At 43.1% G+C, this 144,179-nt stretch overlaps 1 protein-coding gene across 1 annotated transcript; it reads right to left on the reverse strand.

Moving 5' to 3' along the window:
• Positions 1-7,078: 7,078 nt before the first annotated feature.
• LOC126424838 (poly [ADP-ribose] polymerase tankyrase-1-like) lies at positions 7,079-81,475 on the reverse strand. Its single transcript, XM_050087644.1, has 5 exons — positions 81,421-81,475; positions 65,496-65,647; positions 41,682-42,258; positions 31,444-31,581; positions 7,079-7,729 (listed from the first exon to the last, which is right to left on the reverse strand). The coding sequence occupies exons 2-5, from the start codon at positions 65,581-65,583 to the stop codon at positions 7,150-7,152; spliced, it is 1,383 nt and encodes a 460-aa protein (XP_049943601.1). The 5' UTR covers positions 65,584-65,647; positions 81,421-81,475; the 3' UTR covers positions 7,079-7,149.
• Positions 81,476-144,179: the final 62,704 nt, after the last annotated feature.

The raw sequence follows: 144,179 nt of genomic DNA on the forward strand, positions 1-144,179 counted from the left end.
CACCCTCGCATCACTGCCCATTTGACAAACATTTAACATCTCTCATGTACTTAAAAAAATAATTTTAATTTTGTTTACCAATGAATTATATTACGTGTAACTTATTGTGCTGGTTGCGTTATTGCTCAGAGAAAATTTTTATCTGATCCACCTTTTTAAATTACTTCAGATTTATTGTTCATTAAGTAATTCTAATTTTCTGCTTTCTTGAGAAGGAAACTATTGGTCATTTTGGATATAGTTTTTAAGACAGCCACGTGTTGATTGTATGTTAGCTGTTTTATAAATGTGGTCTTGAATAAATTGTTAATTTATTTATTTATTAGTTGTGTTTAAGGATGAAATTATTGGGGCTTGACATTTCAGTCAGAGTGGCGCAGTGGGAGCGTGCTGGGCCCATAACCCAGAGGTGGCTGAGCACCTGAAGGATAATTTGGAAAATATTTCGAGTAGACTTCCCCACCATGTTATAGTTCTGGGTGGACATCTTAATTTGGCAGATATAGACTGGGAGACTCAAACGTTTATAACGGGTGGCAGGGACAAAGAATCCAGTGAATTTTTTTTAAGTGCTTCATCTGAAAACTACCTTGAGCAGTTAAACAGAGAACCGACTCGTGGCGATAACATATTAGACCTTCTGGTGACAAGCAACCCCGACCTATTTGAAACAGTTAACACAGAACAGGGAATCAGCCATTATAAAGCGGTTAATGCATCGATGATTTCAGCCGTAAATAGAAATATTAAAAAAGGTAGGAAGATTCTTCTGTTTAGCAAAAGTGACAAAGAGCAGATTTCAGAGTACCTGACGGCTGAACACAAAAGTTTTATCTCAAGTACAGATAGTGTTGAGGATCAGTGGACAAAGTTCAAAACCATTGTACAATATGCGTTAGATGAGTACGTACCAAGCAAGATCGTAAGAGATGGAAAAGAGCCACTGTGACACAACAACCGAGTTAGAAAACTGCTGCGGAAGCAAAGGGAACTTCACAGCAAACATAAACATAGCCAAAGCCTTGCAGGCAAACAAAAATTACGCGATGCGAAATGTAGTGTGAGGAGGGCTATGCTAGAGGTGTTCAATGAATTCGAAAGTAAAGTTCTATGTACTGACTTGGCAGAAAATCCTAAGAAATTTTGGTCTTATGTCAAAGCGGTAGGTGGATCGAAAGAAAATGTCCAGACACTCTGTGACCAAAATGGTACTGAGAGAGAGGATGATAGACTAAAGGACGAAATACTAAATGTCTTTTTCCAAAGCTGTTTCACAGAGGAAGACTGCACTGTAGTTCCTTCTTTGGATTGTCACACTGATGATAAAATGGTAGATATCGAAATAGATGACAGAGGAATAGAGAAACAATTAAAATCGCTCAAAAGAGGAAAGGCTGCTGGACCTGATGGGATACCAGTTCGATTTTACACAGAGTACGCGAAGGAACTTGCCCCCCTTCTTGCAGCGGTTTACCGTAGGTCTCTAGAAGAGCGTAGCGTTCCAAAGGATTGGAAAAGAACACAGGTCATAGGTCATCCCCGTTTTCAAGAAGGGACGTCGAACAGATGTGCAGAACTATAGACCTATATCTCTAACGTCGATCAGTTGTAGAATTTTGGAACACGTATTATGTTGGAGTATAATGACTTTGATGGAGACTAGAAATCTACTCTGTAGGAATCAGCATGGGTTTCGAAAAAGACGATCGTGTGAAACCCAGCTCGCGCTATTCCTCCACGAGACTCAGAGGGCCGTAGACACGGGTTCCCAGGTAGATGCGGTGTTTCTTGACTTCCGCAAGCCGTTCGATACAGTTCCCCACAGTCGTTTAATGAACAAAGTAAGAGCATATGGACTATCAGACCAATTGTGTGATTGGATTGAAGAGTTCCTAGATAACAGAACGCAGAATGTCATTCTCAATGGAGAAAAGTCTTCGAAAGTAAGAGTGATTTCAGGTGTGCTGCAGGGGAGTGTTGTAGGACCGTTGCTATTCACAATATACATAAATGACCTTGTGGATGACATCGGAAGTTCACTGAGGCTTTTTTCGGATGATGCTGTGGTGTATCGAGAGGTTGTAACAATCTGCAGCGAATTGACGCATAGTGCAGGGAATGGCAATTGAATCTCAATGTAGACAAGTGCAATGTGCTGCGAATACATAGAAAGAAAGATCGCTTATCATTCAGCTACAATATAGCAGGTCAGCAACTAGAAGCAGTTAATTCCATAAATTATCTGGGAGTACGCATTAGGAGGGACTTAAAATGGAATGATCATATAAAGTTGATCGTCGGTAAAGCAGATGCCAGACTGAGATTCATTGGAAGAATCCTAAGGAAATGCAATCCGAAAACCAAGGAAGTAGGTTACAGGACGCTTGTTCGCCCACTGCTTGAATACTGCTCAGCATTGTGGGATCCGTACCAGATAGGGTTGATAGAAGAGATAGAGAAGATCCAACGGCGAGCAGTGCGCTTCGTTACAGGATCATTTGGTAATCGCAAAAGCGTTACGGAGATGATAGTGGAAGACTCTGCAGGAGAGACGCTCAGTAGCTCGGTATGGGCTTTTGTTGAAGTTTTGAGAACATACGTTCACCGAGGAGTCAAGCAGTATATTGCTCCCTCCTACGTATATCTCGCGAAGAGACCATGAGGATAAGATCAGAGAGATTAGAGCCCACACAGAGGCATACCGACAATCCTTCTTTCCACGAACAATACGAGACTGGAATAGAAGTGAGAACCGATAGAGGTACTCAAGGTACCCTCCGCCACACACCGTCAGGTGGCTTGCGGAGTATGGATGTAGATGTCCGTGGATCGATACCATGCTCTGCTACTAATTGTGACTTAGAAAGTCGTAACGAGTCCGACTACCAACTCCCCAACCGCAAATACCCGCCACCAGATCACAAAACAGAGGCAAAGGTCGTAGTACACCCGGGTACTTGATAGTCGTGCCAAAGATCTGGTGTACCAGAAAAGGCGCACCATGGCTGAGGAGGGGGCAGAGGTTGTGGTCTCCCACTGATATGGACGATAATAGATCTTATAACGCCATCCATCTGAGGTCATTAGTAGTAACATGTATGAACTTGAAAAAAGCTCCATGACTGAGTTCAAGATTGTGTCTGTACGGATTCTAGCTGTGCTAGAATGCCCACACCTATACTTCTACAGTAGTCTGGCATGGCACCAAACAAGCTATTGGCAACTAGTTTTCAGTAATCAAGTTTTGTACGTAGAAAAACAGTGTTTGTTAGTAATTGAGTACTCACACATTTTTGATGTTTTCAAAACATGAAGCCTGGCTGTTTTTACATTAATTCTTATAAATCCGTGCTTGGTTCTGAAAGGGCCAATGTCAATATTCGTCAAAACTGGTTTTATTGGTGTACGCTATATAGTTTCACACGCCCTTCATATTGTTAAAACGGCCAATGTCTAAACCCCATAGGATGAGAGATACTAGGGGTTTTAAGTTGTAATCCCCAAAGTGTTTTATTAAGTTTCCAATCGGCATAAAAGGGCCAATCTTGCCCTTGGCCTTTTTTGCTGACGGATGGTTTCAACAACTGAAACAGTGCTGTGGCATTGGACTTAAATCTGGCGGGAATACACAATAATAAGAGTTGTTCCTTCAGCAATTCCCCTTACCATTCGGCACATTGTTAGTGAGGAGTCTAGACAGTCATGGTGGACACAGACATGTTTCACAGAGGCGATAAGGAAGAACTTGAGGAACAAACTACATCTGAAACATCACCGCTGATGTCATCACTTTTCCTTGAAGGTAAGTTTACTAAAATAAACTAGTATCAGGAGCATTTATCCCTAATTTTTCCAAAACAAGACCATGAATTGACTGGTATCTCTATTTAATGCCAATCTAAAATATTATCAACCGCCTTTTAAATTTATTTCATTTTTATTTTCTTTAAGGTCATCCCAGTACCAGTACAGAAGGAAATTCATGGTCATCATTATTGGCAGACGTGATTTCAAGTTCTGATGAAGATGTTTTTGAAGATTCTGATGAATATGTTCCAAGTGGTGGCGAAAGTAGTGATGAAAGTAATGATTGAGGGAATATAGCCGTACAAAAGACAGTTAAAAAATCTTATCTAATTCAACCGCAGCCTGGCAATGAAATAACAAAATTCAGTGGAAGGGGGAGGAAGAAATGTGATCCAGAGGATCAGGCAGAAAAAGAAAAATTATGGGAGAAAAATTGGAGTAAAGAATTTTAAACAGCAGGAAATGAATATGTGACGTCGAAATGAAAAGTTATACCTGCTAAAGTTCTGAAACCATCGTGCAAGTCCAGGAAAAATTGTGGAGGAAAAGTAAATGACGATGAGAGAGAGAAAATGTTCATAGAATATTACGAATTGTCCTCAGAAGGTCAAAATCATTTCATAGCTAATATGTGTCTGAGGAAAAGAAACATGTGGAGCGTTTAAGGAACAAACCTGAAGGAACTGCAATCAGGCGAAAATATTCCAGGAAGTACTTTCTTTACAGTCCTTCTTTGCAGACTAAGATAGAAGTATGTCAGGATATGTTCCTTAGTACATTTTCTTTAACACAACAGAAGGTAAGAATAATCGAGGAGAAAAGACGTGGCTATGGAGGAGGAGTGTGTTCTGAAGATGGACGTGGTAAACATTCTAATCATCCGGAAGTTCCATCTGACGACATTGATTTCATAAAGGAACACATTAACATGTTTCCTTCCTACGAAAGCCATTATTCTCGATCTCATTCTTCTAAAAAGTATTTATCTCCAGACTTGAATATTTCAGCAATGTACCGGCTCTGTCAAGAATTTTTCAAAACAAAAGGTATGAAGCCAAGAAGTGAAGCGTGTTACCGAAGAGTTTTATTGACCTGGTTCAATCTTAGCTTCCACAAACCGAAGACTGACACTTGTGCAAAATGTGACAAACACGTTATGATGCTCAAGAATTGTACTGATGATGCTGAAAGTTGTAAGGTTGAAATGGAACAGCAACATTTGGATTTATCCTAGGCTGCTTACTATCAGAAAGACAGTAATAAAGAGAAAGCTGAGCAGAATTCTAATATAGTAACCCTGGCCTTTGATTTGCAGAAATGTCTACCCACTCCTATTCTACGTTGTGGAGTGGCATTTTACAAAAGACAACTTTGGACCTTCAGCTTGACCATCTAAGTAAAGAGACATAAAGAATGTTCTCCAGTATGTTACATTTGGAATGAAACAGTGGCAGGAAGAAGTTACCAAGAAATAGCTTCTTGTCTATATGATTATTTGATGAAACTGGCCAACGAAAGGTACACCTGTACAGCGATTCGTGGACCACACAAAACAGTAATATTTTTATTGCCATCATGTTTCTGAGAGTAGTGGAAGAGTTAATGATTCAGGGAAGACGTTTGGAAATCAACCACAAGTTTCTTGAATTTGGACATACTGACTTGGAAGTCGACTCAGTTCAAGCAGCCATTGAGAAGATAAAGAAAACAACAACTGTTGAAGTAGAACTGCCAAGAGACTGGGCCAAATTAATATGCATGGTTCCCCGAAAGCCACCCATAACTGCAATAGACCTGGAACAAAAGGATCTCTACAAATTTAAAGACCTGATGAGAAGTCATTATCTGCAAAAAAATTAACACAGAAGGAATCCTATTGTTTGAAACAAGATAAAATAGATGAACTATCACTCAGGTATGCCAGGAATTGTCTCCTACAAACACAGTTACTCCTCAGAAGAACCATTCAGGATTATAAATCTGAACAGAAAGAAAACTCGATGCTTGTTTATGCCAAAACTTGCACCTATTTCTGAAGACATCATACCCATTTCAAAAAAGAAATTATAGGACTTAAGGAATCTCATTCCGTACATCAATGTAAGCAGTCGTCCATTCTACATGCAGTTCATCAATCAAATGAGAGCCAATACACAGTCAGATGAAAGAGATAAACAGATATCTTACGAGTGATATGATTTTTCTGTCTCCACTTCTATAGTGTCAACCATAGTGTATCCAAATTATTTGAATGATATTAAGAATTTTGAATAAAGTTTCCCCGCTGCTTACGAGACCGAACAGTGTTTTCATGATGTACGGAGATAAAATGTGACTTTTGGAACATGTAACAGTTGCTATCAGTTATTAAATTGCAGAGGAATGAATAAAATGATTTAATTAATCTTAAAATTACCTGTTTCTGGTTATTCAGTGTACCTGACCCTGATGTCCAAATGGGCAATGTCAAATAATTTAAGAGAGTTCATGATTTTAAAGCAGGCCAATATCCTCGTAAGTCCTTTAATTCTGAAGTTGAATATTCTAGAAATTTATTATTTAAAAATAAGCTTTACTTAAGATGATTTACTATAATGATGGTAAGAAATAGATGGCCGTAGTGGCCGTGCGGTTCTAGGCGCTGCAGTCTGGAGCCGAGCGACCGCTACGGTCGCAGGTTCGAATCCTGCCTCGGGCATGGATGTGTGTGATGTCCTTACGTTAGTTAGGTTTAATTAGTTCTAAGTTCTAGCCGACTGATGACCTCAGAAGTTAAGTCGCAGAGTGCTCAGAGCCACTTGAACCATTTTTGAACCAGCCCCAAATATACTGTTAATAGAATGAGATTTTCACTCTGCAGCGGAGTGTGCGCTGATATGAAACTTCCTGGCAGATTAAACTGTGTGCCCGACCGAGACACGAACTCGGGACCTTTGCCTTTCGCGGGCAACTGCTCTACCATCTGAGCTACCGAAGCACGACTCACGCCCGGTCGGTAGCTCAGATGGTGGAGCACTTGCCCGTGAAAGGCAAAGGTCCCGAGTTCGAGTCTCGGTTGGGCACACAGTTCTAATCTGCCAGGAAGATTCATACTGTTAATAGTTGTCAGAAAATGACAGAAAATATTCAGAAACTTATAAAACTAAGATTCTTGACATTGGCCCTTTTAGAACCGAGAAATAGAAATCTCCTACGTCCCTTTTGTTGCCATTTTGTTACACTACTTACATGTACTACGTAAATGTGGGTGCAAATATTGAGTACAGGTTAATATTTTTGTATAATTTATTTAAAAAAACGCAGCTGTTTATACACAACAGACATTTTTCTGGAGTGCTGGATTCAGCTAAGCATGTTTATCAGCTGCCGGTCGTTCCATTTCCTGGCCTCATCCTGAGGGGTGCGTCCAAATCTATTCCTGGCCCCCTTGTCGGCGCCTGCCTCCAACAGTGCAGCTGCTGCATCTGCGTGCCCATTGTACGCTGCCCAGTGCAGCGGAGTCGTCGCATTCTCCTCCGTGGCGTTGGGGTCGGCACAGGACGCCACCAGAAAGCGCACGGCAGCCGTGTGTCCAGTCATTGCAGCCAGGAACAGGGGCGTGTTCTGCCAGATGTCCCTCGCCTCCAGGTCAGCCCCTGCGGAAAGCAAAGCCTTCGCCGCCTCCACCTGCCCCTGTCGTGCTGCCCAGAACAGGGCGGTCCATTCCCACTGCCCCCTGGCCTCGACGTCTGCCCCTGCAGCCAGCAGACACTTGGCCATCTCCGCCTGTCCATTTCTTGCGGCCCAGTGCAGGGCGGTCCAACCGTCGCCGTCCGTCGCCCCCACGTCCGCACCTGCAGCCAGCAGGGCTCGCATTTCCGACATTCGTGACTGCTGAGCTGCTTCCAGCAGCCTCCTGCCCTTCTCTCTTCCCGAAAGTCTCCTGCACAAAACAAAGACATTCTCACACGTTGCCATACACACATCTGATCACGGAATCACATCTACACTATTGGCCATTAAAAGTGCTACACCACGAAGATGACGTGCTACAGACGCGAAATTTAACCGACAGGAAGAAGCAGCTGTGATATACAAATGATTAGCTTTTCAGAGCATTTACACAAGGTTGGCACCGGTGGCGACACCTACAACGTGAGGGAAGTTTCCAACCGATTTCTCATACACAAACAACACTTGACCACCATTTCCTGGTGACACGTTGTTGTGATGCCTCGTGTAAGTAGGAGAAATGCGTACCATCACGTTTCCGACTTTGATAAAGGTCGGATTGTAGCATATCGCGATTGCGGTTTATCGTATCGCGACATTGCTGCTCGCGTTGGTCCAGATCCAATGTCTGTTAGCAGAATATGGAATCGGTGGGTTCAAGAGGGTAAACGGAATGCCGTGCTGGATCCCAACGGCCTCGTATCACTAGCAGTCGAGATGACAGGCATCTTATCCGCATGGCGGTAACGGATCGTGCATCCACCTCTCGATCCCTGAGTCAACAGATAGGGACGTTTGCAAGACAATAACCATCTGCACGAACAGTTCGACGACGTTTGCAGCAGCACGGACTATTAGCTCGGAGACCGTGGCTGCGGTTACCCTTGACGCTGCATCACAGACAGGAGCGCCTGCGATGGTGTACTCGACGACGAACCTGGATGCACGAATGGCAAAACGTAATTTTTTCGGATGAATCCAAATTTTGTTTACAGCATCACGATGGTCGCATCCGTGTTTGGCGACATCGCGTTGAACGCTCATTGGAAGCGTGTATTCGTCATCGCCATACTGGCGTATCACCCGGCGTGATGATATGGGGTGCCATTGTTTACACGTCTCGATCACGTCTTGTTCGCATTAACGGCATTTTGAACAGTAGACGTTACATTTCAGATGTGTTACGACCCGTGGGTCTACCCTTAATTCGATCCCTGCGAAACCCTACATTTCAGCAGGATAATGCACGACCGCATGTTGCAGGTCCTGTGTGGGCCTTTCTGGATACAGAAAATGTTCGACTGCTGCCCTGGCCAGCACATTCTCCACATCTCTCACCATCTGAAAACGTCTGGTCAATGTTCGCTTGTCACAATACACCAGTCACTACTCTTGATGAACTGTGGTATCGTGTTGAAGCTGCATGGGCAGCTGTACCTGTACACACCATCCAAGCTCTGTTTGACTCAATGCCCAGGCGTATCAAGGCCGTTATTACGGCCAGAGGTGGTTGTTCTGGGTACTGATTTCTCAGGGTCTATGCACGCAAATTTCGTGAAAATGTAATCACATGTCAGTTCTAGCATAATATATTTGTCCAATCAATACCCGTTTATCATCTGCATTTCTTCTTGGTGTAGCAATTTTAATGGCCAGTAGTGTAAAAGCTAGGTGTCGCAGAGGTTAGCACGCTTCACTCGCATTTGGGAGGACGGCGGTTCAAACACTGACCCGGCCATTCTGATTTAGGTCTTCCGTGATTTCCCTAAGTAGCTTAAGGAAAATGCACGGACAGTTCCTTCGAAAGGGCATGGCCGACTTCCTACCCCATCCTTCCCTAATCCGTAGAGATTGATGACCTCGCTGTTTAGTCCCCTCCCCCGAATCAACCAATCAACCAACACATCTGCAGTGACAAACGTTGAATCTACAATTCTCTCCCTTCAGTGATGCAGAGCACTGGGACTGCCTCTGTATATTAAGGTACAAATGTATCTCGCTCACAAAATCTTCATCCACTCTACGCTGAAAAGTCCTACATTCCATCTAATTCAGTTGTCCCACTTTTGTCATGCTGATTGCTGCCACTATGTTCCTTTGCCCTCTGGATGTCACTGTTAAGCAGTCGTTGGCCCCAGTGAAAGAGCACGCAGTCAATACTGCCTGTAGCAATCCTTTCTGACACTTGGAAATGTGACGAAGCTTATCACATTTCCAGGTTTTTACAAAAACTATTCTGTCGTGGTAGAAAAAAATTCAGCTCCTTTATTCGCAAATATCTTAACACACCATCATCAGGGATACAAGAAACCATTTAGCCAAAAGGATTCACATTTAGCAACAATACTAACTCGCCTCTACTATCCCTCCGCAAACACACATGTTGCCGCATGCACACATGCACTTTGCACAGATAAAAGCGTCTGCACACTAATAGGACACACACACAGACTTGCAGTCTTAATTCTTGTGATGGCAATGCCTCTCAAGGTAACAGCAAAACATGTAGGTCATAAGAGTAAATGCACATTTCATGCATTTGTCTAATTTACGATATGAAAATTTGCTCGAAGTGAATCTGAGCTTCCTGAACACCTCGGAGATCTCTCACGCCGCTGTAGATACTGAGAAAAGATGGACGTCATGTCATCAGTATGTGAAGCCCCCTGTACAACGACCGTAACAGCTGAGTGTTGCTTTTCCTCAGATGTAAAATGTAACAAATCCTTTATAAGTGAATGAAGTTAACAGCAAATTTATTTTGTTACTCTGCCGAGTGAAGTGTTGCACATGAGAAACCCACCCTCTGTCAACCAATCAAATGGTCACTTTTTACTGGTATAAAATATAATGCCCAAATGTAAGTGCTGATGCCGCTGTTTCAAGTGAAAATAGTACACTGCATATACTTAAAATGGATCGTAGTGTTCTCACAGCTGTTCGTTTCTCGATTCTTCATCTTTCCTATTCACAGACGAAGAAAAAAATGTAAATTCAGGATGCCTCTACAGAGGCCAACGACGAAAGGTTGCACAGTGCTTTAAAAGGTAGAGACCATGCACCTCTGCCTGCCGCTAATGTGAATTGCTGTCAACACTGACCCACAGTCTGACACGGAATACTAGTAATGGTGCCCCATAGCTTTAAAACACACGGAGCACTGACAGAGATCAAAGCCAGAACGCCGACATTCCTCCAGACCTGCAAACATTTCCAAAGGAACTTTGCTCGTAATCAGAGTAACACGCGCACTGCAGTATCATATTTATCCGCCGATACCGGGTTAGCGACTTTATTGTACAGCGTGTGGCCCGTGCGGGAATGTAAATAACGGATGTACGAGTACAGGTCGTAGACGCGAGGTTGACGACATATGTGGGTTTGGGGCTGGCCCTGAGTCGTACCAAATGGTGCAGCGATCGCTCCCGATACAACGGGAAATCCGGGTTTGAGTTCCTGTCCGATGATTCCATTCAGTAACCAGAACAACCCCCTCTGGCCGTAAAAAAAGCCTTGATACGCCTGGGCATTGAGTCAAACACAGCTTGGATGGTGTGTACAGGTACAGCTGCCCATGCAGCTTCAACACGATACCACAGTTCATCAAGAGTAGTGACTGGCTTATTGTGACGAGCCAGTTGCTCGGCCACCATTGACCAGACATTTTCAATTGGTGAGAGATGTGGAGAATGTGCTGGCCAGGGCAGCAGTCGAACATTTTCTGTATCCAGAAAGGCCCGTACAGGACCTGCAACATGCGGTCGTGCATCATCCTGCTGAAATGTAGCATTTCGCAGGGTAGAGCCACGGGTCGTAACACATCTGAAATGCAACGTCCACTGTTCAAAGTGCCGTCAACAGGGCAGCAGTCGAACATTTTCTGTATCCAGAAAGGCCCGTACAGGACCTGCAACATGCGGTCGTGCATCATCCTGCTGAAATGTAGCATTTCGCAGGGTAGAGCCACGGGTCGTAACACATCTGAAATGCAACGTCCACTGTTCAAACTGCCGTCAATCCGAAGAAGAGGCGACCGAGACGTGTAACCAATGGCACCCCATACCATGACGCCGGGTGATACGCCAGTATGGCGATGACGAATACACGCTTCCAATGTGCGTTCACGGCGATGTCGCCAAAGACGGATGCGACCATCGTGATGCTGTAAACAGAACTTGGATTCGTCCGAAAAAATTACGTTTTGCCATTCGTGCACCCAGGTTCGTCGTTGAGTACACCATCGCAGGCGCTCCTGTCTGTGATGCAGCGTCAAGGGTAACCGCAGCCATGGTCTCCGAGCTGATAGTCCATGCTGCTGCAAACGTCGTCGAACTGTTCGTGTAGGGTTGTTGTCTTGCAAACGTCCCTATCTGTTGACTCAGGGATCGAGACGTGGCTGCACGATCCGTTATAGCCATGCGGATAAGATGCCTGTCGACTGCTAGTCATACGAGGCCGTTGGGACCCAGTACGGCGTTCCGTATCAGCCTCCTGAACCCACCGATTCCATATTCTACTAACAGTCATTGGATCTCGACCAAAGCGAGCAGCAATGTTGCGATACGATAAACAGCAATGGCGATAGGCTACAATCCGACCTTTATCAAAGTGGGAAACGTGATGGTTCGCATTTCTCCTCCTTACACGAGGCATCACAACAACGTGTCACCAGGCAATGGCGGTCAACTGCTGTTTGTGTATGAGAAATCGGTTGGAAACTTTCCTGATGTCAGCACGTTGTAGGTGTCGCTACTGGCGCCAGCCTTGTGTGAATGCTCTGAAAAGCTAATCATTTGCATATCACAGCATCTTCTTCCTATCGGTGAAATTTCGCATCTGTAGCACGTCATCTTCGTGGTGTAGCAATTTTAATGGCCAGTAGTATATGTATCGTATAAAAATGAAAATTCTTAGATTGTAAGGTTACTTAGTACTTTCTGTAAAAATTTTCGCAGATACCACATGGATATCAACTTCATTAGTAACAATGATTCAATCCAAAATATTACATTGTAATGACCAGTATACTTGTACCCTCGTGCGCAGAAAAGAGAGCAACGGTGACCCAGCCGTTACCGTGTTCATTCGTATCCTTGTTAGCGAGAGTGAAGTTCAAAACTCCACCGCAAAACAGCGATGGACCATGCAGGATGACTTGGGCGCCTACGAAATCCTTGGTAGTAATAGAAATGTTGTCTATTGCTTTAAAAACTGTAAGACGCGAACGCCTGTCACCTCTGGTAATGTACGATTTGTTACACTTTTCCACTGTCGATGCGGAGCCGAGAAGGATGCAGGTCAGTCCTGCAATGCTACACGAACAGAAATTTCCCGCATTGATTAGAGATGTGATATTCATAGGACATGTACACTAGTATGTACTGCAGAAATGATTAGCATTTCAGTCGCCTCAGTTCAGCACATGTCCTGCTGCCTGGTAGCCACAGGGTCCGCCATGGGCCCTGATAACTTGTCCCATGCGTGATGGCATCGAGGCATATAAGGCGCGAATGGCGTCCTGTGGTATAGCCACCCACGCTTCATTCACCTGGTTCCAAAGTTCATCTATGGTGGTCGACACTGGGTGATGGCGGTGCGCCCGTCGCTTCACCACATCCCACACGTTTTCGATTGGCGACAAGACTGCTGATCTGGCGGGTCAGAGCAAAAGGCTGACATCCTGTGGCACCCAGAAGGCACACGTTCATGCAGCAAAATGTGGTCGTGCGTTATCTCGATGGAAAATGGTGCCTGGGGCAGTGTGCACAAAGAGTACAGCTACGGGTCGCAGAATGTCATTCACGAAGGTCATATAACGGCTCTTCTTCTTGATGATTTGGCTTGATTTGTACTTGGACTCGGCTAAAACTCGGCGACAGTCGGTACAGTGTTGAGATCGTTATCAAGTTACGATGACGACGGTACACAAACGAAATGTCGACGTGCGTGAGATATTTACTTCACCAATAATAGTAATTAATCGTTCGTAATCGATGTTTAACTGATTAATGACGAAATATTAATGATAAAACCAATACAGTCACATCCACAACAAATTCCCTACAAGCTGGTCGTAATTTCAAGTATCTAAGAAATCGTAACAGTGGGCTTGTTATTTGAGTCAAAGATTCTACACAAGTGCCGAGTGCTACGGTCAAATATTATCGCCGCGCGTAATTATTACTCGGGAGTTTCTTGTCAAGAATTTGATAGAATTTTAAATCACAAATGCACGACTTGGCACGAGAGGATGTTTTATTGCACAATATCAGTCACTTTCTAACCGAGCCTTGAGAAGAAAACTTTCCCAGGTGTTGGGGGGATTTAAATTGTATGCTTCGGACCTATCACTGAAGTTCCATAAACCACTGGCTATTATGAATGAAAATTGTCTATCAGTGTTCGTTGCCTAAATCACTGTCTAAGTAATGTTTAGTTCAATTATCTAGTTAAAAGTTCACTTTATTGTAGTGGAGAAAAGTCCTCCGTTCGAATTCTAATGTCGTGATATTTGAAGTCAGAAGATCGTATTACTGCGTCATAATAGATCGCAATTATTCAATTTCAAAAACATTCTAAGCGCGCCTACATGTACGAGCATTCAGATACATGACCTGCTTCGGCTAACAATCGTAACGTACTGACAATGCATTGAATTATACTTAGCCATTACTCACGATTCCCAAAGAGCACTCACACGGAGCATTCTTTGGGATCGTTGGTTCTACTTTGCGAATGTTAATTTATGCTAATTCTGCGATTTATTATGATTTTGATTTTAATTTTACTGAAATTTAATCTTTCTTTCGTAGATTGCTAAATTGTCAAGTCTTTGATTCCTGATTTAATTACTTGTTATTGTCCTAATCATAGTGATAAATGGAACTTCGTTCGCTTATTCACTTTTCTGGGAATTTGGGGGAAATCTTTGGGGTATTGGGAGCTAATTTTTGATTTTTTATTTCTCGTCCGAGGAAGTGGCATTACAGTCACACACAAACTGTGATTTATGGCTGTACCCAACAGCACCCCCACACCATAAGGCCTCGAGTCGGCCGTGAAAGTCTCGTGCCAATGCAGTCACTGTGATGCCGCTCCCCCTCTCTGGAGCGAACCGAAATGCGGCCATTACTTTCAGACAAACAGAAACTAGATTCGTCAGAAAACACTATCGGATGCCATTCCTGTCACTAGCGACGTCGGTCCATGCATCAAACACGTCTAGAACCTTTCTGCACATTCGTCAAAGACAGGCAGAAAAGTGGACGACGCGCACGTAACTCATGCTGTAATAAACGGTGACGGTCACCTCTGGTAGTGCACGATTTGTTACACTTTTCCACTGTTGATGCGGAGCCGAGAAGGATGCAGGTCTGTCCTGCATTGCCACACGAACAGAAATTTCCCGCATTGATGCATCACATTCTCTCACACCAATAATGCGCCCTCTTTCGAACTCACTGATTTGACGGTACGGATCGCTCATACGTCTGCGAGTCGTCCTGCACGTCTGATCATGTTACACTGATCCCTTACGTTTATTTTACAGCGACAACGAGAGCGGCAGGCATACTTTACCGGTAGGTGGTGTTGCGACGCGATATCGATGTTGGCCTTGGACCTGCTGGCCGACATGGTTCAAATGCTAATCGTGTCTGCAGAACATAGTAACGTACATTTCCTGTGAATATGAACGTCCTACTTGTAGTCGCTCAAGATGTTCTTTTTTCTCTGAAAGTGAGTGTACATATTCCAGGTGGCTCTGATATATTTGGTTTAATGTATGTAGGAACACTAATACGAGATGTGTGTATCTTAGGATTTCATCAGAAAAAGTACCAAGAACACTACATAAAAAATTGATGATACTCTGGGAACAATTTTTTTTTCATTTATAAAGTATGGCTCAAGTTTTCCTCTCTACACTAGTGTAGAATGTTACACAGTTGTTGCTGTCATAATTACAGGCATCAAACGCTAAGATATCATTCAGTTGTGTTGAGTTGTACCGAGAAGCGGTACCTTACACAAGCAGTAATATAAGTGAACTCATTTTAATGCGTTGAAAACTGACGAATAAGTCTTTGGCGATGGAACCAGTGAATGTGCACTGAAATGAAATGATACCAGTGCAAAAGTTGCACCTGCAGCTTAATACGTAGGCTGGAACACACTGCCAACACTGCTGTGGAGACACTATGCAATGGAATCTACTATTGTCGCTGATAGCACACGTTGTTGACATACCTACCTTACCTCCGAGTAAATGGACTCGCCCGTCCCACGTCACCGGCGTGCGCACGGAGTTGGATCAAGATTGAATGTGCCAGAGTTCGTACAGCACGACAGTGTCATCGAGGTCTTCAAGAGGCGTGCGGGGAATCGGCATTGCGGTACAGAACAGTGGCACGTTGGGTAAAAGCCTTCAACGAAGGCAGACATGCATCTCCCTCCTTTGGTTCCCCCCCTTTCGTTTTTCCGCTCCTCCCTCCTTCCCCCCCCCCTCCCATCTGTCCAGGTAGCCTCCCCCCCCCCAATCTGCCCTTGGCTACAGTGTGTCATCTTTGTGTCGACATTTTAGTGCAGTGTTTACAGTGAGTGTTCAGTGTTGTGTGTCTTGTCCGAAGTGTTGCGAACGGACATCATACTGTCGCTGGGTGTGATTTTTATATCTCTTGCGAACAGAAACCAGACTGTCGCCATGTTTTTTTTAATTGTCTGTCTACTGTGTTACCTGTCTGCTTACTGTGTATTTTATTAGCTTTGTCAACCCTTTCCTTTATGTTTTAACTTTCCCCAATTTTCCGCCGTTTTACAATTTAAGTCACCGTTTTATCACCTGCTTTTATTGTTTCTTATCTACTTCTGACGTCTCAAAAAGTCTTTAGGCTGCAGAGCAGCGTAATAAGCTGCTGCCAGCCAACCCTCTTCTTCGGGGGGAATCGAAATTCAATAAAGGAAAAGAAAAACAAAAAGACGATTATCTGATTCGTCATCGTCAGGAGCTGAATGTCTTCACTGCTGCTCCTTATAGCCCGCGGACGGCTTCTGATTGGTCGGCTTATGATTGCTCGGCGATTACGTACTGCTGTCACAGACGGTGTCACTGTGTGAGCCGGTGGCGCCACCGCTTCCGTTGGAACGTAAACCTGGGAAGGAACGTCTCTGCTGCTTCTCTACATCAAGCGCTCGTCTCCATGCACAGCTCAGATGACATCCGCTGACGCGGTTAAAGTTATTTTGGCTCATTCTTATTTCAACAGCCTCCTTTATAACAGAAACCCAGTACGTGGAGTATGGGATAGACTTTTTGTTTCATCGAACAAAATTTTATGTTTGTTCGTGAGGCTGTGCTCCGCAATTGCCGATTTCTCCAGTTGTCTATTTTTAATGTGGCGTTGGTGTTCTGCACAGCGGTCAGAAACGGAACGAATCGTCTGACCTATATAATTACTTCCACACTTACAGCGTATATTATAAACTGCAGGGACCCTGAGGCCGAGATTGTCCTTAACAGGGCGCATCATCTCCTTAATTTTCTTAGGAGGACGAAAAATCGGTCTTGTACCTCGTCTACGCAAGACTCTTCCTATTTTGCTGGAAATCGCGCAACAAAAAGGAAGAACCGCAATCGGTGTTTCATCCTGTGAGTGTGCAGCATTTTCACGTTTCCCTTTTTTGGAGAACGCTACCTTTATATGGCGTGCACCATAGCTATTCTCTCGGAACACGTACTCCAGATGGTTACTCTCGGACCTTAAGTGGTCCTCGTCAGAAACAGTTTTTGCTCTATATACCAACGTGTTCAAAACGGCTCTCTTCTGAGCAGGATGATGGAAACTCTGTGCATTCAGGTATAAATCGGTATGCGTCGGCTTACGGTATACAGAGTGGCCAAGACGTCCGTCCGCCTGTCGTACTAAAACGTCTAAGAAAGGCAGTCCCCTTCCTTCTCCATCTCGACAGTGAACTGGATGTTCGAATATATGCTGTTCGTGAGTTCCATGAATCGTTCGAGAGCTTCTGCGCCGTGTGGCCAGATCATAAATGTGTCATCAACGTAACGATAAAATAAGGATGGACGGAGGGAAGCCCAATTTAATGCACGTTCTTCAAAATTCTCCATAAAAATGTTAGCCAGTGATGGAGACAACAGAGAGGCCATCGCCATACCGCCCATCATTTCATAAAATTTGTTACCATACAAGAAGTAGGTGGCCGTCATCACGTGCCGGAACAACTTTGTAGTTTCAGAACATTTTAGTCAGCCAGGATGTGGTATCACTGTTCACAAAAGTTCCTGCGGAGGACACTTTGAAAATGCTGGCGGATCTTTTTCCTCCTGATGAAACAAAAACTCTGTCCCATACCTCCACGTACTGCGATACTGTTATGAAGGAGGCTGTTGAAATCAGAATGAGCCAAAATAACTTTAACCGCGATAGCGGATGTCATCTGAGCTGTGCATGGAAACGAGCGCTTGATGCAGAGAAGCAGCAGAGACGTTCCTTCCAAGGTTTACGTTCCAAAGGAAGCGGTGGCGCCACCGGCGCACACAGTGACCCCGTCTGCGACAGCAGTACGTAATCGCCGACCAATCAGAAGCCGTCCACGGGCTATAAAGAAGCTACCACAGCAGCAGTGAAGACAGTCAGCTCCTGACGATGACGATGGAGGTAATCGTCGATAGCTCGACATTTTATCCAGAACTAACATGGCAAGAATACCGAGAATGTTTTACATATAAGTTCCGTCGCGAAAAACTTCGTTCCCATATACAACGGTAAATTAAACTTACGTTACGTGAGCTGAATCGCTGTTTGATTCAACAATAAAAGAATTAACTTTCATTGTGTCTCTGTGTTGTCGCAGTCAATCTTCCCCAACGCTTTTCTTCAGCAGACACTACACAACGCCACTCTGTCATTGCAATACAAAACCACATAGAGTCTCTATATTGAAGCAGTATGAGTAGTCACATTTTATTTTGATTGCACTGTTACCACTAATTTTCTTGCGCATTTTCGAGAACTCCTTGATGCTTCCCACACGTATGCATTGTTTTCACGTTCCTTTTGCAATCAAAGCTGCGGCATGAGTGCCACCTGATGGTGACACACTCCGCCCTCTTTTCTCGGTGGCACTCTCCTCTTTCAATCCACGGTTCTTTCCATTTCTTGAGGAACATTGGTGCGTCAGTACGAAGTGAAAGAATCTTAGCTCTTTGCACTAGCTGAAGGTTCATGAGGGAAAATCCTTCTCTTCTTTCTTGGATTTACCTCTTTCGCATGAAAAATCATTTGATTATTGATTCCTGCTGTGTCCATTACAGCTGTAACAATGTAACTGAAAACTATCCCTGGTTAATCTGTAGCTTCGTCAAAAGTTTCAGAATCTTGCAAAGCTAATGTTGTGTACATAGTTCCGCGTAGTCAGCACGTACACAACTTCCCCACTAGAGCGCAGCCCGCTAGGCACAACAGCGCAGGCGCAGCGCTCATCCGTCTCCGCACTACGAGATGGCGCTGTCTTAGACACGGACCAAATTCTGCTTCCACCGATCCGCGTATTAATATGTCTCGCAGCCAATGAGATTGCTGCTAATGTAGAACATTTTCTCCTCACGGATCACACTCGTGCAGTGATACCTGAAAGCGCGAGTTATTATAACGAGTGTACAGACCTCCGATTAGTCAGTCTGCATTAGTCTGCATTTGTCTGTAGTCAAGTTTCAGTCTGCGCCTAATAAGATTATCATATTCCTGTACATAGCCATCAAGATAAATGATTAGACACTTTGTCAAGTATCAGAGACATGTGAGAATAAGATTAATGTACCAAGACCAAAGGAACTTCAGATTGTCAATTGTAAATAGCATCCAGAATCAAGTTAAATAAGGTTTATGATAGTTATTATTTTAATAAATGTGTGTGAAAATTAATCAAGTTCTGTTTAAAGTTGGTCACCGTCAATCTGCTACTCTAAGCGTGCAAGTGGCATTTCTATCGTCTGACCTAACGGCAGAAGATAAACATGCCACAATAAGACCACGAGACATATTGCTGACACTCGCCTACTTCGTTAGAGCGACAAGTCAAATAATCTGATGGTGTGTGTACCGAAGGTCTTACAGTACGCACATCACAGCTAAAAACAATAAAACAGCCTTCTTTTTTTCGGTAATCGGGAACTGATATTATATCATTCCGGAAACCAAACAGATGGGAATGAAAATCCCTAGCATTCTTAGGCAAAAATTGTTGTGGCATCTTGCGTTTATTTTTTGTCAGTATACCGATGCATGTTAGCCGCTTTTTCAACCAGGAGATGGCTAAAGGAGCAGCTGATGTGCCAGTTTACCATCGTATGGTTTCTTCTGAAGCCCCCAGAGTGAGTAATAAGCCTTCCTACATCAGAGGAAGAAATGGAAGCATCTTTTGGTCATGTAGGTCGTTTCCCACAAGACACTTCAGTATCACTTGTGAGGAATGCTTCAGCATCTGCAGAAACAAAAACTGAGGAGTGGTAAGATTTGCTGTTTTGAAGAGCGCGCCGCAGCGCGTAATGTGACGCAGTCGCCCTCCGTTTCTGACGGTGGAGGCGCTGTGGCAGTCGCAGCTTTGGTGTCTCCTTATGGTGAGAAAGGGGAAAGGTTGCCTATTCACGTGCATTTAAGGGGCGCTATGAGCTCGGCAGTGAGTCAGTCTGTCAGTCTCGGTGAGTCTGGTCAGTTGGTCAGCCGGGTCAGTGTGGGGCAGTCAGTGTCTGTCTGTCGTCCGGAGTGCTAGTATGTGTTAGCCTGCCAGTCTGCTCGAGTTTGTTCAGGCAATGGTCATTGGCGGTTGGATCGATCGGTTGGTCGGTCGCGTACTGAGACACAAGATGACTTGTCCGTCTTGAGCGTCGGCGCATGTGAGGTCGCCACGTCAGTCCGGTGGACCGCGCCGTATAGCGAGGGATAGTGGCTTCGCGGCCGACACGAGAGCAACAGGAGTCAACCCACGACATCGGACTGGCTGGGGCGAGCTGCGACGCCGTGAGACAGGAGATCGACGCGCCTTCCTGCGTCCGTTGAAGCGGCTGGTAGCGGACGGTTCGGGAGAACGTTTTGGGGTGCTGCGCCTGGTCTTCGCAGACATCGCAGTTTATTAGAAGTTAAGTGATCCGTGATATGTTGTTTCATTTACTTGTTAAATTCTACTTGTTTTCTTGGTCAGCCTCCCGTTCTTAGCTTGTTCGTCTGTCTCTCGTCCGAATTTGTTAGGCAGTTAGTGTCTGTCTGTCTGTCGGTCGGTCTGCCGTTCGTTAATAGCTGCCTCTCTCATGACTGGCTGTTAACGAATTTGTAGAAGTAAGGTTTAAAGGCCGAATTCCTGAAATATGATTTTATCTTGCCTATCATCTTGCGAGGCGGCATATGTGTAATGTAGAGCATGTTACACATTTTATGTAAGTCTGAATTTCATGGCTTTTATTTAAATAGTCATTTTTATAAAGTTGCCACCCTTCCACCGTCAGAGTCCTTTTAAAAACAAATTGCACTTGCGGTGGCAAATAATTTATTTGTACCATTTCCATCCCTCTTACGGGGTGCATAGTTAATGTGTTTATGTGAGTTGTTAAAATTTTTAGTTTAAAGTAATCTGGTGTGTTGCAGATTTGCACCAGTGTAGTCTTTCAGAGGTTGTTGTGAGCGGTCGTGACTACGGCCGTGTTGAAAGGGAGCGGTAAGATTCTCAGCCCGAAGGCTCATACTGTCAATATTACTCTTTCTGCCTCTTAATAAAATTGTAACTTGATATTTCGAGGGTCCTTTTCTGCTTATAAATTTTAAATCTGTTTTTGAAAAGGCTTCTATGAATAAAATTCCCATTTGTTAAAGATAATTTCATTTTCATCAGTTACTACTTCCACACTCACCTAGTGTGATTAAATGTGTTAATGTTCTTGATGAATCGCTAGTAAATAAAGTAAATTCTTTAAGAAAAGATTTTGAAAGTAAATTCACGGTTCAAAAACCTGTACCCCGTTCCACACTAGATTGCTGGGATTTTGTTGTTGTTGTGGTCTTCAGTCCTGAGACTGGTTTGATGCACCTCTCCACGCTACTCTATCCTGTGCAAGCTTCTTCATCTCCGAGTACCTACTGCAACCTACATCCTTCTGAATCTGCTTAGTGTATTCATCTCTTGGTCTCCCTCTACGATTTTTACCCTCCACGCTGCTCTCCAGTACTAAATTAGTGAACCCTTGATGCCTCAGAACATGTCCTACCAACCGATCCCTTCTTCTAGTCAAGTTGTGCCACAAACTCCTCTTCTCCCCAATTCTATTCACTACCTCCTCATTAGTTATGTGATCTACCCATCTAATCTTCAGCATTCTTCTGTAGCACCACATTTAGAAAGCTTATATTCTCTTCTTGTCTAAACTATTTATCGTCCACGTTTCACTTCCATACATGGCCACACTCCATACAAATACTTTCAGAAACGACTTCCTGACACTTAAATCAATACTCGATGTTAACACATTTATCTACTTCAGAAACGCTTTCCTTGCCATTGCCAGTCTACATTTTATATCCTCTCTACTTCGACCATCATCAGTTATGTTGCTTCCCAAATAGCAAAGCTCCTTTACTACTTTAAGTGTCTCATTTCCTAATCTAATTCCCTCAGCATCACCCGACTTAATTCGACTACATTCCCTGATCCTCGTTTTGCTTTTGTTGACGTTCATCTTATAGCCTCCTTTCAAGACACTGTCCATTCCGTTCAACTGATCTTCCAAGTCCTTTGCTGTCTCTGACAGAATTACAATGTCATTGGCGAACGTCAAAGTTTTTATTTCTTCTCCATGGATTTTAATTCCTACTCCGAATTTTTCTTTTGTTTGCTTTACTGCTTGCTCAATATACAGATTGAATAGCATCGTGGAGATGCCACAACCCTGTCTCACTCCCTTCCCAACCACTGCTTCCCTTTCATGTCCATCGACTCTTATAACTGCCATCAGCTTTCTCTACAAATTGTAAATAGCCTTTCGCTCCCCGTATTTTACCCCTGCCACCTTCAGAGTTTGAAAGAGAGTATTCAAGTCAACATTGTTAATAGCTTTCTCTATGTCTACAAATGCTAGAAACGTAGGTTTGCCCTTCCTTAATCTTTCTTCTAAGATAAGTCGTAGGGTAGTTTTTCCATTGTCTGTAAAGAATTCGCGTTAGCACTTTGCAGCTGTGAGTTATTAAACTGATAGTTCGGTAATTTTCACATGTGTCAACACCTGCTTTCTTTGGGATTCGAATTATTACATTCTTCTTGAAGTCTGAGGGAATTTCGCGAGTCTCATACATCTTGCTCACCAGATGGTAGAGTTTTGTCAGGACTGGCTCTCCTAAGGCTGTCGGTAGTTCTAATGGAATGTTGTCTACTCCCGGGGCCTTGTTTCGACTTAGGTCTTTCAGTGCTCTGTCAAACTCTTCACGCAGTATCATATCTCCCATTTCATCTTCATCTACATCCTCTTCCATTTCCATAATATTGTCCTCAGGAACATCGACCCTGTATAGACCCTCTATATACTCCTTCCACCTTTCTGCTTTCCGTTCTTTGCTTAGAAGTGGGTTTCCATCTGAGCTCTTGATATTCATGCAAGTGGTTCTCTTTTCTCCGAAGGTCTCTTTAATTTCCTGTAGGCAGTATCTATGTTACCGCTCGTGAGGAGCATCTACATCCTTACATTTGTCCTCTAGTCATGCCTGCTTAGCCATTTTGCACTTCCTGTCGATCTCATTTTTGAGACGTTTGTATTCCTTTTTGACTGCTTCATTTACTGCATTTTTGTATTTTCTCCTTTCATCAATTAAACTCAGTATCTCTTCTGTTACCGAAGGATTTCTACTAGCCCTCGTCTGTTTACCTACTTGATCGTCTGCTGCCTTCACTACTTCATTCCTCAAAGCTACCCATTCTTCTTCCACTGTATTTCTTTCCCATATTGCTGTCCGGGATATGCTGAACAAAAGAACAATGACCCCTGAAACCTCGCTTCTTTAGGTATATTAGCCGTGACTTCTCGCGATGCTCTCGGCAGGATAGTTACGTGCTTTGCGGGGTCCTGGTTGGCTATTCGCATCTTGTAGTTCCTTTAGCATCTGTTCCACTCGAATATCGTACACTTTCTTTCTGAAACTGAATATACACTGATGACCCAAAACAAGTTATTTTTCCGTCTTTGGACCGAAGTACTACACTGATTCTGCGTATCAGGGATCCGCCACTTTGTTCGTAGGTTTTTGGACGTATGTGGCATTAGCTGTCTGCGCGCAGGTCATGAAATTCGCATAGATAACCAGCCGCTGATTTTCGTACGCGGTGATGTCGCCTGATACGATCCAGATTGTTTCCGTGGCATTTACATCAGGCGAATTTGCCCACCGAGTCATCAACGTGGCTTCACTATACTGCTCCTCAAACCACTGCAGCGCTATTCTGGCTCCGAGACACTGAAAGATGACATCGCCGTCGCGGGAGACAGCAAGCACGAAGGAATGCAGGTGGTTCCCAGCTGTCGGCGCACCTTCGATTACTACCACAGGTCCCATGCAAGTTCAGGAGAACGTCTCCCGTAGCATAATACTGCTCCCAACAGCCTGCGCCTGTAGCGCGCTGCACATTTCGAGCCGCCGTTCACCTCGAAGACGGCGTTAATGGAGACGACCAGGGAGCTCGTGTAGGAAAACTGTGATTCACCCGAAGAGCCGACTCGTTGCTATTGATCGACGGTCGAATTCCTAAGATTCTGTACCCACTGCTATCGTAATTGACGATGTAGCTGGGTCAAAATTTGAACACGTAGGGGTGGTCTCCTGCAGAGCTCCATGTCCAACAATGTACGATGAAGGGTGTGCTCCGAAGCACTTGAGCGTACACCTGCATTGTGATCTTTCGGCACACATGCACCAGATCGCTAACTACGTTACTTTACAGAGCAGACAAGCCTCCGAACCCCACGTTCTGGGGACGGTCGTGGACATCCAACCATTTAGCGCCTAGTGGTACTTTAACCATCCATCTACCTCTTCCCGTAGATGCTCACAATAGTAGAATGTGAACATTCGACCAGCTTCACTGTTTCCGAGATACTCGTTCACAGGCTCTGTGTAATAATACACTACTCGCCATTAAAATATATTATACTAGAACTGACAAGTACATTTTCACGCAATTTGGGAGCGTAGATCCTGAGAAATCAGTACCCAGAACAACCACCTCTGGCAATAATAACGGCCTTCATACGCCTGGGCATTGAGTCAAACAGAGCTTGGATGGCGTCTACAGGCACAGCTGCCCATGCAGCTTCAACCCGATACCACAGTAGTGACTGGCGTATCGTGACGAGCCAGTTGCTCGGCCACCATTGCCCAGACGTTTTCAATTGGTGAGACATCTGGAGAATATGCTGGCCAGGGCAACAGTCGAACATTTTCTATATCCAGAAAGGCCCGTACAGGACCTACAACATGCGGTCGTGCATTATCCTGCTGAAATGTAGGGTTTCGCAGGGATCAAATGAGGAGTAGAGCCACGGGTCGTAACACATCTGAAATGTTACGTCCACTGTTCAAAGTGCCGTCAATACGAACAAGAGGCGACCGAGACGTGTAACCAATGGCACCCCATACCATCACGCCGGATGATACGGCAGTATGGCGACGACGAATACACGCTTCCAATGTGCGTTCACCACAATGTCGCCAAACACGGATGCGACCATCATGATGCTGTAAACAGAACCTGGATTCATCCGAAAAAATAACGTTTTTCCATTCGTGCAGCCAGATTAGTCGTTGAGTACACCATCGCAGGCGCTCCTGTCTGTGATGCAGCGTCAAGGGTAACCGCAGCCATGGTCTCCGAGCTGATAATGCTGCTGCAAACGTCGTCGAACTGTTAGTGCAGATGGTTGTTGTCTTGCAAACGTCCCTATCTGTTGACTCAGGGATCGAGACGTGGCTGCACGATCCGTTACAGCCATGCGGATAAGATGACTGTCATCGCGACTGCTAGTGATACGAGGCCGTTGGTATCGAGCACGGCGTTCCGGTTACCATCCTGAACCCACCGATTTCATATTCTGGTAACAGTCATTGTATCTCGATCAACGCGAGCAGCAATGTCCCGATACGATAAACCGTAATCGCGATAGGCTACAATCCGACGTTTATCAAAGTCGGAAACGTGATGGTATGCATTTCTCTTCCTTACATGTGGCATCACAACAACGTTTCACTAGGCAACGCCGGTCAACTGCTGTTTGTGTATGAGAAATCGTTTGGAAACTTCCCTCATGTCAGCAGGTTGTAGGTGTCGCCACCGGCGCCGGCTTGTGTGAATACTCTGAAAAGGTAATCATTTGCATATCACAGCACCTTCTTCCTGTCGTTAAATTTCGCATCTGTAGCACGTCATCTTCGTGGTGTAGCGATTTTAATGGCCAGTAGTGTAGTCTGCTCTTTGTCAAAGTCGCTTGTCTCAATGGATTTTCCCATTTGCAACTCCTACTGTCGCTAGCATATTTCCACTTCCGCGTGTGATCTGCTTACATACTTTTGCTACCGCGTCACGAGCCCGCAACCCCACCAGGCGGTATCGCCCTGCAGACGTACACATTTTTCACAACGCTGACGCCATGATTCCATGGCAGCGGCGAAGGCTTCTTTAGGAGTCTGTTTTGACCACTAGAAAATCGCTGAGGCAATAGCAGCACGGCTGGTGAATGTGCAGCCACGGAGAGTGTCTTTCATCGTTGGAAAAAGCCAAAAGTCACTAGAAGCCACGTCAGATGAGTAGGGAGCATGAGGAATCACTTCAAAGTTGTTATCACGAAGAAACTGTTGCGTAACGTTAGCTCGATGTGCGGGTGCGTTGTACTGGTGAAACAGCACACGCGCAGCCCTTCCCGGACGTTTTTGTTGCAGTGCAGGAAGGAATTTGTTCTTCAAAACATTTTCGTAGGATGCACCTGTTACCGTAGTGCCCTTTGGAACGCAATGGGTAAGGATTACGCCCTCGGTGTCCCAGAACATGGACACCATCATTTTTTCAGCACTGGCGGTTGCCCGAAATTTTTTGGTGGCAGTGAATCTGTGTGCTTCCATTGAGCTGACTGACGCTTTGTTTCTGGATTGAAAAATGGCATCCACGTCTCATCCATTGTCACAACCGACGAAAAGAAAGTCCCATTCATGCTGTCGTTGTGTGTCAACATTGTTTGGCAACATGCCACATAGGCAGCCATGTGGTCGTCCGTCAGAATTCGTGGCACCCACCTGGATGACACTTTTCGCATTTTCAGGTCGTCATGCAGGATTGTGTGCACAGAACCCACAGAAATGCCAACTCTGGAGGCGATCTGTTCAACAGTCATTCGGCGATCCCCCAAAACAATTCTCTCCACTTTCTCGATCGTGTCGTCAGACCGGCTTGTGCGAGCCCGAGGTTGTTTCGGTTTGTTGTCACACCATGTTCTGCCTTCATTAAACCGTTGCACCCACGAACGCACTTTCAACACATACATAATTCCATCACCACATGTCTCCTTCAACTGTCGATGAATTTAAATTGGTTTCACACCACGCAAATTCAGAAAACAAATGATTGCATGCTGTTCAAGTAAGGAAAGCGTCGCCATTTTAAGTATTTAAAACAGTTCTCATTCTCGCCGCTGGCGGTAAAATTCCATCTTCCGTACGGTGCTGCCATCTCTGGGACATATTGACAATGAACACGACCTCATTTTAAAACAATGCGCATGTTTCTATCTCTTTCCAGTCCGGAGAAAAAATATCGCAGGCCTTAGAACTTGAATGCACCTCGTGTAACACCAAACAATTATGTTTCAGTGACCTTCCATCCATGGCCAGTTTTTCAACCTCCACGAGTTTCAGCCACTGTGATGCAACGGCTGCCTGTAGCAAGTCTTTTTCCTTTATGTTGGTACTTTAATGACCCATGAGGACAAGGGCCAGGCAACGGATAAACACGGTCTGTCAAGACCTGGTGTTGTTTACAAACGTTGCATACTATAAAACAAAAGAGGGGAGGCAATTTGCCGTGCGGGATTAGCCGAGTGGTCTAGTGCGCTGCAGTCGTGGACTGTGCGGCTGGTCTCGGCAGAGGTTCGAGTCCTCCCTCGGGCATGGGTGTGTGTGCTTGTCCTTAGGATAATTTAGCTTAAGTAGTGTGTAAGCTTAGGGACTGATGACCTTAGCAGTTAAGTCCCATAAGATTTCACACACATTTGAACGTTTTTGGAGGCAATTTACACACACACATTAGGAGGATAATAAACTCTCTCAAGAATGAAAGCTCACATGGCATTGATGGCATTTCCAGCAGGATAATAAAAGCTTGTTCTAAAGAAATAAGTGGGATTCTTAGCGACATATGTAATAGCTCTCTGAAGCAGGGTATTTTCCCAGATAGACTGAAGTATGCCATTGTTAAACCACTGCATAAAAAGGGATATGTCTGATGTCAACAACTACCGCCCAATCTTTCTCCTGACTGCCTTATCCAAAATTCTTGAAAAAGTAATGTATTGTAGAGTAGCTTCACACCTTTGTAAAAATAGAATTTTAACAACATGTCAGTTTGGTTTCCAGAAGGGTTTTTCAACGGAAAATGCTATAGATACTTTCACTAATGAAATGTTAAATGCTCTGAGTAACCGGAAGTCACCCATTGGGATTTTCTGTGATCTATCAAAGACTTTTGATTGTGTAAATCATGGAATACTTCTAGATAAGCTCAACTACTGTGATATGAATGAGGCAGTGCTCAAATGGTTTAAATCCTACCTAACTGGAAGAGTGCAGAAAGTTGAAATAAACAGTTCACATAATATGCAAAAAACTGGGAATTCTGAAACTGGGGAAGAATCAAGAATGGGGTGCCGCAAGGTTCGGTCTTGGGTCCTCTGCTGTTCTTAATATGTATTAATGACTTGCCATTCTATATTCACGAAGATGCAAAACTGGTACTTTTGCCAATGATACAAGTATAGCTATCACACCTGACAGACAAGAATTAACTGGTGAAATTGTAAATGATGTTTTTGAGAAAATCATTAAGTGGTTCTCTGCAAATGGGCTCTCACTAAACTTTGACAAACTATACAGTTCCACGCAGTAAATGGAATGACCCCATTAATAAATATAGACTTCGATCAGAAATCGGCAGCTAAGATAGAATATTCAAAATTTCTAGGTGTTTGCATTGATGAGGGGTTGAATTGGACAAAAACACACAGACGATCTGCTGAAACGTTTGAATTCAGCTAATTAACCTATTAGGGTCATTGCAAATTTTGGCGATATACATCTGAGTAAATTAGCTTACCACGCCTATTTTCATTCTGTGCTTTCGTATGGCATCATATTCTCGGGTAACTTATCATTGAGTAAAAAGTTTTCATTGCACAAAAGCGTGTAATCAGAATAATTGCTGGAGCTCATCCAAGATCATCTTGCAGACACTTATTTAAAGAGCTAGCAATCTTCCCTGTAGCCTCACAACACATATATTCACGTATGAAATTTGTTATTAACAATCCGAACGAATTCAAAAGTAATAGCAGTGTACATGGCTACAACACTAGGAGAAAGGATGATCTTCACTTTTTTTTTTTTTTTTTTGGTCATCAGTCTACTGACTGGTTTGATGCGGCCCGCCACGAATTCCTTTCCTGTGCTAACCTCTTCATCTCAGAGTAGCACTTGCAACCTACATCCTCAATTATTTGCTTGACGTATTCCAATCTCTGTCTTCCTCTACAGTTTTTGCCCTCTACAGCTCCCTCTCGTACCGTGGAAGTCTTTCCCTCACGTCTTAGCAGATGTCCTATCATCCTGTCCCTTCTCCTTATCAGTGTTTTCCACATATTCCTTTCCTCTCCAATTCTGCGTAGAACCTCCTCATTCCTTACCTTATCAGTCCACCTAATTTTCAACATTCGTCTTTAGCACCACATCTCAAATGCTTCGATTCTGTTCCGGTTTTCCCACAGTCCATGTTTCACTACCATACAATGCTGTACTCCAAACGTAAATCTTCAGAAATTTCTTCCTCAAATTAAGGCCGGTATTTGATATTAGTAGACTTCTCTTGGCCAGAAATGCCTTTTTTGCCATAGCGAGTCTGCTTTTGATGTCCTCCTTGCTCCGTCCGTCATTGGTTATTTTACTGCCTAGGTAGCAGAATTCCTTAACTTCATTGACTTCGTGACCATCAATCCTGATGTTAAGTTTCTCGCTGTTCTCATTTCTACTACTTCTCATTACCTTCGTCTTTCTCCGATTTACTCTCAAACCATACTGTGTACTCATTAGGCTGTACATTCCGTTCAGCAGATCATTTAATTCTTCTCCACTTTCACTCAGGATAGCAAAGTCATCAGCGAATCGTATCATTGATATCCTTTCACCTTGTATTTTAATTCCACTCCTGAACCTTTCTTTTATTTCCATCATTGCTTCCTCGATGTACAGATTGAAGAGTAGGGGTGAAAGGCTACAGCCTTGTCTTACACCCTTCTTAATACGAGCACTTCGTTCTTGATCGTCCACTCTTATTATTACCTCTTGGTTGTTTTACATATTGTATATGACCCGTCTGTCCCTATAGCTTACCCCTACTTTTTTCAGAATCTCGAACAGCTTGCACCATTTTATATTGTCGAACGCTTTTTCCAGGTCGACAAATCCTATGAAAGTGTCTTGATTTTTCTGTAGCCTTGCTTCCATTATTAGCCGTAACGTCAGAATTGCCTCTCTCGTCCCTTTACTTTTCCTAAAGCCAAACTAATCGTCACCTAGCGCATTCTCAATTTTCTTTTCCATTCTTCTATATATTATTCTTGTAAGCAGCTTCGATGCATGAGCTGTTAAGCTGATTGTGCGATAATTCTCGCACTTGTCAGCTCTTGCCGTCTTCGGAATTGTGTGGATGATGCTTTTCCGAAAGTCAGATGGTATATCGCCAGACTCATATATTCTACACACCAACGTCAATAGTCGTTTTGTTGCCACTTCCCCCAATGATTTTAGAAATTCTGATGGAATGTTATCTATCCCTTCTGCCTTATTTGACCGTAAGTCCTCCAACGCTCTTTTAAATTCCGATTCTAATACTGGATCCCCTATCTCTTCTATCACATCAGACAAATCTTCACCCTCATAGAGGCTTTCAATGTATTCTTTCCACCTATCTGCTCTCTCCTCTGCATTTAACAGTGGATCTTCACTACACAAGGTTAAATCTAACTTTCGCTCAGAAGGGTGTAAATTATGCTGCCACAAAAGTCTTTGGTCACTTACCTAATAGCATAAAAAGTCTGACAGATAGACATATAGCATTTAAAAGAAAATTGAAAGAATTTCTTAATGGCAACTCCTTCAACTCATTAGATGAATTTTTGGATATAGTAAGTGGATAATTTCCCAAAACCCACAAAAAAATTAGAAATATTGAGTGTCATGTAATATTTTGTCTTATGTAATATCTTGTATAGACACCTTTTATTAACCTGACACGTTCCACATCATTACGAAGTGTCGTATTCATGATCTATTGAACAAGTACTAATGTAATCTAATCTAATCTAAAGGTGAATTGAGAAATATACATGGTTATTCAAAGGTTGACATTTAATCTTCAAGCTGAATGCTACTGACTCTGTGAAGGCAAAGAAGTATGTGGAGATCGACTGAAACAAGTACTTTACTGTTAGGAGTCTCCCCTCTGCCTTCTTGAAAAATGCAATAAAATGGTGTGTGATTTATTGTCTGTAACTACTGGCTGACGCCCCCGTAATTCATACTGTGAACGTGAAAAACGTGGGCACGTTGCGATGGAACTCACCTCATGCGAGAGACTTCAGCATCACCAGGTGGTGGAGTGGGGCAGGCTTCCACTGGTGGCGCGGCTGCCACGGGAGTACAGCTTTGCTCGCTGGAGGTGCCGTCCGCCGTCGCCCTGCTGTCTCCAGTGGCTGGAGTGCTAGACCGAGGGAGAAACCGTGTTAGCGAGGAGGCCAGGGGGGAACCTCACTACAGGGACTACTACTAAGGGTTGTCATTCTTAACAATGGAACACACACTGCCGGCGACTGTACTGTGACCACAAAGGTGAATCCCTTACCATCGAGGTAATCAGTTCGCACACCTCTTCTCCTCAGATTCTCACAACAATCCGTTGCATACCAAAAAAACATGTTGTATAAAATAATATGCAAATGAGAGGTACATACAAGTGCCAACAGTTATCGTGGAGCGATATTACAGCACAATTTGAATGCATAAAAACAACAATAAAACAGAAACTAGAACTCGAACAAACTTTAAATAAACTGATTGGGCACTGTAGTCACTGAATGATGTTCCCAGCTCGTGTGTCACGGACGGGCTGTAAAGCCACAGGTGCAAAACGAGGAGAGCAGCTTTTGAACTAGTGGGGAGGACGATCAGAGAAGCAAGGGGTAAAAAATTTGCGATATTATGAAGCCATTCCAGTAAACCATTTAATTGCTGTAAGAATTAATATCACAGAAATTGAAACATTTCCCAGTGCCTGTATTTGATTCATATTAGCCAACGAGTACCCTCAATGAACAGACCAATGTTGAATATCATTTGACTGCAAAGTTTAAGTGTCTGAGTAAGATCAGTAAAGAAAACAGAGACAACGCATATATACAATTACGCTTTGCAATGGGTATAAAGAGCATATATTGTGATCACTGGTACCTTAACATCTACCCACTCCTGTGTGATAGTTATTTTTCCTCTGTGTCTAACAGTATTCCCAAAAATAAGTCACATAATGTACTACCTGATATTTTCGCATGGCCACAACTGCTGCACCATTAAGTGGACTACACTTGCCAGTACAGACTAAACATTTTGCATCCACATGCCCGCACTTCAGCACCTGACTTGCTGCTCTTGACACATCTACTTGGACATGCTAATCAACCTCAAACCATATTTCTCCTAATATTTGCTATTATTAGACTGCAAATGAATTAAATATGGCATAATATTGTGCATTCACTGACTTCAGTCATCAATATAAATATATGCAGTCGTACCCCTACAGTCTGTGTTGTATACATACAACACTGTCCAGTTAGCTTAATATGATCACCTGTCAAAACACTGAATAGGCTGAATAACCGCATGGGCAACTGCGAGACATGCCGGAAGAGAACCAACGACGTTCTGATAGGCACCAAGAGGCATGTGCTGTCATGCCACGGTCATCTGTGCTGGGTTTCTCAGTTGACAATCCGTGGCACAGACTGTCTGATCAAAGTGGTCCCGTACATTCTCGTTTGGTTTGAAATCCGCTAGTTTCGTGGCGAGGGGATTACAGGCCACTCACCCTGATGCTCTTCACACCATGTACATGTATTGCGAGCTGTGTGACAGGTTGCGTTGTCCTACTGGTAGATGCAATCATGACGAGGAAAAAAAAACTGTTTGTAAGGGTGGACCTGGTCCCCAAGGATAGATGCATACTTGTGCCGATCCTTTGTGCCTTCCAGAATGACGAGTTCATCCAATGAGTGCAACGGAAACATTCTCCGAAATGGCCACCTGTCGCCATTCAGTGTACACCTAGTTCTGGTGCTCCCATGTAACTTCCATCCTTCGTCACTGATGAAAAGCAGGACCATATGTACCAACATTCGCTGAATGGTCGTTAAATAAACACTGTTGATATCCCCTTAGTTTATCTGGGCAGTCAACTGCTCAATGGCTGCATATCTGTCAGCTCATACACGTCTCTGCAGCCATCATTCACCACTGTCATCCATGGCACGCAATGCACAACAGTTGTCTTGGCACCGGTTTTGGGTGGTGCCATTATGCCACGCAGGTTGTGCTTTAACCAGGACGGTGAAATGTTTCTTTTCATTTGTAAATAAATTTCAGTCCCAAAACTGAAATAATTTATGTAAACCTACGTCAGAAACGTCGTATTTTTGTGTGAATTTCGCGTATTGTCTCTGAGTTGTCTTATAACGTAAAATTGCAATTAATTCCTAAATGTGAGAGAGCATACAGATGTCAAAACTAGCGAAAGAGAGCAATTGTATTTTTTAATTGATAATAATGCATCAAATGCAGCGCAAGCGGCGTCAACAACCAAATTTGATGCGATCGGTCGCACCGGAAAGGAGCGCGGTGAAGTCTCTCGAACATTTTCCCCCGCAAGAGACTTCCAGAGCAGTAAGAGACTCAGTAAGAATGACAGTAGATTTGCCTTCAGTTGTCTATTTGTATATAAACACGAGCGGAGTCTGGATCGGTCTCTCTCGATATCTCTCTCTCCTGAGGCCCGCTCTCTTCCGGTGTCTCCGCTCTTGTCGATCGGTCTCTCGAATGATTTTGTGGTAGGCAGTTGAACTTGAAAGATATTTTCAAGGTGTGTAAGGTACTTATCTATGTAAAGGTATCGTCAGTATATGAACCAATGTTTCATTTCAACGACATTAACCTTGCCTGCCAACTTTTCTATATCTCAGTAGTTTCTGTACTGTGGTAGCTGCGACACTGCCGGACTTATCGTTTGCTATCATATCATTCTGTTTACTTGACTGCTTCTTTTAATTAATGGCACTCCAGTTAATTTCCTCTTTTCAAAATGTATTTTTCCATTACCACTAAAGAGCACCAGTCAAAATAGATAAAACTTTCCTTTTTGGAAATAACAACTCGACAGCACACATACAATTTACAAACTTGGCAGTTTCGAAAATGCTTCTTGGCTGGAAAGCCAATGCTCGTGCATGTTTGGACGTCAGATAAATCGCTCCCTTTCTGTACTGTGGTAGCGACTGTACTGTTTCCTCGTTCATTCAACACGTTTCATTTGCCCTCCACAGCCTACGCCGCCGGCTGGCGTGTACTAGGGGTGTTGCACGTTGACGTCGAAAATAGGCGATTTCCCTTTAGTTGTGTTGTCGCCTCTATAAGTTGTCTACAGACGTACATTTCTGTAGCTTCGAGTTCCACGTTGAAGGTCAGCATTTCACCCCTGTTGTTTGAATGTGGCTATTGCTAGGGAATATATAAATTAGTTTATGCACATTGTGTTCTCAGTCACGTGACTTCTGCAGGTTTGTCAGTAGACCACATATATAAATTAAAGCTACTAATGCGTTGAGGTAAGACGTTACGAAGTATGGGACTGGCAGTTATTCTCTCAGTGCAGTGCAAAAGCTATGCTAAGTAAGCCACTCGACGGAAGTTTGTATGTAATGTTTTGACAAGCAGAAACAACTGTGAGAGGAATGTGGATGATAGTATAATTAAACATATACTTCATGAATGAGTTAATAATGAAGCAGTCATAGTCATGGCAAAAGAAAATAAACAGTTAAAAGTTGTGTGATTCATTCCATATACTATAGAAGCAATATTTAATGACACTAACCAATAGAGACGTTCGCATATCATATTGAAGGTGTGGTACGTTGCTGTGCTACGAATTTACGATTAACTCAACATGAAGACTATCACATAGATCCTGAAGATGGGAACAGAAGTTGGATGAGAAATTGTTTTTACAATAAGCTGGCCATTCAAAAATTTGTGAAGCCTGAGGCAATGAAGAAGATGACGATCAGGAATTACTGAAGGGACTCTATTTAAGTTAGCTAGTGTATTTTCTCCCCCCATGAACCATGGATGTTGGCGTTGGTGGGGATCCTTGCGTGCCTCAGCAATACAGATAGCCACACCATAGGTGCAACCACAACTGAGCGGTATCTGTTGAGAGGTCAGATAAACGTGTGGCTCCTGAAGAGGGGCAGCAGCCTCTTCAGTAGTTGCAGGGGCAATAATCCGGATTACTGACTGATCTAGCCTTGTTAAAACCACCAATATGGCCTCGCTGTGCTGGTACTGCGAATAGCTGAAAGAAAAGGGAAACTACAGCTGTAAATTTTCCTGAGGGCATGTAGCTCTGCTGAGTGGTTAAATGATGATGGCATCCTCTTAGGTAAAATGTTCCGGAGGTAAAATGAACCCCCATTCGGATCTCTGGTGGGGGGGGGGGGGGGGCGGGAGGGGCTACCTAGGAGGACGTCGCTATCAGGAGAAACAAAACTGGCGTTCTATTCATCACAGCATGGAATGCCAGATCCCTTAATTGGCCAGGTAGGTTAGAAAATTTAAAATGGGAAATCGATGGGTTAAAGTTAGATATAGTGGGAATTAGTGAAGTTCTGAGGCAGGAATAACAAGACATCTGGTCAGGCGAATACAGTGTTACAAATACAAAATCAAATTGGGGGTAATTCAGGAGTACATTTGATAATGAATAAGGAATGCAGGTAAGCTACTATGAACAGAACGGTGAATGCATTATTGTAGCCAAGATAGACACACAGCCCACACTCACCACAGTAGTACAACTTTATATGACAACTAGCTCCGCAGATGAGGAGGAGATTGAGGAAACGTACGATTAGATAAAAGTAATTATTCAGATAGTTAAGGGAGACGAAAATTTAAGGGTGCTAGGGGACTGGAATTAGTAGTAGGTGAATATGCACTAAGGGAAAGGAATAAATAAGTATATATGTCGTGTGACTAGGGCCTCCTGTCAGGTAGACCGTTTGCCGGGTGCAAGTCTTTTGATTTGACGCCATTTCGGCGACTTGCGCGTTGATGGAGATGAAATGATGATGATTAGTACAACACAACACCCAGTGCCTGAGCGAAGAAAATCTCCGACCCAGCTGGGAATCGGACCCGTGCTCTTAGGATTGACATTCTGTCGCGCTGACCACTCAGCTACAGGGGGCGGACGGAGAGAACAATGAAAGAGAGAACCAACCGGTAGAATTTGCACAGAGTATATTTTAATCCTAACTTGGTTTAAGAATCATGAAAGAATGTTGTATACGTGGAAGAGACCTGAAGACACCGGAAGGTTTCAGATTTAAAAAAATGGTTCAAATGGCTCTGAGCACTATGGGACTCAACTTCTGAGGTCATTAGTCCCCTAGAACTTAGAACTAGTTAAACCTAACTAACCTAAGGACATCACAAACATCCATGCCCGAGGCAGAATTCGAACCTGCGACCGTAGCGGTCTTGCGGTACCAGACTGCAGCGCCTTTAACCGCACGGCCACTTCGGCCGGATTTCAGATTCATTTTATAATGGTAAGACAGAGATTTTGGAATAGGGTTTCTAATTGTAAGACATTTCCTGGGGAGATATCGACAAGGAAAGCGTTTCTGAAGCAGAGAAATTTGTTAACATCGAGTATAGATTTAAGTGTCAGGAAGTCGTTTCTGAAAGTATTTGCATGGAGTGTAGCCATGTATGGAAGTGAAACATGGACGATAAATAGTTTAGACAAGAAGAGAATAGACGCTTTCGAAATGTGGTGCTACAGAAGAATGCTGTACATTAGATGGGTAGATCACATAACTAATGAGGAGGTATTGAATAGAATTGGGGAAGAGTTTGTGACACAACTTGACCAGAAGAAGGGATCGGTTGGTAGAACATGTTCTGAGGCATCAAGGTATCACCAATTTACTACTGGATGGCAGCGTGGAGGGTAAAAATCGTAGAGGGAGACCAAGAGATGAATACACTAATCAGATTTAGAAGGATGTAGGCGGCAGTAGGTACTGGGAGATGAAGAAGCTTGCACAGGATAGAGTAGCATGGAGAGCTGCATCAAAGCAGTCTCAGGACTGAAGACAAGAACAACAACAAACAACAACAGCAACTCTGACCACAATTTACTGATTATGACCTGCAGATTAATGATTAAAAAGGCAGGGTTTTATGGAGATGGGTCCTGAATAAACTGAAAGAACCAGAGGTGGCAAAGAGTTTCAGATGCAGTAGTAGGGAACGATTGACAAAAATAGTGGAAAGGAATACTATAGAAGAAGAATGGGTATCTTTGAGAGATGAAATAGTGAAGGCAGCAGGCCCCCTGGGTAGACAACATTCAATTAGAGCTACTGGTCGCCTTGGGAGAGCCACCATGACAAAACTTTTCCATCCGGTGAGCAAGATGTATGAAACACGTGAGAATATAATAGGCCCAAAGAAAGCAGTTGCTGACAGATGTGAAAATTACCTCACTATCATTGTAATAATTCAAAGTTGCAAAATACTAACACGAATTCTTTACAGAAAAGACTGGTACAAGCTGACCTCAGGGGAAGATCAATTTGGATTCAGGGGAAATGTAGGAACACTCGAGGCAATAGTGACCCCACGCCTTCTCATGGAAGATTGGTTAAGGAAAGGCAAACCTACGTTTATAGCATTTGTAGAATTAGAGAAAGCTTTTGACAATGTTGACTGGAATGCTCTCTTTGAAACTGTAAAGGTGACACGAATAAAATAAAGGGAGCGAAAGGCTAGTTACAATTTGTACAGTAATCAGATAACAGTTATAAGAGTCGAGTGGTACAAAAAGAAAGCAGTGGTGGGGAAGAGAGTGAAACAGAGTTGTCGCCTATCCCTGATGTTCCGCAATCTGTATATTGAGGAAGCAGTAAAGGAAACAAAAGAAAAATTTGGAGTAGGAATTAAATTCAAGGGAGAAGAAATAAAAACTTTGAGGTTGGCTGATGACACTGTAATTCTGTCAGAGACACAAAGGAATTGGAGGAGCAGTCGAATGGAATGGACAGTGTCTTGAAAAGAGGATATCAGATGAACATCAGCAAAAGCAAGACGAAGATAATGGGATGTAGTCGAATTAAATCAAGAGATTATGAGCGAATTAGATTAGGAAACGAGACATTTCAAGTAGTAGATGAGTTTTGCTATTTGGAAGTAAAAATGGTTCAAATGGCTCTGAGCACTATGGGACTCAACTGCTGTGGTCATTAGTCCCCTAGAACTTAGAACTATTTAAACCTAACTAACCTAAGGACATCACACACACCCATGCCCGAGGCAGGATTCGAACCTGCGACCGTAGCAGCAGCGCGGCTCCGGACTGGAGCGCCTAGAACCGCACGGCCACCGCAGCCGGCTATTTGGAAGTAAAATAACTGATGATGGTTGAGGTAGGGAGGATATAAAATGTAGACTGGCAATGGCAAGAAAAGCGATTTTGAAGAAGACACATTTGTTAACATCGAGTACAGATTTAAGTTTTAGGAAGTCCTTTCTAAAAGTATTCTGTGTGTAGTGTAGTCATGTATGGAGGTGAAACATGGACAATAAACAGTTTAGACAAGAAGAGAATAGAAGCCTTTGAATGCAGTGCTGCAGAAGAATGCTCAAGATATGATGGTTAGATCTTGTAACTGTTGTGTCAGTACTGAACAGAATTGTGGAGAAGAGAAATTTGTGGTACGACCTGACTACAAGAGAGGATCAATTGGTAGGACACATTCTGAGGCATCAAGAGACCATCAGTGTAGTACTGGACGGAAGGGTGGGGGTAAAAAAGTAAGAGCAGGCCAGGAGATGGAAACAGTAAGCAGATTCAGAAGGATGGAGGTTGTAGTAGTTACTCCGAGATGAAGAGGCTTGCACAGGATAGAGTAGCGTGGAGAGCTGCATCCAACCAGTGTTTGGAGTGAAGACCACGACAACAACAGAGTATTTTCTAGCTATACTCAGGAATGAGGCAGATGGAATTTCATTTAAAGTTATGGTGTTAGTAATAGGATATCTTGAATAGACATCTACTGTGAAATATTATTTCTTTAAAATTATAATTTTCATATATATTTATGGAAATACAGTTCTACCTTGGAGTAACTAAAAAAGAAATACGTCAGTAAGCAATTTTGACAGGCAAACAGATCATTAAATTGCAGTATATATAATGAATCATTCATGAAAAATAAAGGAAGTTTCTGCCAATTAGAAGGCACTAGGCTTGTACAGGGTGTTTTTACTGTGGATACAGAGAGTAACAAATGATAGTTCGATCCGTTGGCTTCATCAACATCGACACTGTTCGAGATGGACCAGTGACTGCAATAGATGTGAGAGGGTGGGTGCTAGTAGAAGGAGACACCGTGGAACACACAGGACCCTCTTAAGTAACGCAACAGAAAATATCAAATACGACAGCTGGACAGAGTGTAATGTCTGCTGTTCCAAGAAGCAGGAACAGCGTTTCGACCTATAAAACCCTCTCTTTGTGTGTGTTGTAGAAGGTAGTGTACCGATGTATGGCCCATATCCAGAGGACCAAATGAACACAAAAGGAGAGAGAAAGAAGGAAAGTAGCTGAGTTTTGTTGTTGTGAGGACTGGTTTGTGTCTTGTGAGGTAGTCACAGAATGTGAGGGGAGTAAACAACTACACCCTCATGCACATGTTCTTGCATCACAATTTTTAGTTGGATGTATTCCTTACATGCTCAGATTAAGAACTACATCCTTCATTCTGTAGTGTGGTGTACTTGTTAGAAGTTATATCTACCTGGAGAGAATAGGCATATTTTTATAAGTAAGTTGTAGGTGTACAGCACACATGTATCTCCAAAGTGAAAGAGAACTACACAAGAAGTTAACTGTAGTACTAAAGTGGGAATAGTCTCCCAAGGGTCAATATTTATAGGATGACAAAATCAGAAATGGAAAATTTTAAATACATTGCGCCCTCCGTAAACCACTGCAGCGTGCCAAAGCATTTGTCGAGCTGGAATTGGGTGACAGACTTGCTTCTCGTCACCGTCTTTCCTTCAGTCAGCATATCACGTCACCATTTAAAGGTATCTCGTTGTCAGCGGAAAGAGAGACAGCTTACAAGAATAAACGTTACTTTATGTAATCAGACGTAGAGTGACCTATGTAGCACACAGAATAAAGACTGCATGATCGCGTGCCCCGACTGTGGACTATACGCATCACTGTGTCTGGTTTTTTTCTATTCTGAGTGGGACATCGTAGTGTCCACAGCTAGAATGGCTGCTGCCATATGTCGATGTACTTTCTCTTCAGATGCTTTATGCCACAAACATAAATAACACCTTGTGGCACATGTACAATTTAAGGCAACTGGTGACTGCAAATAAGATCAAAACAGAATGAGATTTTCACTCTGCAGCGGAATGTGCGCTGATATGAAACTTCCTGGCAGATTGAAACTGCGTGCCGGACCAAGACTCGAACTCGGGAGCTTTGCCTTCCGTGGGCAAGTGCTCTACCAACTGAGCTACCCAGGCACGACTCACGCCGCGTCCTCACAGCTTTGCTTCTGCCAGTACCTCGTTTCCTACCTTCCAAACTATATAGAAGCTATCCTGCGAACCTTTCAGAACTAAGGCAAACGTCCCGAGTTCGATTCTCGGTCCGGCACACAGTTTTAAGCTGCCAGGAAGTTTCATATCAGCGCACACTCCGCTGCAGAGTGAAAATCTCATTCTAGAAACATCCCCTAGGCTGTGGCTAAGCCATGTCTCTCCAATATCCTTTCTTTCAGGGGTGCTAGTTCTGCAAGTTTCGCAAGAGAGTTTTTGTAAAGTTTGGAAGGTAGGAGACGAGGTACTGGCAGAAGTAAAGCTGTGGGGACGGGGCATGAGTCGTGCTTCAGTAGCTCAGTTGGTAGAGCACATGTCCGCGAAAGGTAAAGGTCCGAGTTCGAGTCTCGGTCCAGCACACAGTTTTAATCTGCCAGGAAGTTTCAAGATCAAAACAGTTGATAAATTATTTGTTGGCAAACACAGCTCAGTTCAGACATTTGATGAACTTATTACGACATATCAGTGGTGATGTTTGGTTTGTAGGGTCCTCAACTACACAGTCCCAATTTTTGCACAGTCCAATTTTTACCCAATCCAATGTAGTTGCTGTCACGAATGATGACAGTGATGATGAAATGATGAGGATAACACAAACACCCAGTCCCCGGGCAGAGAAAATTGGCAATCTGGCCAGGAATCTAACCCGGGACCCTCCGATCCGGAGGCAGCGATGCTAGCCACTAGATCACAAACTGCGGACTGAAATGTCGATAAAACTGTAGTGATCTATGGTGGTGTATTTTAGAGCACTGGCTCATCTGGGGAAACTTAGTAGCAAAAACTGTAGGTTTGAAAATGCACACATCTGTAAAACTGCAGAAGAGTGGCTCGTCGGATGCTTACTCGGTCTCGTTTGACGGACGAGACAGCAGCCGAATCACTTCGAGCAAGTCCTCGGGGTGGCTTCGCAGCGCCTCTGCCCAACCCCGGGTGGCCACCACGTGGAGCAGGTGGGCCTTTACGAAGGCCACGACGGCCTGCCTGTGGCTGTCAGTGCCGTGCCTGACTGCGACCACAGCTGCAGCCGCCGCAGTCTCCGCAGACAGCTGCGCGGCCACCTGCTGCTCGCAGGCAGACTTGAGAGCTGGCAAGCCGAACTTGTCAGCGGCGGCCAGCAGCTGGTGGGCCGTGCCGCGCAGCTGGGGGGCCCGTAGGGTGTAGCAGTAGGCCACGAGGTGGCGCAGCGCCGGGCCCTCCACGTCCGCGACGCTGACCTGGCCGCCGCTGGCCTTCGGCGCGTCGTGGGCAAAAATGGCGGCTAACACGGGGCTCCTGGCGGCGAGAACAGCCCTGTGCGCCACCAGGCGCGTCTCGCCCGCCACCAGAGTCACCACAGCGCCGCTACTCACGTCCAGCAGGTCAGCCAGGTCCGCGGCCGCCGTCTCCCCGTCCTCACCGACTGCTGACACGGTGGACGAGTCTGAAACACGGCGTCACTGATCAGCTCTCTTCCCATAACGTCGGGACACACATGTCCGGACCGTGTCCGTACCGAGACACGTCCGAGTATCGGCCGTCACCCGGACAACGAAATACATCATTAAAACAAATGTAGCGGGCCCCACATGACCGGGCCGTGCATGGGGAACGTCATCGGGCCGGAGCCGGGCCGGGCGGGATTCGCCGTGTTTAACTTTTCAGTGACGGACACGGCCTGATGGTAGAACTGTCTTGTGAGCTGTTCAACTGCGCAAGACTGTTCTGTGTACAAAACACGGATGTGGAACGACTAATAGAAGAAGTTCGTAAGTTTCCTGTTCTTTGTGATCAGGGAAGTGAAGACTACAGGAATATCGAGTACAAAGACAGAGTTTGGAAGACAATTGCAACAGATCTACAAGCCAAAGGTAAGAAAAAAACTATACAAGTTTTAATACCCGAAAGATATTTATTTACTTTTTATTTTACAAACAGATGTTTGGTTTATGTCATCGTTATATCGCCAAGGTGACATGTTCTTCCCATTCCACAGTCCCTTGTGGATAATTCAGGAATTTTTTGAGTTGTTCTCGTACAGCAAATGCAGCGTCTGTTGATCTCCCACGAATTCGAGGTTTCGAAGATTTGATGATCTTCCGGATCCCTAAGCAGTTTCCTTTTGATCCATCATCTGTTCGGGCACCCTATAACCTTCCACTTTTCGAATAAAGTTGTACAGTACACACGCAGCCGTCACAATAATTGTAAGGTTATTAGGATCTCCCTGAAGGATTCTCCTAAATATTCGAAATTTCTGTTTCAATATACCAAATGCATTTTCGGATATTCTTCTTGCCCAACTCAAACGATAAATGAAAAATAGCCTTGTCATTTGTTAAGTTTCTGCCGAGATATGGTCCCATCAAGTATGTTTTGAGAGGAAAAGCTTCATCGCCTACAATTACCATTGGAAGTTCAACATCAGTTACCGGGTAAAGTTTTACTCTTTGGGACACTAAGCGTATTGTTTTCCAATGACTTTCCAAGGTTTGAATTTACTAGAATGCCTCCATCAGAGTTTTTTCCGTACGCTCCCGCGTCTATTGCAATAAAATTATAACATGGGTTAACCAGAGCAAGAAGCACAATGGAATATGTGTTTTTGTAATTCCAATAGAGACTTCCTGAGTTCTTTGGAGCCTGTATTGTTATGTGCTTTCCATCTAGTCCTAATTCACTATTACGAAAATTAGTGAACATGTTTTACAGATTTCACAAACAGAAACCCAGATCACCGCGTCCGAGTCACTACAAGGAACAACAGAGACACGGACGTGCCCCGGTCATGTGTGGCCGCTGCAGGAACGGACCGGTGCACGGCCGTCACTCGTCCGGCGCTCGGCCCTGACACGGCCCGGACGTGTGTGTCCCGACCTTTACACAGTGCCCTCTGCACCTGCTCGAGCCACAGGCAGATCAACATCTAGCAAAAGTTGCTCTGTGCTGTAAGTGTGTGATATCTTTTCTATGTCTTAAACAGGTGGCACAGGCGAACAGCTGCAAAATCTTAAACTAAACCGTTTATTGTATTTACTGCTTGTTTGCTCGAAAAGCTCTAGGTTTCCAGAATGAGATTTTCAGTCTGCAGCGGAGTGTGCGCTGATATGAAACTTCCTGGCAGATTAAAACTGTGTGCCGGACCGAGACTCGAACTCGGGACCATTGGCTCTTGTGGGCAAGTGCTCAACCAACTGAGCTACCCGAGCACGACTCACGCCCCGTCCTCACAGCCGTACTTCTGCCAGTACCTCGTCTCCTACCTTCCAAACTTTACAGAAGCTCTCACGGTTGAGCGCTTGCCCGTGAAGGGCAAGATTCCGTCGCAACGAAAAACGCCTTTGTTTTAATGATGTCCAGCCCAAATCCTGTATCATTTCAGTGATACTCTCTCCCATATTTCGCAATAATACAAAACATGCTGCCCTTCTTTTGAACTTTTTCGATGTACTCCATCAACCCTATCTGGTAAGGATCCCACACCACACAGCTGCTTTCTAAAAGAGGAAGTACAAGCGTAGTGTAGGCAGTCTCCTTAGTAAATCTGTTACATTTTCCAAGTGTCCTGCCAATAAAACGCAGTCTTTAGTTAGACTTCCCCACAACATTTTCTGTGTGTTCCTTCCAATTTAAGTTGTTCGTAATTGTAATACCTAGGTATTTAGTTGAATCTGCGGCCTTTAGATTTGACTGATTATCATGTAACCAAAGTTTAATGGATTCCTTTTAGCACTCATGTGGTTGTCTTCACCCTTATGTTATTTGGGGTGAAGTGCCAATTTTCGCACCATTCACAGGCATCCCAAGATGCCTTGCCACGGTTCACAAGGCTCTCCCCATCAGAGGTTCGAGTCCTCCCTCGGGGATGGGTGTGTGTGTTGTCCTTAGTGTAAGTTAAGTTAAGATGTGTGTAATGCTAGGGACCAATGATATCAGCCGGCCGCGGTGACCGTGCGGTTCTAGGGGCTTCACTTTAGAACCGCGTGACTGCTACGGTCGCAGGTTCGAATCCTGCCTCCGGCATGAATGTGTGTGATGTCCTTAGGTTAGTTAGGTTTAAGTAGTTCTAAGTTCTAGGGGACTGATGACCTCAGAAGTTAAGTCCCATAGTGCTCAGAGCCATTTGAACCATTTTTTGAACCAATGATCTCAGCACTTTGGCCCCATAGGAACATAGCACACATTTCCAAAAAAATTTTCAGTTCCCAGTTATATGGTGTAATTCTTCCTCCAGTTCACACTCAACATCTAAAATGTCGCGGTTATTCTTTAAATAAGAGTTTAAATCACTGTTCTCTTATTGTACTTACTTTATATCAGACAACATCAGTAGTTGGAATATTCATCTCAATAGATTAATCTCAAGTAATTCCGCAAAACCTGAGGAACCATAAGCGTCCATCCACAAAAATTCGAACATCTTAAAACGCGAAAATTACAGAACGCTCGGTCTAGTTGTGAATGCATCCTAAAACAATAATTTCGATTGTCCTCAAAAAGTGAAAGCCATCATGCATTCCGAAAATCAGTTTGGCTTCTGGTAAAACAAAGGAACCAGGGGAGGAATACGTTCTTTAACATTAGGAATAGAGAAATGTGAAATCTAGTTTCGCAGGATAGAGCAGATCAGGTTATGGTTGTGCAGCGGGCCGTTATCAGTTTCAAAATATGTCACAGCAGTTGAGGTTTCATAACAGGTTAACTGATTGCTCAACTTCAGTGTCCATGTTCAGTGGGCAATGATCTTTGCAGCTCTCGCAGCTAGCGCCTCACAATCCGACCGCGCGTGCACGCCGCCAGTGGCCCCGGCCTGACCCCGCACCGTGGAGACTTACTTGCTGCTCTGTCCTAAATGACCGACTCAATCCAGCACACAGACAGCATTAAAATAACTGCTCAGACAAAGTGTTGCGCGAAAACACTTCCACAAACAACTCGAAGAATACTAAAACAGTCACTGTGGAACAACAAGGGCGAATCACAAGTCGATACACATAGAGAACCCAGAAGCGGTCGGCGACCAAATACATGTCGTCCGATGAGACGACCGACCGAACGACCAACCGAGGTCGTCCCCACTCAGGTCACGTGTCAGCAACGGTGGGCAGGACATGGCTGTCCGGACCGCACTGCTGCTCCGTCCCGACGGAAAGCGCCAAACACGACAACCCGGAAATACTAGCGGTCGCTCCAAAGACAGTACGACAGTGTCCTTAGCGATAAGCGCTAATACTAATGTATAGAAGCCGTAGACATTTCGAACCAGCTGTGGCGATATTTTGTTGGAAGGGTAGCACTTTTTATCAGTCAGAGTTCAACTGGAAACACGCGATCGACGTGTAATCGTTGCTATGGACGAAACGTATTTTTTGACCGTAACCTAAATATCTCTGTTAATTAGTAATTATTAGTAATAATATCTGGAGATCTTTCAAATACTTTGCCTCAGCGAAGTGAGATTCTTGATTTGTGCTACCATGATCAAAAATACGCGTATAACGTCACACGTACTGTTTCCATTTGACTTTATTTTGTTTGTAAGCTCACCCGGCGAAATATTAGTCACCTCTTTATAGAAAGGGAACACTGTCTACGCTGAAGCGGTCCGCATGCTGCAGAACTGGTAGTACGTGGTTGTAACAGAGGACTGTGTCGTCCTACAGATTCAGACAGATGAGGTACGATCGCCAACATCCCAGCGCGTTTTGCGCTCTGGCAGAGCAGGGCCCGGGACTGCAGGGGAATAGTGGCGGCAGTAGCTCAGCGGTGCCAGGTTCGTCAAACCCGTACCCAGCCGCCAAAGAGTAACGGCATGCGGATGCAGGAGGCAGTGGTAACCACTGCATTAAAGTCACGTAACGTGTAAGTCACACATATGTCATGGTGATGAACTTTCCATTGGGAAAAGATATTGGATTAGTTCTCCATACCTTTCTCTGGTAGTGGACTGCCAATCACACGGTGACAATGAGAAAAACATCGAGTACCATACTCAACGAAATGGTTATTCGCCGGAGCGTAGAATGTAAGAAATGTTAATGCGGTAGTGAAGCTAGAAAATCTGAAAAGGGAAATGCAAGGGCGCGATCTACAAGGGTCGTTCAATAAATAATGAACCACATTTTTCTGAGAACACATTTATTGGTAAGAGTCAGAATTTGGTGACAATATACACCAATATGTTTCGTCCATTTCCTATTTTTCTACGTAGACTACATCACGTTTTATGGCTGTACGTCAATTTTGTGGAAGAACATGTATTCCCTGGTGGTAAAAGCTCTTGTCCTGTAGGCGTAGCCATGTTTTACTGCGTGACTGACACACTCGAATCTTCAAAGTGTATTCCCCGTACAGAATCTTTAAGCGGCGCGAACATGGAAGTCCAAGGATGGCAGGACTGGACTGCAGCGTGGATGAGGCAGTGATGTCCAACCCAATTTGGCGATGTGTTCCCAGGTTCTCAGACTTGTGTGTGGGAGTGCATTATCGTGTTTGAGCAAGATTTCTGATGGGTTCTTGTCCGATCGAATACGTCCGAAACTGTTCTTGAGTTGATTCAGAGTCCTCACGTATGCCTCTGAATTGATGGTTGACCCTCTTGGCATCACATGCACGAGAATGTCATCACAATGTCACCATGACTTTTTTGGCAGAGGGGGTTGTCTTGAATTTTCTTCTTTTGTGGTGAATGAAGATGATGCCACTCATCAACTACCTTCTTGTTTCTGGTGCAAAGTGGTGCACCCAGCTTTCGTCCCCCGAAACGATCCGTGACAGAAAAGCTTCTCTGTCGGTCTCAAAACGCTCCACCAATGCAGATGAAATGGCCTTTCTGTGAATCTTGTAGTCCGCTGTGAGCATTCGTGGAACCCATCGTGAGCACCTCTTTGAATATCCGAGAGTCTCGATCATTTCAGACGCACTTCCAATGATGGCCGACAACTGTAGAGGAAATTGTCGAGTTGAGATGCGCCGGTTGGCACGAATAATGGCATCCGCACGATTCAGCATGTCTGGAGCAGTAGCTGTGACAGGACGTCCCGAGCGTGGCTGATCTGTTTCTTCATTTCCTGAGACTGTAACTTTCTTTACCTGTCGCCCAACTGTACTCAAGATGTTCAAATGTATGTGAATTCCTGCTGAGCTCATCTATTCCTAGACTTACACACTACTGAAACTAACTTAAACTAATTTATGCTAAGAACACCACATACACCCACGCCCGAGGGAGGACTTGACCTTCGGCGGGAGGGGTCGCGCAATGCGTGAAACCGCGCTTCATACTGCGCTGCAACTGTACTCCTATCAACTGCAGCATCGTCATATACTGCACACAAATGTTTTTGGATGTTCACTATGGTTTTATTTTCCTATACACAAGAATTCAATAACAATGTAAAATGTGTGTGAAATCTTATGGGACTCAACTACTAAGGTCATCAGTCCCTAAGCTTACACACTACTTAACCTAAATTATCCAAAGGACAAACACACACACCCATACCCGAGGGAGGACTCGAACCTCCGCCGGGACCAGCCGCACAGTCCATGACTGCAGCGCCTCAGACCACGCTGCATGTAACGTGAGTCGTATGTAGACGCCACTTTGACGCTGTAGTACGGCTCTGCCACCTGCCACAACGGTGCGAAATTTCACCGGTGCACAGAACAAACATCAAATGTGAAGAACCAACAAGGGCGTTGGTCTATGTTTATTAATAGCTTTTTTAAAAAAAATGTGGGGCATTACTTATTGAACAACCTTCGTAGCTATAGCGGGGCTCAGTAAAGGACAATAGAAAAGGAAAGATTTCTGCTCAGATGAATGTAGGATACGTCAACTGCAATAGAAAGTGGTATAGCTGTAGCAGGACTCACTACAAACAAGAAGTTTGGGCAGAGAGTGAGCTCCTGTGAGCAGTTGAGAGACAGGACTTTCATCAGAGTCGACAGTGATCTGGGGACGCTAACAACGATAGTTCAGCTATACGTGTCGACATCACTGGCAGAAGATGAAGACGTGGAGAGAGTCTAAGAGGATACTGAACGGGTAACTGCGTGTCTGAAGGACCATGCAACATTTGTAACAGAGCGGGATTAGAGCGAAATACTACGAGTATATGAAGGAACGAGAGACAGACTTACACAAGGATACGGGTTTGTTGGCAGAAATGAGAGCAGAGGTATGACCAACTGAGTTCTGCAATAAAATTCAATCAGTAACTGTAAGTACAGATGACAGACATGTATACTGGGGGAGGCCCTGGAGGCACGGGCAGACACCAGCCGGATTACGTCACTGTGGGGCAGTAATTTCGAATCAGTTATTGGCTTGTAAGGCATAGTCAGGAGCAGATGGACTCAGACCACAACTTAGTAATCGTGAAGAGTAGGCTGAAGTTTAACAGAAACATCAGCAACAATCAATGCGCGAAGAAGTGATATCCCGACACATCATAATCAGCGTTTGAACCTCGCTGAGACAATAAACGCAGTGTTACTCCTGAGTACCTCTCGGGTTTCGCAAGACGACCACACGAAAAGCACAACACCTATGTGGCCCTCCGATTACCGACTCGTCTCGATTCTTAATATCTTTTCAAAATTAATCGAATGACTAATTCATACGAGAAGAATGTTTAGTAATAATTAATGAAAAAGACAGTTTGGCTTTCCTAAGGATGTTCGTCTTTACAGCTGTGAATGATACCTCAGAGAGCCTGACCAGAGATTGGTTGGCAGTAGGTACATGGTGTGATTTGACTGGCGCCCTGTGTTGGTCACGAACTGCTACTAGCAAACGCTCAACACTATAGCGTCAGTGGCTCATCAGCTACACTTCTGACATCTCGTCTCGCTGAAACCGACGCTATGTGGCATCAGACAAGGGAGTTATGTATTTTTGTGTTCCGTCGTGTCTTCCCTTTTGTTTCCAATTTCTGATAGCAACCCGCTCACAGCAACGTTATGAAACTGTGAATTCAATTATTTCCTTATAGATGAGACCAATATAGTGATTGAAAATGTGTCAGATGCGTACACCAGTAACTTCCTTTCCCTGTTTTCCATCATGTTAACTGTAAGTTCCCTTTCAACCAACATAAGTCACATCAACGACATTCAGTTTCTCCCTGGCAAGAAAAATCTAGAAGAACTTATGTTGTGGACTGGCAAGACAGCCAATCCACTATGACAGGAAGCCGAAAGGGACGCGTTTAAGCGCATGCAGGCTGGCGTGAGGTCTGGAAGAGTTAAAGGAGTTTAGACTTCAGAAAAAAGGAGGAATCTGGTAGAATACTTAACTTTAATCCATAATAGGTGAACATCGCTCTTGACGGTACATGTTTTACAGCATCAATAGTAACTGGTAAATAGCGCCTTGCTAGGTCGTAGCAAATGACGTAGCTGAAGGCTATGCTAACTATCGTCTCGGCAAATGAGAGCGTAATTTGTCAGTGAACCATCGCTAGCAAAGTCGGCTGTACAACTGGGGGCGAGTGCTAGGAAGTCTCTCTACACCTGCCGTGTGGCGGCTCTCGGTCTGCAATCACTGATAGTGGCGACACGCGGGTCCGACGTATACTAACGGACCGCGGCCGATTTAAAGGCTACCACCTAGCAAGTGTGGTGTCTGGCGGTGACACCACAACTTACGTACGGTAAGGTCATCGCAAAAACTTCATCAGGTTAAAAACAAAACAGGAAACAAATCATACTTCACATTCTGAACAAGATAGCTGATGGATTTTGGTTTTTCATTGATTTTATATCGTTAGTGATCAGGGAGTCATAAAGTGTGCATTCCACTGTGCGGTGTTTAAATAATTTTTAAGGAAAAACTTTTCTTTTTCAAATAATCTTCATTATGTAGAAAATAGTGAGTAGAATAATTTGTAAAATAAGTCCAAGGACCTCTTGTTGCGAATCGTGTAGACAGTTGAGAATTAATAAATGAAAAGCAGCAGTTTGCTTTTGTTCTATAAAAGAACAGATAAACAACAGCAAAATGGTGCTTTTCATTTATTATAATGTAGTTCTACCAAGAATCGACGGAAGATTCTGTTAACAGTTGAGAATTCTTCACATTGTTTCACAATTTATCAGGATTGTTGTCACGAACTCTGATGTATATGAAATAAAAGTCCACGTGAGCCACAGTAACGGCACATACTACACACACGAAAATCTGCCGCTGGTGAATGAAGACTTTAGATGTAATGGTACCACAATTCTGTACCGACTGGACTCAAATGTGTCAGAAACAGAGAAGGCATTACCTAAATGCAACTCTTCCTGTATGATAGCTTCTTGTACTCCATTCGTGAATTTGTAAGCACGAGTGCAAAATACCCCACCCCCTCCCCCCCATGAACCATGGACCTTGCCGTTGGTGGGGAGGCTTGCGTGCCTCAGCCATACAGATAGCCGTACTGCAGTTGCAACCACAGCGGAGGGGTATCTGTTGAGAGGCCAGACAAACGTCTGGTTCCTGAAGCGGGGTAGCGGCCTTTACAGTAGTTGCAATGGCAACAGTCTGGATGATTGACTGATATGGTCTTGTAACACTAACCAAAACGGCCTTGTTGTGCTGGTACTGCGAACCCCTGAAAGCAAGGGGAAACTACAGCCGTAATTTTTCCCGAGGGCATCCAGCTTTACTGTATGGTTAAATGATGGTGGCGTCCTCTTGGGTAAAATATTCCGGAGGTAAAATAGTCCCCCATTCGGATATCCGGGCGGGGACTACTCAAGAGGACGTCGTTATCAGGAGAAAGAAAACAGGCATTCTATGGATCTGAGCATGGAATGTCAGATCGCTTAATCGGACAGGTAGGTTAGAAAATTTAAAAAGGGAAACGGATAGGTTAAAGTTAGATATAGTGGAAATTAGCAGAGTTTGGTGGCAGGAGGAACGAGACTTTTGGTCAGGTGAATACAAGGTCATATATGCAAAATCAAATAGGGGTAATGCAGGAGTAGGTTTAATAATGAATAAAAAAATAGGAGTGCGTGTAAGCTACTACAAACAGCATAATGAACGCATTATTGTGGGCAAGATAGACACGAAGCCCACGCCTACTACAGTAGTACAAGTTTGTATGCCAACTAGCTCTGCCGATGACAAAGAAATTGATGAAATGTATGAGATAAAAGAAATTATTCAGATAGTGAAGGGAGACGAAAATTTAATAGTCGTGGGTGACTGGAATTCGATAGTAGGAAAAGGGAGAGAAGAAAACGTAGTAAGTGAATATGGATTGGAGGTAAGAAATGAAAGAGGAAGCCGCCTGGTAGAATTTTGCACAGAGCATAACTTAATCATAGCTAACACTTGGTTCAAGAATCATGAAAGAAGGTTGTATATATGGAAGAAGCCTGGAGATACTAGAAGGTATCAGATAGATTATATAATAGTAAGACAGAGATTTAGGAACCAGGTTTTAAATTGTAAGACATTTCCAGGGGCAGATGTGGACTCTGACCACAATGTATTGGTTATGAATTGTAGATTAAAACTGAAGAAACTGCAAATAGGTGTGAATTTGAGGAGATGGGACCTGGATAAACTGAAAGAACCAGGGGTTGTAGAGAGTTTCAGGGATAGCATAAGGGAACTATTGACAGGAATGGGTGAAAGAAATACAGTAGAAGGAGTATGGGTAGCTTTGAGGGATGAAGTAATGAAGGCAACAGAGGATAAAGTAGGTAAAAAGACGAGGGCTAGTAGAAATCCTTGGGTAACAGAAGAAACATTGAATTTAATTGATGAAAGGAGAAGATATAAAAATGCAGTAAATGAAGCAGGAAGTGCAAAATGGCTAAGCAGGGATGGCTAGAGGACAAATGTAAGGATGTAGAGGCTTATCTCACTAGGGGTAAGATAGATATTACCTACAGAAAAATTAAAGAGACCTTTGGAGAAAAAGAGAACCAATTGCATGAATATCAAGAGCTCAGATGGAAACCCAGTTCTAAGCAAAGAAGGGAAAGCAGAAAGGTGGAAGGAGTATATAGAGTGTCTATACAAGGGCGATGTACTTCAGGGCAATATTATGGAAATGGAAGAGGATGTACATGAAGATGAAATGGGAGATATGATACTGCATGAAGAGTTTGACAGAGCACTGAAAAACCTAAGTCGGAACAAGACCCCGGGAGTAGACAACATTCCATTAGAACTGCTGACATTCTTGGGAGAGCCAGTCCTGACAAAACTCTACCATCTGGTGAGCAAAATATATGAGACTGGCGAAATACCCTCAGACATGAAGAATATAATAATTCCAATCCCAAAGAAAGCAGGTGTTGACAGATGTGAAAATTACCGAACTATCAGTTTAATAAGTCACAGCTGCAAAATACTAATGCGAATTCCTTACAGACGAGTGGAAAAACTGGTAGAAGCCGACCTCGGGGAAGATCAGTTTGGATTCCGTAGAAATATTGGAACGCGTGAGGCAATACTGACCCTACGACATATCTTAGAAGAGATTTAAGGAAAGGCAAAACTACGTATCTAGCATTTGTAGACTTAGAGAAAGCTTTTGACAATGTTGACTGGAATACTCTCTTTCAAATTCTGAAGGTGGCAGGGGTAAAATACCGTGAGCGGAAAGCTATTTACAATTTGTACAGAAACCAGATGGCAGTTATAAGAGTCGAGGGGCATGAGAGGGAAGCAGTGGTTGGGAAGGGAGTGGGACAGGGTTGTAGCCTCTCCCCAATGTTGTTCAATTTGAATATTGAGCAAGCAGTAAAAGAAACAAAAGGAAAATTCGGAGTAGGTATTAAAACCCATGGAGAAGAAATAAAAACTTTGAGGTACGCCGATGACATTGCAATTATGTCAGAGACAGCACTGGACTTGGAAGAGCAGTTGAACGGAATGAACGGTGTCTTGAAAGAAGGATATAAGATGAACGTCAACAAAAGCAAAACTAGGATAATGGAATGTAGTCGAATAAGTCGGGTGATGCTGAGGGAATTAGATTAGGAAATGAGACGCTTCAAATAGTAAAGGAGTTTTGCTATTTGGGGAGCAAAATAAATGATGACGGTCGAAGTAGAGAGGATTGACTGGCAATGGCAAGGAAAGCATTTCTGAAGAAGAGAAATTTGTTAACATCGAGTGTAGATTTAAGTGCCAGGAAGTCGCGACTGAAAGTATTTGTATGGAGTGTAGCCATGTATGGAAGTGAAACATGGACGATAAATAGTTTGGACAAGAAGAGAATAGAAGCTTTCGAAATGTGGTGCTACAGCAGAATGTTGAAGATTAGATGGGTAGATCACATAACTAATGAGGAGGTATTGAATAGAATTGGGAAGAAGAGGAGTTGTGGCACAACTTGACTAAAAGAAGGGCTCGGTTGGTAGGACATGTTCTGAGGCATCAAGGTATCACCAATTTAGTATTGGAGTGCAGCGTGGAGGGTAAAAATCGTAGAGGGAGACCAAGATATGACTACACTAAGCAGATTCAGAAGGATGTAGGTTGCGGTAGGTACTGGGAGATGAAAAAGCTTGCACAGGATAGAGTAGCATGGAGAGCTGCATCAAACCAGTCTCAGGACTGAAGACCACAACAACAACAACAGTGCAAAATAAATTATTGCCGTTATCAGCTATGTATTTTCAATTTGGCTATGTAATTATTGTGTACTTAAGGTGCTTATTATGGGGTCACTGCATAGGTTATACATGTGCAACCGTAATGTTGGAAGAGTCCGCAATGCATGAATGTTAGCACTGCGTTCGTAAGACAGTAGCTTCTTCAGTGTTATTGTTTGCTGACGTTCTATACTGACATCGGTTGCACACGTAATTCTCAGTGACGAGTTCGCTGTAATGATCTATGGAAATTGTATACAACGAGTAAGTAAATGTCATCCCAGCTAGTGTAGTGTACAGCATCAAAAGCAGTGATATACTGAAAGTGAATGATGTTCTACAGTTCGTTCACATTTAGAATGTGATTAGACTGTAGGCAAAGAAGTCGTTAAATCATGAGGTAAGACTAACCTAATGAGATAAGTCAGCATCAAATGAATATCTTGAACCATAAAATGTCTCTAAGAAAAATGGAGAGTAAATACTTCTCAGGATTGTCGATTCTTAAACTATTGACTGTGACCGCATGATCTGATCCTAAAAAAGAAATTCACATAAATCTCAATGAGAAAATATTGGACCTGTATTATATCACTTACTGCTGTCGTTGTTGTGGTCTTCAGTCCAAAGACTGGTTTGATGCAGCTCTCCATGATACTCTATCCTGTGCAAGTCTCTTCAGCTTCGAGCAACTTCTGCAACCTACATCCTTCAGAATCTGCTTACTGTAGTAGTCACCTATTGGTCTCCCTCTATGATTTTTACCCGCCTCCCCCCCGTCCCCTTGCTTTCCACTGGTACCAAACTGGTGATGCCTTGATGCCTCAGAATGTATCCTTTCAACCGATCCCTTCTTGTAGTCAAGTTGTGCCACAAATTTCTCTTATCCCCAGCTCTATTCAATGCCTCCTCATCAGTTACGTGATCTACCCGTCTAATCTACAGCATTCTTCTATAGCACCACATTTCAAAAGCTTCGTTCTCTTGTTGTCTAAACCATTTTTTGGCCATGTTTGACTTCCATAGATTGCTACACTCCTTTCAAAATACTTTCAGAAAGGACTTCCTGACATTTACATTTATACTCGATGTTAACAAATGCCTGTTCTTCGGAAAGGCTTTTCTTGCCATTGCCAGTCTGCATTTTTTATCCTTCGTAGCTTAATTATCATGAGTTATTTTTCTTCCTACATAGCAAAATCCATCTTCTGCTTGAAGTGTCTCATTTCCTAATCTAATTCCCTCAGCATCACTTGACTTCATACGACTACATTCCATTATCCTCGTTATGCTTTTGTTGATGATCATCTTATATCCTCCTCTGAAGGCACTGTACATTCCGTTCATCTGATTACAATGCCATCGGAAAACCTCAAAGTTTTTACTTCTTCTCCATGGATTTTAAGTCCTACTCCAGATTTTTCTTTTGTTTCCTTTACTGCTTGGTCAACATACAGGTTGCATAACATCAGTGATAGGTTACAACCCTGTCTCAGTCGCTTCCCCACCACTGCTTCCTTTTCGTGCCACTCGAATCTTATAACTGCTATCTGGTTTCTGTACAAATTGTAAATAGCATTTCGCAGCCTGTATTTTACCCCTGCGCCCTTTAGAATTTCAAAGAGAGCATTCATTCAACATTGTCAAAAGTTTCCTCTGACTATACAAATGCTTTAAACATATGTTCGAGTTTCCTTAACGTATCTACTATGAGAAGCTGTAGGGTCAGTATTGCCTCGCGGGTTCCTGCATTTGTCCTGAATCCAAGCTGAGCTTCATTTACTATAAATCTGATAATCATTATCATACCGGGATATTTTCTGAAGAGCCAAAGAAACTGCTACTAATATTGTAGATAGCCCCTGTGAGAACGCAGAGTTCTGAAGCAAGAATCTTAGGTACGTGTTACTTGTCAGAATCGCATCTAGACTCCACTAACGTCGGAAGTAGTGCTGGAGGGAACTGACACTATCAATCCCGCAGGGGTGTCCATAAATCCGTAAGAGTACGAGGGATTGGAGATCTCTTTCGAACAGCGCGTCACAAGGCATCCCACATATGTCCAAAATGTTCATGTCTGGGGAGTTTGGAAGCAGCGTAAGTGTTTAAACTCAGAAGTGCGTTTCTGGAGCCACTCTGTAGCAATTCAGGACGTCTAGGGTGCCCCATTGTGCTGCTGGAATTGCCCAAATCCGTAGGAATGCACAATGGAAATGAATGGATGCAAATGATGAGACAGGATGCTTACGTACGTGTCACTTGTCAGAGTCGCATCTAGACGTATCAGGGGTCCCAATCACTCCAACTGCACACGCTCTACAGCGTTGCAGAGCCTCCAACAGCTTGAACAGACCCCTGCAGACATGCAGGATCCATGGACTCATAAGGTTGTCTGCATTCCCGTGCACGTCCATCCACTCGATATAATTTGAAACGAGACTTGTCCGACTAGTCAACATGTTTCCAGTCATCAACAGTCCAATGTCGGTGTTGAAGGGCCCAGGCAAGGCGTAAGGCTTTGCGTCGTGCAGTCATCAAGGGTACACGAGTGGGCCTTCGGCTCCGAAAGCCCATATCGACGATGTGTAGTTGAATGGTTCGCACGCTGGCACTTGTTGGTGGTGCAGCATTGAAAACAGCAGCAATTTGTGAAAGAGTTGCACTTTTGTCACTATAACGGTTTTATTCAGTCGTCGTTGGTCCCGTTCTTATAGGATCTTTCGCCTGGCGCATCGATGTCGGAGATTTGAAGCTTTACTGCATTCTTGATATTCACTGTGTAACGACAACTGTACATATAATAATTTTTTTTCTTTATGAATTTAGATAAATTAATTTAAGCAATGTTTTGAACTTGTTTCGGTTTGTATCGTTATGTTAAAGAGACTGTGAGCAACTTTTGAAATGAATATTACTATTTATGTTAGATTTCAAATAATGTGGTAATCTAAGGAAAGTGTATTTAATGTTAAATACTATTGTAAGATGTGAAAATTGTAATTTATACACTTGGTCCATACGTAGGTAATGCATTAGGATATGTGTAGTAGAAAACCTGTGGTGAATACCCTACCTGTAGGGGAGCGGGAAAAGGTGGAGGCAGGCGAGGCGGGAAAACACACACTGGCGCGGTTCGGCACAACGGGCACAGTATAACAGTCGGAGGCGAGCAACAGTCGGCAGTACACGTACTGTACCGAGGAGGCTACCCAGGAAAAGTGGATTCCATTGAGCCTCGGATGGACCGATTCCGACGACTACTTGGCATGGCTATATTCTGAGGCACAAAATTGGAAAGATTACGACGCTAAGAAGATGGAAAGTGCCGATGTTGTGTGAGCCTTAGCCGTGCTTGTATGTGTGCCGTGCTGCCCGCTATCTCGCTGCCCGCCAACCGCCGCTCCGACTTGCACAGGTCAAACATTTATTTCATCTTTAGAAGTGTATCTGTGTGGACCAGTGTCGAAACTGTTACTAACTGTTCAATAATAACGTGACTTTTACCAGAATTGCCTTAGCCATTACTGATCCGGATCACTGACCTAGACAGGATCCTTACCTCGTATTGTGCAATCCGAGTATCCTGAACTGAGAGTTTAATATTAGTGTTAATGAAAATTATCAGCAGATTAATCTATGCCATAAAGGTATCTAAAGTTCAGTGTGTTATTGCAAATGTTGGTAAAGAACAAAAGCATGACTAAATTGAAAGAGAGTTTTTTTTTAATTGAGTTAGCGATGTTATTTAATTAATTTGAGACAGAAATAATGACAGTTAAATTATTCAGAAGTAAGACAAAAGAGTAGTCATCAATAGATTGATAATTTTGAGTGTTAATTTGCCTTCAGTACTTAATAGTTTCAGTTTAACGACCATAACAGTTTCAGGGCCCCCCCCCCCCCCCTTTCTCTTGCACATTCTTTCAAACCTTGAAATGTACTGATCATATTTGACCAGTAAAGCTAAGTCTATATTAATCCTAAGTGTATTAGTGTTTTTCCATCATTAATAGTGATATTGTGTGTGTACTTTCAAGATTGTCGATGCTAGGGCAATCTTTGCCCGATTTCAGTCTGCTCAACATACAAAATGCAGTTCGTAGTAATCATTGCTGAGTGGTGTTGTGTAAATTTAGCTCGTTCAAATTAGTACAAAAAGAGAAAACTTTAGTTCAGTGGATTTTTCTGGTTTCAAACTTTGCCATATAACGCAACGTTACTACGTGTTACTATGCTTGTACATGCACCCACTTGTACAAGGAAAAACTCACTCATTGCCTAAGTAGGCTGGCGACCGAATTGTTAATTACAGGTAGCATCTACTGTGTGTACTTCTTGTCCATGCGAAGGAGTAATTATGCTGTACATTTGCTTGATGCATCACTGTAGTTATTGACTGAATATAAGTCCGATCTTGCTTCTATTAGGTACACGCGGTCAACTTATGTACTAAAATCCTTGTTTATAAGGTGAAGCCCGTGAACTTATTACAGTGCAGGCTTTATAGAGCTAACGTACGTCCGAACAGGGCGGTAGCGTTACAAGTGGCTTCCCGGTGACAGGACATCCAGCTGTTGTCGGTTACAAATTAATGTAAATACCGAACAGTGGATGTTCAGTGGCACGAATTGCAATAAAAGTCAGTAAAATAAACTGCAGTGTGAGTCAAGTATAATAGTGTGGTATAGTTGGCATTCAATATGGACAGGAACGTGGGTAGGGTAGATGCGCCAAGTGAAATGGAGAATGCGACTGGCAGTAGCCGGAGTTTACGCGGCCAGATAACAGATGGCGTTAGCGGAAGACAATTGGCGTACTTACAATACCACGAACACGTCAACGAGCAGATTGAAAGGTTGAGATCGCCTCGAACACAGCAAGGGACAAAACAGGAAACAGAGGGTGACTTTGTAGATGATAGTGGGTAAGTGAACGAATCCACTGACATATTTGATTCACCACAGATAAAGAAAGAACCGAAAGAAACTTTTGAAGTAGGATCGGAACACACCGATTCCGTAGAACAAAACAGTGTGAAAATTTTAAACATGAACGATTTATTTGAACAATTAACCAAACAAATTGCAGGACAGAATGAGCAACTTCAAAAACAAGTCGGCAATCAGGTTAATCAGCTCAAAACACACGTTGATGAGCAACTCAAAACAGAGATGGATCAAATTAAAGCACAGGTTGAAGGACAGGGAATTAAAATTAGTAAACAAATAGAACAGGTAGAACAAAAAGTGGGTAATTTAAGTTCTGTGGTAAATACATTGAGATTTGAAATTGATACCATTAACAAAAATATGGTGACTATGCAGGAGGAAATTGGAAACATTAATAGTAGATTCGATGTTGAAATTCTCAACATCCAAGAGAAAGTCGAACCTCTGGTTGAAACTAAGGTAGACGAAAAAGTTTTCGGTCTTAAAACTGGGATCGTAAACGAATGTCAACACGGGATATCGCAATTGAAAAAGGTAGTTTCAGACACTGAAAGGGATTTAAGTAAAAAAGTATCCGGATGTGTTCAAAACTGTGAACAAAATACCACGAAAATTCAAGGCAGAATTTTCGATCTGGAGAGCAAAATTAAAGATAGGCCTGGTGTTGTCTGTAATGGCACACCAATTACGAAGCTGTTAGAAGGCGAGGAACGCTTCGATCCAGCCAAGAAACATAACGGGTGGCATCCGTTAGATTTTATCAAAAATTGCGAGAGAGTGTTTCCTGAGCACTTGTCTGATCAGGAAAAGATAAATGTAGTAATTAGCGCCTTAGCAGGTGACGCTAAGCGCTGGGGGATAAATTTAAATACCGAACGAATGACGTTCGAAGAATTTAGGCAGAGATTTACGGAAGAATATTGGTCTGAACAAAAGCAGGACCATTTATGGCGGGAGTTCATCATGGCCAAACAGCATGATAACAGGGGCAGGAACTCTTTGAAAGATTTCTGCGAGTATTGGTACCGGAAATTAACGCATTTAAGAGGTCAAAGATCAGATTCAGAAATTATCTGGGAGTTATATAAAAAGCTTCCAGAAGATTCAAAGAGGTATGTAGGAAGCAATCATCGCAGCTTCCAAGCATTTCTCGAAAGAGTCGAAGACGAAGATCATTGGCGCGAAAGTCGTGCCAATTATCAAAATTTTGGTAACCATAATAACCGACGCAATGACGAACGAAACGACGGCGATGGATTTCGCGTCAATGTAATACAAAGAGGAAGAGGCAGAGGAAGAGGCAGAGGAAATAATCCAGGTCGCGGTAGAGGGTATACCGCGCAACATAATAACGACGCGGGAAACTAATTTCCGCGAACGTTGCGGGCCAAACGGAAGCGGACAATACATACCGGCCCCGATTTAAGAAAAGATACCGGACCGACCGTAATGTAATGAGACAGGCTAGGGACGGACATGGAACGCCGCAAAGTGTTGTGGCGAAACAAGCGTCAGGTGCGAGCCAGAATGAGTCATCTCTGCCGCACAGAGCGCTACATGTTAACAGGCGAGTGGAGCATCAGAGGGCAACGGCCCAGCCTAGCAGAACATCTGTTCGGAAAGAAGCCGCTAGCAATACGACAGCAGTAGATACGAACATAGCCGTCAGAGCTAATGAAAATTTTACGAGTGATAATTCCGTGGCAAAGGAAACAATAAATGAAACTGTGAATACACAGAGAGGTGCAGTTAGCGGTGTTTGCAATGAGATAAAAGGTGAGGATGAATTAGCAGAAGTGACTGATTGGCGTGTGCAGATCGATGATCTGTACAAGGGCCTAAAGCAATGTGAGTGGGAGGATTTTAAAAGGGAGTATGAGGCGAAGAAATTAGTTGGTGGAAAGAGAGATAGTAGGGACGTCCATAAAGTGACGTGGCCCAAATTTGAAGAGGGGAGAATAAATAGCGCCGCGCAAAGTACGCGTGCTGCCGATAGGAGGAAGGTTAATGATAGGAAGGATTTGGAGGATGAAATCCTCAGCATTGACGAAGAAATAACTTCTGCTAACAGTCTGCCAATAGTACAAGCTGCTACCGAGAGGCACCGTGGAGAAGGGGTAGATGATTACCTGAAAGTAATTAAAGTCCACGAGGATTACGCTAAATATGAAGTCAAAGTAGATGTAAATAAAGCTGATGATGAGGCCGTTTTGCCAAAAGAGGAGATTGAATTAAAATCCAAGCCTGACGACAATACAGAGGAAGAACTTAGTGCCTGTCTCAGAAAAGCTTTTATGTTAGAACCTGAAAGCGATCCGGAATGGTCGGATTCCGACGATAGTCCAGATGATGAAAGGTACGCAAATGCAAACAAAATTGAATATTCTAACTCTCCCTATTGTGCAAAAGTAGCGTACTTAAGTGAATCTGATGTAGAGGAAGAGAGTAGTGATGACTCTAGTGAAGATGAATTTTCAGGTGTAAAGGAAAATGAATATACTTTTACTGAAAGAGGGTATGAGAAAATCAGTGAAAATAAAGGGGATGCAGTTAATTGCGATATTGTACCTAACGATGACGACGTATCAAAACAAAACCCAGATGTTGAGACTGAACAAAGAAAGAAAGAGCCACCGGACGACTCAGTGTTTATTTTGCAAAGAGTTCAAGTAAGTAAAGACTTTGAACTCCAGAAACCGAAAAAGCCGCCAGATATAAATGGTTCACAGGTCAGGAACGTATCTTGGGACGATGTCACAGTCGACCAAGGTGCGTTGCGGAAAAAGACAGGAAGGGGCATGATTTAGAGTCTGGGGCAGATTTATATCGGATTTTGAGAATGTCATGAACACATTACATCATGAAACTACAGGATTTCCACCGGAAGAAATTTTGTTAGGCAGAAGTAGTAAAAGTTTAATTGAAGAAAAACTAGAGTTTCCACCTTGTACACGTTTGGGATTGGATCAAAAGAAAGAATTGGTGATAAAAAGGGCAAAGCAAAAAGCTGAATCTAGATCTAAAAGACACAATAAAAATTTAAAAGTTTCAAAATTTAAAATTGGAGATTATGTTCTTTTAAAAACACACGAAAAGTCTAGTGAACTAAACCATGAAATTTCAAAATTTAAATATATTTATAATGGACCATATATAATACAGAATATTCCACACGACAATGCTTACTACCTGATCTACCCAAAATCCAATAGACCTTTAGGTGTAAGAAATATTGTGGACCTGAAACTGTATGTTCCTAGGAATGAGTAAATGTGCTGTATCTTATGCTGACCCAAGTTATTCTAAATATATCTAATCTTTGTAAATGTCTGTATACCCTTGAAAGTGTGCTAATGTAGTTATGTGAGTTTCAGATTACCAATTGTACTGTAACTGTAAAAATGTATGGAGAAAAGAACTGAAAAGAAAGGATAAATGCTATCCGCCAGATAAAAGATGGGACTGTCAAAAATGAAAATGGGCAGTGTATGAACCATAATATGAAGGACTGCCAAATACCAATGAGGGCAGATAAATAATCGATGGAAAATTGCAAATGTGATCCAGGAGATGTGACAATATGAAGTGAAAAGGACTGCCCAAATCCGCATAATAGGCAGCAAATATGTGTAGTTAATTTTCTGAATATATGTGAGTGTGTTTTGTTTAGTAAGTAAGAAAATGGACTGCTATTCAAAGCAAGCAGCGACAAATTATCTTATAGTGTATACAAAATATGCAATTGTTTTTGTAGTTAAATGTTTGTATTCCAGAATTTTAAATTATTTCTTAAAGAAATTTAGAAAAAAAGATTAAATTGCTATCTTGGTGATGTTATGATGGGAATTTGGACTGTGCAAAAGGCACTTGAGTAAATGACAAGTAATTGTTCTTGATGTGTTAAAAAAGTGTAAACCTATATACAGTGAGTAAAAGGAAATATGTAGTGTAAATCTTTTTGGACAATTAAGCAAAGATTCAGAGCCACTGTATAATTGTAAGATTTAGTGTTCCCATAAAATTTGGACTTAAGAAAATTTTCTGGAAACAGGGGCATGTGTAACGACAACTGTACATATAATAATTTTTTTTCTTTATGAATTTAGATAAATTAATTTAAGCAATGTTTTGAACTTATGTTTCGGTTTGTATCGTTATGTTAAAGAGACTGTGAGCAACTTTTGAAATGAATATTATTATTTATGTTAGATTTCAAATAATGTGGTAATCTAAGGAAAGTGTATTTAATGTTAAATACTATTGTAAGATGTGAAAATTGTAATTTATACACTTGGTCCATACGTAGGTAATGCATTAGGATATGTGTAGTAGAAAACCTGTGGTGAATACCCTACCTGTAGGGGAGCGGGAAAAGGTGGAGGCAGGCGAGGCGGGAAAACACACACTGGCGCGGTTCGGCACAACGGGCACAGTATAACAGTCGGAGGCGAGCAACAGTCGGCAGTACACGTACTGTACCGAGGAGGCTACCCAGGAAAAGTGGATTCCATTGAGCCTCGGATGGACCGATTCCGACGACTACTTGGCATGGCTATATTCTGAGGCACAAAATTGGAAAGATTACGACGCTAAGAAGATGGAAAGTGCCGATGTTGTGTGAGCCTTAGCCGTGCTTGTATGTGTGCCGTGCTGCCCGCTATCTCGCTGCCCGCCAACCGCCGCTCCGACTTGCACAGGTCAAACATTTATTTCATCTTTAGAAGTGTATCTGTGTGGACCAGTGTCGAAACTGTTACTAACTGTTCAATAATAACGTGACTTTTACCAGAATTGCCTTAGCCATTACTGATCCTGATCACTGACCTAGACAGGATCCTTACCTCGTATTGTGCAATCCGAGTATCCTGAACTGAAAGTTTAATATTAGTGTTAATGAAAATTATCAGCAGATTAATCTATGCCATAAAGGTATCTAAAGTTCAGTGTGTTATTGCAGATGTTGGTAAAGAACAAAAGCATGACTAAATTGAAAGAGAGTTTTTTTTTAATTGAGTTAGCGATGTTATTTAATTAATTTGAGACAGAAATAATGACAGTTAAATTATTCAGAAGTAAGACAAAAGAGTAGTCATCAATAGATTGATAATTTTGAGTGTTAATTTGCCTTCAGTACTTAATAGTTTCAGTTTAACGACCATAACAGTTTCAGGCCCCCCCCCCCCCTTTTCTCTTGCACATTCTTTCAAACCTTGAAATGTACTGATCATATTTGACCAGTAAAGCTAAGTCTATATTAATCCTAAGTGTATTAGTGTTTTTCCATCATTAATAGTGATATTGTGTGTGTACTTTCAAGATTGTCGATGCTAGGGCAATCTATGCCCGATTTCAGTCTGCTCAACATACAAAATGCAGTTCGTAGTAATCATTGCTGAGTGGTGTTGTGTAAATTTAGCTCGTTCAAATTAGTACAAAAAGAGAAAACTTTAGTTCAGTGGATTTTTCTGGTTTCAAACTTTGCCATATAACGCAACGTTACTACGTGTTACTATGCTTGTACATGCACCCACTTGTACAAGGAAAAACTCACTCATTGCCTAAGTAGGCTGGCGACCGAATTGTTAATTACAGGTAGCATCTACTGTGTGTACTTCTTGTCCATGCGAAGGAGTAATTATGCTGTACATTTGCTTGATGCATCACTGTAGTTATTGACTGAATATAAGTCCGATCTTGCTTCTATTAGGTACACGCGGTCAACTTATGTACTAAAATCCTTGTTTATAAGGTGAAGCCCGTGAACTTATTACAGTACAGGCTTTATAGAGCTAACGTACGTCCGAACAGGGCGATAGCGTTACAACTGTACGCTCTCTAAATGGTCGTACGGGAAAATTCCCAAGTCATCGCTACCTCGGAGATGCTGTGTCCCATCGCTTATGCGTCGTCTGTAACGTGACGTTCAAACTCACCTAAATCTTGCCATCATAGCAGCAGTAGCCGATCTAACATCTGCACCAGACATTTGTCTTATACAGGCGTTGCCGGTCGCAGTGCCGTATTCTTTCCGTTTACATATCTGTGTATTTGCATACGCATACGTATTGCAGTTTCTTTGGCGCTTCAGTGTGTATCAATTGAAAAAAAGTAAATTTTTTACCTGTCGTGGACTCCGAGCCACTGTAGTCAGCTGCTGTGGCTAGTGCCATAAAGACGCAGATGAGCCAACTAGTGCTTCTGCAAGACATGATGGAGGAGAAAAAGCGTCTTCTCCGTCGAAATGTGTTCGGCACGTGCACGCTGTTGGGTATCCTGTAATTTTATAAGCAAATACAATTACACGAGTCATTTTATTTCAACAAGCTATAAAGGACAGTGGGTAGTGTAAATTAATCTATCAAGCTAAAGTGGATAAGATCTGTTTGAAAAATGAATTTTCACTTCGTTCTGCCCAATACATAGTTTCTGCCTCAGCTGAGCCGTTTACCTCAAGTATTTCGGAAATGAAATGACATCGAATGAAATTGTCTTAAATGAAATTACGAGCTGATGAGGGGATGCTGGTGTGTTTTACTTAAAGCAGCAGCGAGCCTTGAGCGGGCAAGAACAGCGCAAAGTGGTGGGGGAAACTACGGCCTGAGGCATATACTGGCAGCTACAGAGAGCTGATTCTAGTACGACTGTTGCCGCCGTCTAAATACACAGAAACAGAAACAAAGACACGACGGAAATTGTGTCGACGATACGAGCTTGTTTTGCAATAAATATGAGAAGAGTTACCAGTATTTGTGATTATGGATATTGTGAGAGGCAATAGAAAATTAATGGCTACTATTTTAACTGCCATAGAATATGGGGTATCACATGAAAGCTGAGAGTGTCAGTAAAAACTATAGAAGTAACATTTCTTTTATATTAGTTAATCTAAAAGTACAGCCGATTTTATAACAGTATCGTAGGGGAAATGTGTCATTATTCTCAATTTGCCACGGCTGAATGTAATAGAAAGGCAGTATGAGTTATCCAGTTCCGTTACTAGCTATTCCAGATGATGAATATTGAAAGTTTAATTGTATTTAATCATTAGTTCATTGTTTATGGAAATGGGGATTGCTAAAATTGCTAAATAAGAATCAAATGCTACACGCTATGTGAAATCTAAAAGCACAAATGAGTGGAGGGCGGACGGATGCTCTTTCTAAGCTTGCCACATGTATTCGTATGACTTTATTTGTATATTGTATATTGAGCAAGAAGGAAAGGGAACAAAAGAAAAATTTGGAGTAGAAATTAAATTCCATGGAGAAGAAATAAAAACTTTGAGGTTTGCCGATGACATTGTGATTCTATCAGAGACATAAAAGGACCTGGAAGGGGAGTTGAACGGAATGGACAGTGTCTTGGAAAGAGGATATAAGATGAACATCGGCAAAAGCAAAACGAGGATAATAGAATGTAGTCGAATTAAATCAGGTGATGCTGAGAGAATTATACTAGGAAATGAGACACTTGAAGTAGAAGATGAGTTTTGCTACTTGGGGAGCAACAGAACTGATGATCGTCGAAGTAGAGAGGATATAAAGTGTAGACTGGAAATGGCAAGGAAAGCTTATCTGGAGAAGAGAAATTTGCTACTTCGAGTATAGATTTACGGTAAGCGTCAGGGAGTCTTTCCTGAAAGTATTTGTAGGGAGTGTAGCCATGTGTGGAAGTGAAACAGTTTAGACAAGAAGAGAATAGAAGCTTTCGAAATGTGGTGCTACAGAAGAATGCCGAAAATTGGATGGGTAGGTCACGTACCTAATGAGGAGGTATTGAATAGAATTCGGGAGAAGAGGAATTTGCGGCACAACTTGATAGAAGTAGGGATCGGTTGGTAAGACATGTTCTGAGGCATCAAGGGATCACCAATCTAGTACTGGAGGGCAGCGTGGAGGGTAAAAATGGTAGAGGGAAACCAAGATTCAAATGGCTCTGATCACTATGGGACTTAACATCTGAGGTCATCAGTCCCCTAGAACTTAGAACTACTTAAACCTAACTAACCTAAGGACATCACACACATCCATGCCGGAGGCAGAATTCGAACCTGCGACCGTAGCGGTTGCGCGGTTCCAAACTGAAGCGCCTAGAACCGCTCGGCCACACCGGCCGGCCGGGAGACCAAGAGATGAATACACTAAGCAGAATTAGAAACATGCAGGATGCAGTAGGTACTTGGGGATGAAGAAGTTTACATAGGATAGAGTAGCATGGAGAGCGGCATCAAACCAGTCTCTGGTCTGAAGACCACAACAACAACAACAACTTTACTTAGCGTACTTTCTGTGTGCTAAAAACCGAATGTGAGCACGATTCTCGTTCATATCTTGCGTAGTATTGTGTAGTTCACGTCTAGAGAGGCCACAAAAGGACAGTGATGAATGTAAAGTTATTGTAATGTGATGCATACTTGAGGAAAGCTCTAATTCTGAGTGTTTCTCTCGGATCAAACTGGGACGCAGCGGTGTGAGACGTGACGGAGGGCAGCGACAGCCGCAGACCGCCGTCCTCTCCGCTTTCTGTGTCTTCCCGTCGTTCGGGTTTCGGCAGGGGTGTCTCCTGGCGGCGAGTCATTCCGGGGAGCTGAAGCGCGGTAATCCTGCAGACAGTGTCTGGGCCGCGAGTGACAGCAGCGCTTCCCGTGTGCGAAGCGTCGAACTTGTCGTAATTCAACTGAGGTCAGCCTCACATCGTCGCTTTCAGCAGGATTACAAATACTCTCAACGCAGCCTCAGTGAGTGATTTTGAGCAGTTATTTGAAATTTAAATTTGCAATTGTGAGAAGCGACGCAGCAATGGACGTAGACAGTTTCGCTACAACTGTTTGCCTCAGTGAGCGATTATTTTTTTTTTTTTTTGGTCATCAGTCTACTGACTGGTTTGATGCGGCCCGCCACGAATTCCTTTCCCGTGCTAAGCTCTTCTTCTCAGAGTAGCACTTGCAACCTACGTCCTCAATTATTTGCTTGACGTATTCCAATCTCTGTCTTCCTCTACAGTTTTTGCCCTCTACAGCTCCCTCTCGTACCGTGGAAGTCATTCCCTCATGTCTTAGCAGATGTCCTATCATCCTGTCCCTTCTCCTTATCAGTGTTTTCCACATATTCCTTTCCTCTCCGATTCTGCGTAGAACCTCCTCATTCCTTACCTTATCAGTCCACCTAATTTTCAACATTCGTCTATAGCACCACATCTCAAATGCTTCGATTCTCTTCTGTTCCGGTTTTCCCACAGTCCATGCTTCACTACCATACAATTCTGTACTCCAGACGTACATCCTCAGAAATTTCTTCCTCAAATTAAGGCCGGTATTTGATATTAGTAGACTTCTCTTGGCTAGAAATGCCTTTTTTGCCATAGCGAGTCTACTTTTGATGTCCTCCTTGCTCCGTCCGTCATTGGTTATTTTACTGCCTAGGTAGCAGAATTCCTTAACTTCATTGACTTCGTGACCATCAATCCTCATGTTAAGTTTCTCGCTGTTCTCATTTCTACTACTTCTCATTACCTTCGTCTTTCTCCTATTTACTCTCAAACCATACTGTGTACTCATTAGACTGTTCATTCCGTTCAGCAGATCATTTAATTCTTCTTCACTTTCACTCAGGATAGCAATGTCATCAGCGAATCGTATCATTGATATCCTTTCACCTTGTATTTTAATTCCACTCCTGAACCTTTCTTTTATTTCCATCATTGCTTCCTCGATGTACAGATTGAAGAGTAGGGGCGAAAAGCTACAGCCTTGTCTTACATCCTTCTTAATACAAGCACTTCGTTCTTGATCGTCCACTCTTATTATTCCCTCTGGGTTGTTGTACATAGTGTATATGACCCGTCTCTCCCTATAGCTTACCCCTACTTTTTTCAGAATCTCGAACAGCTTGCACCATTTTATATTGTCGAACGCTTTTTCCAGGTCGATAAATCCTATGAAAGTGTCTTGATTTTTCTTTAGCCGTGCTTCCATTATTAGCCATAACGTCAGAATTGCCTCTCTCGTCCCTTTACTTTTTCTAAAGCCAAACTGATCGTCACCTAGCGCATTCTCAATTTTCTTTACCATTATTCTGTATGTTATTCTTGTAAGCAGCTTCGATGCATGAGCTTTTAAGCTGATTGTGCGATAATTCTCGCACTTGTCAGCTCTTGCCGTCTTCGGAATTGTGTGGATGATGCTTTTCCGAAAGTCAGATGGTATATCGCCAGACTCATATATTCTACACACCAACGTGAATAATCGTTTTGTTGCCACTTCCCCCAATGATTTTAGAAATTCTGATGGAATGTTGTCTATCCCTTCTGCCTTATTTGCCCGTAAGTTCTCCAAAGCTCTTTTAAATTCCGATTCTAATACTGGATCCCCTATCTCTTCTAAATCGACTCCTGTTTCTTCTTCTATCACATCAGACAAATCTACACCCTCATAGAGGCTTTCAGTGTATTCTTTCCACCTATCTGCTCTCTCCTCTGCATTTAACAGTGGAATTCCCGTTGCACTCTTAATGTTACCACCGTTGCTTTTAATGTCACCAAAGGTTGTTTTGACTTTCCTGTATGCTGAGTCTGTCCTTCCGACAATCATATCTTTTTCGATGTCTTCACATTTTTCCTGCAGCCATTTCGTCTTAGCTTCCCTGCACTTCCTACTTATTTCATTCCTCAGCGACTTGTATTTCTGTATTCCTGATTTTCCTGGAACATGTTTGTACTTCCTCCTTTCATCAGTCAACTGAAGTATTTCTTCTGTTACCCATGGTTTCTTCGCAGCTACCTTCTTTGTACCTATGTTTTCCTTCCCAACTTATATGAAATTTAAATTTCCAATTGTGAGAAGCGACGCAGCAATGGACGTAGACAGTTTTGCTACAACTGTTTGTCATTGATCGCGCCAAATATCTTCAGCATTTGCACGCTCTTGAGCAACCTGTAATTTTGTGAATAAATACAACTCATTTCCTCTCAACAAGATGTAAAGGAAAGTAGCTAGTGTAAATTATGTCTCAGTCTCCGGCGTCGTGTTAAATGCAGGAACAGTGCTTCTTGACAGAATGAGATTTTCACTCTGCAGCGGAGTGTGCGCTGATATGAAACTTGGTGGCAGATTAAGACTGTGTGCCGGACCGAGACTCGAACTCGTGACCTTTGCCTTTCGCGGGCAAGTGCCCTACCAACTTAGCTACCCAAGCACGACTCCCGCCCGATACTCACAGCTTTACTTCTGCAGTATCTCGTCTCCTACCTTCCAAACTTTACAGAAGCTCTCCTGCGAACCTTGCAGAACTAGCACTTCTGAAAGAAAGGATATTGCGGAGACATGGCTTAGCCACAGCCTGGGGGATGTTTCCAGAATGAGATTTTCACTCTGCAGTGGAGTGTGCACTGATATGAAACTTCCTGGCAGATTAAAACTGTTTGCCGGACCGAGACTCGAACTCGAGAGTCTCGGTCTCGGTCTCGGTCTGGCAAACAGTTTTAATCTGCCAGGAAGTTTCAGTGCTTCTTGAGTCTGGATGTTTTCAAGTGCACTTTCGTAGTGATATTTGCAGATAATCAATAAACATTTACTACATTCGAATTACAATAGTACTGCATTAGTAAACATTACTATTCCTATTGGATGTATTAACTCAACTAATTTTTTAAATAATTCGCTAAACAGCCTATAAATTGCTAGGGTGAATGATCATTTCGTATATGTAAACAATTGCTTCATCAAAAATCAACGAAATACGTAGTTTTCTATTCTGACAACATGAAGAAAATGTACGTTTCAATAATTGAACAAATTCGGAAGAAAAAGGTCTCCCTACGATAATGACGGAAGCTGAAGAAAGGAACTGAAATTTTTGCCACGGCCGACACGCGAACCCAAATCTTCTTGTTTACTAAGGCAGAGATGCTAACCATTACCCCACCACAGCGCTATGGCCAACAGTTCTACACGAACTACTAAAGTCCACTGCCCTCTCCAACACAAACTTCAGTACATACCTTCATCTTAATTTCCACGTACATTGCTACTATTGCCAGGGCTCTCCATAATTGGAATAGCACCCCGACATTGGACGTAATGGGAAAATCGTATACCGTAGCTGATCTTATAGAGATTTTCCCCGAGACATTTAAGTCTCGTCAGCAACACTGACCGTAGTGCCGCGGTGGTGTACTGTTTGGCATTTCTGTCTAATAAGCACAGTTCCGCTTCGAGTGCCGGGCACGAAGGTTCTTGTTTATTTCACTTTCCGCAGCGTCGCTTGTGTGAAGTTTTTCTCGTTAGTGTTGTTCTGTCTGCCGAGTGAGTCCTAGCGCCTCCAATCCGCCACACTGTCTCTTTGCGTTAAAAAAAAGTGTGAAATCTTATGGGACTTAACTGCTAAGGTCATCAGTCCCTAAGCTTGCACACTAATTAACCTAGATTAACCTAAGGACAAACACACACACCCATGCCTGAGGGAGGATTCGAACCTCCGCCGGGACCAGCCGCAAAGTCCATGACTGTAGCGCCTTAAACCGCTCGGCTGATCCTGCGCGGCAAACTCCTTTATTGTACGCTGCCACGGCATCAGTTTTTCTCAGTTCGTCTTTGATGGGTTTTGTGATGTCGGGACGTAGTACCACTGGCTGTACCCCCCCCCCCTCCCCCGCCCCCAATAATATGGCTGCTCTACCACAGCACGAACAGCTGTATCTTTGCCAGACCAGTTCTCTGTAGTACGTGCTCTTTGCTTGACACATTGCGCATACGCTGTGAGAATAAAAGTATTCATAGTAAGTGACAGAAGTGCGAGTGATGGTTTATCGTCGTAGTTACCACGCCCGGCCCCACTACCTACAGTGATACCTAAATACGCGCTAGGAATGAAAAATCGCAAATTTTCTTGTGCTGTTTCTATAAATAGTGAATTTTCGCGGACAAGTGGCTGACCTTTACGAAATCAACGCTTTTGTTGTTTGTTGGTTGTCAGTAGTGCTGCCCTTTTCGTGGTGTCAGCTGCGCCTCACAAGTGGAACACGTCGCGCAGAGTACCGCGACCGGCAGATGTGCAGTGGGCAGGGCACGCGTGGGGCTGCGGCAGCCGCCGTAGGGGAAGTGCCGCTCTAAACTCTACCCTGGGCTCACACTTTCTGTGAATGTTAAGGCGGGGGAAGAAACGCAGATGATAAACGGGTATTCATTGGACAAATATATTATACTGGAACTGACATGTGGTTACATTTTCTCGCAATTTGGGTGCATAGATTTTGAGAAATCAGTACCCAGAACAACCACCTCTGGCCGTAATAACGGCCTTCATAAGCCTGGGCATTGAGTCAAACAAAGCTTGGATGGCGTGTACAGGTACAGCTGCCCATGCAGTGTCAACACAATAAAACAGTTCATCAAGACTAGTGACTGCCGTATTGTGACGGGTCAGTTGCTCGGCCACCATTGACGTTTTCAATTGGTGAGAGATCTGGAGAACGTTCTGGCCAGGGCAGCAGTCGAACATTTTCTGCATCCAGAAAGGCCCGTTAGGACCTGCAACATGCGGTCGTGCATTATCCTGCTGAAATGTAGGGTTTCGCAGGGATCGAATGAAGCGTAGAGCCACGGGTCGTAACACATCCGAAATGTAACGTCCACTGTACAAAGTGCCGTCAATGCGAACAAGAGACGACCGAGACGTGTAACCAATGGCACCCCATACCATGACGCCGGGTGATACGCCATTATGGCGATGACGAATACACGCTTCCAATGTGCGTTCACGGCGATGTCGGATGCGACCCTCGTGATGCTGTAAGCAGAACCTGGATTCATCCGAAAAAATTACGTTTTGTCATTCGTGCACCATGGTTCGTCGGTGAGTACACCATCGCAGGCGCTCCTGTCTGTGATACAGCGTCAAGGGTAACCGCAGCCATGGTCTCCGAGATGATAGTCCATGCTGCTGCAAACGTCCCCATTTGTTCACTCAGGGATCGAGACGTGGCTGCACGATCCGTTACAGCCATGCGGATAAGATGCCTGTCATCTAGACTGCTAGTGATACGAGGCCGTTGGGATCCAGCACGGCGTTCCTTATTACCCTCCTGAACCCACCGATTCTATATTCTGCTAACAGTCATTGGATGTCGACCAATGCGAGCAGCAATGTCGCGATACGATAAACCGCAATCACGATAGGCTACAATCCGACCTTTATCAAAGTCGGAAACGTGATGGTACGCATTTCTCCTCCTTACACGAGGCATCACAACAACGGTTCTCCAGGCAACTCCCGGTCAACTGCTGTTTGTGTATGAGAAATCAGTTGGAAACTTCCCTCATGTCAGCACGTTGTAGGTGTCGCCACCGGCGCCAGCCTTGCGTGAATGCTCTGAAAAGCTAATGATTTGCATATCACAGTATCTTCTTCCTGTCTATTAAATTTCGCGTCTGTAGCACGTCATCATCGTAGTGTAGCAATTTTAATGGCCAGTAGTGCATTAAGTCTGCTTCTAAAAAGAATTCCCCTGAAAACACAGCGATTTATTTTCACTTGGCTTGTTAATCATTTGTACCTTTCACAGAAGCGAATTTTGAGTAAAACTTAACACGTTTCTCTGGTTGCCATGTTAAAATTTGCTTATTTTGCCACAGCACAGCGTAGTATACACAGTGTCACCTCTCCAACATGTACAGAGGCAACTGTGAGAGAATTCTAAAACAGTGACTTATTAAGTTTAAGTGTGGAACTGAGGAAAAGTAATGTCAATATTTTATCGAAAAAGCACGTCCTCGAAAAAAATATACGTATAGAGACTTATGTTGCTCCAAAGCCCATAGCATTTCTCGTTTCAACAGCTATTGATGGCCCCTAAACATTACATTCTTTCATCGAGTAAGTCTGTAGTTGGTGGAATAACATGGCAGAGAATGAACTTTTACACAATAACCGAATGGAAAAAATACCTTCCTCTTTCTGTGCTATCATTTGCCAAAATCTCATTTCGATATCTCAAACCGTTTATGTCCGGGCCATGTGGCCAAGCGGTTCTAGGCGCCTCATTCCGGAACCGCGCTGCTGTTACGGTCGCAGGTTCGAATCCTGCCTCGGGCATGGAGGTTAGTTAGGTTTAAGTAGTTTTAAGTCTATGGGACTGATGACCACAGATGTTAAGTCCCACAGAGCTTAGAGCCGTTTGGAGCATTTGAAACTGTTTATGAAATATGAAGAATGTTGTGGATATTTCATTCTGGATTCATCGCAGACGCGGTGCGATCGCAAATGACTGTGTTACATTAGATCAACTTTCTAGAGGTTCGTGACAGATAGAGACCTCCACCCAAGTCTTAAGAAGAATTCGATATGTTAGCGAAATTTCATACGCAGCAATATATTATGTAATTTTTACAAGACGCAAAACCATAGCGACCCCCATTTTTCATTGCAAACTTTTTCGAATTGCGCGCAGTGTGTTACTTCCATGTATCACAATAACTATGACCGTTAACGAAATGATGGGCGCATCATCATAATGATCCTTGCATATAAAGCTATGAGTGAAACAAAAACTTTTTTTTTATAGTTTCTGTAAAATCGTTTGAGAAATACTGCAGTGCGTGCGTCTCGATTCTGTGATCGACGACCAGCAAAAAGGTGGCAAATATTTTATTTATAAATGAAAAAATCTGCTATATTGGTGCCGCGACTCTTGACGCTGGAACAAAAACGCATGAGAATGGACACATCGGAACAATTTTTGGCCCGTTTTAGGAGAAACGAACAAAATTTTTTACACCGGTTTGTGACCACAGATGAAACCCCAGAGACAAAATAACAGTCAAAGCAGTGGAAACATGTTGATTCTCCGCCACCAAAGAAAACATAGGCAATTCCTTCGGCGGGAAAGGTCGTGGCATCATTGTTCTGGAATGCGAAGGGGGTTCTGTTTCTAAATTATCTCCCCACTGGCCAAACAGTTACTGGAGAATACTATGCTAACTCCTGGACAAATTGCAACAAAAGATACGGGAAAAAAAGCCACGTTTAGCAAGGCAATGGCAAAATTACACGAACTAAGGTATGAATTGTTGCCACACCTACCTTATTCACCTTATATGGTTCCGTCAGACTTTCATCTCTTCCTAAAACTGAAATTTTTCTTGGTGACCGAAGACTCACTTCAGACGAAGAACTGATAGCCGGAGTTGACAACTATGTTGCAGGCCTGGAGGAAACACATTTTCGAGATGGGATCAAGGCACTCGAACATCGTTGGACCAAGTGCATTTATCTACAAGCACACTACATTAAAAAACAGAAGAAGTTCCAGTGATCTAAGTACTTTCTTTCTATTCTGTTCCGAGAACTTTTGAAACTACTCTCGTACGCGAGCATAAAACACGTTACAAATTCTACAGCTGACCGACGTCACAGATATAGGCCTACAGTTTTGTGTGTCTTCTTGACGACACTTCCTGAAAATGGGAGTCACCTATCCTTTTTTTCCAATCGTCAGAACCACTTCGCTGCTCCAAAGACCTACGGCAGAGTGCTGCTAGAAGAGGGATGGATTCATTCGCATACTCTACGTAGATACGTATTGGTATCCCGTCAATGCAGTGGCCTTCCCTCTGTTGAGCGATTTCCGTTACTTTATCTATACAACGGTAACTTGTGAACCACTATTTGAAAGACTTTTGCAACTACAGACACACACAAGTGTTTACGCTAGTCAAAGATCCCTCAAATGTAGTGTTAAGGAAAACAGTCCCCGTCAACAGCTAACATACAGACAGTAGCTTGGCATCGTACAATGTAAGCACTAGGGCAGTATACAAACATTATGATATAGATTTAGCAACGACTAATACATAGAGATATCATATGACATGATTACAGATATAAATGTGCGTAGGAACAGCGCTTTATAAAACTGCAAGTAAGGAAAATATCTTTAATTGCAGACTTATTTAACTCCTCCTATGAGAAAGTAGCTGTGACAGAATACTAACTCATTTAAATGACCAAAACTTCTTAAATGCCTCACAGTTTGGCTTTCGTGAACATTTCTCTACAGAGAAATCAGTACAGCACTTCACAAATTAAGCGGCTGCAGAGCCAAGCAAGATAAATTACACTATTCGTATATTATGTGACCTTTCCAGAGTCTTTGATTGGGTGGATCACATTATTCCACTTGGCAAACTAATGAGTTCTGGCATTAATGCACCCCCTTCTCCACAGATGGAGCCTCAACTTCATAACAGAAATCACAGGATGTTACAGGCACGAAACTAACATCAGTATGGCTTGAAACTAACGTATGAGGCCCCACAACGATATGTACTGGGCACTGATTCACATTATGTGATTTCAAACACGCAAAGAAAAGTGTGCAGGCGCTCCACCAAGTCGCCATTATGAAAACTTCCTGGAACGTCAAAATTGTTCAGTAAGCAGTACATTATCTTTTCTGAACTTGGGGAGCGCATATGTTGATTGTCTGTGTGGCTCCTGACTATCGAAAGCTTTCCCTGTGACAGGATTGCTTCAAATACCTTAAATTCCTACCCCCAAGCTTGTCTTTTAAGACCTGTATCAACTTTGTGCGCAATCTTGAGAGTCACCATGTACACTGTAATACTATCAATGTCTTCCACATTTTTACTTACTTAGCAAAAACAATGATGAACGCTTTGTACGAGGTGTTCTGCCAACTGGCAAATACAGCTCATTTACGTGGTTTCTTTACGAAGCGGTCCCGACTGTTTCTACTGTTACAGTAAGAGACACATTCGTTCAGGAACCTGTTTCAAAAACGCGCAAGATGTAACAATAGTAAGTATGTAGGAGCAGTAATATTACTTTAATTAAGCTGTCAGACGCAGTAGGCTGGCACAGGGCACACCAGACCTCACCCAGGACGATACAGGGATGCCTCGGAGGAGCTGCTGCTCCACAAGTCACGGACAATACACTGACGGTGGAAAAAATCGCAGCACCAAGAAGGAGACTCACAATAAAAAAGAAACTAGGTAGGCGTGTTTCTACAGGGTGGCGCACGAAATGTGTTACCATTTTATTCGTGAATATAAACTTTATTGTCAGTACAATCTGAAAGGAACATATACTACAATGAAGAGCCGTCCATGGAGATTTGTTCTAACTCAGCACATGCTCAATATGTCCACCATTTCGTTTCCTAACTTCCTTTAAACGAACACTGAAGTTAGTGATTACCCTACGGCACATATCTTCCGTAATTTCACTGCAAGCTTGAAGAATAAGTCTTCTGAGCTCCATTAAATCACATGGACGTTTCGGGAAAATTTTTTCCTCTAGGTACCCCCAAAGACAAAAGTCACATGGATTGAGGTCTGGACTATTGGGGGGGGGGGGGGGGGGGGGGCAATTTTGTCCGTCATTGAAGCGACCTGGAAACCTGAGTGAAATGATTCGCAGGTCGAAATGCTCGTGTAAAAACTCCAACACAGTGTTTGCAGTATGTGGCCTTGCAACATCTTGCATGAACCACTGCGTGTGGAAGGGCAATGCAGTAGCAAGAAGCTGTGGAATGAAGTTATTGCGAAGCGTGCTCAAATAACGCTCGCTGTTCACAGTTTCTTCAAAGAAAAAGGGTCCAAAAAGTCCGTAACTGGAAATTGCTGCCCACGCTGTAATCCTCGGAGCGTAATGTTATCGTTCATGAAGTACTTGTGGGTTTTCAGTGGCCCAAAAGCGTACATTTTGTTTGTTAACCGTCTAAATGAATATGCGCCTCGTCTGAAAACCAAACGTTGTTGAGAGTTTCTTCCCTATCCTCCACCCACTGAGCAAACAGTAGTCTCTGCTGCTTGTGTTCTTCAGTGAGCTTCTGTGCACAAGTCATCTTGTATGGGTACATATGGAGGTCACTTTTAAGAATGCGTTGATTGGAGCGTCTGGATATTCCCAGTTACACTGCTGCCTTTCTACACGATTTCCCGGGACTTCTCTGTACAGCAACTCGTACCGCTTCAATATTCTCAGGCGAACAAACAGGCTTAAGCCGAGGTCGCTGCGCTTCCAATACTGTTCCTTCCTGTACAAATTTATCGTACAACCTGTGGATGGTCTTCTTGCGAGGGACCCATCGTGTGTTAAACTGTTGTCGGAAACTCCTCTGAGTCACAACAAGGCTTTTAGTTTCATGAAAAAGTAACACAATTGCCGATCGTTCCTGTGTCGTCAGTCTTCCATTGTCAGCCATTGCTGATTACTAGTCTCCTAGCGGCAGTATCGTGAATTAAACGTCATTTCGTAACTCATTTGATTTTCCAAGCTCTGCTAATGTTTGTCGTAAATTCTGAAAGAAACAATTGGTAACACATTTCGTGCGCCACCCTGTACATCTGGTAGATGACGTCCGTTCATATTTCGTGCCATTCACGTAACAGTGGCGCTAGAAGCGTCGCTATGATGATGCAAATAACGTCTGCTTCAAATACACGCCTTAACTGTCATGAGCTTTTGTCACCTTACAGACTGGACGTGGTGAAATGATATTAGTCAAGAATGCCTGTAAGGTGCAAAGATAACATCATCAACGCCTCACTGACTTTGTACGACGTCTTGTAATTGGACTACGAGAAGCCGGACCTTCGTCCTGTGATATTGTAGAAAGACGTGGCGGAATGTAGCCACTGCACATCATTCGCTGGCAGAGATGCTAATGGGAATGTACGCTAAGGGGCAAGATCAGTTTGGATTCCGTAGAAATGTTGGAACACGTAAGGCAACACTGACCCTACGACTTATCTTAGAAGAAAGATTAAGGAAAGGCAAACCTACGTTTCTTGCATTTGTAGACTTAGAGAATACTTTTGACAATGTTGACTGGAATACTCTCTTTGAAATTCTGAAGGTGGCAGGGGTAAAATACAGGGAGCGAAAGGCTAATTACAATTTGTACAGAAACCAGATGGCAGTTATAAGAGTCGAGGGACATGAAAGGGAAGCAGTGGTTGGGAAGGGAGTGGGACAGGGTTTTAGCCTCTCCCCGATGCTATTCAATCTGTATATCGAGCAAGTAGTAAAGGAAACAAAAAAAAATTCGGAGTAGGAATTAAAATCCATGGAGAAGAAATAAAAACTTAGAAGTTCGTCGATGACATTGTAATTCTGTCAGAGACAGCAAAGGACTTGGAAGAGCAGTTGAACGGAATGGTCAGTGTCTTGAAAGGAGGGTATAAGATGAATATCAACAAAAGCAAAACTAGGATAATGGAATGTAGTCGAATTGAATCGGGTGATGCTGAGAGAAATAGATTAGGAAATGAGACGATTAAAGTAGTAAAGGAGTTTTGCTATTTGGGGAGCAAAATAATTGATGATGGTCGAAGTAAAGAGGGTATAAAATGTAGACTGGCATTGGCAAGGAAAGCGTTTCTGAAGGAGAGAAATTTGTTAACATCGAGCATTGATTTAAGTGTCAGGAAGTCGTTTCTGAAAGTATTTGTATGGAGTGTAGCCATGTATGGAAGTGAAACATGGACGATAAATAGTTTAGACACGAAGAGAATAGAAGCTTTCGAAATGTGAAGCTACAGAAGAATGTTGAAGATTAAATGGGTAGATCACATAACTGATGTGGAGCTATTGAACAGAATTGGGGAGAAGAGGAGTTTGTGTCACAACTTGACTAGAAGAAGGGATCGGTTGGTAGGACATGTTCTGAGGCATCAAGGGATCAGAAATTTAGTACTGGAGGGCAGCTTGGATGGTAAAAATCGTAGAGGGAGACCAAGAGATGAACACACTATGCAGATTCAGAAGGATGTAGGTTGCAGTAGGTACTGGGAGATGAAGAAGCTTGCATAGGATACAGTAGCATGGAGAGCGGCATCAAACCAGTCTCAGAACTGAAGACCAAAACAACAACAACACGGTAAGACGAAAACTGCCCTCCGGCCGTCCACATGGCAGTGCAGAGACGGAAGACGGTCGTGTTCGGCGTATGGCCCTCGTCGAGTCGTGATGCATCTGCAGCAGCAATTTGTGCACCAGAGTGACACAAGGAACTGTTATATTTCACTTCAAGGACAGCTCCGAACCAGTGTGCATTCCACTGACCCCGAACCACCACTTTTTGCGACTGCAGTGGTGTCAAGCGACAGCTCGTTGGAGTGCAGGGTGGAGGTCTGTTGTGTTCTCTGATGAAAACTGGTTGTGCCTCGGTGTGAGTGCTGGCCGTGTGCTGAGAGCCTGCAACCAACCTGTCTACGTGCTACAGACACTGCACCTACACCTGGAGTTACACCGAGCGAGGTGTTGCAGCGGTCAGCACAATGGACTCGCTTTTGGGAGGACGGCGGTTCAAACCCGTGTCCGGCCATCCTGATTCACGTTTTCCGTGATTTCCCTAAATCGCTTCAGGAAAATGACGGGATAGTTTCTCTGAAAGGGCACGGTCGACTTCCTTCTCATCCTTCCATAATCCGATGAGACCGGTGACTTCGATGTTTGGTCCCTTCTCCCAAATCAATCAACCAGCCTGGAGCTATGGTCTGGGAAGCGATTTCGTATGACAGCACGAGCATTATCGGGGTTATCCCACTCACACTGACTGCAAATTCGTACGTCAGACTGTCGATTCGACGAGTTGTGCCTCCATTCACGAACAGCTTTCTGCAGAGTGTTGTCCAGCGGGCTAACGCTCGCCCACATAGCACTGTTGTAACCCAATATTCTGTGCAGCGTTGACATGCTGCCTCGGCCTACACCGTCACCAGACCTGTCTCCAGTCGACCACATGTGAGACACCATCGAGCGAAACTCCAGCGTTAACCAAAACCTGCGTTAACCGTTCCCTTATCGATCGATCGAGTGCAAGAGACCCGGATGAAACTAACATCCAGCACTGGTACGACAAAATGGACGCATATTTTTCATTAATCTGCGTTAATTATTATTCGGTGTTGCGATCTTTCTTTAAAGACAAAGAGAGAGGAATAAAACTTGGTCCTTTGCATCCACCGCTGTCAAGATACGGTAACAGTGACAAGGGGAAGGTCACGCAGAGACTCCACTCACCAGACACTTCCCTCGCCGCGGCTGCCCGTGCACTGCTGGTGCTTGGGCTGGCGCTGGTGCCGCCCCCCACGTGCTCCGCCCCTCCACCTCTCGGTCCCCACCGCCACCGCCGCCGCCTCTCCACGCGGCTGACGTGCCAACTACTCCTGCTCGACGCCTCACAAGGCAGACGCCGGGGTCACGTGACCGTGACAGCGCTTAATGAGTTCGCCGATAAAATTTGGCCGAGAGTCCTAACAAGTTAGGTCTTAAATACACTCTTGGTCATTAAAATTGCTACACCACGAAGATGACGTGCTACAGACGTGAAATTTAACCGACAGGAAGAAGATGCTGTGATGCGCAAATGATTAGTTATTCAGAGCATTCACACAAGGTTCGCGCCGGTGGCGACACCTACAACGTGCTGACATGAGGAAAGTATACAACCAACTTCTCATACAAAAACAGCAGTTGACCGGCGCTGCCTGGTGAAATGTTATTGTGACACCTCGTGTAAGGAGGTTTATCGTATCGCGACATTGCTGCTCGCGTTGGTCGAGATCCAATGACTGTTAGCAGAATATGGAATCGGTGGGTTCAGGAGGGTAATAAGGAACGCCGTGCTGGATCCCAACGGCCTCGTATCACGAGCAGTAGAGATGACTGGCATCTTATCCACATGGTTGTAACGGATCGTGCAGCGACGTCTCGATCCCTGAGTCAGCGGATGTGGACGTTTGCAAGACAACAACTATCTGCACGAACAGTTCGACGACGTTTGCAGCAGCATGGACTATCAGCTCGCAGACCGTGGCTGCGGTTACCCTTGACGTTGCATCACAGACGGGAGCGTCTGCGATGGTGTACTCAACGACGAACCTGGGTGCACGAATGGCTAAACGTCATTTTTTCGGATGAATCCAGGTTCTGTTTACAGCATCATGATGGTCGCATCCGTGTTTGGCGACATCGCGGTGAACGCACATTGGAAGCGTGTATTCGTCATCGCCATACTGGCGTATCACCCGGCGTGATGGTATGGGGTGCCATTGGTTACACGTCTCGGTCACGTCTTCTTCGCATTGACGGCACTTTGAACAGTGGACGATACATTCTAGATGTGTTACGACCCGTGGTTCTACCCTTGATTCGATCCCTGCGAAACCCTACAATTCAGCAGGATAATGCACGACCGCATGTTGCAGGTCCTATACGGGCCTTTCTGGATACAGAAATTGTTTGACTGCTGCCCTGGCCAGCACATTCTCCGGATCTCTCACCAATTGAAAACGACTGGTCAATTGTGGCCGAGAAACTGGCTCGTCACAATAGGCCAATCACTACTCTTGATGAACTGTGGTATGGTGTTGAAGCTGCATGGGCAGCTGTACCTGTACACGCCATCCAAGCTCTGTTTGACTCAATGCCCAGGCGTATTAAGGCCGTTATTACGGCTAGAGGTGGTTGATCTGCGTACTGATTTCTCAGGATCTATGCACCCAAACTGCGTGAAAATGTAATCACATGTCAGTTCTAGTATAGTACATTTGTCCAATGAACCATCTGCATTTCTTCTTGGTTTAGCAATTTTAATGGCCAGTAGTGTAAAATCAGTAAGGTGACTGAACAGTCCAGTCAGTCACGTAGTCACGTAGTCACCGTGCTGAAGATTGCCCATACAAATCCGAAATACTGAATTCGGTCTTCCAGAACTGTTCCACCACGGAAGACGGTAAAACAGTTCCTTCTTTCAATCACTACATCAACGAGGAAGTGGCAGATATTGTGACAAATGATCATGGAACGGAAGAACAGCTACAATCGATAGGTGGTCGAAACGCATCTGTCCGACACGACACCTACGAGTTCTACAGAGATTATGTGAAAGAACTTCTTCCCCTTCTATCTGCAGCGTATCGCGGGACGCTGGATCACTGAAGGGCACACGGTGACTGGAAGAAATCGCAGGGCATTCCGCTATACGAGAAGGGTCGGAGGACCGATGCACGTAATTATAGGCCTATATAGCTGACGCAGATCTGTTGTAGCACAAGCTGCGACGTAGTCGGGAATTGAACAGCGACCCGAAATTAGAATGAATTTCCATGCATTCACGTCTACACTCATAAATTTTTTGTCACCAGACTGTCGGTTTCGTTCTGCAATGACCATCTTCAGATCTGTTTTATGGAAACATTTGCTAATATACTGGAGCCATAGCAGCGAAGTCAAATGCTAAACACAAAATCAGCGCCAGCATCATCAAACGTGTATAAAAGTATATACAAGAGCCATCTCGTCAGCAGCCCTACTGTTTCAAACCAAACTGCCCATAGGTATATAAATAACAGTATATACAAGAGCCATCTCGTCAGCAGCACTATTGTTCAAAGCGAACTGCCCAGATTGCTTTGAACAGAAGTGCTTTTGATTATTCTTGTATATACTGTTATTTATATACCTTTGGGCAGTTTGGTTTGAAACAGTAGGACTGCTGACGAGATGGTTCTTGTATATACCATTATTTATACGCATTTGACGATGCTGCCGCTGCTTTTGTGTTTAGCATTTGACGATGTATATTAGGACGTGTTTTTATAAAATAGACCTGAAGATGGTCATTACAGACCGAAACCGATAGTGTGATGACAAAAATTTGCGACCAGAGACGTGAATAAATTTAGATCTCTTTTAGAATTATGGAACGTGTTCCAGGCTCAAGTATTACGTCGTTTTCGAAGAACATATATCTCCTCTATAAAAGTCAACGCCGTCTTGCGAAATTCAGTTCGCTGTGTTCCTCTGTGAGAGCCACACGGCTGTACACACCAGCGTTCAAGTTGACGCCGTCCCACACTGCCCTTTAGCGGGAAACGAGTTCACCGAGTATCTGACCAGGTTTCCAGATTTGTGACTGGATTCAATACTTCCTCGCAGACAGAACTCAGTGTGTCGCCCTCGACGGAATAAAATCGAAAGATGTAAAGGTAAATTCCAGAATTGCCCAAGAAAGTGTAATAGGACTGTTACTGTTTGCACTGTATATAAATGATCTAGTAAAAAACATCAGAAGCTCTATAAGACTGTTCGCACACGATCCGATTATCTATAAGAAAGCAGCAGCGCAAAAACACAATATCACTTTCCGAAATGGCCTACAGAACATTCATGAATGGTGCAGGCTCTGGCAGTGACCTTGAACGTATATAAGTGTACCGTACTGCGTATACACAGGGAAAGAAATCCATTACTGTACAACAACAATGATGACAAGTTGTTGGAAACAGTGTCAACCGTAAGATACCTGGGAGTAACAGAGCCACCTTAAGTGAAATGATCGCGTAAAACAAATAGTACGAAAAGCAGATGGCAGACTGAGATTCACAGCGTGAATCTTAAGGAAATGTAACTCGTTCACGCTTTTTTGTACGCTGCTTGTCAATGTGCGACTCTTACGCGGTAGGAATGGTAGAAGAGTTGGAGGAGATCCAACGGAGAGCGGCGCGTTTCGCCACGGTATCTTCTGGTCGGCGCGGGACGCCTAGCGAACTCCACTGGCAGACGCTGAAAGAGGGGCGTTGTGCACACGGATATACTGTGTTACTGCGGTCGAAATTCCGAGAGAGTGCGTACCAGGAAGTCTAGGAGACCATGTTGCGTCCTCCCAAAAGCATCTTGCGAAATGACCACAGCGAGAAAACCCGGGGAATTAGAGCTAGTACGTAATTTTACCGACATTCAGTCTTCCAAAGCGCCGTTCGCAAATGGAAAATGCAAAGAAGAATTTCCTGATAAATTAATAATGAGTGACAGGGGATGGGGAGCATTCCACGATAACGACTTTTCTTTTCCTCTCAGCTGAGGTACATTAGCAATAAACCATTTTTAAATACTGATAGTTTATACGGAATAATATTCATATAAATAAGATTCTCTCAAATATTAAACATTTTAAAATTTGTGATTCAGATAAAACGTAATGCCCTGAGAATTACATGCTTTCCAGAACAATCGCACCCCGCAGAAGTACCCTCCGCTGGACAAAAAAAATGGCTCTGAGCACTATCGGACTCAACTGCTGAGGTCATTAGTCCCCTAGAACTTAGAACTAGTTAAACCTAACTAACCTAAGGACATCACAAACATCCATGCCCGAGGCAGGATTCGAACCTGCGACCGTAGCGGTCTTGCGGTTCCAGACTGCAGCGCCTTTAACCGCACGGCCACTTCGGCCGGCTCCGCTGGACACTGTCAGGTTACTTGCAGAGTGGAGACGTACATGTGGATGTAGAGGTAGATAGCACTACGAGAAACACTTACTAGTCGAGCGTAAGGCGCGTAAAAAGCGTCCCACAGTTTCCCGCTGGAGAGGCAGGAGGTGACCCTGAGTGTATTTGGCAGCGTCGACCCCGAGATAACCTCTTGCTTGAACAGTGTTTTCCTCGAAGCAATTGTGCGTCGTATTGGCTGAACGACTGCTTCCCGTTTTCTATCCTGCTTGCGCCACGGTAATTTAGATTTCCTGCTACTTGTGATTCCTACTGTCGATGACATTGGTAATCACAATTTTGTGACACGTTCCCAGGTACACACGCAAAATAATGAAAGATCAGTAGCATAATAATTCCGATTTGAATCTGTACTGATGAAAAATTTCTCCCAGACGACGAATTAAATATATCTCAAACATCTCCAATCTATCCGACACTACAAGGCTTGCGGTTGAGCCGTCACAGAGAAACAAAATTTAGAGTCAATTACGTTCGCATAACAACTGTATCGTAGAACCACTAGAACCCGCAGAAACGAGATTTATTCGCAGACAACTAATTCGGTGAAGCGAATCTGATAGATTTTGAAAAAAGAACGTACTTCGTAGCACATGAAGAAAGGAAATGAAGAGCTTACAAAAACTTTAAGACAGCCAGAGAGCCACTTACTGTGAACAGTGGAGTGATATGGTCATTCTGAACAAAATCGGCAGCAAAACAACTCTAACGACAATATTTCAGATACATATGGCAACGTCGCAAGTAAAAGATGAAGAGATGGAGAAAGTATATGAGGATGTTGCACAGGTAATACAGCACGTAAAGGTGATGATCATCAAATAAATATTTAGTTTTGGAATAGAATAGTATGGGAAGAAGCAGAAGACGGAGACGCAGGAGATTATGGGTTTGCTAGGAGGAATGAGAAACGAGAAAGGCTAAATGAGTTCTACAATAAATTTCGTATTTTCAAGATAAGAGGAATATGTTTTCTTTGTAAAGACCCAGAGACAAGGCAAGATTCCAGCTGGATTGTAACAGGGCCAGATGGAAATCCCGAAATCAGATATTGGAACTTAACGCTTTCTGATCTGATATAGACTCGGAATGCAGCTTAGTGATAGTTGTCTGAATTTAAGACAATCATCTAGAAGAATCACTGTGCAAGGAATTCTGGAGCACTGAGATATAATGATATATGATTAAAGCTCTGTAAGACGTTAGAAATTGCCATACTGACTACCAAAGTAGTCAGTTAAGTCGAAGACGAATGTATATCAATAAAAACAGCAATCACGGAAGTTGAACAGAGAAACATAGTCACAAAGAAGGTAATTGCGAAGAAACCTTGGGTTACGGAAGAATTACTTCAGTTGACTGAAGAAGGAAGGAATTACAAAAATGTTCAGGAAAAGTTGGGAGTACAGCAATATAAATCGGTTTGGAATGAAATAACTAGGGATAGCAGGGAAGCCAAGGTGAAATGGATGCAAGAAAATGGAAGAAATCGAAAAAGGAACGGTCGTCAGAAACACTAAATCAGCACGCAGATAATAATCCTCTGTCAGATTAAAAGCAAGGACATCAATACTAAGAGCGCAATTGGAATAGCAGTGTTAAACTACGAGGATAGAGCAGGTAGGTGGAGAGTATATTGAGCATAACATTTGAGAGTGAAACGAAGAAAGACGAGGGTTATAGGGAATAACAGGAGGGAGAGTGGCGATGAACTTAACATATAAATAGGAGTCCAAGAAAAATACGAACTGAAGGAATTGCGCTACCTTGCAAGCAAAATATCAGATGACCCACGGTGCAAGGAGGACATAACAAGCTAAATAGCACAGGCGAAGAAGACTAAATGAAGTCTACTAGTATAAAAATTCGGTTTTCTTCGAGGGAGAAATTTCTGACAATTTATATTTGGAGCACAGCATGGCGTTGAGGTCAATCATCGAATGATGGAAATGAGGAAAAGAGGTGAATCGAAGTGTTTGGGATGTGGTTCTATAGGAGGATGCTTAAAATTACATGGAATTGTAACATACGTGATATGGAGAAACTCCGTCGAACTGGTGAAGTGAAAATCACTGACAGGAAGAAGAGCCGTGACGGTGGGCTGTGTGTTAAAAAGCTTACTAGAGGGAGCTGTAGAGAATAAAACTGTAGAGGAAGACAGAGAGTGGAGTACATCCAGCAAGTAATTCAGGACGTAGGTTGCAACGGTACATTGAGATGATGGGGTTAGTACAGGAAACGAATTCGTCGTGGACCGCATAAAACCATTCAGAAGATTGATGAAAAAATGACTTATTAATTGAACACTGCTGAAATATTTTGTGCGGTAATGTACCGTTATGTGTCTAGTAGTACTGCGTGCAAATTAATAACTTTAGGCACATGTGAACAGCTCTATCTATTTTGAAACTAGGAACTATAATCCCAGTGTCCCATGGGTCACGTGAGCGAAGTCTGAGTAGTGTGATTATTTATACCAGACAGATATATCTACTTAGTTTTAGAGCTATATCGTCATTTGTTGATACCAAACAACGTCTTTTTCGTTTACTTTTTCTTTTAAATTATTCTTTTTTATGTATGGCCGAGAACATTAAATGTATAGCTGCCGAATTCTGGTAAAACTGTCAAGTATGTTGCTAAAAAACAAGAAAATAGTATTGTGGTGGCAGAAACTGCCCCAGTCCATTCCTTGAAACTACCAAAATACAGGAGCTAGAATTCACCTGTACACTGCCGAAAAAATGCGAGGCACTCGAAGAGTGTGTTGAGCGGTAGCAGGTTGTTATATGTGCATACGGAGGGTTTTTAACGTTAGTGATTCATTTGGGACGTCCATCGGCGACCAGGTGGAGCTCAGGAGGGCTCTCCTCTGTTTCGACACTCGATGAACTAACTGTGCTGTGTTTAGAAGTGAACGGTGTACAACCCTGCCTCTACGACGAGTACAGACTTCCGCTGAACAGCTTCAGACATTTGAATCTGACGGCATTGTGGACCTGTGGGAAGCTGGATGGATACACTACTGGCCATTAAAATTGCTACACCAAGAAGAAATGCAGATGATAAACGGGTATTCATTGGAAAAATATATTATACTAGAACTGACATGGGATTACATTTTCACGCAGTTTGGGTGCATAGATCCTGAGAAATCAGTACCCAGAACAACCACCTCTGGCCGTAATAACGGCCTTGATACGCCTGAGCATTGAGTCAAACAGAGCTTGGATGGCGTGTACAGGTACAGCTGTCCATGCAGCTTCAACACCAACACTCATCAAGAGTAGTGATTGGCGTATTGTGATGAGCCAGTTGCACGGCCACCATTGACCAGACGTTTTCAGTTGGTGAGAGATCTGGAGAATGTGCTAGCCAGGACAGCAGTCGAACATTTTCTTTATCCAGAAAGGCCCGTACAGGACCTGCAAAATGCGGTCGTGCATTATCCTGCTGAAATGTAGGGTTTCGGAGGGATCGAATGAAGGGTAGAGCCACGGGTCGTAACACATCTGAAATGTAACGTCCATTGTTAAGTGCCGTAAATGCAAACAAGTGGTGACCGAGATGTGTAACCAGTGGCAACCCATACCATCACGCCGGGTGATACGCCAGTATGGCGATGACGAATACACGCTTCCAATCTGCGTTCACCGCGATGTCGCCAAACACGGATGCGACCATCATGAAGCTGTAAACAGAAACTGGATTCATCCGAAAAAATGACGTTTTGCCATTCGTGCTCCCAGGTTCGTCGTTGACTACACCGTCGCAGGCTCTGCTGTCTGTGATGCAGCGTCAAGGGTAACCGCAGCCATGGTCTCCGAGCTGATAGTCCATGCTGCTGCAAACGTCGTTGAACTGTTCGTGCAGATGGTTGTTGTCTTGCAAACGTCCCAATCTGTTGACTCAGGGATCGAGACGTGGCTGCACGATCCGTTACAGCCACGCGGATAAGGTGCCTGTCATCTCGGCTGCTAGTGATCCGAGGGCGTTGGGATCCAGCACGGCGTTCCGTATTACCCTCCTGAACCTACCGATTCCATATTCTGCTAACAGTCATCGGATCCCGACCAACGCGAGCAGCAATGTCGCGATACGATAAACCGCAATCGCGATAGGCTACAATCCGACGTTTATCAAAGTCGGAAACGTGATGGTACGCATTTCTCCTCCTTACACGAGGCATCACAATAACATTTCACCAGGAAACGCTGGTCAACTGCTGTTTGTGTATGAGATATTGGTTGGAAACGTTTCTCATTCAGCACGTTGTAGGGGTCGCCTTCGGCGCCAACCTTGTGCGAATGCTCTGGAAAGCTAATCATTTTCATATTACAGCATCTTCTTCCTGTCGGTTAAATTTCGCGTCTGTAGTACGTCATCTTCGTGGTGTAGCGATTTTAATGGCCAGTAGTTTATATGGATGGAGTGCTGCCTATATGGAACACGGCGTATCGGCGCTGCTCTGTGGAACACTCCCACAGCTGTGCACTGCGTTCTGACGCGTCTCGAGATCGACCCACTATGTGAACAGCGTAGCCAACCTTACATCAGGGACAAAACCTGGGCACGTGTTCCACCTGCTGCCTCATCAGCGACCTCTCGGAACCGTCTGCTTGCATCAGGACATGTGTCAATCTGGCCAGGCTACCACTGACTAGACGAATAGTCACGGCTCCTGTGATGTCGTGAGAGAGATGACTGGAGAGTGTAACGGCGCTCTGCTGTCTCCAGTGATGAGGGTAGGTTCTGTCTGTACGCATGTGAGGGACGAGCACTGTATGGTGTAGAGCTGTGAGCAGCCTGTTCAGAGCATTGGCCCACAACACAGAGGTCGGACCCCAGGCTACACGGTGTAGAGGCCAGTCAGTTCCACCTCGCGGTCATATTCCTATTCCTACAGAGTAGCCACTGTACTGAGCAGAAAGTAGTCCCCGTGATACTGCCATTTATTCGACAGGAAACTGAAGTGCATTTCTGCGTGACAATTCAGTTCCATATAAGTCACAGCTGCAAAATACTGACGCGAATTCCTTACAGACGGATGGAAAAACTGGTAGAAGCCGACCTCGGGGAAGATCAGTTTGGATTCCGTAGAAATGGTGCAACACGTGAGGCAATACTGACCCTACGACTTATCTTAGAAATAAGATTAAGGAAAGGCAAACCTACGTTTCTGGCATTTGTAGACTTAGAGAAGCTTTTGGCCATGTTGACTGGAATACTCTCTTTAAAATTCTGAAGGTGGCAGGGGTAAAATACAGGGAGCGAAACTCTATTTACAATTTGTACAGAAACCAGATGGGAGTTGTAAGAATCGAGAGACATGAAAGGGAAGCAGTGGTTCTGAAGTGAGTGAGACACGGTTGTAACCTCTCCCAGATGCTATTCTATCTATATATCGAGCAAGCAGTAAAGGAAACAAAAGAAAAGTTGGGAGTAGGCATTAAAATCCATGGAGAAGAAATAAAAACTTTGAGGTTTGCCGATGACGTTGTAATTCTGTCAGATACAGCAAAGGACTTGGAAGACCAGTTTAACGGAATGGGCAGTGTCTTGAAAGGAGGGTATAAGATGAATATCAACAAAAGCAAAACGAGGATAATGGAATGTAGTCGAATTAAGTCGGGTGATGCTGAGGGAATTAGATTAGGAAATGAGACACTTAAAGTAGTAAAGGAGTTTTGCTCTTTGGGGAGCAAAATAACTGGTGGTGGTAGAAGCAGAGAGGATATAAAATGTAGACTGGCAATGGCAAGGAAAGCGTTTCTGAAGAAGAGAAATTTGTTAACATCGACTATAGATTTAAGCGTCAAGAAGTCGTTTCTGAAAGTATTTGTATGGAGTGTGGCCATGTATGGAAGCGAAACATCGACGATAAATAGTTTAGACAAGAAGAGAATAGAAGCTTTCGAAATGTGGTGCTACAGAAGAATGCTGAAGATTAGATGGGTAGATCAAATAGCTGATGAGGAGGTACTGAATAGAATTGGGAAGAAGAGGAGTTTGTGGCACAACTTGACTATAAGAAGGGATCGGTTGGTAGGATATGTTCTGAGGCATCAAGGGATTACCAATTTAGCATTGGAGGGCAGCGTGGAGGGTAAAAATCGTAGAGGGAGACCAAGAGATGAATACACTAAACAGATTCAGAAGGATGTAGGCTGCAGTAGGTACTGCGGGATGAAGAAGCTTGCACAGGATAGAGAAGTATGGAGAACTGCATCAAACCAGTCTCAGGACTGAAGACCACAACAACAACAACATATAGCTGTAGCAAAGAAACGTGTTCTTCGGCTGGCCTAGCCAGCAAGATCACCAGGTGTTTGCAACTGAACGTATACGGGACACGATGCAGCGGGAAATGAAGTCGCTCTCCAGGGCGTGCAAGAAGAACTGCTGAAGCGCAAGATGCTTGGGTCAGTCTGTCACAGGACGTCACTCGGCACCTTTGTGATCGTCTGTATGCTGAAATGCATGCCTGAGTTGCCAACACTGATGGGGGACGGGGGTACGGTGTGAAAAGGAGAGGCTGCTTGGACAGCCTTTTGCGTGACACGTGTGTTTCATTTGGTCCGGATTTGATATCACGTACTCCTACAGTGATGAACAACCTGTCATCTCACTTGTTAATAGAATGAACTTATCCTTGAGGGTGTTTGTTTTCCGGTATTTTATTTATTATAATTTGCTTCTTATCTCGTTCATTGGAATGTAACATGTTATAATTGTCTTCTCCCTCGAAAAATAGCCACTTTTTTTTTGTAAGTTCTGCAAGTCCTTTTGCGGAAAAGGGTGACTAAACCGGACCTCTTAGCATGAAATGAATACTCACTGGCCGTGCGAATCAGATTTTCGGATGAAAAGAAAGCACAGAAAATGAGTGCACTAACTACTAAAGCAAATCAGGACCGTTACACGACTAATTTCGTTTATTTTATAGGGTACGCAGGCAGACCGATTAAAGAACAAAAATTTCTAAGCTGATGCCCAGTGTAACATGGTTTACATATTCTCTAATCTTTAACAGCCGCAACCTACACTTTCTTCTTTTAGTAGCAAGTAACCTACTCGCGTTTTTCTTGGCATATATCCTCATATACATAGCTACATCTACACTATGTGATCAAAATTATCCGGACACGCCCAAAAACAAACGTTTTTCATATTAGGTGCATTGTGTTGCCAGGTACTCCACGTCAGCGACCTCAGTAGTCATTAAACAACCTGAAAAAGCAGAATGGGGCGCTCCGTGGAACTCACGGACTTCGAATGTGGTCAGGTGATTGGGTGTCGCTTGTGTCATACGTCTGTACGTGAGATTTCCTGTGCGGATAGTCCCGGCGGAGGTTCGAGTCCTCCCTCGGGCATGGGTGTGTGTGTTTGTCCTTAGGATAATTTAGGCTAAGTAGTGTGTAAGCTTAGGGACTGATGACTTTGCAGTTAAGTCCCATAAGATTTCACACACATTTGAACATATATATATATATATATATATATATATATATATATATATATAGAGAGAGAGAGAGAGAGAGAGAGAGAGAGAGAGAGAGATTTCCACACTCCTAAACATCCCTGGGTCCACTGTTTCCGATGTGATAGCGAAATGGAAACGTCAAGGGACACGTACAGTGCAAAAGCGTACAGGCCGACCTCGCCTGTTGACTGACAGAGACTGCCGACAGTTAAAGGCGGTCGTTATGTGTAATAGGCAGACATCTATCCAGACCATACAGCAATTCCAAACTGCATCACGATCCACTGCAAGTACTATGACCGGCGGGAGGTGAGAAAACTTGGATTTCATGGTCGAGCGGTTGCTCATAAGCCACACATCACTCCGGTAAATGCAAAATTACGCCTCGCTTGGTGTAACGAGCGTAAACATTGGACGATTGAACAGTGGAAAAACGTTGTGTGGAGTGACGAATCGCCGTACACAATGTGGCAATCCGATGTCAGGGTGTGGGTGTGGAGAACGCCTGGTGAACGTCATCTACCAGTGTGTGTAGTGCCGACAGTAAAATTAGGACACGGTTATGTTATGGTGTGGTCGTGTTTCTCATGGAGGAGGATTGCATCCCTTGTTGTTTTTCGTGGCACTACCACAGCACAGATCTATATTGATGTTTTAAGCACCTTCTTGCTTCCTAGTGTTGAAGAGCAATTCGGGAATGGTGACTTCACCTTTCAACACGATCGGGCAGCACTTCATAATGCACGACAATAACATCCCTGTGATGGAATGGCCTGCACAGAGTCCTGACTTGAATCCTATAGAACACCTTTGGGATGTTTTGGAACGCCGACTTTTTGCCAGGCCTCACCGACCGACATCGATACCTCTCCTCAGTTTAACACTCCGTGAAGAATGGGCTGCCATTCCCCAAGAAACCTTCCAGCACCTGACTGAACGTATGTCTGCGAGAGTGGAAGCTGTCATCAAGGCTAAGGGTGGGCCAACACCATATTGAATTCCCGCATTGCCGATGGAGGGCGTCACGTACTTGTAAGTCATTTTGAGCCAGGTGTACATCTAGATCTGTAATCTGCATTTCAATTTCCGGTGTATTGCGGAGGGTATTTCTGGTACCAATATCAGGTCCCCTTACCCTGTTCCATTCGCGAATGGCGCGTGGGAAAAATGATTATCGGCAAATCTGACTTCTAATGTCCCATATTTTCTCAAAAAATTGTTCAAATGTGTGTGAAATCTTATGGGACTATGTGCTACACAACCGAGCTGTGACTCACAGAGATGCACAGTGCTCCTTCACACTGAGAGCATTCCCAGTTGCCCTATGAGTTAAAACACCAAGAATCGCTTCTCACTTTTTGGCAACATGAGTGTGTATTTGGTTTTTTTGTTGGGGGGGGGGGAGGGGGATCATCAACAAGTCTTAGTAATAATAACATATTTTGCAATGATAAGGGATGACTTACCATGATTACTCCTCGCTGTGGAGGTTTTGAGAGTATGTATGCCTTGTTGGTGATTTGACTGTATATTATCATAAATGAAGAACTCTGATCCCCCACGCAAAAGAAACTACACATCGGTCTTGCCAAAAGCCGAGAAGTCTGTTGGTGTTGTAGCTCTCAGGAGCACCCACGAATGCTCTCTGTGTGAGGCGACCTGCGCATCTCTCTAAGTCGCAGCTCAATTGTGTATCGCAACTCAGAGCGGTAAGTTTCCTGTGGTGTGCGACTTAGAATTTTTATTACTGGGTTCAAGGAAAAATAAAGTGAAGGTGAAAAGCTTTTGTTCCCAACTGTCCTTGCGTTCTTGTAGTCGGTATTTTGAATTTTGCACTTTTTAATAATGATAAACTTAGCCATGATAATGGGTGACTCGCCATGATTATTACTTGCTGTGGAGGTACTGAGAGTATTGGTGGTGTGGGACAGGATTTTTCCTGCCGCAGCAGGCCTAGCTTTGCTGCCTATCGGCGGTGATTTGAGGCTGAAGCCGGATGTGAAATCAGCAAATAAGGGGTCAGTTTTCAGGCCACTCATTTTGAATAAAACACTTCAGCTTTCTACAGCTATCTCAACCATTGTTGTCATGGGCAAGAAACCACAGATAACCAAGGCTGGGCCGGCCGGGGCGGCCGTGCGGTTCTAGGCGCTACAGTATGGAACCGCGTGATCGCTACGGTCGCAGGTTCGAATCCTGTCTCGGGCATGGATGTGTGTGATGTCCTTAGGTTAGTTAGGTTTAAGTATTTCTAAGTACTAGGGGACTGATGACCTCAGAAGTTAAGTCCCATAGTGCTCAGAGCCATTTGAACCAGTGCTGGCACTGTTTTCCACTTACATTGGCAGTACTGCAGCATCTGGCACCAATCTGAGAGGCACAAAATAATGCCCGCATGTAAGGCGAGCAGTGCAGCACGCAGCAGTTACAGTCCCCTGTGGAACCAGTAGTGTCACGTGGTGCCAGGGGCTGGCGCCATTTTTGTAACTGCTGCTGTCACTGCCCTACAAGCGTTAAAAAATCTGTCTTTTTATATCCAGAGTGGCAGATGCTGCAGTTGCGTTTGTGTAAGGGGAAAAGTGCCACTGAAGATTTTATCCAGGCACACTGCCATTAAAGACTCCAAGGACAAAGAAATTAATGTGTTTTGTTAGCTATTTTGGAAACAGACGTGCTTTGTGGTGTAAAAGAAAGAACGCAATCTTGTGTGGGATACAAAGTACTGGTAATGGAAGAGGTTTGAGCGAGAGTATTTTATGTACAAGAAATTTATTGGATCAACTATTTCAGTTTTTATTACAAACGCTCCTCAATCATAAGTGTCAGAATTTGCAAAATAACAATTTAATTAGAGTACTCTTAATGAATGTAGAGTTTATCATGATGACTTAAAATTCAGTTAACTACTTAAACTGAAATTTATGAAGCTTAAGAAGAGGTTGTTTAAATGGTGGTAAACTAATAAGTAAGAAAATTGTTAAGCACGTATTTTATTCATATTGTTAGACTCAGTAAAGAATACTTTCTCATGAGTAATTGTTCATTCATGTATAAAGTTTTCACGAAGTATTCAGGACAAAACATTGCACGTCACAGATTTTTATGTAATATATTTTGGATAATTTCTGTATTTAATTTTTTTCGTGACTTTATACGGGTACTGAAGTTCTACATTTACAAAATTGACAAAGCCAGTACAAAAAGTTTTGGCATATTTCGAGAAATTTTTGTACATCAGCTACCATAAGCTAGTACTTTCTCATGTCTTTTTTCGTGAGTCCAGAAAATTCATGGCACAACAGGGGTTGGGGGGTTGAATGTAATACTAGTGGCTTCACACATGAATCATAGTTTTGCTTTGTTGCCTTTTCAAGCTGTGCACTTGTGATACCTTACGAGTCTGGTGCTATGTGTTGTGTTACTCTAGTAACCAACACATAACATAGAAAATACTAGAGAAATTTTTGTACATCAGCTACCATAAGCTAGTACTTTCTCATGTCTTTTTTCGTGAGTGCAGAAAATTCATGGCACAACAGGGGTTGGGGGGTTGAATGTAATACTAGTGGCTTCACACATGAATCATAGTTTTGCTTTGTTGCCTTTTCAAGCTGTGCACTTGTGATACCTTACGAGTCTGGTGCTATGTGTTGTGTTACTCTAGTAACCAACACATAACATAGAAAATACTAGAGAAATTTTTGTACATCAGCTACCATAAGCTAGTACTTTCTCATGTCTTTTTTCGCGAGTGCAGAAAATTCATGGCACAACAGGGGTTGGGGGGTTGAATGTAATACTAGTGGCTTCACACATGAATCATAGTTTTGCTTTGTTGCCTTTTCAAGCTGTGCACTTGTGATACCTTACGAGTCTGGTGCTATGTGTTGTGTTACTCTAGTAACCAACACATAACATAGAAAATACTAGAGAAATTTTTGTACATCAGCTACCATAAGCTAGTACTTTCTCATGTCTTTTTTCGCGAGTGCAGAAAATTCATGGCACAACAGGGGTTGGGGGGTTGAATGTAATACTAGTGGCTTCACACATGAATCATAGTTTTGCTTTGTTGCCTTATCAAGCTGTGCACTTGTGATACCTTACGAGTCTGGTGCTATGTGTTCTGTTACTCTAGTAACCAACACATAACATAGAAAATACTAGAGAAATTTTTGTACATCAGCTACCATAAGCTAGTACTTTCTCATGTCTTTTTTCGTGAGTGCAGAAAATTCATGGCACAACAGGGGTTGGGGGGTTGAATGTAATACTAGTGGCTTCACACATGAATCATAGTTTTGCTTTGTTGCCTTTTCAAGCTGTGCACTTGTGATACCTTACGAGTCTGGTGCTATGTGTTGTCTTACTCTAGTAACCAACACATAACATAGAAAATACTAGAGAAATTTTTGTACATCAGCTACCATAAGCTAGTACTTTCTCATGTCTTTTTTCGCGAGTGCAGAAAATTCATGGCACAACAGGGGTTGGGGGGTTGAATGTAATACTAGTGGCTTCACACATGAATCATAGTTTTGCTTTGTTGCCTTTTCAAGCTGTGCACTTGTGATACCTTACGAGTCTGGTGCTATGTGTTGTGTTACTCTAGTAACCAACACATAACATAGAAAATACTAGAGAAATTTTTGTACATCAGCTACCATAAGCTAGTACTTTCTCATGTCTTTTTTCGCGAGTGCAGAAAATTCATGGCACAACAGGGGTTGGGGGGTTGAATGTAATACTAGTGGCTTCACACATGAATCATAGTTTTGCTTTGTTGCCTTTTCAAGCTGTGCACTTGTGATACCTTACGAGTCTGGTGCTATGTGTTGTCTTACTCTAGTAACCAACACATAACATAGAAAATACTAGAGAAATTTTTGTACATCAGCTACCATAAGCTAGTACTTTCTCATGTCTTTTTTCGCGAGTGCAGAAAATTCATGGCACAACAGGGGTTGGGGGGTTGAATGTAATACTAGTGGCTTCACACATGAATCATAGTTTTGCTTTGTTGCCTTTTCAAGCTGTGCACTTGTGATACCTTACGAGTCTGGTGCTATGTGTTGTCTTACTCTAGTAACCAACACATAACATAGAAAATACTAGAGAAATTTTTGTACATCAGCTACCATAAGCTAGTACTTTCTCATGTCTTTTTTCGCGAGTGCAGAAAATTCATGGCACAACAGGGGTTGGGGGGTTGAATGTAATACTAGTGGCTTCACACATGAATCATAGTTTTGCTTTGTTGCCTTTTCAAGCTGTGCACTTGTGATACCTTACGAGTCTGGTGCTATGTGTTGTGTTACTCTAGTAACCAACACATAACATAGAAAATACTAGAGAAATTTTTGTACATCAGCTACCATAAGCTAGTACTTTCTCATGTCTTTTTTCGCGAGTGCAGAAAATTCATGGCACAACAGGGGTTGGGGGGTTGAATGTAATACTAGTGGCTTCACACATGAATCATAGTTTTGCTTTGTTGCCTTTTCAAGCTGTGCACTTGTGATACCTTACGAGTCTGGTGCTATGTGTTGTGTTACTCTAGTAACCAACACATAACATAGAAAATACTAGAGAAATTTTTGTACATCAGCTACCATAAGCTAGTACTATCTCATGTCTTTTTTCGCGAGTGCAGAAAATTCATGGCACAACAGGGGTTGGGGGGTTGAATGTAATACTAGTGGCTTCACACATGAATCATAGTTTTGCTTTGTTGCCTTTTCAAGCTGTGCACTTGTGATACCTTACGAGTCTGGTGCTATGTGTTGTCTTACTCTAGTAACCAACACATAACATAGAAAATACTAGAGAAATTTTTGTACATCAGCTACCATAAGCTAGTACTTTCTCATGTCTTTTTTCGCGAGTGCAGAAAATTCATGGCACAACAGGGGTTGGGGGGTTGAATGTAATACTAGTGGCTTCACACATGAATCATAGTTTTGCTTTGTTGCCTTTTCAAGCTGTGCACTTGTGATACCTTACGAGTCTGGTGCTATGTGTTGTGTTACTCTAGTAACCAACACATAACATAGAAAATACTAGAGAAATTTTTGTACATCAGCTACCATAAGCTAGTAGTTTCTCATGTCTTTTTTCGCGAGTGCAGAAAATTCATGGCACAACAGGGGTTGGGGGGTTGAATGTAATACTAGTGGCTTCACACATGAATCATAGTTTTGCTTTGTTGCCTTTTCAAGCTGTGCACTTGTGATACCTTACGAGTCTGGTGCTATGTGTTGTCTTACTCTAGTAACCAACACATAACATAGAAAATACTAGAGAAATTTTTGTACATCAGCTACCATAAGCTAGTACTTTCTCATGTCTTTTTTCGCGAGTGCAGAAAATTCATGGCACAACAGGGGTTGGGGGGTTGAATGTAATACTAGTGGCTTCACACATGAATCATAGTTTTGCTTTGTTGCCTTTTCAAGCTGTGCACTTGTGATACCTTACGAGTCTGGTGCTATGTGTTGTCTTACTCTAGTAACCAACACATAACATAGAAAATACTAGAGAAATTTTTGTACATCAGCTACCATAAGCTAGTACTTTCTCATGTCTTTTTTCGCGAGTGCAGAAAATTCATGGCACAACAGGGGTTGGGGGGTTGAATGTAATACTAGTGGCTTCACACATGAATCATAGTTTTGCTTTGTTGCCTTTTCAAGCTGTGCACTTGTGATACCTTACGAGTCTGGTGCTATGTGTTGTCTTACTCTAGTAACCAACACATAACATAGAAAATACTAGAGAAATTTTTGTACATCAGCTACCATAAGCTAGTACTTTCTCATGTCTTTTTTCGCGAGTGCAGAAAATTCATGGCACAACAGGGGTTGGGGGGTTGAATGTAATACTAGTGGCTTCACACATGAATCATAGTTTTGCTTTGTTGCCTTTTCAAGCTGTGCACTTGTGATACCTTACGAGTCTGGTGCTATGTGTTGTGTTACTCTAGTAACCAACACATAACATAGAAAATACTAGAGAAATTTTTGTACATCAGCTACCATAAGCTAGTACTTTCTCATGTCTTTTTTCGCGAGTGCAGAAAATTCATGGCACAACAGGGGTTGGGGGGTTGAATGTAATACTAGTGGCTTCACACATGAATCATAGTTTTGCTTTGTTGCCTTTTCAAGCTGTGCACTTGTGATACCTTACGAGTCTGGTGCTATGTGTTGTCTTACTCTAGTAACCAACACATAACATAGAAAATACTAGAGAAATTTTTGTACATCAGCTACCATAAGCTAGTACTTTCTCATGTCTTTTTTCGCGAGTGCAGAAAATTCATGGCACAACAGGGGTTGGGGGGTTGAATGTAATACTAGTGGCTTCACACATGAATCATAGTTTTGCTTTGTTGCCTTTTCAAGCTGTGCACTTGTGATACCTTACGAGTCTGGTGCTATGTGTTGTGTTACTCTAGTAACCAACACATAACATAGAAAATACTAGAGAAATTTTTGTACATCAGCTACCATAAGCTAGTACTTTCTCATGTCTTTTTTCGCGAGTGCAGAAAATTCATGGCACAACAGGGGTTGGGGGGTTGAATGTAATACTAGTGGCTTCACACATGAATCATAGTTTTGCTTTGTTGCCTTTTCAAGCTGTGCACTTGTGATACCTTACGAGTCTGGTGCTATGTGTTGTGTTACTCTAGTAACCAACACATAACATAGAAAATACTAGAGAAATTTTTGTACATCAGCTACCATAAGCTAGTACTTTCTCATGTCTTTTTTCGTGAGTGCAGAAAATTCATGGCACAACAGGGGTTGGGGGGTTGAATGTAATACTAGTGGCTTCACACATGAATCATAGTTTTGCTTTGTTGCCTTTTCAAGCTGTGCACTTGTGATACCTTACGAGTCTGGTGCTATGTGTTGTCTTACTCTAGTAACCAACACATAACATAGAAAATACTAGAGAAATTTTTGTACATCAGCTACCATAAGCTAGTACTTTCTCATGTCTTTTTTCGCGAGTGCAGAAAATTCATGGCACAACAGGGGTTGGGGGGTTGAATGTAATACTAGTGGCTTCACACATGAATCATAGTTTTGCTTTGTTGCCTTTTCAAGCTGTGCACTTGTGATACCTTACGAGTCTGGTGCTATGTGTTGTCTTACTCTAGTAACCAACACATAACATAGAAAATACTAGAGAAATTTTTGTACATCAGCTACCATAAGCTAGTACTTTCTCATGTCTTTTTTCGCGAGTGCAGAAAATTCATGGCACAACAGGGGTTGGGGGGTTGAATGTAATACTAGTGGCTTCACACATGAATCATAGTTTTGCTTTGTTGCCTTTTCAAGCTGTGCACTTGTGATACCTTACGAGTCTGGTGCTATGTGTTGTCTTACTCTAGTAACCAACACATAACATAGAAAATACTAGAGAAATTTTTGTACATCAGCTACCATAAGCTAGTACTTTCTCATGTCTTTTTTCGCGAGTGCAGAAAATTCATGGCACAACAGGGGTTGGGGGGTTGAATGTAATACTAGTGGCTTCACACATGAATCATAGTTTTGCTTTGTTGCCTTTTCAAGCTGTGCACTTGTGATACCTTACGAGTCTGGTGCTATGTGTTGTGTTACTCTAGTAACCAACACATAACATAGAAAATACTAGAGAAATTTTTGTACATCAGCTACCATAAGCTAGTACTATCTCATGTCTTTTTTCGCGAGTGCAGAAAATTCATGGCACAACAGGGGTTGGGGGGTTGAATGTAATACTAGTGGCTTCACACATGAATCATAGTTTTGCTTTGTTGCCTTTTCAAGCTGTGCACTTGTGATACCTTACGAGTCTGGTGCTATGTGTTGTGTTACTCTAGTAACCAACACATAACATAGAAAATACTAGAGAAATTTTTGTACATCAGCTACCATAAGCTAGTACTTTCTCATGTCTTTTTTCGCGAGTGCAGAAAATTCATGGCACAACAGGGGTTGGGGGGTTGAATGTAATACTAGTGGCTTCACACATGAATCATAGTTTTGCTTTGTTGCCTTTTCAAGCTGTGCACTTGTGATACCTTACGAGTCTGGTGCTATGTGTTGTGTTACTCTAGTAACCAACACATAACATAGAAAATACTAGAGAAATTTTTGTACATCAGCTACCATAAGCTAGTACTTTCTCATGTCTTTTTTCGCGAGTGCAGAAAATTCATGGCACAACAGGGGTTGGGGGGTTGAATGTAATACTAGTGGCTTCACACATGAATCATAGTTTTGCTTTGTTGCCTTTTCAAGCTGTGCACTTGTGATACCTTACGAGTCTGGTGCTATGTGTTGTGTTACTCTAGTAACCAACACATAACATAGAAAATACTAGAGAAATTTTTGTACATCAGCTACCATAAGCTAGTACTTTCTCATGTCTTTTTTCGCGAGTGCAGAAAATTCATGGCACAACAGGGGTTGGGGGGTTGAATGTAATACTAGTGGCTTCACACATGAATCATAGTTTTGCTTTGTTGCCTTTTCAAGCTGTGCACTTGTGATACCTTACGAGTCTGGTGCTATGTGTTGTGTTACTCTAGTAACCAACACATAACATAGAAAATACTAGAGAAATTTTTGTACATCAGCTACCATAAGCTAGTACTTTCTCATGTCTTTTTTCGCGAGTGCAGAAAATTCATGGCACAACAGGGGTTGGGGGGTTGAATGTAATACTAGTGGCTTCACACATGAATCATAGTTTTGCTTTGTTGCCTTTTCAAGCTGTGCACTTGTGATACCTTACGAGTCTGGTGCTATGTGTTGTCTTACTCTAGTAACCAACACATAACATAGAAAATACTAGAGAAATTTTTGTACATCAGCTACCATAAGCTAGTACTTTCTCATGTCTTTTTTCGCGAGTGCAGAAAATTCATGGCACAACAGGGGTTGGGGGGTTGAATGTAATACTAGTGGCTTCACACATGAATCATAGTTTTGCTTTGTTGCCTTTTCAAGCTGTGCACTTGTGATACCTTACGAGTCTGGTGCTATGTGTTGTCTTACTCTAGTAACCAACACATAACATAGAAAATACTAGAGAAATTTTTGTACATCAGCTACCATAAGCTAGTACTTTCTCATGTCTTTTTTCGCGAGTGCAGAAATTTCATGGCACAACAGGGGTTGGGGGGTTGAATGTAATACTAGTGGCTTCACACATGAATCATAGTTTTGCTTTGTTGCCTTTTCAAGCTGTGCACTTGTGATACCTTACGAGTCTGGTGCTATGTGTTGTCTTACTCTAGTAACCAACACATAACATAGAAAATACTAGAGAAATTTTTGTACATCAGCTACCATAAGCTAGTACTTTCTCATGTCTTTTTTCGCGAGTGCAGAAAATTCATGGCACAACAGGGGTTGGGGGGTTGAATGTAATACTAGTGGCTTCACACATGAATCATAGTTTTGCTTTGTTGCCTTTTCAAGCTGTGCACTTGTGATACCTTAGGAGTCTGGTGCTATGTGTTGTGTTACTCTAGTAACCAACACATAACATAGAAAATACTAGAGAAATTTTTGTACATCAGCTACCATAAGCTAGTACTTTCTCATGTCTTTTTTCGCGAGTGCAGAAAATTCATGGCACAACAGGGGTTGGGGGGTTGAATGTAATACTAGTGGCTTCACACATGAATCATAGTTTTGCTTTGTTGCCTTTTCAAGCTGTGCACTTGTGATACCTTACGAGTCTGGTGCTATGTGTTGTCTTACTCTAGTAACCAACACATAACATAGAAAATACTAGAGAAATTTTTGTACATCAGCTACCATAAGCTAGTACTTTCTCATGTCTTTTTTCGCGAGTGCAGAAAATTCATGGCACAACAGGGGTTGGGGGGTTGAATGTAATACTAGTGGCTTCACACATGAATCATAGTTTTGCTTTGTTGCCTTTTCAAGCTGTGCACTTGTGATACCTTACGAGTCTGGTGCTATGTGTTGTGTTACTCTAGTAACCAACACATAACATAGAAAATACTAGAGAAATTTTTGTACATCAGCTACCATAAGCTAGTACTTTCTCATGTCTTTTTTCGCGAGTGCAGAAAATTCATGGCACAACAGGGGTTGGGGGGTTGAATGTAATACTAGTGGCTTCACACATGAATGATAGTTTTGCTTTGTTGCCTTTTCAAGCTGTGCACTTGTGATACCTTACGAGTCTGGTGCTATGTGTTGTGTTACTCTAGTAACCAACACATAACATAGAAAATACTAGAGAAATTTTTGTACATCAGCTACCATAAGCTAGTACTTTCTCATGTCTTTTTTCGTGAGTGCAGAAAATTCATGGCACAACAGGGGTTGGGGGGTTGAATGTAATACTAGTGGCTTCACACATGAATCATAGTTTTGCTTTGTTGCCTTTTCAAGCTGTGCACTTGTGATACCTTTCGAGTCTTGTGCTATGTGTTGTGTTACTCTAGTAACCAACACATAACATAGAAAATACTAGAGAAAGTTTTGTACATCAGCTACCATAAGCTAGTACTTTCTCATGTCTTTTTTCGTGAGTGCAGAAAATTCATGGCACAACAGGGGTTGGGGGGTTGAATGTAATACTAGTGGCTTCACACATGAATCATAGTTTTGCTTTGTTGCCTTTTCAAGCTGTGCACTTGTGATGCCTTACGAGTCTGGTGCTATGTGTTGTGTTACTCTAGTAACCAACACATAACATAGAAAATACTAGAGAAATTTTTGTACATCAGCTACCATAAGCTAGTACTTTCTCATGTCTTTTTTCGCGAGTGCAGAAAATTCATGGCACAACAGGGGTTGGGGGGTTGAATGTAATACTAGTGGCTTCACACATGAATCATAGTTTTGCTTTGTTGCCTTTTCAAGCTGTGCACTTGTGATACCTTACGAGTCTGGTGCTATGTGTTGTGTTACTCTAGTAACCAACACATAACATAGAAAATACTAGAGAAATTTTTGTACATCAGCTACCATAAGCTAGTACTTTCTCATGTCTTTTTTCGTGAGTGCAGAAAATTCATGGCACAACAAGGGGTTGGGGGGTTGAATGTAACACTAGTGGCTTCACACATGAATCATAGTTTTGCTTTGTTGCCTTTTCAAGCTGTGCACTTGTGATACCTTACGAGTCTGGTGCTATGTGTTGTGTTACTCTAGTAACCAACACATAACATAGAAAATACTAGAGAAATTTTTATACATCAGCTACCATAAGCTAGTACTTTCTCATGTCTTTTTTCGTGAGTGCAGAAAATTCATGGCACAACAGGGGTTGGGGGGTTGAATGTAATACTAGTGGCTTCACACATGAATCATAGTTTTGCTTTGTTGCCTTTTCAAGCTGTGCACTTGTGATACCTTACGAGTCTGGTGCTATGTGTTGTGTTACTCTAGTAACCAACACATAACATAGAAAATACTAGAGAAATTTTTGTACATCAGCTACCATAAGCTAGTACTTTCTCGTGTCTTTTTTCGTGAGTGCAGAAAATTCATGGCACAACAGGGGTTGGGGGGTTGAATGTAATACTAGTGGCTTCACACATGAATCATAGTTTTGCTTTGTTGCCTTTTCAAGCTGTGCACTTGTGATACCTTACGAGTCTGGTGCTATGTGTTGTGTTACTCTAGTAACCAACACATAACATAGAAAATACTAGAGAAATTTTTGTACATCAGCTACCATAAGCTAGTACTTTCTCATGTCTTTTTTCGTGAGTGCAGAAAATTCATGGCACAACAGGGGTTGGGGGGTTGAATGTAATACTAGTGGCTTCACACATGAATCATAGTTTTGCTTTGTTGCCTTTTCAAGCTGTGCACTTGTGATACCTTACGAGTCTGGTGCAATGTGTTGTGTTACTCTAGTAACCAACACATAACATAGAAAATACTAGAGAAATTTTTGTACATCAGCTACCATAAGCTAGTACTTTCTCATGTCTTTTTTCGTGAGTGCAGAAAATTCATGGCACAACAGGGGTTGGGGGGTTGAATGTAATACTAGTGGCTTCACACATGAATCATAGTTTTGCTTTGTTGCCTTTTCAAGCTGTGCACTTGTGATACCTTACGAGTCTGGTGCTATGTGTTGTGTTACTCTAGTAACCAACACATAACATAGAAAATACTAGAGAAATTTTTGTACATCAGCTACGATAAGCTAGTACTTTCTCATGTCTTTTTTCGCGAGTGCAGAAAATTCATGGCACAACAGGGGTTGGGGGGTTGAATGTAATACTAGTGGCTTCACACATGAATCATAGTTTTGCTTTGTTGCCTTTTCAATCTGTGCACTTGTGATACCTTACGAGTCTGGTGCTATGTGTTGTGTTACACTAGTAACCAACACATAACATAGAAAATACTAGAGAAATTTTTGTACATCAGCTACCATAAGCTAGTACTTTCTCATGTCTTTTTTCGTGAGTGCAGAAAATTCATGGCACAACAGGGGTTGGGGGGTTGAATGTAATACTAGTGGCTTCACACATGAATCATAGTTTTGCTTTGTTGCCTTTTCAAGCTGTGCACTTGTGATACCTTACGAGTCTGGTGCTATGTGTTGTGTTACTCTAGTAACCAACACATAACATAGAAAATACTAGAGAAATTTTTGTACATCAGCTACCATAAGCTAGTACTTTCTCATGTCCTTTTTCGCGAGTGCAGAAAATTCATGGCACAACAGGGGTTGGGGGGTTGAATGTAATACTAGTGGCTTCACACATGAATCATAGTTTTGCTTTGTTGCCTTTTCAAGCTGTGCACTTGTGATACCTTACGAGTCTGGTGCTATGTGTTATGTTACTCTAGTAACCAACACATAACATAGAAAATACTAGAGAAATTTTTGTACATCAGCTACCATAAGCTAGTACTTTCTCATGTCTTTTTTCGTGAGTGCAGAAAATTCATGGCACAACAGGGGTTGGGGGGTTGAATGTAATACTAGTGGCTTCACACATGAATCATAGTTTTGCTTTGTTGCCTTTTCAAGCTGTGCACTTGTGATACCTTACGAGTCTTGTGCTATGTGTTGTGTTACTCTAGTAACCAACACATAACATAGAAAATACTAGAGAAATTTTTGTACATCAGCTACCATAAGCTAGTACTTTCTCATGTCTTTTTTCGTGAGTGCAGAAAATTCATGGCACAACAGGGGTTGGGGGGTTGAATGTAATACTAGTGGCTTCACACATGAATCATAGTTTTGCTTTGTTGCCTTTTCAAGCTGTGCACTTGTGATATCTTACGAGTCTGGTGCTATGTGTTGTGTTACTCTAGTAACCAACACATAACATAGAAAATACTAGAGAAATTTTTGTACATCAGCTACCATAAGCTAGTACTTTCTCATGTCTTTTTTCGTGAGTGCAGAAAATTCATGGCACAACAGGGGTTGGGGGGTTGAATGTAATACTAGTGGCTTCACACATGAATCATAGTTTTGCTTTGTTGCCTTTTCAAGCTGTGCACTTGTGATACCTTACGAGTCTGGTGCTATGTGTTGTGTTACTCTAGTAACCAACACATAACATAGAAAATACTAGAGAAATTTTTGTACATCAGCTACCATAAGCTAGTACTTTCTCATGTCTTTTTTCGTGAGTGCAGAAAATTCATGGCACAACAGGGGTTGGGGGGTTGAATGTAATACTAGTGGCTTCACACATGAATCATAGTTTTGCTTTGTTGCCTTTTCAAGCTGTGCACTTGTGATACCTTACGAGTCTGGTGCTATGTGTTGTGTTACTCTAGTAACCAACACATAACATAGAAAATACTAGAGAAATTTTTGTACATCAGCTACCATAAGCTAGTACTTTCTCATGTCTTTTTTCGTGAGTGCAGAAAATTCATGGCACAACAGGGGTTGGGGGGTTGAATGTAATACTAGTGGCTTCACACATGAATCATAGTTTTGCTTTGTTGCCTTTTCAAGCTGTGCACTTGTGATACCTTACGAGTCTGGTGCTATGTGTTGTGTTACTCTAGTAACCAACACATAACATAGAAAATACTAGAGAAATTTTTGTACATCAGCTACCATAAGCTAGTACTTTCTCATGTCTTTTTTCGTGAGTGCAGAAAATTCATGGCACAACAGGGGTTGGGGGGTTGAATGTAATACTAGTGGCTTCACACATGAATCATAGTTTTGCTTTGTTGCCTTTTCAAGCTGTGCACTTGTGATACCTTACGAGTCTGGTGCTATGTGTTGTGTTACTCTAGTAACCAACACATAACATAGAAAATACTAGAGAAATTTTTGTACATCAGCTACCATAAGCTAGTACTTTCTCATGTCTTTTTTCGCGAGTGCAGAAAATTCATGGCACAACAGGGGTTGGGGGGTTGAATGTAATACTAGTGGCTTCACACATGAATCATAGTTTTGCTTTGTTGCCTTTTCAAGCTGTGCACTTGTGATACCTTACGAGTCTGGTGCTATGTGTTGTGTTACTCTAGTAACCAACACATAACATAGAAAATACTAGAGAAATTTTTGTACATCAGCTACCATAAGCTAGTACTTTCTCATGTCCTTTTTCGCGAGTGCAGAAAATTCATGGCACAACAGGGGTTGGGGGGTTGAATGTAATACTAGTGGCTTCACACATGAATCATAGTTTTGCTTTGTTGCCTTTTCAAGCTGTGCACTTGTGATACCTTACGAGTCTGGTGCTATGTGTTGTGTTACTCTAGTAACCAACACATAACATAGAAAATACTAGAGAAATTTTTGTACATCAGCTACCATAAGCTAGTACTTTCTCATGTCTTTTTTCGTGAGTGCAGAAAATTCATGGCACAACAGGGGTTGGGGGGTTGAATGTAATACTAGTGGCTTCACACATGAATCATAGTTTTGCTTTGTTGCCTTTTCAAGCTGTGCACTTGTGATACCTTACGAGTCTGGTGCTATGTGTTGTGTTACTCTAGTAACCAACACATAACATAGAAAATACTAGAGAAATTTTTGTACATCAGCTACCATAAGCTAGTACTTTCTCATGTCTTTTTTCGTGAGTGCAGAAAATTCATGGCACAACAGGGGTTGGGGGGTTGAATGTAATACTAGTGGCTTCACACATGAATCATAGTTTTGCTTTGTTGCCTTTTCAAGCTGTGCACTTGTGATATCTTACGAGTCTGGTGCTATGTGTTGTGTTACTCTAGTAACCAACACATAACATAGAAAATACTAGAGAAATTTTTGTACATCAGCTACCATAAGCTAGTACTTTCTCATGTCTTTTTTCGTGAGTGCAGAAAATTCATGGCACGACAGGGGTTGGGGGGTTGAATGTAATACTAGTGGCTTCACACATGAATCATAGTTTTGCTTTGTTGCCTTTTCAAGCTGTGCACTTGTGATACCTTACGAGTCTGGTGCTATGTGTTGTGTTACTCTAGTAACCAACACATAACATAGAAAATACTAGAGAAATTTTTGTACATCAGCTACCATAAGCTATTACTTTCTCATGCCTTTTTCCTTGACCGCAGAAAATTCATGACACAACAGAGGGTGGGGGTTGAACGTAATACCAGTGGCTTCACACATGAAGCATAGTTTTGCTTTGTTACCTTTTCGAACTGTGCACTTGTGATACCTTACGAGTCTGGTGCTATGTGTTGTGTTACTCTAGTACCCAACACATAACATAGAAAATACTAGAGTAACATACAATAATGCAACTGCAAATTACCACAGTAAAAATTTTATTTGATGTCTCTATAAATAAACTTTCTTTGTCAGGAGAATGTATAAACAAGCTGTAAACGTTTTGTGTAAAAATCTTTTAGAATAGCACCTGTTTGGGTAAGTGGTCAATCAGGCATTGTTGTACTTTGAAATTACTTTTTGATCCAGTGTGAGGCAAGGACAGGCACACCACGGCACAAGGCCATTCCCCACTACCCTGAGTTGAGAGGGAATATGTCATTGAGCACTGGACATTCATTAAAGAATAATATAAAATGATAAATTTGTACCTGGAAGATGCTCATATCAATAACGTAAAATGTTCACACATTTTGTATTTATATTTTGCAGAATATAACTTTATATAGTTTCAGTTTCTTGTTTTATAATGCATAATAATGACAGTACACGCAACAACCATTCAAGTTAACAGTTAATTGCAAATAATAGTTAACATATCAAATGAATACAGAATAAGAAGTGAGTTGCTGTGCTGCTGTACATTAGAATTTTGATAAACATGTGGTACCAACAGCTTGTGATATTCATTCTATTTAAAGCAAATAGACTGGACACTTATGACTCAGTTGCTCTGCATCTGAAATCCAAAAATCAGATACTTTAGTATAACATTTATTTTCCTTATGTGAGATGCAAGTAAGAGCTATTCTTGGAAAAATCTTTACAAAAAAGTTACATAGTACTTCAAGACGTGAAATGAGCTCTTCCACCTCTCTAGATGTGAGATTCCATGGGAGTCTTAATACAATGTTTGGTCTTTAACCTGTTATGACATATGTCACCGCCAAAAGGGCATTATCTCAAGTGTGGGAGCAAGTGTCGCATCAGGCTTGTATCTTTCTTGAGTATGTACTGCGGCAGACACCATATCCAGAGGCCGCGTCTGTTTTTGAATCTCTTCTGACTCATCACAACTGTACAGGCGTTCGCCAGTGGTGTGACTTGCCAAGAGTTGCCTGAGGCAGTCACTTCTCGTAAATCTTGTCTCACACAAATCACAACTACATGGGCGTTCCCCTGTGTGAACACGATAATGACCCTTCACACCGCTTTTGCTTGAAAATTTTTCATGACTAAGTCTGTAAATGTAGGGTTCTTCCCCTGTGTGCATTCTCAAGTGAGCCTTAAGGGCAGAACTTCGTGTGTATGTCTTGTGGCAGGTTCACAGACATATGGGCTTTCACCAGTGTGCACACGGAAATGGATCTTCAAACTAGAGCTATACCATAACTGCTAGTGACAATGGTGCAAGAAAAGGGCATTTTCCCTGTGTGCTGTTGTAAATGAGCATTGAGATGGCTTCTCTGTGTGAATGTCTCGGGACACACACAAAAAGCGTATGGCGTATATGAGCCTGTGGGCACTTGTACGCGAATCTCCAGCACATTAAGGCTCATGAACACCTTGTGACACAGTCCACATCTGTAGGAATGTTTATCTGTGTGCACATATGAATGCTTCTTCAAGTCAACACTACTTGTAAATGTTGTGTGACACACACTGCATGAATGCAGAAAATCATGAACCTCCACATGTTTGCGTTCCTTCAACTCTTGCAAATGTATTTTTGCAGTTATTGCACTTGTACTCAAAATGTTGTGAATTGCTGTTGATCTCGCAAGATGCTTCCTGCTTGATGGTGCCTTGTATGGTGTTGCCCATTTATGCAGGGAGACTGACTCTGGTAACCAGACTGCCACTGCCTCCAGTTTTATTGTCGTCCTCTGTGCCATTGGGGATAATACTGTAGAACTACAGAAAAACTGCATCATAAAGCTTTGTCACAATAGTGCAATATCACACGATAGGAAATATACAGCGTGATTCAGGTAAGCTGTTCATGTCAAATATTTCTGAACCTGTTTTAAGATATTGTGCTTCAGTTTTCATCCAAATGAACTGTGTAAAAGTCCTCACTAAACTAAAGAGATCCTTAAGTCAATTTCAGCTTTTCAACTGTAACTACATTACAATAATTTCTGCTACTAATATTGTGGTTCTAATGGAAATGAATTCAATTCCATTTATATCTTTGAAACACACATAGCAGTTTAAGAGAAATTGGAATATTTGAAACTTACAAATCATCTGTTTTGAGCATTTAAGCAACTGCTGTCTTTCACAGAGATTCATGATTCATGTCATCATAAGGAACTGTCAACTCAAGCTGACTGGGTGCTACAGATTTATTCATCTGACCAGATATTATTGGACAATCCGCCAAGAATGGCAGAAGTATAGACCAACAGCCACCCGGCGGTAGACAGGATGGAACAAAGGGAATTACCAGAGACATTATCCCTGTGTGGAAATAGACAGCAGTTCTAAACACCCACGAATTCGTGCATACGTGCTAAACACTGATAACGTGTGCAAGTGCAGAAGGGTGAACACTGAATGTGCTCTGTGATTGTCACTGTTTATGGTCTTCTGTTATTGATGACATCTGTGTCATGCACAAACTACAGATTTTATGACGTCTGTTCAAAAAATTCTGTAATTTTGGCCACAAAATTTTTCTAGGCTTACCTTTCACTTATTGTGCATGGTCTCCTTGGAAATACTCTCCTCCTCAATCACCGCTCCCAGTACTGTTCCCACTTCTGGTAGCAGTCTCGGTACGCCTCTTGCTGGATCACGTGAAGCATCGCCTGCAAATTTTCTTTTATCTTGTCTATCGCAAATCTCCATTCATTTAGCGAGGTTTTCAACTTTGGAAATAAAAAAAGTCCACAGGAGCCAGATTTGGAGAGTACAGAGGATAAGGCAGCACAGTGATTTCGATTTCTGTGCAATAGTCAAGCACCAACAGCGATGAATGTAAGGGTGCATTACTGTGATGCAAGAGGCATGAATTGTCTCGCCACATTTCAGGCCATTTCCTTCTCACATTTTTTTCAGGTGCCACTCAAATCCCGATAGTCAAAGAAAACTATCAGCACATATTTGACATTTGACCACACATGATGAACTTTTTGTGGTCTGACAGAACATTTCCCAACCTATTGTTGGCCAACGTCTCATCACTAGTTGCAATTCTCTTAAGGAACATCTTGTGCTCATTTGGACAATCCAAAAGCTCTTCACTGATTGACTCATTAGCCGAGGGATGGCCTTGGTACCAACATGATGCATTCCAAAATGCTGTGTCAGGAGTTCGTGACGTAATCCAACTCAAATACCAGATTCTTCTGCAATCCCTCAGTCAGTCAGTCTTGGGCATGCAAAACTTCTTTGACATTTATGACATGAGTGTAGTCAGTAAATGTCGAAGGACATGCTGAATGAGTGTCATCTTTTACCTCTGTCTGGCCATTTTTAAACCATGTGAAGCATTCACAGGACCGAGTACTGCTTGACTACTCACCGCTGTAGGCTTACTGTGTTATTTGGTATGCCTATGTAAAGGTTTTCTTGAGTTTCACGCAACATTTAATGCAGATGTGTTGCTCCTCTAACTCTGCTATCTCAAAATTCGCAAACTGTGTCACACAACGTTCTACTCAATACAGCAGCGAACAATAAGTAACAGACAAAAACAATGAAGCTTCCAGCAGTGACACATTAAACAGACACGTGCACGGATGTCAACCACTTTTCTTTCCAGCACAACACTGGCGCAAAATTACGAATGTTCCAGAATTTTTTGAACAGACCTCGAATATTGAATATTTCATGCAATCTTCCCTGGGTAAATTTTCATACATGCAGTAATCAAAGAAAATAAATATTTTTTGCCAGCATATGTCTTGTACACAAGCTGTTTTCAAAAAGCATTTTTTGTACCGACTGCTACGTATTCTAGAAATGGAATGCACTACACAAGCATCAAGCATCCTAATACAGGTGTCTAGTGAGGAAAGGCACCTCTATAACCCTCATTACCTGCTCTGTCGGGAGTCATTTACTTCTGAGTAAACATACATGAACCATGCACGGCACGTATGTATTCCATTTATTGTTTCTCATCTTCTATTACGGTACTGCCGCATCGTTTTCTTATTCCATTTACTGGCGTTACTGACTCCCTGCCCTACTTGCCCGTGAGTGACAGCAACAGTGCATATCGGTAAGTGCACTGTCATATCATCTCTGGAGCGACCGATAGTATGTCTGGGTCGTCGTGTGTCTGGCACTCAGTTGGAGACGGACCAGCAGTGCAGCCGGGATGCAGCAGCAGAGAAGTCGGGGGACACAGCACCGGTGAGGCGCCGCCATCAAATGCTCGCTGACCGCTGGTGACACACATGAACTGTCCGACGGAGGAAGATTGGAGCAGGAAGACCGTTGGTTGGTCGTTCGGTTGGTCGTCTCATCGGCCGACGTGTACTTGGTCCTTTCACCATTTCCGGGCCTGGGCAGTTGGTCAGTTGGCGTGGAACAGCGAGGAGTTCTCCATGGGATGTAGTTTGGCTGGGGCCGCTGGCATTCTCTACATGGTGTCGGAGTGCGTGGGGCTGTTCCAATTCTTACGAGGTTCGTGGGTCACCGACCTTGGACACGAAAGTTGAGTTTGATTTAATCTACTGGCAAGTCAAGACTGTTCACATTATGTCGTTTGGAGTTCGTTGTCGGCTGTTGGGATATTCCCGGGAGCAACAACGTGGTTTTCAAGTTGGAAAATTCTAGCCCCCCCCCCCCCCCCCCGGAAGAGTTTTACTGTATTTGGTTATTTGAAGTGCACCAGCGCAATCTTCTGCCTTGTGCCCGTTAACGTTCCGGTTACAAACCCTCGCCAATGACGTAAGTTTCAGGCAGTGTAGTTTCCTCATCGTGTTGTTGCTGTCCAGCACGGTGTATAGTTTGACAGTTCCATGTATTATTGGCTGTGGGCGCCAATATCTTCTACGTTGTTCCGCTGAACTCCCTGTTGTGCCCTGGTCGGGTGAAGTGGAAGTTATCTTGTCGGTGGGTCCATTGACTGTTGGTCGGTTGGGTTGTCGTCGGATCGTGAGTGGTTGGCCCGACTGCCTGTCTCACCCAAGCAAGTGATAGTGTTTGACTTCCAGGCCGACCCTCGAACATCTAAGCGCCCTTGGGTGTACTACCTTTTTTTAAATTTATTCTTGTCGTTTGTACTTGTATGTCTTCTAGCCGATTTTTTTAAATTAAGTTTGTTTTGCCCTTAAGGTATAAGATTCTTTTGGCCTTCAGCCTAATTTAAATAACTGTTTCACGTAAGACCTTTGGCATTTTAGAGATTTTAAAGTTGTTGAATTTTAAGTGTTGGGCCTTCAGCCGATTTTGAGTTTGAGTTATTTTGCTCTTTAGGCCTTCAGCCTCATTTAAAGAACTGCCTCACGTAAGGCCTTTGGCATTTTAAAAATTTTAATGTTGTTGAATTTTAGGTGTTAGGCCTTCAGCCGATTTGAATTTAACTTCTTTGCTTTTGAAGTGTCTGATTCTTTGGGCCTTCAGCCTAACTAAAGAACTGTCTTAAGATAAGGCTTTGCCTTTTAAATTCCTGTTTTGGTTGTGTTCTCCCTAATTAAGAACTGTTTTATGTAAGGCCTTTTTTTAAAAAAAAATTAATGTTGTTTAGCCTTGAGTGTTGGGCTTTCAGCCGATTTTGAATTCAAATTGTTTGGTCTGAAAAGCTCAGATTCTTCGGGCCTTCAGCCTAAATAAAGAACTGTTTTAAGATAAGGCTTGCCTTTTAAATTTGTGATTATGCTTGCGTTTTAAGTTATTGGCCTTCAGCCGTTTTTAATTTAAAGTGGCTTTCAGCTGGTAATTAAGTCCCAAAGATTAAATCTGTGTGTTAAAAAAATTTTTTTGAGCTTTTGTAATGTTTGATCAAATAATAAAATTGTATGTTCGAGTGTAACTGACAACCCCTTATTTTGGCCCCTTCCTGCAGGTTTAGCAGGGCGTCTCAATACATGTAACTTTTCATATGCGATTTTCGATTTGTACATGTAAAGTCTCAATTAACGAATGTTCATGTTTGATATTACTACATCTTTTGCTTTATTTCAACATAGCAAGAACGAGAAACTGGCAATAAATCAGTGAAACAGTCAGTTCACAAAATGAATAACCAAATGGTGTAATTTTTATTTCCAATTCGGTAAAATTCTCTCCTACAATCGTGGCTACATATCAAGTGAATTCCTTCCTCCCAGTTTGTCAAAACAAGTTACGAAGAGCTGCAAGTCCCACAGATGTCTTCAACCTTTCTTCCCAGCCAGGCTCGAACTCAGGATTGGCTTTCCATTGTTCTGCTCTCCTAATCCTAAGGGTAGACGCTGTCAGGGCAATAGCTCCAAAAATAACTGCATCATCTATACATGTAAGTTTGGATGAACATATGCTATTGTAAACATAATATAACATAAACAAATGAGCCTTTAGTTCAGAACAGTAACAACATAATTCTGTGATAGCCACATAAGAGAGCAACAGTTACTTAATAAAAAAAATGATAATAATAATACCAATAAATGAAATAATTAATTAATAAATAGGAACCTTGAGCTATTAGAAATTTTTAATTTGAATCAATACCTTTACAAGAAATAAGTCACTTTCCTCCAAGTTTTGTGCATTATTGACACACAGTGTACACGTGCGGATTTTTGTGAGAAATATCACATGTGTATCTTGTAAATCACATGAGATGAGCCAGTCTGCAGCTCTAACCATGAACACTTGGGGTGCTACTGCATAAATAATTCATGTAGCACAGGCTTAAGTGAGTGTAGCTATAAGTGCGCATTAGTGTAAAAAGGTTTAATTTGAAACTGCTGCTAATCACAACTGACTAATGGTGCCTGTACCAACACAACTACTGGAAACCAAAGCACAAGGTAGCTGAGGATGGTTCACCGTTCAATAAAATTTGCAGAACAGGATAACATCATTAAATTGATCAGTCACCCTGCCATGAGGTACCAAAAAAAACACACACAAAACTTCTGAAATGCTCAAAATTACCTCCACAGAAGTTCAAGATGGCGCAAAAGATTCCCAAAGCACCCCACCTAAATAATTTACCATAAATACAGAAAAACAACTGTTTAAGTAGGCTGTTAATTAACTGAAAATGCACTATCTTACCACCTAGCCACACATACTCACACACACACACACACACACACACACACACACATACTACTACTACATAAATTGTACACGTACATTAACAACTGGAGCCTACAAAACACGAACTAGCTGATAGAAATTCCACAGACAATACAGTCAGCCACTGGCACACATACACTCAAATTTCAGATTCATGCCGCACAGTCTTAACAGAACTCCACTGGACAAACTCAGCTATGCACGGAAAATATACATAATATAATAGACGGCAAGAGAGAAAGAGCAGAAAACACAAATAAACAAACTGTACAACAAAATAAAAAGAAGCAAATTGAAAAAGAACAAACAAATATATATTAACAGTCATAAGAAAGGACTAGCAACACTAACACATGACACACACAGAGATCACAGGGAACTAAGAACACCTTACCAAGAACACAATATGTCATATAGTAACATACAGCAGTGAAAACGTTAGACGTGGGGAATTTTTTTTAGATTAACAAATTATTATACTGTGGTCACAAATTAAATGTTAACTGTGTTTGCTCTGCTGACTTTAATTGTCCAGGTAACTCGTTCTCTTGACTTGCACAAAATTGACATTAAATACAATTCTGGTGTCAGGATAAAACCTTGTCCAGATGTACGATTTTCGCTTTATTTATTTAATATTTATTTGTGCTTCTCAATCAATTTGTTGATTTTTTAGGTCGTTTAAAATTATTTAAAGGAATATTTACTGGCACATGCACCACTGCACAATCAGACACCTATGTTGGCTGAGAACATACTAAATTTACTATACAGATGTGTGCTTGCCCAACGGTTTGTAGTCAGCAGAAAACATTCGCCTGACGATTAACTTCACTTTATTTCATTGCTACAAACCGAATGGTACATTGAAATTGGTTAGCTTTCATCAGAAAATAAAGCACCAATAGTATACGTGATGAAATTGGATTAGCTCATCCTGGATAGTGCTGTAATTTGCATTCCATTCCATGATTTATTTAGAGGTCTCGTGTTCCAGTAAATGTTAATGGCTTTGAACAGTTAAAGTGGAGGCTCAGAGCCGCAGGCATTGCAAGAGCAGGAGGAGTGTTAGTAGCAGTGCAGTCGTCACGTATGGGAGCACATGTAGTGTAGCAGTAGGCTACGGTACACACGAAATCGAAGTGCATTTTGTACCACTGCACTCTGCCACAGTCTCTGCACAGAGTTTCTCGCCACCACACATTTACGCAAGTGTTCACTGGGTCGCGAGGATAGTGTTGCTGCCATCCGAACTGCTGCGCGCGACTGCTCCAGATTTTCATCGGATCGCCACATTCACACGGCACTGACAGCCCGGGCCACATCCCAACCGTGTGGCAGCTGTCGCACCTGCCCGCACTGACACCGCACTGTCTGCACCTTGGCCGGTCGCAGCCACCGTGACTCGACCTGGCTGCTGCCACTGTTGCAATGTCTACGCGCAGATGCCACAGCACCTCCACACCGTCACACAATTGCCACAGCGTCTCTTCGGGACAGCCTTCCGAGCCGGCGCCACCTCTGTCTGCAGCGACGTGCACACTTGCCGCTGTAGCCACCACCGTCTGTGCTGCCATCACCACATCATCATATGGTCTCTGCAGTGTTTCCGTCGCGTCTCTTCACCGCAGACAATATTCGCAGGTGTCACCTTCCGCAATGTGTATATCTTTAAGTGTTCAAGAGACTGTGACAGCAGTTGCCCATTTCTCGTTTGTATTTTCGTATGTCAGTCGTAGCTGATGTAACAGACTGTGGGTCAGAGGGCGTTGGGGCTGATATTAGTATTCCTACAATCCAAACAAGAGGAACAGACTTGTTGACAAGAACTGAACTTAGCTGTAAATGATAATTTGTTAGGGGATCCTGTGGGGATATGCTATAGCTTTTAATGGAGAGGACAGGTATCATACAACGGATTTGTTGGCTGTATGCAAGGAAACTTTTATAGGTGGCATTATACATGTTGCTAAAATTAAATTTGTAAGGAGGCAGTTAAAAAGGGGCAGTTCAAATTTGAACTAGTAAAAATGACGAACTGTTTTGTAAATTAGGACACTGGAGAGGCACAAAGCAGTTAAGATTAGAAAATGAAACGATGGAAACTCCAGGTACGAATATCAACAATGTAGGAAAAGACAGAGCCCTACTTACTGCAAAGAAGATGCATTATGTTGCAGGTAGGTACAACTAAAAGACACTTACATAAAGCTTTTGGCCACAGCCTTCATGACTAAAAAAGAGACACACACCATTCAAACACACAAGCAAGCACACATCATGCACACATGGCCACCAACTCTAGCATCTCAGGCTGGAATGCAACAGTCACGTTGGATGCAAGCAGCAGCAATGTGGAGGGGGCGGGGAAGGGGAGAGAGACGAACGCTGTCTGGTGAAGTGTGCAGGGACTACAAAGCAAACAGGGGCAGCGTTAGGATTTTGTGGAGCAGGGAGGTGGGGGAAAAAGGAGAGGAGCTGGGAAAGACAGGTGGATGCATTGACAGAATATGGCAAATAAACAGCATTGGAGATGAGAATGAGGAGGGGGTGGAAACTGTTGGGTGGATGGTGTGGGGACAGTGTTGAGCCGTGGTAAACCTTGCTGTTTTGAAGAGCGTGCCACAGTGCGCAGTGTGAAGCAGTCGCCCTCCGTTTCTGGCGGTGGCGCCGCTGTGGCAGTCGCAGCTTTGGTGTCTCCCTCTGGTGGGAAAGGAGAAAGGTTGCCTGTTCACGTGCATTTAAGGGGCGCTATGAGCCCGCCAGTCGGTCAGTCTGGTTCAGTCTCTTGTCCCCAGCTTGCTAGTCAGTCTCTCGTCCGCATTTGTTAGGCAGTTAGTGTCTGTCTATCGTTCGGAGTGCTAGTATGTCGGTCGTTCGGATCAACCTTTAAAGCCGACAAAATGAGAGTCTTTCCACTCCGCCAGGAAGAGAACTCAGCGAGTGATCGCCTGGTCGGGGCTTAGTTCCTGCATCTGAGTCTGCGCGTTAGGCCGCCAGTCTGCTCGAGTTTGCTCAGGCAATGGTCATTGGCAGTTGGATCGATCGGTTGGTCGGTCGCGCACTGAGACACAAGATGACTTGTCCGTCTTGAACGTCGGCGCATGTGAGGGCGCCACGTGAGTCCAATGGGCCGCGGCGAATAGCGAGGGGTAGTTAGTGACTTCGCGGTCGACACGAGAGCAACAGGAGTCAACCCTCGACATCGGTCTGGCCGGTGCGAGCTGCGACGCCGTGAGACGGGAGATCGGCGCTCCTTCCTGCGTCCGTTGAAGCGGCTGGCAGCGGACGATTCGGGAGAGCGATTTGGGGGTGCTGCGCCAGGTCTTCTCGAAAAATCGCGGTTTATTAGGAGTGATTGGTGATATCTTGTTTGATTTACTCTTGTTAAATTCTACTTGTTTTCTTGGTGAGGTCACCGGCCGTTTTGCTTTGGGGTCGTCCCACCATTCTTCTCCGTTTGCCCACCGCTGGAACGTGGTTGTTTATAAATTGGGTGGTCCGTTTTTCCCTTGTGGAGCAGGGGCGGGTTAGAGCAACGTGCGATTCGGGTTGTTCGGTAATCTTCCTATCAATCTGTCGTACGTTAGTAGCTGCCTCTGTCATGTTTGTCGGATTTAGAGTGTTAACGAATTTATTGCTTGGAGCCTAACGGCCTAATACCTGAAATATGTTTTGATCTTTGGAAACTTTGATATTATTGCCTATGATCTTGAGAGGCGGTATCTATGTACTGTAGAGCATCTTAACTATTGTTTGGCCAACCTTGTAGAATTTTATATAAGATTGCAATTCATGGGCTTTTATATAAATGATCATTTTAGTATATAAAGTTGCCACCGTTTCACTGTAAGACTTTTCTTAGAAGGTAAAATCAAGTTGCACCTTCGGTGGCAAGGTTAATATTTTAATGGTTAGTGTTTTGGGGACGAGAGACTGATCCAGACTGCAAATAGCTTGACGCTGGGATACTTACAGGAGTTGAGGATGTGTTGTAACGATAACTCCCATCTGCATAGTTCAGGAAGGCTGGTGGCGGAGGGATGGATCCAGATGGGTTGGGTAGTGAAGCAGCCATTGAAATCATGTTTGTTATGTTCAGCTGTATGCTGTGCTACAGGATAGAATTTTTTGCTCTGTTTCGGCGGTGGCCATTCACCTCGGTGGACAGCTGGTTGGTAGTCATACCGCGTCGTTGCTTTGATAACGACAAGGTGAAAACAGAACATAACACTTCTCAGTATGCTTACATGTATTAAGTTAGTAGACGTTTAATAAAGATGCATGTCTTTGTTGCTTATTACTTTATGTCTGTGTTGTGTTTGTGACCAGGAAATTTGATATTTTATTCCTTTCTTCTTGATAGCTGTACCGCTTCCCCCCATCCCGGCACCCCTGCTCCGTTCTCCGCTAAACTGAAAGACAGAATTTGAAACGTTTAGTATAGCTTATAACTAACTGCAGTCATATTATGCAGTGTATTATTTTGGAGGCACGATTACTCATTAAGACATTAAGCAGTGAAAAGATTACTTTTTGGTAGAGTGTAAAGTCAAGCGCTGGCACCCCAGTCGGGAACGATAGAGAGGAGACGGCTGTGAGAAGAGGTCAGTCAACCACACGCTGACCGGACCTCCCCCCAGGACGACAACGCGACAGCAGCGGCCCCTACGTGAAGAGGACATAAGCGCCTCCATCGACTGGGAGTGGCCAGTTGAACAGTAGCTTCGTTATAGCCAGTTCTACAGCAGCGTCAACGCTCGTTACTTCGCTTGGACACTCTAAGCAGCACAGACTTGGAATTGTTTATACTGAAGACGCTTGATTACTCTGTATGTCGCCCTTTGCTTGCGACACATCTGTGTAATTGCAAACTTAAGTATTGTCATTTACTTTTTGATATGAACTTATTAATACGATTGTTTGATCTGTGTGTCTAGCGAAACGAGTACGCAGGCTTCCTAGACACCACAATTTTTATTTCTTTCCCTGTCGCTCTGCAGAGGGCCAACCACTTATCGGTCCTCTGCTGGTGTCATGTGGATAGCTGCTTTTGTGTTTCAGACGAGAGTGGAACATGTAGTACGAGCTGGTCGCACAACGAAAAAATCGAAACTATATTTCAGTCACAGACAAACACAGGAAAACAACTCGTCTGTTTTAAAATCTAATGACTGACGTGCAGTGCCTTATGTGAACAGATGGCGCATAAAATCATGGACACTAGAGTAAATTCATTTGCTTTTCCTCGCGACAGAATTGTTATTAGCTGTTTTTGCTTTTTCATTCGGCCAACGGCCTTGCCTCAGTGGTAACACCAGTTCCCGTCAGATCACCGAAGTTCAGCGTTGTCGGTCTGGGCTAGAACTTGGATGGGTGACCATCCGTTGTGCCGAGCGTTGTTGGCAAGTGGGATGCACTCAGCATACAGAGGACCTACTTGATTGAGAAGTAGCGGCTCCATATTCGGAAACTGACGGCCGGGAGAGCGGTGCGCTGGCCACATGCCCCTCCGTGTCTGCATCCGGTGACGCCTGTGGGCTGAGGATGGCACGGCGGCCGATGTGTACCGCTGGGTCCGGCAGGACCTGTCGATGGAGTTTAAGTTTTTACTTTTTCAGTCGATGGTATTTTTGTGTGACACAAAATTGGTCATTAACGATACCTACGAAGTGCAATGATTGCTCGAATACTACGACACTTTCCGGTGTGCCGTAATTATTCATTGCATTGTTTTGCTGTAATAGTTCCGACAGCGCAGCGAACGCGAACGTGGCTGTAAGTGAAGTGAATCGTCGGCTGGCGGTTGAGCACTGGCGGCTGGCCCTGCTATACAGTGACTGAATGCACAACGGGATTAATGCGAAGACGTCGACACAGTGATACAGGAACGATGTTTGTTTGTATTTTTGCCAAACATTTCCTAGTGGAATGTTCTTTCTATTGCAAGGACTGCAAGGAAACGGCGTACCATGAGTGGGGTTGAGAGAAAAATTGACTTGTGTTCTACAAAAGGGACTTTTATTCGAAGGAAAACTCTTCAATCTCACTGGACACATCGTGCATCAAGAAAAACAGTTAACGCAGTCCCCTAGGGTGTACAAGTCATTAATACCGACAATATTTATACAGTATTTAACATCGACAGGTGAAACGAACAAGCGGAAATAGAGAGTATGTAAGCAGTAGGAGGCTATTCTGCATTCTTGCCAATTTTATTCAAGATGGCGGCGATGACATCATCCAAGATGGCGGCGTGTAGACTTGGCAACAGCGGATGACGTCATCCTAGATGGCGGATTTTGGCGGGAAGATAGCCAATTGGGCTACCTCCACTAACCTAACCCTCCAGAAAAAATTTGCGCCAAATTCAAATTCCAACATGATAATGCCTTCAAAAATCGTAATCATCTTTATTATTATTCATTTATTATCATTTATTATTATTATTATTTATTTTTATTATTGGCCTACCTCCACTAGAAAATTGTGCCAAATTCAAATTCCAACACGATAATGTCTCGAAAACTGTACTTCTATTTATTATTATTATCATTTATTATTTATTCAAGATGTCTGATTTCGGTAGGAAGAAAGCCATTTGCAAGACATCCATAGTAAAAAATCTGTCACAGGTTCAAATTCCAACACCGTAATCGATCATACGTGCGAAATAGTCCACGTCCTACAAACTTGGACTGTCACTTATCTCTTTTCACTGCTAAGCTATCAAAATCGCATCAAATAATAAACCGCACTTGTACTAACTTAATTCAGATCCGCTGATTTTGCAAGGAAAAAGGACTGAAGTCTTTATTTCAAGCAGTACAGTCATAACTTGTTCTCCAACAGACTTAGTACACATCTGAGAGATCGCAGTCCAGTCGACACAAGGTCCCCAGTCCAACTGAATTATTTCATATGGTCGTTGCCGACCCACGCCGGCCTGTGCGCCACCACCAAGTGAGCACTCGCTCACATCACAGCCCACTGGCACCAACTCGCTTCGCAGGCCCGCGCTGGTCCGGCAATGTAAACATGTTTTCGTGAACAGTGGAGTCTGCCCCCACCGACAAGCTGGCGCCAAAGCTGTTCGCTGGACACGTTCAAACCTGTCGATGCTGACTGTTCACCATCCACCACATGTCTTTGTGCGACCGAGAATGCCGTGCTACACTTTTACCGCCAAAGTTTGCTCGAGAGTGGAACCCGTCATGACTGTACAACAGCACGTTCGGTCGCCACGAGACCCCTCACTAAGTTAATTGACTCTCTCTCATGCATGCGTGTGTTATAACTGGACACGTGCCATGCCGCTGAACCATGGATGTGACATGGTCTTCTGTAAATATGATAATACCCACGTCGCGCAACTAACCTATCAATTACCCAAGTACTTAATTCCATTTCAATTTTAATCACATTAAATAATTTAATTTACAATTTCGTATACAAATGCAAAGGTGTTCAACTACCTACTTTCAATTACTTTTAGAGGACCAGACCCCCACCTCTTCCTAGGAACCCTCACCGAGTTTGAATTGTGTCAGTAAAGAAAGGTCACTTGTGCTCTCGCTACCAACCTAAGAAAATTGCACGTAAAGAAAGGACACTTGTACTAACCTCATCCACCCAACCACCACTTCATCCCAGGATCAGGCGCCAAGTGTGAAATCTGCCAGTAAACAAAGCTCACTTGCGTATTCACTACCAACGTAAGAAAGTTGCTGAAAATGAAGCTTACCACCACCACCACTGCCTAGGGGGTGGGTGGTAAAAGGACTCACCCTGCACTAGTCTGATTTAGGGGGGAAGGAGTGTACCTTATTTAGGGATGGAGTATACGTATCACAGAACACACGCACCGACGTGTCCCACACCATACACATCTGCAAACCACTCTTACATAACTCATTTATAATGCTCTAGACACACGCTTGCTAATTGTAAACAGTTAAATATAACCCATAGTACAGCCTACAGCCATTCGAACCGCTCGTAAATAATGCAAAACATTTACGTCCAAATAGCCAAACAACTCCTAATTTTCGGAAATAATTTCAGTGCAGACCTGTAAAATGCTCCTAAATAATACAGAACAATGATGTGTAGACACGCTAAGTACTCGTAAACTATTCAAGTAGCGCATACGAAGGCCTACCGACCTGATACCGAAATAATGCAATCAACGCGCGCAAGCACAGTCCATTGAGAACACAGGAGGCAGCAATAAGTGACGTATACCTCAGATGTCGAACCGCGCACAGCCCCTGCTCGGCTTCCGCAAACATGAGGTGGCGGCACCTCCCTCATCTACATCTACATCTACATCTACATGATTACTCTGCAATTCACATTTAAGTGCTTGGCAGAGGGTTCGTCGAACCACAATCATACTATCTCTCTACCATTCCACTCCCGAACAGCGCGCGGGAAAAACGAACACCTAAACCTTTCTGTTCGAGCTCTGATTTCTCTTAATTTATTTTGATGATCATCCCTACCTGTGTAGGTTGGGCTCAACAAAATATTTTCGCATTCGGAAGAGAAAGTTGGTGACTGAAATTTCGTAAATAGATCTCGCCGCGACGAAAAACGTCTTTGCTTTAATGACTTCCATTCCAACTCGCATATCATAACTGCCACACTCTCTCCCCTACTACGTGATAATACAAAACGAGCTACCCTTTTTTGCACCCTTTCGGTGCCTCCGTCAATCCCACCTGGTAAGGATCCCACACCGCGCAGCAATATTCTAACAGAGGACGAACGAGTGTAGTGTAAGCTGTCTCTTTAGTGGACTTGTTGTATCTTCTAAGTGTCCTGCCAATGAAACGCAACCTTTGGCTCGCCTTCCCCACAATATTATCTATGTGGTCTTTCCAACTGAAGTTGTTCGTAATTTTGACACCCAGGTACTTAGTTGAATTGACAGCCTCGAGAATTGTACTATTTATCGAGTAATCGAATTCCAACGGATTTCTTTTGGAACTCATGTGGATCACCTCACACTTTTCGTTATTTAGCGTCAACTGCCACCTGCCACACCATACAGCAATCTTTTCTAAATCGCTTTGCAACTGATACTGGTCTTCGGATGACCTTACTAGACGGTAAATTACAGCATCATCTGCGAACAACCTAAGAGAACTGCTCAGATTGTTACCCAGGTCATTTATATAGATCAGTAACAGCAGAGGTCCCAGGACGCTTCCCTGGGGAACACCTGATATCACTTCAGTTTTACTCGATGATTTGCCGTCTATTACTACGAACTTCGACCTTCCTGACAGGAAATCACGAATACAGTCGCACAACTGAGACGATACCCCAAAGGCCCGCAGCTTGATTAGAAGTCGCTTGTGAGGAACGGTGTCAAAAGCTCTCCGGAAATCCAGAAATACGGAATCAACTTGAGATCCCCTGTCGATAGCGGCCATTACTTCGTGCGAATAAAGAGCTAGCTGCGTTGCACAAGAACGATGTTTTCTGAAACCATGCTGATTACGTATGAATAGATCGTTCCCTTCGAGGTGATTCATAATGTTTGAATACAGTATATGCTAAAAAACCCTACTGCAAACCGACGTCAATGATATAGGTCTGTAGTTCGATGGATTACTCCTACTACCCTTCTTAAACACTGGTGCGACCTGCGCAATTTTCCAATCTGCAGGTACAGATCTATCGGTGAGCGAGCGGTTGTATATGAGTGCCAAGTAGGGAGCTATTGTATCAATCTTATCCAAATACGCGCTCGCCTACACACACGTGCTGATGTGAGCGGGCGGGAGTGCAACCCCGAGCTTCAGCCGAATGTAGGCCAAAGTTGGATGTAGGCGCCCTTAATGACCAAGCATTTATTTACACACACAACGCGCACTCCAATCAAGCTGCGCGCGTTCGGCGTTCCTCAATCTAACTGCGGTCCGACGAAGACGCTTCAGAATTCCATTCCACAGTAGCAGAGCCTGCTATCCCCTCTTAGTGATTCTAACGGACCATAAGTGAAGATTGACTGATGCTTCACCGCGCGCGCCACAACCCCCACGAAGTGTGGCAGCCACAGCTTGCACCCACCAGTCGCTGCCACCGAACACCGGTGAAAGTTGCATTCCAAGCAGCGCCCACACCAGTCTCATATTCGAGGCATCTCCAGGTTTCGCTCGTCTCTGCTGTTGAATGCAAGGCGTGTTGACACACACACACACACAAACACACACACACACACACACACACACACACACACACGCGCGGTCATTCTCTGTACTCATCCTATGACATAAGCAATAGTAACTTTACAATACATTACTGTATCCCACTACTGCAGAATAATACTTCAACAATAAAACATAAATGAGAGAAAAAAGCGAAAATAACTTAAATTGCGAAGGAAATGCACCATATACAGCAACAACACACAGTGCTCATGCAAGTGTCTGCCAACAGCGAAATATGTCAAAGGCTTTAGGAAGACTATATAATGATTCATAACAAAAAATTGCTTCCAATGAGCGTGAAGTGACAAGTGGTTACATTTGATTCGTTTTAGCAGTTACGAGCGGGCTAATGCGCTTGCGCAGTTGAGTCGCGTTTGAGTAGTAGATTCTCCCGCTTCTGGCTACAGGAATGTGGCTGTGTAAGCAGTTTCAGCAAGCAGCTAGATGCTATCGGGAAAAGGGGGCGCCAAATTCAAATTCTTGGGGAAAAAAAACTTGTCTCACAAAGCGCCTAGCATCCAGCGCACGTTGGTCTATCGATGATTCATATGATTTTGAAACGCATCTATGTTGGTTTTTGAATATTTTTGAATAGATTTTAAGTCGATTTCTGAATGAATCATAAGTTGATTTTTGAATGCGTGCATAGTGTACCTGATGTATCTGTAAGGAGTATCCTCGTCACATCTAGAAATAAACTTTCCGCAGACAAAAGAAGACGGGACTATACGAGCTGAGTCTAGAAAAGCTGAACGGATGAATGCCAATCACTGCCTGATTATGTGGTTGATTGGGTTTGCGAATGATCGGCGTTTTTATAATTACAAGCGAAATCCATAGATTCAGACTACCAGAATGGAAATAAACGACTAACAGGAATAACAGATGCGAATGATTACGTATTATCTTCTCCGTGTATGCGAGAAAATGAAATTTTGACAGAAAATTTTTGGCCAGATCGCTAGACTAGTAAGGACCAGTCGTACAGTCCCCAGCTAGCGTCTGCTTACGCTCTATTCTGGAAGCAACTCGGAAAACGTGTTGTACGAACACGTAACAACGCCTAACGGGAGAATAATCGCGGGATAACTAAACCGGTGATTCTGGCAGGGTAAGTGAAGTTAATCAGCGTACAGATTTTGACAATGGCAGGAACAGCTACAGAACTGGTGATTACAAGGTTGTTTGTTAGAACGAGGAAGGAGAATAAGCGGGGACATCACACAAATTATGGAAGAATAAGACGATTCGAAATTTATATAAAAATTTTGTAATACCAGTTTTCGATCTCATGTTTGAGAAACTGGTGTGTATGAATGAAACGTGAAACTATTTCCTAACATAAAGCTTTTTGCATGTAGTAGGCCTAATATGCAATTGACATTGGTACTTTGTGAATTATATTCTGTCGTGTTATAAAAATGACCATTTGTGCCAAAACATTCTCGTTTATTTGGTCTGTGTTACAAAATTTCTGCAATATTAGAAAGGCCTATTTTGTTTTATCTAGCAGTCAGTGAAAAAATAGATGTAATCAGATCGAGAGACCACAGCAGTCTTGGGTATTATTTGTATTAACTGCTTTTTCAGTATTAGATAACATTTCGATTTTTCATGTAGCACAACATTCCACGAACTTTGATGAGGTAATAGATTTTTTCGCAGAAAGGAAAGCACACTATGTAAACCTGTAGCAAGATTAGGGAGAAAAAAATGCTAGGAGCTAAGGTTTGAAGAAATGTCTACTTTCTTGCTTCTCTCTTGTGTTTATTGGTTTTATGTATCCTATATTTAATTTTATGTCACACAAAACCATTACAAAATATTACATGGTTGAGTACCACAGAACAAAATACAGTGACGTGCGATAGAAGAATGCTGTATGAAGAGGTGTGGCACTGCACTTTGGCACACTTAAGACCGAATAGTGTGTCTTACATTTTCTCGAACACATAAGTTTTATGTTTCAGTCTTTTCAGAAGGATGTTCGCTACAAGATGAACATATTTTTGAAAATTCGATTTTTTTTAGTATTGACCCGGTTAGCAAATATCGTAGATCCAGGGCTGATGTGCAGAGCACTCTGAGTTATAGTGGGTAGTCTCCACGTGACCCGTGTATACATTTAATGATTTTGCTGTTTCCCCTTAGTTTACTCTCACGACAAATGAAAACAAAAGAGATATTTGTGGCCGGGAGCTGTCAAGTGAATTAAAATACAGTCATATAATTACGGAAGGCTAAAATATGTTATTCGTTTCAACTTTTAGTTTATTCCCATCTTTCTGACAGTCAAGCATTAATCGCCTTGCAGAACAATGAAGTTACTTTTTGTCTTTTTGCTAAAGAAATTTGACTTTTATTAACCTTTACGTCAGAGGCAGTCGTTTAATTCCGCAGTACTGGCTAGTTTCAACTGTATTCGCTGCATTGCAAGTGCACGTTTTCATCTTCTAGCACGTATGGAATTATGCCATAATAAAGAACAAAACATGATGTAATACAGTACTGGTGCCCCAAGAAAATTTACATCACGAAAACCATACTGAAAAGTTTAATATCAGGTCGAGGTCTACTTCATTGTGAATCTGGACATACGAATGTGCAATTTAAGTATGCACTTTATATGTGCACATTTTAGTATGGTTCATGAAATTCCGATGCTCTTGGAGTATCCTCTTATGTCTTGTTTATTTTATGACATAATGTATGATCTTTCAGTGATTTACACGTCTGTACGTACGGGCTTTCTACGTCACGGCCGGCAACTCTGACCGAGCGGTTCTATGCGCTTCAGTCCGGAACCGCGCGGCTGCTACGGTCGCAGGTTCGAATCCTGCCTCGGGCATGGATGTGTGTGATGTCCTTAGGTTAGTTAGGTTTAAGTAGTTCTACGTTCTAGGGAACTGATGACCTCAGATGTTACGTCCCATAGTGCTCAGAGCCATGTGAGCTATTTTGTCTTTGAGCCTACGTCATGGTAGCTGCGCAAGCGCGGTGTCGTCTGTTATCTGCGCGCTCTGGCAACTGCTGAAACGAACCCATTTCTAACAGGTCGCGAGAAAATATTGCGAATGGTGGTTTGAAAAGCGTTACTTTCCAAGTAAATATCCGTTTATGTAAGTTGAACTGTGTGCAAGAATGTACCACGAATTTCTTAAATCACAGAGCGTTTGACTCTCATTTAAAAATCAACTCTTTGATGACGAGCCATTTAGCAGAATTTTTAATCTTGAAGATCAGATATTTATGTCATTATTAAAAGTTTTACTGACACGTTTGTGTGATATAGCTTAAAGTGTAATAGGCGCAAAAAAGATCAACATTAGTTGCGAAAGCTTAGCTTCTCTTGCAGCTTATTAGCCTTAGAGACCAATATTATATGTGAAAGCTTTGATGTTCTTGTTCACACCATGTAGTGGAGATGCTGAATTGCAGATAGGCACAGCAAAGACAATGTCACAAATATAGCTTTCAGCCAGTAAGGCCTTGTCGAAATTAGACAGCACACACACATGCACACACACAAACACACACACACACACACACACAGACACACACACACACAAGACTGCAGTCTCAGGCAACTGAGGCTACACTCAGTTGGCCCCAGCACGACGGAGTGGTTGTCTACTCGATGGCTCCTTCCAGCACTATCCGCTCCACAGTTGAGGCAGTGGCTGGGGCTGGCTCCACTTCTGCCTCTGTTGCCCGTCAATTCGTGAGAGTGCCGTGCAACTGACGCAGTTTGCGGCACACCTCCTCGGTCTCCACAGTGAGGACGGCCAAGAAAGCAGCTCTCTCTGCCACTGTGACGGCCTCGAAGGCTACAGTCACCTGCTCGGTAGCAGCCGTCAGCAAGGCACGCGTGCCTGCTGCAGGCAGCATCCGTTGCTCCTCTGCTAGTGGCTGGGCCTCCACAGTTCTGACCCTGGTAGGATGTTCCGGCCTATCGTGGTCGGCAGTTGGCTGCTCGCCTCTCAGTCGTGTTGTCGCCGTCTACCAGCATCTTTCCTTCAGTGGGATTTCTTCTTTGTTGGGGTCTCCCTTTGTCCGTGGCTCGGCTGTGACCAGAGAAGGCCGGGCAGCCACACCACTTGGTGACATGTGAGTCAGCGTAGCGAGCACTTGTGAGAGTGTCTTCTCTTCATCTGTCACAGGTGCTCTTGTGCCCACGAGAGCACTTGATGCGTCTCGGGGTGTGGCGGTAAAATATAGCTCCGTTATCGTCATCCTGGCACCTGAAGCACTGGGGCTTAGTGTCCACACCTGAGGGAGGCCTCCTACCTGAATCGGCAAGCCTAGGAGCTTGCTTCTTCAGCATGAAGACGTCCCCTGCTGTTTGCACAGCTATGACCGTCAGTGGCAGCTACTTAATGTTTGTCTGGGTTTGCAGCTTGACTGCCACATCTGTGAAACCAGCATGCAAAGGCCCTTCCTCAGTGTCGCAAAGCAGCTTCAATCACTTGATGAAGGCAAGGTTTCCGGTCCAGATTGTATACCAGTCATGTTCATCTCAGAGTATTCTGATACAATAGCTCCATATTTAGCAATTATATGCAACCGCTCGCTCACTAAAAGATCTGTACCTAAGGACTGGAAAATTTCCCAAGTCACACCAATACCCAAAAAGGGAAGTAGGAGTAATCCGTTGAATTACAGACACAAATCACTAACGTCGATTTGCAGTAGGGTTTTGGAACATATACTGTATTCGAACATTATGAAGTACCTCGAAGAAAACGATTTATTGACACATAGCCAGCTCGGATTCAGAAAATATCGTTCTTGCGAAACACAACTAGCTCTTTATAAACATGAAGTAATGAGTCCTATTGACAGGGGATGTCAAATTGATTCTATATTTTGAGATTTCCAGAAGGCTTTCGATACCGTTGCTCAGAAGCGTCTTCTAACCAAACTGTGTGCGAATGTAATATTACCTCAGTTCTGCAACCGGATTAGTGATTTCCTGTCAGAAAAATCATAGTTCATAGTAATAGACGGAAAGTCATTGAGTAAAACAGAAGTAATATACGGCGTTCCCCAAGGAAGTGGTTTAGGCCCTCTATTGTTCCTTATCTGTATTAACGACATATTAGACAATTTCAGTAGCCTTCTTAGATTTGTTTGCAGATGATGCTGTCATTTACCGTCTTGTAAAGCCATCAGATGACCAAAACGAGTTGCAGAATAATTCAGATAAGATATCTGTATGGTGCGAAAAGTGGCTCTTGACCCTGAATGAGGAAAAGTGTGAAGTTATTCACATGAGTATTAACATAAATCCACTAAATTTCGATTACGCGATAAGTCACACAAATCTAAAGACTGTAAAGTCAACTAAATACTTAGGGATTACAATTACAAATACCCTAAATTGATCACACAGATAATGTAGTGGGTAGTGCAAAACAGAGACTGCGATTCATCGGCAGAAAACTTAGAAGGTTGAAGAGGTCGATGAAAGAGACTGCTTACACCACGCTTGTCCGCCGTATCCTAGAGTATTGCTGTGCAATGTGGAATCCGCATCAGGTGAGACTGATGGATGACAACGAAAAAGTTGAAAGAAGGGCAGCTCGTTTTGTATTATCGTGAAATAGGGGAGATAGTGCCACAGACACGATACGTGAATTGGAGTGGCAATCATTAAAACAAAGGCGTTATTCGCTGTGACGGAATCTCGTGAAATTTCAATCATCAGTTTCTCCTCCGATTGCGAAAACATTCAGTTCGCACCCACCTACATAGGGAGAAATGATGATCACGATAAAATAAGAGAAATCAGGGCTTGCACAGAAAAATTTAAGTGCCCGTGTTTCCCGCGCGCCGTTCGAGAGTGGAACGGTAGAGAGACTGTTGAAGGTGGTTCATTGAACCATCTCGAAGGTGGTTCATTGAACCCTCTGCCCGGCACTTTATTGTGAGTAGCAGAGTAATCACATAGATGTAGATGTTCTTTGAGTGTCTCTTCCCTACAGGTGCACGGCAGGCCACAGAGCAGTGCCTCAGTCGACTTACTGCGCTGTCATTGGCATCTTCTTGCTCTCAGGTGTCTCGAAGATGTGGGCGATCACATTGTTCAGTGCCCTCAAGTCGGACACGCTCACTGTTTGCAGCTCAATCGTAGCATCATATTTGACAGACGCGATACCGATCTTATGCTTGCAGCAGCTGGCTCTATCGTCGTACGTCTCTGTCCGACCTGTACCTCTGCAGCTGGTGTACAGATGAGCGACAGGTGTACAGTCGTCTTCGGTATTCTGCCAATTGGCATGCTCGCTGAGTTGTATGGCAGAAGGCCTCTTTGTAGCCTCAGCTCTCTCTGCTTCTTTCTGCGTGGTTCTTTTGCCCATGCTGCAGCTCAAAACGTGACAATCTGCTTCTGAACAAACGCCACAGCAGGACCACGCCACTGGAGCTCTCCTTCAGATCCAGTAGCACAGCTATCGTCAGCAGCTATGCGCATTCCTCGCTCACTCAGCGTGAACTCGTGATTTTTGATATGTTTGTCTCTATGCTGTGCGGTAATTTGATCTTTGTGGTCTGATGACCAAATGTTGCTGTCTTTCTGTAAGGGAAACATACTTTGTGCAACCCTAACAACGTCAATCAAACCTGTACTGTTTATCATGGACAGGAATGAGTACAGATCCTCAACAGGCATGTAAACTGACTAATTTGCTTTCAGAACACCATCTTTCATGATGGCCTTAGTAGTAAGGTAACATGGTTTCTGAGCAACTCTGTTTGTCAGTGTTGCATCCATTTGGGAGGACGTATACATTCATTGACTAACCTATTGTTCTGTTAATAGGTTTATGGCTCCAGATGGTAAATTTATGACCCTATCGGAATAATCCCACCTCTAGAGAACCCCGACCTCCAAGCCACACCCTCTGGGAAATCACCATCCTCTCCCTCTGCACCTCACCAATAGAAGCGCCATTTTAATATGAAATTAATTGATTAATTAATTAAATTCACCGATTAATTAACCCCTCCCCCTCTCGGAAATTCCCAAGCCCTCCCCACCCACACTTTCCACTACGGCTCCTCTTTCTGAAAATTTTTGGGAAAAGGGCTCAGTCTGTGCTGGAGAGGAAGAAGCTCATCACATAAAGTTCAGATCAGTGACAACAATAATGATACATTGATGCTTATTCTTCATTTAATCTGTTTGTGGCAGCCAGAGTTCCCCGACATGGGTAGAGCTCACATAACAACAAATGAGCCACATATGTTGAATGGGGTCTGCATGAGGACACTATAGAGAGATCCATTATGTGTATCTCAATGAATTCCTCTTCACTCACATCACACATTCAATTATGACAACTGCGAGCAATGAGCACAACATACTGTGCACAAGACACAATCAGTTTGCTAAGGGAGAAGAGATGATGTAATTGAACTCACTATCATGTAATGTTTCTCACTATGAAGTGACAAGTGAAGGGACACTATTGTCTGCTTAAGGTTCCTTAAATTTAATAACATTATTGAAGGACTGGACATTTATTAGCTAACAATCTCGTATACAGTTAGAACAAACAAGAACAGTGGTGACCAAATCTTAGACTAGAACAATTTGAATATAGAGAAGGGTGTGGTCATAAACAATATGAACACCTAAGTGAGTTAATGTACACCGATGCATGACAAGAAGAAGACAGGAGAAACTTTGTGCTGAGATGAAACTCTTAAGTTTGACCAACAATTATGGAAAATCAATTCTACACTCCTGGAAATTGAAATAAGAACACCGTGAATTCATTGTCCCAGGAAGGGGAAACTTTATTGACACATTCCTGGGGTCAGATACATCACATGATCACACTGACAGAACCACAGGCACATAGACACAGGCAACAGAGCATGCAGAATGTCGGCACTAGCACAGTGTATATCCACCTTTCGCAGCAATGCAGGCTGCTATTCTCCCATGGAGATGATCGTAGAGATGCTGGATGTAGTCCTGTGGAACGGCTTGCCATGCCATTTCCACCTGGCGCCTCAGTTGGACCAGCGTTCGTGCTGGACGTGCAGACCGCGTGAGACGACGCTTCATCCAGTCCCAAACATGCTCAATGGGGGACAGATCCGGAGATCTTGCTGGCCATGGTAGTTGACTTACACCTTCTAGAGCACGTTGGGTGGCACGGGATACATGCGGACGTGCATTGTCCTGTTGGAACAGCAAGTTCCCTTGCCGGTCTAGGAATGGTAGAACGATGGGTTCGATGACGGTTTGGATGTACCGTGCACTATTCAGTGTCCCCTCGACGATCACCAGTGGTGTACGGCCAGTGTAGGACATCGCTCCCCACACCATGATGCCGGGTGTTGGCCCTGTGTGCCTCGGTCGTATGCAGTCCTGATTGTGGCGCTCACCTGCACGGCGCCAAACACGCATACGACCATCATTGGCACCAAGGCAGAAGCGACTCTCATCGCTGAAGACAACACGTCTCCATTCGTCCCTCCATTCACGCCTGTCGCGACACCACTGGAGGCGGGCTGCACGATGTTGGGGCGTGAGCGGAAGACGGCCTAACGGTGTGCAGGACCGTAGCCCAGCTTCATGGAGACGGTTGCGAATGGTCCTCGCCGATACCCCAGGAGCAACAGTGTCCCTATTTTGCTGGGAAGTGGCGGTGCGGTCCCCTACGGCACTGCGTAGGATCCTACGGTCTTGGCGTGCATCCGTGCGTCGCTGCGGTCCGGTCCCAGGTCGACGGGCACGTGCACCTTCCGCCGACCACTGGCGACAACATCGATGTACTGTGGAGACCTCACGCCCCACGTGTTGAGCAATTCGGCGGTACGTCCACCCGGCCTCCCGCATGCCCACTATACGCCCTCGCTCAAAGTCCGTCAACTGCACATACGGTTCACGTCCACGCTGTCGCGGCATGCTACCAGTGTTACAGACTGCGATGGAGCTCCGTATGCCACGGCAAACTGGCTGACACTGACGGTGGCGGTGCACAAATGCTGCGCAGCTAGCGCCATTCGACGGCCAACACCGCGGTTCCTGGTGTGTCCGCTGTGCCGTGCGTGTGATCATTGCTTGTACAGCCCTCTCGCAGTGTCCGGAGCAAGTATGGTGGGTCTGACACACCGGTGTCAATGTGTTCTATTTTCCATTTCCAGGAGTGTACATTGCAAACTAAAATAGCTTCATACCAGTGAACTGCAACTCCTTAATATTAGTTGTTATCTCACGTGATGAGCAAATTGAAAAAACTCAAATTGGTAATAAATTTGTGTGTTATATTTTTCTTACAGGGACTGAGTAATGAACTTCATATGTATTACTTTTGAATGCATTACGGGAACAGCAGTGATCAATGTCTTATAAATAATTACTATTAAAAACAGTCTTGATCACGATTTATTAACAAGGTGACCGCTTTCGACCACTACTGTGGTCATCTTCAGACCACTGAGTAGGAACCTCTTTCTGTTGGAGAATCAATTCACCTCGTTAAATAAATCGTGATCAAGACTGTTTTTAATAGTAATAACTTCATATGTGCTGCATGTTTTGGTTCTCAGGTACTGGACTGAAGGTGTTAATAATGAACCAAAAGTATGAACCCGATACAAAGGAACTATCAGTCTTATGACGAATTAATAGTCAATGCAATAATCATTGCATATTTGTGTTAAAATCTGACATGAATCAATAATATCATTAAATCTTGAGAATCACGTGGAAGAAATAAACATTGCACAATAATTTGGTATAATGCTCATATTATACGTAGACATTATCCATATTTAATTGTATAAAATATGACTTTCAGTGATTTTAAGCATTTTGTGTTCAATAAGGAATATGTCCAAAGTAGTTCATAAGCAATTAGTGAGCGAGTGCTAACATTGAGGCATTGCAATTTTTATAAAGCAAATGAGTGTGAATGGGGAATTTAAGTAGACAATAATTGTAAAATTGATATAAAACGATGAATGAAAATGTGTGACAGGGGGGCAGGGTTCAGCTATCATTAGAGGAGGCTGCAGTCCTCTAAAAATGATGACACCACCACTGTCAAATGGGGATGAGGAGACAGGAATAAATATGGAACCAGTACACGACACGAGTGCCAAGCTTCACTGGCGAGTTGTCACCTACTTTGTATCCTAAATGACAGTACGGTAATACACTGTTTTCAATGTGGGAAGTCTGCCGGTGCCAAGGAGACGCACGGCGAGCACACAATGATAGGGAGCACAGTACTGAAGTGCCCTGCACTCTGCAGAAAATGGGAAATGCCGGACGTGGGGCAGTGCAAACATAAGATCTTTGGCGTGGAGCAAGAGGAGAGGTCACCTGAATCTTCTGCGTTTGAGAACATGGCACCGACAGCTGTCAGACTGGTGCTAAGTTAACTGCCTTGTTGTTGAGAAACCATAAGAGCAGCTACCACTGGGTAAGTTTGAGATGAAGACTAGGGCAGATGGTGGGGATCAGAAGCTGCACGTTCTGAACTGTAGCAAAAAACCCACTGGTTAATTATGATTACACTCAGTACGGAAGCACGATTGTTGCATTATTAGAATGGACCTTACTTGTCAGTAATGGGAAGAAACGCTGTCATTTGTACTCAAAATTATGCACGAGGGTCACACACAAAAATGCTTCTTTTTGCTGGGAGAGCAACATGGAACTACTTCCATTCGACATTCGCCAGGGGATACTTCGGCTGAGAGAGAGGCTTCAATTCTGGCCCTGAGGGAGAGCAGCCATCAGTCAAGCCAGATCACTTTGTATTGTCTGCCACCACTCGTAGAGAACGGCAATGCTACGTACGGCGAGCAACTGCAGAGTTCACAAATTGATTGATGGGATGAACACCAAGTTTTCAGATTGACATTAGCACTTTAACATTTCTAATTTAATTACATTTATTACCAGCCTCAAACTCAAAATGTGCTCAATGCAGATAATGGGTGCGTACATGATTCTTTCTATAGTTCTTCCTGTTCTCCCTGAGTGATGTTACACAATCACTATGACATTTTTGTGAATTAAACCGTCACCCTAATGTATTCAAACCACGTACTAATGTTTTCAAATCAACTTCAACCTAATTTATGATTAAGGTTTAATAAATGTAATGATTTCATGACTTTGTGTACTTATGTTTAAACTGAAGTCTACAATAAACTGGAAGAAGTGGGGTCTAATATTGACCATTGTTTCATTCAGTAGTTTCATGAAACTTCCCATTTTTATCATTTTGTGAGCTACAACATTCATCTTTAATGTACACTAAAGCTACCACAGTTTCAGAAATAAAATTCAGTAAGATAATACATTGCACGACATATGTAATTAAATTCAGTGGGGAGCAAACTCATTAGCGGTAAGGTCACCAGGTATAAATAAGTTTGATATCCACAGAGGCTTATCAGTGGCTCAGCCATTGCCTCACACATGCTCATTTTGTGGAGACACTGAGGAGTTTCAAATCTTGAGCAGGCAAAGAATTCATGGAACTGCCTCATCACTAAGACAAGATTCCTGCAAGTTCAAAGACAATGTCCGAGTCCAGATCGAATATACTCAACATCTCAAGCTCAAATAAAAGATGAAGTAAGAGTCCTGAATCATTACATGACCTTTAACTAAAATAAAATTACAAGTGTGAGTAAAGTAACTGGTGCAGAGTTACTATATATTGCCACTTGCACCCGTGTTGTGGCTCAAAAAACGCCTGGTCAGTGGCGAAGGGGCATCACGAATACTTAAATATGGAACTGTGGTGCAATGTTACATTTTTGTTGCAGGAGGCAAATAGGACCTGTTTGTGCCAATGAATAGCCACTGCTGAGGAGGGAATCGAACCCAGATACTATGTATACAAACCTACCATCGACACATCGGACCACCAAACACCACATGTTTTCAGGAAACAAAGTTTTCATAATGGAATTACACCACACTGGATGAGAATTCTGCCTCCCTGACTCTTTCAGTGGATTAGCACCTGTTCAATACATTCATTACCTTATTTGACCAAATCAAAATTACCCAGCTGTCATAGCTACCATATGTGTAAACCTGACTTGATTTTGTCATTACTGAAATAAAATCACATAATGGTCAGCTACACAAACAGGTGACACAGTAGGATGAGGAAATTTTTACAGATTCTATTGCCTTCCACTCGACCCACTCTGCCGAACTATCTGCTTGTGGTAAATGTCACACACTACAAAAGGCAAGCTGTGTTACTAACCCATTTTTTCTGTAATTTAGTAAACAAAACCTTGTCTGTCAGCAAACAGTATCAATCCGTTGGAAGATCAGATACAATTTACTTAATTTTCTAACCTGCCGGTAACAGTAAAACTTTGGAAAAGAGAAAGAGCTCGTTGCTGCCTGCCCTGATCAGAACAGTTTCTGCTCCACTGGCCTACGACAGCCGGACACTAATATATATTTCTACATAACTGCGTGTCACTTCAAAGTGTACCTACTCCCACAGTGTTGTCACGCACATTCTGCAATGTTGCCAAGTCCCAATGCTTCCAAACTAACAGAAGCCTTAAATATGACAGGTGTAAGGAAATGTGTATAAGCCTCACTAAAACAAATTAAAAGCATGGAAAATTAATTGGATGCTCCTCCTCATCATAGCAGCGATTGTTTCATTTTTGTTTTAGTTTCTACATTATCAGCATATTCATATGAGAATTATCAAGAAGTAATTGCTACAACAGACTGATAAGTTAGGCATAAACAAGAAAGTAACTAATCATACTGATGCAAGGCTCAGTGACGGCAAGTCCTTATATAAAAAGGGTTTCGACCCCTCAACATGAAACCCCAAGTTATCTCATTTCTATTATTCTAACAGAAAGTTAAAATGCTGAGTATACTCGGGCAATTTAAGAACAGACCTCAGAAAAACTAAAACCCCACTTACATCACTTTCAGCACTGATAGTTACGAGTTTGGTCACTAGCGACCAGTTGGTCCTACATTTTTCGCCTGACTGTGGTGTTTCGGTTCAGGTGGTTGCCACTAGATATTTTCTTTTATGTGCACAGCTTTGTATACTGGACAACAAAAAGTCCGCTTTCAGTCTCTCCCTCCTGTATTGTCGTTTAGGCAATACTTTCAAAAAACTTTGTTTTAATTTTAATAATCAACAGCCTCAGTTGCACCGTTTACCTAGAATTTTTGTAGGTTTCAGTAGGGATAATCCAACCTTCTTCAAAATAACAGTAACTACCGTTTGTCCATAGTGGACTTCGACAAGCTAAAACTACAAATCTATAAATTATCGTCAGATTATAAAACTTATGTGGAACTGCCTCGTCCCCACTTTGCGACCACGATTCTGCAGCCACGAGTGCTGTACAGTTCCAGTTCCAGAACAGCACAGCGGAACTAAGTCAGCCACTGAGGCATCATCTCCTAATACCAGGGGTAGCAAGTCGGGCAGATTGAGTGTCTGCCACAGCGTCTCTAGGTTGGGACAATTGAGCAAAATGTGGACCACTGGCAAATGGGAACCACAACAAAGTGGTGGGTCCTGGTGATGGTGTAGATGACCACTACTCAGCCGAGAATGGCCAATGCAGAGGTGGTAGAGGACAGTAGCATCCTTACGAGAGGTGGCACAAAGGTCCTCCACGGATTCGTAGTCTCCGTTATCGACCGTGTATAGTTTGGTGAAGTCAGATTGAGCCGTTCTGTACACCAAATCCCTAAAATGTGACAGTGTATTACCAATCGAAGATCCGGCCTGGCTTACTGGTAGCCAGTTTGGCTAAGCTATCAGCAAGTTCATTCCTCAGAATCCCAACACAGCCCAGTGTTTAGACAAAGGTCAATGAGTGTCCACAGTAATCGAGGGCATACGAGGAATCCCAGCTAGCCATTAACAATCGATGGCGAGGGTAACACTGGTCGAGAGTTTGCCGACTGGTTACAGAGTCACTGCAGATGATAAAGCACTCACCAGTGCAGGAACAGATATGCTCGAGAGCACGAAAGACGGCTACCGACGCCACTGTGAAAACACTACAGTCGTTCAGTAGGGAGCAAAATTCGGTATGTCCCACACGAGTATAAGCAAAGCCTACATGACCAGTAACCACCAGACCGTCAGTATAGATAACTCTGAACCCTGGTATGCGCCAAGAATGGAGAAAAGTGGGTCGCAGAGGGCCTCGGGCTGAAAAGAGACTTTTTGAACTCGTGATAGGTCGAGATGAACTGTGGCCAAGGGGTGCAGCATGGAGTTGAACGTGAGTGGGCCTGGAGGAGAGGTGGTAGAAGGAAATGACTGGTGCTCGAGAGATGAGGGACCAGATGCAGGTGGCTATTATAATCCTTGATCTAGACTGCCACTGTTTGGAAAAAGGAGATAGTAGTTTGGATGCTTAGGAGAGCTGCAAAAGTGTGTAGCATACGCGACGAGCTGTTCAAGGACCCCCGCCTCCAAAAGTAACCTTCCCAAAGGGCCCGACTGGAAACATCTGACAGGCAACATTCCTCAGCATTTCTTCTCTAGCATTATCGCTACATCATTTTCAAATGACAATCAAATATAAAATGACCAATTTTATTTAACGCTCAATTTACAGTAAGGAAACGGCTACATTTTACTGTGATGTCAACCACAACATATTTTGGCCTGTTAAAGTTGTGGCGGCAGCACCGTCCAACGCACGAAGGGCTGAACTACGGCACTGCCGACACAAGTAGGGGCAGCTGTACCGTTACGCCGAATTTCGGCAACGGTGCGCCGCACACCGGACCGCTCGGGAACAAAGCAGGCGGACACTGCGAGCTAGTCGACGCGACGCGACTCGCGTCTCTCAGTTCTCCCGCCACAGACCACGTGCGTCGAGTCAACGTGACTCCGCCGTAAATGCGTACGCGCGGTCGTAAACGCAGTCACCGTTCCGCGGTGTGCACCGTACTGTTAAAGTGTCTTTCGCTCCTTCGCGGACTTTACGGCGCCTCCGGTCGCGCCAGGAGCAGAACATTCAGTGACGCGGCCTTTTGTCTCGCTCGGTCCACGCGGTCGCCCCACGGCTAATCACTGGAGTGTACACCCTCCGGGATCGGTGATCGAGCCGTGCCGCCAGTGCAACGCACCTGTACGGGCGGACATTAGCGACGAATGGTATTTGTCATTTATTGTAACGCCTGGAAGAATAAATGTGTCCTGACCCGAAACTGCTTTAGTCGCTTTTTGTCACCAAGCCTCTCCCTTGAGCGTAGTGCGTGGGCGCGGCGATAAAGCCGGTTCACTGCACGTGAGTGACTGTAAGCGGAGATACCACACGTTCCCGCTTCAAAGTTTTTGGTTTTGTAACTACTAAGTTTCTGAAGTATTTTATACCTATATTTTCTTTCAGCATATTCTTTTACTGCACGTATATTGTCTGTAATGTATGTGAACATATATAATTATTCCTTTTTATTTTTTTGTGTCATTTCAATGCAGTGGAAATGGGAGGATGTACCCCCTGACAAGAATAACTTAGAGACTTGCGCAAAATTTAGTCAGAATTGGAAATGGAACCATATTGCAACTTGGCCGTATGACAAGTGAAATTGGTAAGTATGTCTCAGGTTATATAACTTACTGTGAAGAAATTATAAGTTTCTGAGAAAAGAGTATGAGAAATTTTCTGGTATTTCTGGTTTTGGCACAATAGACATAATTTAGGAGTAAAGATGACCACTAATTGAAATGAAAGTTAGTATTTTTTTTTTTTTTTTTTTTTTGCTAATGCCTAATCTTAATAAACTTCTTACATCCGTGCATCTGTGGAAGATTTGCACAATTTACGGAGAGGAAACTGGGAGATACACAATGAACTGACACAAACACACACACATATATCCTACCCTACTATTCGGTCACGTCCGTAGCGTCCTGCGAACAGATCGGGATTAGAGCTGACCGGTGCTAAACCCCAGTCGCAATCTCGCCCGACTCGCAGTCCAGGTGTGTGAAATTAGGAGCTGGGATATTTTCAGTCTAGGGAACTTGGTTAAAAAGGATGAAGAAGCTCTGAAACATAACTGAGACCGTGCAAATATATAGGTAGTCTGTGTGTGAGTGCGTTGTGGTATTTGATAGCATTTTAGTATCCTAAGTTGTACAATCCTAGATCTTCCCTGTGCAGCAAAGTGCCAGCCTGGGGGCAGAGTAATGCGGACGCGGTGACCTGCCACCTGAATCCCCCATAGCATCAGTCGTGCTGCTTGTGTAGGCTGTGCAACGAGACACCTACAGAACGAGCGTCAGCCTTGTCACCTAATCCTCCTATCCCAGATTTTTTGTTTATCACCATATAGTCTTGCTACCACAGCTTAATCGCACCGTCCATGACTTCTCGGGGTCTCAGTTGCTATTACGTTTCACTTCCACGTGCACCTGTTCTCAATATTTTAATTCTGTAAAACCGATAGTTATCTCTAGACTCGTTGGGGCCTGCAATACGGCAAATGATTAGCGTGGACTCGAATATTCTTATTCTCTTACAATGAAAGATTGCAGTTGTCGTGTCATCTGTTGACCACTTCGTCAGCTGTTCTCCCTTAATATTTTTCTGATCTCTTACATAGTATATGAATATTTTTATGTTGTTACTTTTTGTGCCGAATTACTAAACTTTCTGTAGAACTAATGTTAATTATGACATTTGTCCTCATAATTAATTTTGTGAACCTGTGCATGCTTCTATTTGTGTTTGTGTAGTTATTATTCCAATACTTCATTTTTAATAATACCTTTCTGCATATCTCCCTTTATCACAGAATTATAATCTCACTACTTTTATCATTTGAACACCTCGATAATACGAATTTGTTTCATTGCTCTTTTCTCCCTTTTACAAAGAGTTAACAGCAATTTTTTGTTTATCGGAAATAAATTCTTT

The sequence above is a fragment of the Schistocerca serialis genome, chromosome 10 (assembly GCF_023864345.2).
Source record: "Schistocerca serialis cubense isolate TAMUIC-IGC-003099 chromosome 10, iqSchSeri2.2, whole genome shotgun sequence".
NCBI lineage: Eukaryota > Metazoa > Arthropoda > Insecta > Orthoptera > Acrididae > Schistocerca > Schistocerca serialis.

What these genes read in the sequence shown, in the direction of transcription:
- LOC126424838 (XM_050087644.1), bottom strand. Translation starts at nt 65,583, where the DNA reads ATGTCTTGCAGAAGCACTAGTTGGCTCATCTGCGTCTTTATGGCACTA. An exon ending in TGGCTCGGAGTCCACGACAG is followed by an intron (nt 42,259 to 65,495) that starts GTAAAAAATTTA and finishes GCCGTGTTTCAG; the next exon opens with ACTCGTCCACCGTGTCAGCA. An exon ending in CGTCCGTCAAACGAGACCGA is followed by an intron (nt 31,582 to 41,681) that starts GTAAGCATCCGA and finishes CCCTCGGTCTAG; the next exon opens with CACTCCAGCCACTGGAGACA.